The following is a 144,179-nucleotide window of genomic DNA, read 5'->3' on the forward strand; positions in this document are numbered from 1 at the left end:
TAATCAGATCCTATCCGTGTCTATGCTTATAGTCAATGACTATTTCCCGTCGTTTACGGAAGCCTTGACTGCACCTGATTCACGTTATGACAGGCTAATCTCATCATTTCGTAGCTTTGCGTAGAGCCTTAGTATGCCTTTTGATATCAAACCTTCAGTGATAGTCTTCATCATGGCGCATGTTTTATTTTGAATAAAAACTAGTGTTTGGTGTTTCAGGTATCTTGTTTAATTATTATGTGTAAGTTACGTTTATTCGTATACTGGTTTTTAATAAACTGCTATAGTATACTAAGGAAAAGTTGACTACAGTGAAATTTCTACGGCGCTGCAAATCGTATGAAAAACAAAACGTTTCAAATAGTTACCCTGTAACTATTTGAAGGATGATTGTGTTTTTAAAATTTACTGGAATATATGGCGTAAAAAGTAACAGAAATCAAATATATTTTTTGCTTTGTACTTTATCTATCTATAAGTTAAACATTAGTATTCGGGGCAATAGGCAATAAACTTGATTTCGACAAATCTTTTCATTCACAGAGCTAGTACACGCTGGACTACTAAATACCATCGAAATAGCTAACTCGATATTAGCACACAGAGCGATGCGGTCATAAGAAATGAGCAGAAAAATTATGCCATTACCCTTATTTATCGTTGGTGATCTCTACAAAACATACGATTTCATACGGCTTTATTCAGTGTGTTATGATGTTTGCTAAGATTGGCGCGGTTAAGATAAACCGATAAAGCCCGCCAGGGGTGGGGGATATGCTACAATGGGCATGAGACGACAATGGGCCGTACGTCGTGGGGTGTTAAATCTGCAACATTTTTTTTGTCCATCCGTTTGCTTACAGCTGTCGTTTAGGCGATTTTCTTTGTGTCGAGGGAGGCTCTTTGCCCCACACCTCGTCCGATATATGGGCATCCTGCGAAACGGTCATAGCTCGGAATGCTGCTGGCTTAAAGTCACCTCAAAGCCGATCCCTCGTTCTTCCAACGCTCGGCAGGTTGCTTCTCCGGTTCAGAGGGTATTGCGGATATTGCTACTGCCGTATATTTTGCCATGTCTACCGTTTACAAGCGGAGTGGAGGCAAAACCGAGAACAAATGCTGTCGTCATCGACGGATTGCCTGATGGCGGCATTTGGACCGTCTGCGGACATCTAACTCGGCAAGACGTCAAAATGCTATGCATGTGTCGGCGATTTATATGGCGTTGTTATAAGCGAGCCAGCAATTGATCATCGGATGGCTACTCGTGGCGTTTGCTCACATGCGAAGCGTGTCTATTTGTACAACCAGACCGGCCGAGCGCTATGACTGGAGCAATATGATGCATCTAATATATTTTGTCATGGATTTTTTTGTGGCAATCTAACGAAACGAACCGAGTCATGTGTGTCTAGGCTGTTACCTTTACCGAATTAACCTCTCTTGTTTGATGCAAAATACGCCGATGGTAAAGCTTTATACTAAATACAAATGCTCAGTTAGAGGTATGGATTTAGCTGTATGTTTCATAGGTGAAACGTCTGTTTGTTTTTACGCTTGTGGCTAAAATGTTCCCGACTCGTCCTCGATGCTTCTTTGGCAGACTAGAGGCAATATTCGAGGAGAGTATGGCAAGATTTCGGAGAAATGTATTGAACTCTGATAATGAATTACGCAACGCTCAGTAGTCTTTGTTCGAGTGGACATAATTCAGGCTTTGTGCAACGCCAGGATCGATCGAGATTTAAATCGGATAGTTCTTACAGGCCTACCATAGGCCTATTGCCACGAACATTCGAAACGACATTCAGAACTGCCGCAGTGTTGATTGGTTAGAGACCAGAGGTCTCAGTCCGAGACGCTTCGGCAATTTAGCGTGTCTGCGGTGGGAATATATTACGAATATAGGATACAACGTAATACTATAAACAGATGAATCACTTTACTGCCAATGGTTACCTACGCGAGGAAATAATCGACAAAAGTAGGCCAAAAAATCGGTCTCCGATTCAATAATGTTTGTAATTCTTCATATAAAGGCAACGCTGAAATAACAATAGACCGCACTGATAACTAGAACGAATAACAGTAGATCGAACTTAATGGAGTAACAGGATGCAAAAATGGTATCATCAATGGCACAATGTAAGCGATAGGAAGAGGTTTTCTTTTGAGTTATAGGCACAGACATACGCAACGAAGGATGAATGTGACGACTGTGATCAAGATTGAGGATCGTGACCCTGTACGCTGTAGTCTCCCTGAGCGCTAGTCATAGCCGTCCGAAAAACGGATATGTTAGCTATGGCAAATAAACAGCGTTTTTATATCCTGAGGCACACGGGCTCCAGAAGGAAGCCTATTTCTATGCCCACCCCACCCCAGTCCATTTCGAATGGCTGTGGGGTGGCTTGGGAAAATGTCTGCCATTATTTCGCCTCTATGGCAGTACACGTGGCAGCTGGCTACGAACAACTATATGTACTTAGCTCTTGCTGATCGAATAGGTAGGCGTCCACTCATTTATCTATGCTAAAGCGTCATTACATCGCCTAATATAGAGTCAGCCGAAAGGCTGGAGGGAGCTCATGACGATGAAGAAGGCTTATATACAGTGGTTCCATTGCTGATAGCTGAATATAAAAACAAACTGAATATATATCCAAATAAAATTGAAATATAATTAAACCTCTATCTTCGACGCAGGACACATCATCAATTGATTATACTTTTACGGGCCTTTTCGCGCACGAATCCTTTGAACTCTCTTATTGACTTGGCATAGTACTTCAGACGGGGTATAGTTCATCCTATCACTATGTTTTTCTACGGTTTAGAGATAGACACGAACCGTATTAGAATTTTGAAACAAATGGTATGGAAATAGATTATAATAGATGTAAGTTTATTAAAATTTTACAACTTTTAATATGAAGTTGCGTCTGTTATAATCTTGTATATATACCCTGTAATACGTACGTTACCCCAAAAATTGCAATTGAAAGTATTAATTAATTAAGTGTTTACTTCATCTTGCGCATCATCAGCGCGAAGCGATAAGTAGTCGGTAATAACAAAAAAATGTATTTATGTACAAAGGCTGCGAATTTACTTGACTCTAATAGTGTCACGTTAGCTGAGATTTACGTATCAGGAAATAGCGTATTGATTTCTCTTTTCTACACTGGACCATAATAATACAGGCTTTTGTTTTTACCGATGTGTCAAATCAAGTGTCAACTCGCTCAGTCGTCCCTTCTTTCCTAGATGCAGTCTAGGCGAACCTTTTCACAGGACCCAAATTACGCGCGTTTTCACCTCCATTAGTCAAAAGCACAGACTGCCTGCGACGTTCAAGAAACTTACTCTCAAAACTTAGCGATTACTTTGAAATCTCCCTTTGAACTGGGAGGGGGCATACTATGGCAGCGTAAGCAGTTTTCAAGGTTGGCGCTGACAGAATTCTTCATCTTCGCTGCCCCAAAGAGAAGTGAAGACTATGGAAAGATGATTTTTTGACAAAAATGAAGACACGTGCGAATGGTGCGAATGAAAGACGGACTTATTGTCTCATGACCCCTTTCGCCGCCTTACCCCATGTCACTGCTAGCAGTATAAAGTTTTCGCACAAACTTCAGAAGACAAAGTCGTCACATAGTTGAGCGGAGAAAGAAGTTGGCGACGTTGCAGTAATAGTGCGATGAAAGCCGCAACTAGGTAAAGAACAATTAAAATACGAGCCTCGCTAATCGACAGACAGGTCGCAGGAACGATGCCTGAAATGCTGAGACAGAAAAGATCAAGAAAATCGCGTAGAACATACGGCTTTCGGCAGAGCTTATTCATGTTGCTTCTTTCGTGCGAAATCGTCGGGCCTTCAAAGCAGAACTTAAATATAAATCAAAATTATAGGGATCACACTTGGTAGTAAAGGCCAATAATTTATGGAAGAGCGATGAAGTAAAGGCATTGTATATTTTGTTTCCATAATTTGAACAGCATTACACCGAAATCGTTTAAACTGGGCTAGAAAATGTATTTGGTCTAAATGCTTTGATACTGCATAGAGATTAACACAGATTCGAATGAATTTTAAGGTTACTTTGCATTAGCGTGTTTCTTCAACTTCGTATAAAGGTACAGGTCCTAAGTTATCTGGTCCACAGTGATATTATCATTCTTTTCTGACGAATGTATTTGGCTAGCTTAGGCGAACGATATGTCAGATTGAGTCAGAACTAACTATTATATAGATCGTCTGTTGTATAAATATACATTTTACACGGTCGTATTTGCCACGACTGAAATCCGTCTGCCCTCGCAATCAGCCTCGACGGCTCGCGTGCCCTGAGTACCAAACGTACTGCCATCAAATTCAATTTAAATTGGATATCAAATATGCCATGGTCTGAGGTGGTTATTGATAAAGAGAAGTATTATATCCCATCTAAAATGTGTTGTGGGTTAGTACAAGGGTTTCGAGTCAACACTGAAAACATCGACTTGTATTGGCTTCCATTCGCTGGTATTCATAAACTAACTAAAAGCAAAAACTTAAAAAAGGACAACTTCGTTTGTATTGCAAAGCCGTAAAAAAACTTTTTTTTTAACAGAAAAACACAAACACATTGACAGAACATGTATACGAAATATAGCATAGAATTTCTTAAAAAGATATCTGAACGTAGCATTAAGCCACAATCGGCGAATTTAGATAAAATTTTTTTTAAAAAAGTATATATAAACTATTAAGCTTTGACTCTCATATAAAGAGATTCATGATGTTTATGCGATGTGTGTACAACTTATAACAAGCGTAGTCGAGCCTCGTTTTAATCTAGGACGCAAATTGTCGATAAGACAAAACGCTAGAAAATCGAATTTCTTCTTTTTTTCTACGTAAATTACGTAGATCTCTATGTAATCAGTTAGATTAGGTTAAGGTGATTTATAAACTGGCTGTAAATTGTTTGATTATTAATTATACAAAAACATGACCCTAAGGCTGTTCCATGATCCACAGTACGAACCTGTTAACCGCCACACTGGTACTCAAGCAAACAGCGATCCTCCGTATCGCCCAGAAGTACCCACACGTCGACTGGGTTGCTTTCACGTAGTGCCTTTAATCAGCATCTCAACAAGTGTCTGAGTGAAACGTTAATCGGGTTATATATGTTTTCGTGAAAATGACTATGGAGAAAGAAGGTATGGAGGATATATGCACTGAATAAGGGATCTACTAGGAATATTGCCTATTGATTTTTTCTATAAAACGCTCTCATCGTAGATCTAAACACAATTGCTGAATTATATGTACGTTGTTGGACATACAACGGTCATCATGCTGCTTATGGTCACACGATAACATGAGCCTCTATTTCTATTTGAGCATTGAACTGATTTATCTTTTCAACTTTTTTCGTGCTACTCATGACCCACTGCGAAATCGGGGTTCCACATACTGTACTTTCGGGGCAATAAGGCGCGGTTGTAGCTTGACATGGTTAGTCATTATATCGAATCACTATGAAGTTGTATGCACGCATTCCCTCCATACATCGTTGGCGATGGACTTTGAGGGTATGACGTGCCTTTGGACCAGCCGAAGTAACAAGACTGCAGCGCTCCGGGACTCTCAGTAAGGCGTCCTCTATTCCGACTCCCTTATCGGCTCCGTTTAGTGACTCGCCAGCTCCAGCATTGCTGTCGACCACCAGGCATGAGAACTATAAGCCATTGGTCGTAACGCCATGTTGTTCGACATGCTTCTGAGGGACGAACATCGTTTGTGTGCGGTTTTATCCAGAAAACGGATAACGGCCCCGCATATGCCGTTCCCTTCGCAGCCTGAGTACCGAACCGCGAATTGCTGGCCTGAGCACAGTAAGCTCGTATTCTGAAGGCACTGTTCCCTCGAAGGGACGACTCTCACTAGCTGGGTAGTCGCTTCAATCTCCAGCAGTGTTCTCCAAAAGCTATCTTTTCGCTGGGGAAGCGCCGAATTATCTGTTCACAGCAGATGGGAAAGGTCATTCTATTACGAAATAAGGAAGCGATCGTTTTGCCGACGTCATTTCCTTTAACTGCTTCTTCTATTTTAGCTCGGTCCACTGATGCTTTGTATATGGTTGCGCGATAAGACTTTCGATGCTTTTAATCTTTTAATTATTTCTTTTCATTGAAAGGCGTCGCTCCTTTGTACAATAGCTCGTATACATTATGGTAGGGGGCTTGGATCTTGTTTTGTCTGGCTGTCAGCAGCATTTGCTACTTGCGATGAGTCGAGGGTGATGAACAGGGTAAAACTGAGCAAGGAAATTTAACTGCGTCCTATGATAGTAAAGCTGTAACAATGTTCATTTATCACGGTCAACTATGAAATCGGATTTAAGTTTATTAAAAACTTAAATCCGATCCTTCTACTTATGTTAAATAAGTAGAAGAATTATTTTACTTCTACTGATTGTTCAAATTGGCAAATCCTTATCGATACTTCCCTCTATAAAACAGAATTAGTACTTTTTAAAGTGGAGAAAAAATCAAAAGTTTTTGACTGTGTAACATGTAATACACAGAATTGCGTTACTTATTTATCTCAGTTTTTAGGAACTGTTTTTGTTCATTATAAATAGTCTCAAGACGTCAGATGTTCAATATCTTATCATATACTTCGTTTGCTTTAATTTCATTTTTTGTCAAGGAAACATAAATGTTACTTTGGATAGGGCAGCTCTTAAGCTGATTGCAGCTATGTAAAGTATATCGAAATATCCGTATGGGGGTAGACAGAGAAATTCACAGTTGGCTCAGGGCGTTCATACGTCCTCACGAAATCTCCCTGTAGATTACGAGAGAACCCATCATGTACGCTGTAAAATCTTGTCAGGGTTGCCTTGTAAATTTTTTTTTGGACGGGAAAAATATCGAGAAACAAACATCGATAGTAAAACAAAACACCTAGAAGGGCATTCGATGCTGTTAAACTGAGACAAAAACTTGCCGCCAGGTGTCGGTTCCTTTAAAAAAGTATACCAATCGTGAGAAACTTGCACCACAAGACATATATCAACTTTCATTCAATAAAGTCTAGATTCGTAATGTGTAGTAGAAAAATATCTAATTAATTAGAAAAAGATGGCTACAGCCGATAAGTTACGTTGGAGTTCTACGGGAAGTTATTATCACAAGGAAAGTCTGCTGAGGATTATCCGATAGGAAATTTCAAAAGAGTTAAGTCAGATGAAGATATTTTCGTTGTCCTAAACGAAAGACAGTAATGAGGAGACTGTTCGTAAATGAGCCCTACGCGAGGAACTGTCAAAAACGATACGTAAATATTGGCCATCGTGGTCGAATTAATATAGTTAAATGGTTTTAATTGTATGCTATGTATGATACTTAGATTTTTTAAAAAAAAATTGCCTTTATTTTAAGCCAATAGAAGATGATAAGTAAAAATGCTTTCAGTTGGTGCTTCCAGTTGGTAAAAAATGGTGAAGAAAATTATAATATATACTTACTACTTTGATACTATAATTATAATATCATATTCAACAGCCTTTACCATATACAGACTGAAACTTTTTCCGTTGCTTGAAAATTCTTATTGCAAGTTTGATCAGCAAATCAATAGCAAACACAAGAGGTAAGTCTACAATTTATTATTGAATGGAACAAAAGAAAGCTGCGCATCCATAGGATTACACAGTGGACGTCCACTGCGCCTGAACAAAATGATCTTTAGCAGAAAAATCCAAGACTAACTTCATACGGCACATTCTACATCAACGATATCAGACATTGCAGATCTATTTGCTCGAACGATCTGCCCGCATTGCAGCATAATCAACATCAGAGACGTAATGCCTTCGTCCTTTTCCTCTTCTGCCTTCAAGCACCTTACTAATCTTTGTCGAGTGGTATGCTCATCGAGTCCTTTCGGGGGGTTCACTTCTGGATTTGATTGCACTTTGTTTTGTTTTTTTCGTTTGCTTTCGTTGGTATGTATTCTCTTGCGATTCGGTGAGATTTTCATCTGAGGGGGTCATCGAAACCGTTTCGGGACGTATTATCCGATCGCTGTCATCGTGACAGTGGATATAGAGCTGGTGCACAGTGACTGCGACGGCGAACGTGAGCATGATAAGTGGTATAAAAATAGCCACCCAGAGTGGTAAGGAGATATACCCTGAAACAAGTAGATGAAACGATATTGAGAACGGGGAGGTACAATCTATTGAATTAAGTCACGTCCTATATGATTGGCTTATACCTTCGCTATACCACTTTGTTACTTCGAACGCGTTCTACTCATTAACGAGTGTTTCTTTGTAGGTAGTCTGTATAGTCAGTCATAACATTGGCCTACACAATTAGGAAGAGAGATAAAGTGGCCTAGGTTATCTGGACACACTTTTATCCGCACTGGAAGATGGCAGTTGCCTGAAACAACCCTTAATGACAGTACCAACCGTAAACCTTTCTTTCACCTAATCTGGTTCTCGTTGGGTTTGCATACTGCACTAATTGGCTGTTTTTAAGAAACCTATTCATTTAAAATTATATTTTCGGCATAAAATAATAATCTCGATAGGCTTTTAGCTTTGAAATTGCTTTTGGCATCAACCCTTCAATTTTTTCTAGATATTTTCTATTGCCATCCGCTTAAAAGTTTACATTGTCAACGCATAGACATTATTTGGTCATGTCATCACTGATGTCTTTACTCGAAAATGTGCCATGATTGTTTTAATACCCTGTTAATTTGCTTTAATTTGTTCTCTCGCATCTACGAGTAGTGGGTTACGCACTGCCCTATTATATTCTTGTAATACTTGCCTTTTTTAACTTGTCCAATATGGGATGAGAGCTCGCTTTGTTCTAGAAGAAATTGATTAATGTTAGAAGAAATTCATTAATTAAAGTAACTATTCTACTATAATGACAGAATAATAACATGAGAAGCTGGCAGTGAGTGTATGTGGTAGAATGCGACGTAAATCCGTAATAGGAAATAGGACCCCCGCCTATCTGTAAAAAAAAATAGGACGCCATTGCTTATTCTAAAAGTGAATAGCAATTCGGCTCCGTCTGCGTTTATTTAAAAATTGCCGGCCAGTTTTTAATAAAACAAAACAATGATACGGCAAGCCTATGTACCTATATATGATTTTGAAGATTCGAATTAAGCTCAGGCATAAATTATTTACCAGGCACGGTGATCTTCAACATGACGGTCTTGTTCGTTAGCTGATGTGGCAGAAGTTCGTAGACGGCACTCACTGCAACTTCATATTTTTCCTTGAATTTCAATGGTAAGCTGTAAAATGTTTCAAGAGTGCTATAATACCAGCATGAAACGTTGGCGTTTTTGCAAGCTCGAAGAGCAAAGTAGGCCAGCTGAGGGAATTTTGAGGATCGAGGCTTATACCCCTTCCAATTAAAAGTATATACGGCTGAATCTGCCCCGGTGGCAGTGATGGCAGACTTAATTCCCCATACGGCGAAAGGCTCTGCAGAAATAACATTTGTTAAGAATTATATAGGAAGATGTTACTATTGGATTCAGTACAGCCACAAAATAATGAACAAATAATAATAATAATAATAATAATAGAAATGCCGTACGTCATAGGTAGGGAACACGTGTGATGAATTGTCAGGTCTGCGCATTTAAATGTCACAAACAGTACGTGTCGTTCAAAATGGCCTCCTTTCATTATACGGACCTCATAAGCCATCTAATATTATCAGGTAACCTTGAAATGTTTTTGATATGTTAATGTATAACAGAATTTACACCCCGCCCCCATTGATTGAGCGCAGCGTTGTTAGAGGGTCATAATGAAACCGTTGTATATAGACAGAGCAGCGTGGGTCTGCTATACGATGCCTGCTTCGTAACATACACCCGTATCTGAGGCAATGAATCTGCGCCACTGCGTGGGGTTAAATAATATGTTAGGTACGAATAAGTAGAACAAGAAAGCCTTTAATGAACTTGAAAGAGCCATAAACGGTTTTTTTGTCAGTTATCAAAATGGATAACTCGCTAACGGCTCATCCCTCTAAAGAAGCACGAGCTCTCCAAAGCGACCCTGCTTTATCAAGCTATGCGTATAGGAAACGATATAATGCAATACCCATATTCAAAACATATAGAGCTGCTAAGAAAATATACACGCTTTTTAGTGGATTATAACTCTTTGATTATACTTTTCTCACAGTGTAAAGATAAAAAAAAAAAACTCTCAGGGTTAACATTCAAACAAAGGCCACTTGTCCTAAACGTCCGCTGGAAGTATGACAATACAGCAAAAGTCTAAAGACAGTATCGCAGAACGTGTTGTCGAGGACAAGAACATCGAGAAGCTTCATTAGCGAAGAAAGACTACTATAAAGGTATCGGTAAATATCTCAAATAGGCAATTAAGTCTTGAGCTTGACATCAGCAAATTATTTGCTCATCGTATTTTACAACGCTGTAGATGGAAAGTACCGCTTTAGGGATGGTACATGCCCTCAATGCAATAATATCCACACTGGCAATTTTACCTATAATACCTGTAGAAACGTGAACAGCTTGGGTAGTTTTGCAGGATCTACAGTGTGATGAGGCACTTCAAGCAAATTACTTGCGTCATTTCTCCTGGCAATATTTCTCATGCCAATCGCTTGAATATACTACAAGATTTCGTTATAATACATATTTGGGGGAACTTCAACAGAACGAAGTACCACCGTTATGACTTAAAAGCATACGTTGATGAGATCCTTCTAAATAGATTGGCTAAAGGGAGAAGTCTCGTAAAATACGAGCGGATTTCCCAGACCTGACGTTAATAGACCTTTTCTTATGGGGATACCTTGGAAATAAAATCTACGGCGGAAAATTTAGCATAGCGTAGTAGAAATACGCTATGCTACCGGATTAAACGTCCGTTGAAACGTGTGAATTTATAGCCGTTCGTTGTTAGCGTTGTATCGACTAGAACGGTAATAAATCTGAACATGCGCATTAGGAGAAAATATCATACATTTTTTTGGCAATTTAAGTACTCATTATGCGGAACTAAAAACCAAAACTACCGCCACTGAAAAGGTATACACATTTTTGGGGGCATTCTGTACACGCGAAGCTCCTTTGCGTGACACAGCAATAGTTAGTGCGAGAACAGCTAGGTCTCTGAATGTCTGAATTTACAGTATTCGGAACATAGGGTACGCTGAGTCCCGACAGCCTTAATATTGGTTCCCCATAGTAGTAGTACAGTCGTAAAGTGTTTGTTTACTAAATTTAAGGACACACGCGGTGATTTAGGTTGGAAACTGGGTGTAGGCACACTTCGCTTCGCGCTGGGAGCCGGCTGTCTAGAGCCGTACCTAGCGGCAGTAGAACTCGAAACATTTCTTTCAGTTCTCATATTGAAATCCTGAACACAAGTTATTAAGCTTCTTTAGTTTCCAGATATCTATAGTATACGAGAAAGCCAGGAATAATGCAACTTCCGAAAGGTTCAAGCTGTATTCCGATATAGCGACACAAATCTATAAAGGCCCCTAATGAATTCGAAAGAAGTAGAGTGTGCACAAAGGACAACGTATCCGATTCTCCGGATATGCCGATAAGCCACTATTTCGTTGAATTGAGCCTATCCAATAGGAGAGTTTTGGGATATAATCGAGGCTAAATAGATCCCATTTGGGCAAAGACAAAAACTTCTATGGCGTTTCCACTTTTTTAAGCTTCTTAGGGTGAAAGACCTCACAGCGTCTCAAATTGTTTTCTGTTATGAAACCGTTTATGAGAAGGTCAGTGTGGGGAAAGATCGCTTACAAACCTATAACTGCAAAATTGCTTCCATCGTAGCAGGAAACAAATCTTCTGTTCTGGTTTAGATCGCAGCTAGCACGAGTTAATAGGAATATGAACTCATTTAGTAGAGGTAAAACTATTGTAAATAAAGGCGATAAAGATGTTTCATAAATCGTAGTCATCGATACCGCGGTGATCTCAAGACGATAGCTATATTAGATATAGAAGTAGCTTGCGATACATATTTGGTATAGAATCGGACTTAGGACCATTTTGCCTGCTTACAAAGAAGTGATTTCCGGTATGCGAGATTTAGTCCTAAACTTGTTGAGCTAGACTGCAATGTTGCAGAAATGCGAAAAAAATTACTAGTTTATCTTATTGTGTTGATTAACTAACATAACTAATGGTTATATAATTATGTTGTTATTACATTCTAGCATACTCACCAGAGGGCGGTGCTTTAATACGATGGGTTTTATTTCGAGAAATAACTTGCCCATCCGGCAGGACATAATCAGTCTCAATTGTAACCAAGACATCTTCTTGGTAACCGACAGACAGTGCATACGAAGTCAGGTTACTTTTGAAGGACTCGCAAAGAGACACTTTACAAATAGTAATTCGGGTATCATGGGGCTTCACTTTTTTATAGGGCTGTAATGCCCACGTTACTTGGTAAGCGATGGTATCGCTGTTGAAATCGACAACATGCAACATAACATCCGACGGGGTGGGAAAACCTGTAAAATAAGTAGCATTTATAAAAAAAAACGGGCCCGCAATTGTTCTTTGGGTTGTTGAGCAGGAAACATTAACCTGTATGTACCTCTGCCTAAAGAAATTTCATGACGGCTTTAACACGCTGGATGACAGATGGTATCAGTGGATATATATTTCTATTAATGAAATTTACTCATGGCAATTTTCTTGTGTTTATTACATGTGAGAAAAAGGACTAAAAGTTGTTTACGTACTCTCTTCGTTGGGACCTCTTGTTCCTGTAGGTAATGATTATTATTATTATTACTCAATATTGTCAACGTTTAAATATTTTGCGACCACATTTGGTTGTTGCAATAGAAGCTTTTTAGCAAGAAAAAGGCTAGCGACGTTTAAGATCCGAGATTTTTTAGCCCCTATATCTGAATCGGAGAATGAATGAATGAATGAATTTTTTTTTAATAGAAAATTACCAGAAGTCTTGACGCGCTTTGCATAATTTGCGGTGACCGTCTGGCCTGGCAGCAACTCGTAGATCGTACGAAAATTGATTTTGTAGGATTTGTTGATTAACAATGGAATAATAACAAAACGTTCAAGGGTAGAATAATCGAAACAGTTTGCCGATACTTCACAAATCTGGATGCTGAAGTAAGCAAGCTGAGGAAACTCAGTACTGCGAGGCATAGGAGCCATCCAGGACATTTTGTAAATAAAGCGCGTACGCGAGAAGCCGACGAGGGCAAACTTGATATCTGATACGAAGGGAGGCACTGTAAAAAGGCCAAACTTGTAAGTGTAGTGAAAGTTGAAACTTGTAGGGTGATGATTTATACTAACACGTTGGTATACCTCGTACTTCTTAGTTATTACTACGTTATAACGTTATTGCGTTTTCGCCACATAGCAACCCATGTTGTTTCCAACTTTTTAAGTTGGCCCGTGTACAGATAGGTAATCGGCATAAGTCCTTCAACTTGAAAATCCTCTAACTTATTTTTTGCTTATTAAGGAGAGAGAGGTCCTTTGGTGGAGCAAACACATGAAAAGCGTCTAAATCAAACATAGACCTTCGACCAAGGATATTAAATGGAAAATCTGTGAAGCGTAGTTACCAAAGTCGTGCTGACCGTATCTATAACTTTGCGTTGTGTTTTTGTTCAATCAAACCTTATCCAAAAACTTTAATCGTATCCAAAAAACTACATAATACTGGCACAGATATCCATTGTATACGTAGAGTTTATTAAAAAGAAAAAAAAAATATATATATATATATATATTGTTCCAATACACAAACACATACATAGTATTTCATAGACTAATAAAATCAAGCCTGGCTATGTATACATGTACATACGTACATATACTTTTACACTTAGTGCTATGCTGTAAATGGCATACCCTTTGTTATTCTGATCTGACACATGACAACTACAACTAAAAAAAAAAAACCAGCTACCAAGGGTTTACTGTTACTAGAGTCCTTTTAGAATACTGTCGATCAGAAATATTCACGCAGACGTTCTATACCTGAACTCTACGATGTCGTGAGCTTGCAATACCCGACTTCGATAAGACAGACAACTAACATAGATGTTATCGTACGTGCCGTTAATTACATTACCCCTTGGCGGTGTCGTGATTTGAAATGTGACATTTCGAGCGAAAGACCCTTCATTCTCCGTGAAGTATTCGACTCCCACGGTCACCGTATAGCTACCAGCTCCGTAGTGCAAAGCTATCGTATAATTTGTGTGGTGCGTAAGATTATTTCTACAATAATTTGATGAATTGCACCACGTGATCGTGTAATACTGTTTTGCAGGGTGGTCAAGATACGGGGCAGTCCACGTCACATTGTACTGAATAGACTTTTTTGTGAGAACCTGTATGCGAACCTGAAGATTCTGTACAGTTGGATATTCTGAAAAAGAAGTCATGACACAAATAAATACAATGAACTGTCAACTTTAGGCTCCTATGAATGCCATTAGAGTTATCATACGCCACGAACGCGCTAAGCAGATATTTTTTTTCGAAATTCGGCTAAAATCGTGGCGTTATAAGGTAGAGAGAGGAAGCATTTATTTCGAATAAATTTCCCGCCCTCTAGATTCATTGTGCTTAGCACAATGGCATAGTAGATTTCATTTGTAGTCAATGAAAAAGGAAGCGGACGCTAGAGATAGCTAAAATGCAAGTCGGACTGAAAAACATTTCCGTGTCGAATGTAATGAGAAGTTTTCTGATTAACGAAACTTACTGTTAGATAACAATGAATCGTGAGGCAAAAGAACTTTGTTATTCATTGCACAAGAGCAACTACGTACGGTTGAGGGAGCTGCGTCAGTACTTACGGTCCTGAACCGATGGCATGTCTTTGGGGACTGCAGGCGGTATTGCAGTACTCCGAATGCTCCGTGGACGTCGCTTGGGAGAATCTGAGCAAACCGTATTCAACTAAACAGTTCTACTCATAAAAAATTCACTTTGACTTACAAAATTAATACTATTTATCCTTAAATTATATTTAAAAATAGCAAGCAAAGCGAGAGTCCTTCTAGGACTCTCGCTTCTACGGGATATTAGCGTTAAGAATTGTTTTCTCTACATTTTGACGCTCTTAAGAATGAAAGCGACGTTGCGTTACCTCCTCGTCACGAGTGACTAGATCGAGCAGACGTGTTTGTATATAATGCAAAAAATTTAGATAGATAGATAGATCTCGTAAAGCCACGTTTTAAAGTACTCCGTCTCAGTGTTTACTCTTAAATATTATAATAATTATTATTACATAGTTCTATCCACGGAAACCCTCCACTTTTCAGAATGGCCAAAACAAGATTTTGGTTTTAAATAGTTAGAGTTATATATTTTGATTGTTGACCCTTCCGAATCTTCGTGACGTGCTGAAAGATCGGCTTATGACTTTACAGGGGCTCACCGGATTTGAGTAGAGCCATATGCGTTGAAAAGCCAATATCCGAGTTCGAGTACCACAGTAAGATGCATCATTTGGCGATTAGAAGACAATTTTTCAAGACAAGAAGGGCAAGATTTCTTAACGCTGCTATGGTTGGTCCCTAAAAGGCGCAAACGGCCTATAAGGACAGCGGTATATTGCCAAAGATTGGCAAGGTTTCAGCTCGCTTGTTTTATAGGTCGATGCTAATAGGAATCCTGTAGAGCTGCGTTTAATTTGACATGAACTGGGTGCCGATTCCATTAAGCGTAGTGCCAAGTAGCACATCTTACGTATGGTATTTAGTTAACATGTTAATCAAAACATGTCAATCAGACGCTAAGTAGCAAGCATCGTATATCTAACTTATGTACGCTCCGAGATCGAAAAAAAAAATTTCGGTTTGTGGATTGTTGAGACATATTTGAAAATTATCGCATTAAAACGGCGTGTCTCATCAACATTACGCTGCTGTAACAGACAGAAAAACCTACGGGCTTCAGTAGTGAAATTGTATCGACTGGAAAGTCCGCTGTAAATGGCGCCGTCCACCTCGAACATGGGCGTCACTGCCAACGAGAAAAATGCAAATCTTCGAAGATTATTTAACGTGACGAACGTAGAGTTAACGCATAAAACGTAACGTTTTCCTCCTGGAATTTCCAATGTGACAATGAAGAAAGCCAGCGGTGTTGCTTCGACGAAATCTCTATCGCTCATCTGAAATATCGCGAGGAAATGAGATAAGAGATACTTATCAATCTTAAACGGTCACTCCAAAAATATCTCAGAATTGAAAATAAAATGTGATACACAGCGTTCAGTTGAGTCTATCGTTAACTTATTCTCGCAGAAACATACGCTTTTACATAGAACACTTCGTACTTAGTAAACGATTACCCTTGACAACTCTGCATAAGGATACTCTCGCCACCATTAGGAATCAGATCGGTTGAGTCAGATATACACACGGTACAACAGTTGGCTTTGATTCTGACCATGATTAGTTAGAAGCCAATAACAGACTCTTATGCTATCTAATTTTGCCCACCGTTTTTAGCGAATCATCGTGTTTGCCACGATTACCTAATATATTTCGTCTAAGCATAGCGTGAAATCAATTTGTAAAATAGTAAGTTGATGTAATAAAAAAAAAAAAAAAAAAAAAAAAGTAGATGAATCTTACACGCCAAGATACGGTGACGTTTGTAAGGTTGAGCTCAGTGTTGGACGCGGACAAGACATTGGTAAAGTCGCCGGCCACAGGGAAATCTGTATTAAAACGATACCGAATCAAAATTGATTCACTTTCGGTAGATCTTTGAGCCAAGTACGCTGTACCTAAGCAACCCCTATCCATGTATACAATTCAGGAATGAATACGTTGGAGCTGCTTCTCGTTCACAGAACTCGTCGTTTATAGCTTCCTGAAATTCCTGTGTTAATCAGTCCGAAAATAGTAACGAAATACTACGATTTCTGTATATTTCTACAGAAAGTAAGCAGTACGTAGTACTCGGTTGTTACGAGGCATCTTGGGCAGCAATGCAATCTAGGGTTCGTTTTTCCAGTTAAGTAGCTCTAGCAGGACGCCAGATGCTGGCTGGTCGAGTGCTACGTGCGTGTTAGTCTTCTAAAATCTTGTACAGAACAGCTAGGTCGACGATGTGCATGGTAAAAGTGATTGGATATTAGCTGCTCTATTGAAAATCAATGCGACGATAGGTACGTCCGCATACCGATATCATCCTTAAGGCAAGCAGTAGTATAGTTGTAGTCCTACCGATTTTAAAATGTCTTTACGAGGCTATAGAAAATAGATACATGTGTCATCTGAAACGCATCGGATTATCAGGCAGATAGTTCCTATCGACAAGAAACAGATTGTTCCAAAATACCATTTGGGTCTCTCGCGGATAGCTATGAACGCCAACGTTCATGCAGATATTATGCTGTCAACATAAATCGAAATTTTTATCCCAAACAAGGCTTATTGACCTGCGTAGTGTCGACAGTAAAAGTATATCTATACTCACAAGCTGTATGAAAGTGAAATTATATATGGAAAATATACGTTCCTTTTACGTGCATATCCACGTTTGACGACGTACTAAGTTACAGTTAATAATAAATGCCCCTAACCATATGGCAATGTAGAGAAACTAATGGCGGCCGGTAGTGCGACGTAGCTGCTGACATTGAAACGAGTCCGAGCGATAATGATCAGGCTATACTTGGATGCATGACTCGGTCCTCGGAGCTCTGCAATCTGCAATATCGCACAGGGGAGTGTGCCTCTAATTGATTCGATATATCCAAATAGGGTTTAGATTTAGAATCAAAAGCGTATTTTCAACCGTTCTAGAAAAGATTAGGATTATCGTATCTTCGATTTTTTTGCTGGTAAACCAAAGCGCATCCATCTACGTTACCGATATACCCAGCGGTCGATTAGTAGGACAGGTTTAATACATTAATTTCGAACTTAAGAAGCATGTAAGTGTCAGCGAATTCAAAATAGATCATTTCCCATGCTTATTGATTTGTCAACAATACCGCTTTATGTCGTGCCGCATCCAGCGGTTTAATCGGGCAACTTTCGTTATAATTCCGGCAGATCGTCAGATTAAGCATGTCAGATTTAACTGACGCCGATTTATAGAAGATCGTTACGTTTGTCGAAAGGTACGACGGACTCAGTTGAACGGCTTCGATTGGATGAAAGTCTTAGATATAGATCCCCGCACAACCAACAGAACATTCCATATTAGGCTACTATTACTACAAGTCTGAGGTGGGGGGGGGGTCATACGTTGATCATTGTGTTTGATTAAGATATAGGTAACTAGCCGATATAAGTACTAACCAAAAAGTGTTGTACTCTTAAAATGTATGGTTCCTATTTTTTTGTGGTTCGCCAGCATTGCTTCATGGAGCGTCCTATCTATCTATCTATCTATCTATCTATCTACAAAAAAGAGTTCGGCTGGTTTTTAGAATCTGAATAGTCAACAAGCCTATTGATAAAAACATTATATACGTACTTCTGAGCCCAGTGTAGATAACTACACTCTGTAGTTCAGGCCCACGTGGTTTAAATCTGTCGCTAACGTTAAACTCATACTTACTCCAGAACTCGAGATTTGATAACGTTATTAAGGTTGAACTCTTCGACCTGAACGGACCATCTCGTTTACGACTCGTATCATTTATGATTGTATGGTTTACATTACGATCCTGCTTGGCGCACGTTCCCTTTGCTATCGCTGACGAAACATTCGCATACTCCTCTCTCGTTTCGATCCCTGCTACTAATAACTGAGTGGCCATACCTGAAAGGATGAGTGATACGATAACAAGGACAAATATAAGTTACTACTTTTTGGGTTCGGTAATCAGCCGCGCGACTATGTTTTGAAACAATATTGGTATTCAAAAGAGAACAGCCTAATTAAGTTATACTGAGAATTCAATTGTGAACAAAGTTAGCTAAACTATATATATATATATATATATATATATTTTTTTTTTTTTTGTGCTATGTTATAGATACAGACATCGATTGCCTAGCTTCTTACACAGCTGGGCGAGTTACATGGTTAATAAACTTACACGTTAACCATTTTCTCATTATAAATTGTTGCTTGGCCAGTTTAATGAAGGCCTAGTGACTAGTACACAACTTGGCGTACATGGCATTCAATTATTACAAATAACAACTTATTTTTTTAAGTTGTTGTTATTAAGTCATTATTTCCGTTGAGTAACGAAAAGTGAAAAATACAATCTCAAATTGTCGCACGGAACAATGCTCAATAGGTCATTGCCCATCGGCAACGTTAAAACCGTCGACGTCATTGGAACTATGTGTGTTTTCTCACTAATGGCGGGCCAATTTGAATAGGTTATACGTAAAACCGTTGTCGTGAAAATGCGATACGACGAGGTTCTTGTACTATCTTGGCAAAAACGAAGTTTTCTGTGACCAAGTTAAATTTATTTCCAGGAATTTCTATTAGAAACAAAGTGCTATCAACAAGTGGCCAAAAACAATAGCGAAAAATCAGTGTAGACTGTACAAAACGAAACTGTTTAATACGCACCAATAACAATGCAATATAAAAGTAGGAAAATTAATCCGATGCTCTGATGTGACATCTGAGGTATGTACCGGATCTCGAGTTAACTCGCAGTCCTCGTCGAACGTATACTTGGCATAGAGAAAGTATTCGTCTTTTAAACTTTTTCTATAAACCCACAGAGCGTCTAGTAACGGAAAGAGCAAGCATAGTGCCTATATGATCAATTGATTGCTTTTAGGCGAAATGGGGACACCACTAAATATCATGGGGTTGTTGAAGTTTGGCAAGATTCTCGATTAAACTACACGGCCAAGCAGACGCAACGAGAGCCTGTGACGAACGAAGTTCACCGGCTACATAAATTTAGGAAATAGTCTGACGACACTCTGGCCAAACCGATAGTAAACACTTCATCATCAGCTTGTATCAACCAGTTCTCAGGTGGTCAACCTAACCTAAATGCACAAATAGTGCAACTAAACGATACGATATGGTAGGATTCTGATATTTTGAGATGATAATGGGTTTGTTAGCAAGTGCGTTGTATAGCAGACATCGTTATGCGTATCCATTACCAAGCGTAAAATTGGAAAATTTTAAAAACAAAGAACTGCACCCGCCAGCTGCCGTTCGAATACCATTATTGACGATCAACACGATGGGGCCTTTTTACGTTTAATAGGCCACTAATGCTTCGACATACAAACTCTAACTGTAGATATACGTACATATATACATAAAATCCGTAAAAGTGCGCTGCTTTCACTAATGGAAAGAACATTTCGAGACGTTTTATGTATGCGCCCGGCCTTTTTTAAGTGATCGTGTACGACTGCACGTTAATAATCTAGTGACGTACTAACCTATGTGAGTAAAGTAAGATATTTAATAATCTTATTGTAAATACGAGCTATATTCTCAGCTGTGTTGAATAAGAAGGTACGTATTTGCGGCTTTGTTCAAGATTAAAACTGTCCCACGACTAGTCCAGTGACATCTTCGTCGTCTATCGAGTGATTATTTTTACGCTCGCGGTTCGAATGGCGCCATTTATGCTACCTAACCTCGAGCCGGTGTCGTTTAACAGAGGTGCTCCGACTGGAAGGCCATCGACGACCCGAAAAAATCCTTGGGCCCCGTTGGGGTTGACTGTGCGTGTTCCTGTATGTGTAGGTATATATGCACCTTGCAGCTGGCCGAGAGCCATCTTTTGAGTCCATGAGTGTACGAATTTCTATATACCTTATTACCTACTATTACTTATATATGTAATATTACCTAATACATAACATATTATTATTACCACCACTCAACGACATTCTCCTTCTTCTCGGTCAACCTTCTAAGCTACTGCGACGATTACGTGCCAGTGCCGTTATACGTTCGTTTACAGTGGAATCGCCAGATGGTCCTTCGTTCCGGAGAAGCAGCAGTACAAGCAGCGAGAACAGCGGGAGCACCCCCTACTACGAGCACTAATGGCTGTGCAACAACGAACAATTCGGTTCATGCGGCAGGCGTTCGAGCCATACCAATCGCGTGTGATGAGATAATCTCTTCATCGTAATGAAAATGCTCTATGCTATGAAATATGAGGCAGTCAAGCAATAGCTTCTCTGCTGCTACGGGCCTGCTGAGCATAACACCATCCTTCAAGGATCATGCGGCCACCGCGAATTGCGCACTACCGACACTACGAAGGACCGGCCATGCAGGAACTTTGTACGAGGAGGAGACGGTCAACCTATGGCCGCTTCCTTGCGTTCGTAAATCATGAATCGCAGACCAGTGATCACTGAGACTCAGTTGGCCTGTTCAGAGGCAGCGTTTTCCGAGCAGGCCTGGTCAGTGGAAATCGAATATCTCGAGTAAAAGCTATGAAACAGCCTAATGAGAATTATTTCTGACGTGACTGCAGGCAGCAATGGCGGCAGCAAGTGGTGCTTTGGTGCTTCGACGATGGGGGCTGAATCGTCTTGGTTGTAACGCGATATCACGTCAGACTACGCTAGAGGGCGGAAGGGCAAACGTCTGTACGGATTCGTGGAACTCGAGAGGGTGATTTTTCAAGACTATTCTCGTCAAAAAAATTAGAGATAATTGTGACAATTCTACCAGTGGATCTGTAGTGGATAGTGCCCGCGTTTTGACACTATTCATAACAAAATAATTTTTGCTATCAGGTAGCTGCCGTGTTGTTATTAACATCTCCTAATTAGATTCAAACAGGTGCACGATATATCGTGAAATTTGTATTTAGCGGTTCCGGCCATAACGTGATAAAAATGTATGAAATCCTAATGTAGATACTAATGTAGCACGTCTGGGTGATATATTTTGCTGGTATTACACGGCGATTCTGGTTCGCCAGGTCTACTGGTATGCCATCTCATTCGTGAAAACTCATTGACAGAAGCCCAGAGGTCCATAGCCAGAACCACCACTAACCTTTTTTTTAGTAGGAGAATGATTTGGTTAGCTAAGCCGTAATCTTGCAAATCATATCTTGTACTCAATATAATTTCGATGGCGTGCTCTCATAATAACGCTTCGAATTACGCGTTAGCTGCTCATTCAGTTTCGAGCTGCCGTCATTGCGTTGTACACGTTGAGACTGGGGACAGCTGCCTCGATGCTTGTCAAAGGCACGTACACTGCACGTAACATACACACCTGCGTACAATCTGCGCGTAAAGAAAGTTTTTTTTAGATAACAAAATTTGCCCTGTTTTCGACAGCTTAATACTATGGTCAGAGTACTACGCCTAGTATCAGGAAAGCATTCGGAGTTTATGTTGTTCGGACACATATCTCTAAATATACTTGTAGTCTCTCATCATCCAAATACAGATAAACAGAACTTGTCCTGATCGAGTCTCATGTCAGACACTGATCTGGCGTCTTCGTTTTTGAGATTTACGTCGATTGAATTTATGTAGCCTAACCGTCAGCTTTCGTTCGCAAGTCTTCCGTTGAGTCGCATTTATCTGAGAATTCCGCATAAATCATAACCTACCTCCACGCCCACTAACAATAGCACTGTCTATTAGGGTATGCTATAATGAATAGCTGCTCTGAGCACTATGTTGTGGCCTTCTGATCGCTACTAGCCTAAACAAATAAAAACTAACCCTTGATTTCGGAGCCATCAATACGGTTCTAAGCGTCGTTTCGGTAACGTTCAGTATTTTACCGATCAACGGGTCGTTTTGTGGTCAAATTGCCTTTAGTGACTGGTTATTAATTGCTCTAAAGGAATAAATAGAACTCTATTTGTGATGCTATCAAACAGAAGCTGCCTCTGACGCTTCCATGCGCGTTAATGTACATATATATATATATATATATATATATATATATATATATATATATATATATATAGAATATGTATCTGTAATTTGAACTTTGAATTTCCTCTCAAAACCTTGGGCTCTAAATATTAAGGCACACCGATTAGCCAAGCATGTAATAAATCGCGGCGCGACTGTCCCACGTTTGAGTGCACGAATCTTTAACAATGTTTTTATCCATAAAAGTTAATGAATGGTACTGACTGGGGTAGGGTTTATGTTTGGCACTGATCGGTAACGGGCAGTCCTACTGTGATAAAGCCAACACGGACAGAACATTTGTGGGAGCTGTCATTAAGCATAAGAACTGAAATGGTGGCCTCAATAAAACTGTAATCAATGCCAGGCGGAACTAGTCATTGCATTTTGGTGGTTTTTACCTCTGTCCCTTTATAAGGGCAAACCTTCGCAAGTCCCTCTACCTTTGCTTCGCGAACTGTCAAAATGACGATTGCTGAACATCCGTTCGTGGTTATGGTAACTAGGTGGGGCCTATTTCTCATTCTGGTCGCGCCGTCCCGTACTTCTATTCCCAATCACCGTTAATTACCGTTCACAACGAAACTATTTTTCACGTATAATACGGCCTTACCGAACTCGAATTGCATGGGCTTACGACTATACGTATGTTGAAATAATCCAAAACGATAAACGTTACAGGTTCTATAAGAATCTATCGTGCTCACCTGTATAGAATAAATGGTTGATGGCGACGGCTATTAAGAACTTCACACAACGTAATCTCTAACTTTTATTACGACACCATTGAATGGTAGCAAAAGAAGTTATCATAATAAAAACAAATGATTTGGGAAAGGCGCTTCACTGTTTTTCCACTGCAAACCTCCAATTGAATAAAACAGCAAATAAAACAAAAGTAAATAAATCACTCCTTTAGTCAAGAAAAATTTAGATCTCTATTTTCGAAAAAATTACATCTCTATCCCTCTCTTTCGCTCGCCATATATTTGGCTTCATACGGGAATTGATCTGTGTGTGAAGCTCTAATTGTGTTCTCTAAATGCTGCTGGCTGCCATCGCTGTATTTCAACGGCAACGCATGTCGAGCTCAGTTCGCAAGATAGGAAGCCCATGTAAGTTTATTGAAGTTGCAGGTTTCGAACGATACTGTTTTAAGGGTATACAGGACAAAAACCTATGCTATTATTGGGCTTGTTTAGCTAAAATGGTGTATAAGAAGCAGATGTCTAGCCAGTGTTCAATAATCAAGTTTCTATAATGCCTAGAAAACGATATCAGCATTAATAAGTAACGCATGATACCTTGCCAAAAGCGAGGTGTTCAATTGATGATTCCGCATCGTACGGACACCCTTATGAGAAGTAATTCGACAGCCTCTTTTTGAAAAATCAAGTGCGACCTACATATAACTTATCTCGTCCCCTAGGTGGTAGCAAAAACAGGTAGAAGATGTCTGTATACCTAACGTGTGGGATGACCGACTGATCCAAGAGTGCTTTTCACCTTATAAATGGTAAGTTTAGTCATATTTTACATTGTTTCATACTTTATATGTATAGATCGAAAATACATATGAAATTTAGCGGTTCTGTAGCAGGGGCTTTTAGCATTTTTCAATTCAGTTTAGCGATTGAGTGATAGATTAATAAATAGGTGAGAACAGCTCGTTGAGGTATTCAAGAATATGTGAACAGTAAATGGCACATTTTTTTCTTAATAAAAATACATAATTTCAATGTTAGAACAGTCAAAAACTACTGTTTTTAATCGGTAATTTTCCCTGAAGCTTGCTCGGGTTATAAGGCTAGCTAAATTTTACTAGGATTCAGACTTCGAGGATGAATGTTTTACGGACAAAAAATATTTTTTTATTTTGTCTCTGCTAGCATCGAAAGGCTATTGTGTTTAGAGCGAAATATTTGTGTGGCGTACGGCGACAGAACTAGCTGCTAAATGCAAAGACTGCGTAGAAGTCCCAAAAAATGCACCGTACTTCAATTGGTCGCCCAAGATCTAGGGAGGCCTTCAATGCCAAACAGCTCTTCAAGCGGCAAACAAAATAGGCCGCAGATACTAATCTATCATGTCTCCGCATCAGCGCAGAAGGTAACGTGGGTGCATATCAAACTCCGGAGTATGCAATAGTCCAGCTTCGACACTTGGCCTAGACACGTCGTTTCATGCTGAATAAGTATCAGACGTTAATGTTTTTTAAATACCACTGTATCAAAACGCAAAGCGTGAGCCTGGACGCCCCATAAACTGGACGAGGATCAGCAAACACATTAGTGGGTAGCTATTTTATATGGAGCATATTATCTGGGTGCTCAATAACAAGATAACTAGCTAAATGAAATCAGTGATAGTGCAATTGCCAGTAAAGACCCGATCGTTTATAGCGAGATAAAACAAGCAAATTAGTTGCGAGCAAAATAGGGATAAATTTTGATTAGGATGTTAGTTTACAGAACGAAACGTAACAATGCATAAACATGGATTGAATCTAATTGGCGAATCTTGATGGTAAACAGATCGACCCACCAAACACCTCCAACGTAGTCCTTTTTCCCCCCTCCTTTTGTCCCCGTTTTCTACTGATTCGTATTTTTTGCAAGAAGGTTTCTCGGCGTAAACGAGAGAGGAAAGCTGTACGAACGATTACCTAATCTTTAGTAAAATCAGTTAGAATAAACAAAGATTTTTCACAATAAAAGATGGTCAAAAATGACACCAAATACATAGTACGCTATAATAATTATTTTTTGGACATTTGCTTTGCGGTAGACTGAATCTTTCTGTCATTTTTGCTTCATCGAAGATTCGCATCCTCGTTCAGAGCAACGTATTAGACTAACACCTAATTATCTTTCTATAGCGTCGAATAACGTTACAATCTCATAACGGGTATTCACCTTGTATTGTCCCGACAATCTGTTTGGGTAACCGGACGCGAGTGGCACAGCCATGTTCTGGAATCCCGTCCATCTACTATACAAATAGGTTCTGCTGCAATTTTAAAGCCGTTTTCACTCCAATTCGGAAAGGTAATATATTAACACGGACAAAGTGAGTGACAAATTTGAAGACTGAAAAGCGTTGTTATTTAAGAGTTCCGCGAAGAAGTGCCGTCACCTTTAGGTTGTTCTTCTATCCTGTAGCTTTTAAATGTTCATGTGACGTTTTTACAGACGAAGTTTGTATTTCACTAGCTTAAACGGGACGAGTCCGGAATTTGTAGTCCTTGTGTGTCCAGAGACACAAACTTCGAATAGTGTTGTAGCTTTGTTGGCCCGGACGTTGGTATGCCAGAGTGAAGTGTCAATACAAACACGGTTGTTGGCACACCCCCCTGAGATTGTGTGAGGTTATTGTTTGAGATAAACAGAACATAGCTGCCCCACGATGACGCCAATTCCAGCGCGTTGCAAGAACACATAACGGTGGTCCGTTACCAGCTGATGCGACCACGAACCAGACGCTTTGTATACATCACACGTAACGGATGTGTTTAGATCAGCAAGCTTACCATGCTAATAAAATTGTTCGTAGATTTAATAGAATAATTAGGTAATTTTCATATAGCCCTAAAATAGATCTGACGTACATAGTTTTGTAGGCCATTATTTGACCTTCAGCCCGTTTGGAATAAGTTACTATGTAATGTATGGCTATTTTTGTTGCTATGCGCATAAGCCCCGGCTCTCAAAGCAAAATTTAAGACAGCCATTACATCGGCCGATGTGGAACAATTTACCATTGACGTTTAAGTTAAGCGGGACCGGCAATTCGATGTAGTTTCCAGTTCTCTGAACGTCGTATACGAACGACACGAGAATTGTTTACTGCTCAATGCCCCAAAGATACAGCATATTCTTCAATATAAAGTATTGCTCACCATGCTCCTTCTCGTATTCTGAAGAACGCTCGGTTTTTATACCATCTTATCGTCGCGTGCTACTAGTTGCCTGATCGACTTTGATGAAGAATTACATGGATCAGTATTATTGCATCTTAGGTAATTACCGATATAGGCAAATCTCTAAGCGCTAAAGAGCTAGGAAAGAACAACGCCAACCACCTACAGGGCAACGACGGAGATGCTTAACTACCTGTTACAGAAGCTACATTTTTCAAAAGATTCTCTGCGGCAGTTACCGTATAATCCAGTAGACAGACACAACCTAGAGAGTAGCCATTTACCCCCCGTAGGGCAATACATAAGTTTTAAAGCAACTATGTATTTTTGCTTAATGGACAAGTCCTATATCTGTTGTTTAACACGGCCTCAATACGGTTCAACGATATTTTAATGGTCCGCCATTTTTCCGAAAGGTACCGCACCTGATAGATAGTTTAAAACGGAAGGGTACTTGAGCGTGGCCTGACCTGGGCGTACAACAAATATTGAGTTAAATTTAACCTTTACCTTTCAGAGAAAGTTACATTCGACTTTTTAATGGACCACTTGTTTGTTGATTTTTTTTACGTTGACACCTTAACCATAATTAACCCAAAAAACAGTGTACTACAACAATTTTTGTTTTCAGATTAAGAACCGCAATTGCTTTATTGGCGCAAGGTTACTTGCTACGTGAATATACGAAAACTTCTATTTCTGAGTTCTACATGTACTTATAATGGTCATGCTCTAATTGAATAAACTACGTGAAGTTACGAAATTTCGAGAAGCTGTGGTTAACTTAGCTAGACACGACCTAAAGGCTGGGCAAGGCTATATTTTGATCGAAATATAAAAAACCCAACAGGCACGCTAGACAACAAATTTGATCGACGCATTTCTACAATAGAGCGTGCACCTTTAGAACGTTGTTCTGGAGGCAAACAATAAATCAGGAAAAATTTTATCTTTACTCCTATACAAAACTTTACCCTTAATCACGTGTGGTACGCAAACTTCATCATATTTAGTCTCTTACTTACCGTACGTTATATCTTGGTTCAACTGTTCATCATCGCTAAATATGGCATATAAACGAAGCACATGAAGCAAATGAATTAAAATAACAGAGCTATTGCTTGAATTGAAGCCTATATAATAATTCACTAAAACGGGTATATACTGCAGGACAGAATCAATGCCTACTTCTTCGAGCTATAGCCTCTAGCGAAACATAAAGATAAATTAAACCGTTATTATCGGGCCATCGCTAGCCCGACAAGCAGGTAGTTACCGGCAAAAAGCCATCGTGGCAAGTGGTCTCACAAGCACATGTGGTATACCTACAGTGTAGATTTAGGAATATTGATGACTGTGAAATGCGTTCATCCATCGCTTGTCGATAATGGATTTTTATTACTAGATAGATGTTGAAAAAAGGGTTACCTTTTCAAATTTTGTTTACAGGTTCGGCGATCTGAACGGGGTGTACCTTGCTGTAGCGAGATCTCAGAATGGTAAAGCCAATTTGTTGGTCAAAAAACGTAAATTTCAAACTAATATCAGAGATATAGCTGCGTTAGGTTAGTCATATGGCGAAATTTTGCCTAAGACAGGATGATCTACGACTGCAATAAGAATCTCTTGTGTACGTACCGTATCTATTTGATATATCATCGCTAAAATAAATGGTTAAATAACGGCTAACAATAATGCGCTCAGAAACTTAACTATACTTATCGTATCTTTTTAAGTTTATAAAATACAAAATCACCTCTTGTTGTCGATAACGTCAATGTTAACGCAAACAAATTAGCGACAATTCTTCCAGTACCATTCCACTGTTACTAGCCTACCACGTTTTTTCCAGCTTCCTTCAGCTTTTAGGCACCACCAAGGCGTACGTACCCATAGAGAAAGTATGTCATGTCTTTGCGTCTTTTCGTGTCGCTGCTTACCACGGTCGAGATAACCATGCGAATTCCGCGGGGGGCTCAGGAGGTTGTTAGTAAGCATGCGGATAGTGTTGTAAAGAACTGCCTTGCCACTTTGGTCAACGGCAAGCCGGGTTGCCGCGGTTAGTAAACGCGAGAAGCTTTGAGCAGCGTCTCCGTTCCATCAATCTTCCTGGCTAACCGAGTCGAACTCGCGATGGTTGAGGCGGATGGTGCCAGCGATAGACCAACCGAAGCTTCATTTTTACAGACCTTAACAGGAAAGATAACGGCGAAAAATGGTATGATGTGGCATGCCTTTCCTTACCTAAAATATCGCCGTACGGTAGCGTGTCTGGCAGGCCCCCACTCACACTAGTCCTACATCCCATATTTGCTCTCTTCTATTGGAAGCTTCTATGTGCAGCTTTGGTCTACAAGAGCTCTAAAAAGGCTTCGTTTGCATTCGCCTTTCCAAGGGAAACCTATCGCCACTGCCCAAAAGGCGCGCTTCATCAAGTTTGATACAAGCGCTATGATGGTGAGTTTTGCAAATAAACCAGCGTTGGAAGCTGTATATAGGAATCAATGTTTTGCTAGCGAGTGAAAAGGGTGTTACCTCGCTAGTTCTGTTAGTTTAACTTCTAGTTAATCTTACTGGTGTTAATGATAAAAAGGAAACAAATCGTGTGGAATAGCCACTGTTAGACTTTGTATTTGTCCAAGTTTAGAACGGGGACCGTAGCGTTTGTATTGGTGAAGGTCCATAGAGGTCGATGCAGATCGGGAGAGTTGGTACAGGTAATCTTTGGACCCAAATCGGAGTCTAGTAATAATTTCGTCAGACTGTCATAACCTCTTCACCGAATAAAATATCACGATGCCAATTGAAAGTTAGTTACTTGCCGTACGCCGCAGTGAGCTTAGACGCGTTAGAAAATAACGAAAAACCATTTAGCTAACTAACGAAAATAGAGAATGAAGATACCTCGTGAAAAGCCTCGTGTTAGCCACTATAGCATTTGGGGGCTTATTTAAATTCTCTTTTAGATATGTTGCCCTTTGTTCCTGTCAATGAAGCGTTCTTCTACTTTGACAAATGCAATGCCAAAGCTGCATCTGGAGGCAGTTAGCATTAATTACATTTGTTCGCTTAGAATGTTTAGAAGCACAAACCACACTATACTGAGGAAGTATATGCTGCAAAAAAAAAAAAACGCTTTGAAAGAAACCCAAATAGGAAAATGATACATACCATTATCCCTCTGAAGAAGCCCAACTATACAACACTTGCAGGCCAGTCGCGTTTTCGTCCTCCTCTCCAGGTCCGCCGGTGCGCTCAAAGATACGTTTGTAAACGCTAATGAAAGTGTTGCTCGTCCTGTGTTCAACGAAATTCCCGTATCGTCGCCCCTTTCGCGTTTTTACGTCTTGCCTGGCAACGCTCACAAGACTTTCATTCTTGACGCTTAGGTTTTTCAATGTAAGGGAGAACAGGAAGTCGAACATAGATAACACAGTCAAATCAAGGAACTATTGTACTATACTTTTCGGCCAGCCATCATCGCATTGAAGTTATAGGGTTTTGTAACTTTTCCAGCCGCTCTCACCATCGTATTCCCTCTACCGCACGCATCTCACCACTGACCGTCAAACAGCCGGATACATTGGCTAAAAATCAAATGATGGATTCCGGCGTTCCTTTCGTTGCGATGTGAAATTGTCGCCTGTGCGTGCTGGCCACTGGGTTAGATTTCGACCGCGGGCGACGGCCATGTCGAGCCTTGGGGGTTTTTTGAGCAAGCTTTTTTCGCAATCTCGCTTTCGAATTGTACCGCCATGTCCTAAAGATGATGCTTTTTTTTGAAGAGAGGTATTCGTGAGCACGCTGAGTAATAGCCTATGAAAGGCACTTCCTAACGTACTGAATTTGCTTTGCGTTTGTCTGCGTCGAATGACAGCTTGTCTTGCCGATGATAATCGGGACAACACAGACACTGCGAACGGAGTAGGACACGGAGTGCGATGATTTCAAAAGCGAGCGTTTATAGAGACTTATTAATGCGTTTCTCTTTGAGATGAGCTGGGTCCCGAATAGAACTTCCGTCCGATCTTCATTTCTACTTTTCGTGTTTAACGGTTGATACTGGACAGCGTATTAGGGTAAACTCTATCTCCGTAAACTTGCCAGGCTAGATGTGACAATGTCAATCTTAATATCAATGAAAAGAAAAATGGGCAAAAGTTTCGAATCGTATAAACCCTTATCATGATGCGGTATCACCACAGTCACTGGAAGGAATAATTTTATCGAGCGAAGGAGTCGAGACGTCGGAGACTACATTAACGAATGACCTGAATTGGAGCATTGTGCTTTGCTTTATTTCAGAGTGTCAGTTTCAGTCAGAGGCGGAGTAAGGGACACCAAAGTAGACTTCGCTTTCAAAAGCATAGCTAGGCTTGTAAACGAAGTAGGTGTAGCAGATATACAGGTTAACACTTACCTATAGATCAAAATATATCAGATAGTCAGCCCCCGTGATAGCTAATAGTAATTTTGTACCTTAAAACGCACGGGGTAAAGGAACTACAACACAATTTTCAATAAAATTCATTGTTGCAGATACGGGATCGATTTGAGAATGTGTGGTCGACATTGAGTACAAAAGCGGTTGCGCGGTAAAAAAAAATATGATTTAGTGCCTGCAAGGCTAAGTGCGTAAAATATCATCGGGCTTCCAGTAACCAGATGCAAGTAAGCTAGAGATCGTAAAACGTGCATCATTACGGTCAAATTGCAGGATATCTGCTCAACCCCCTCAAAAAGGCATTATATAGGCGTAGATGCAAATAATCTCGAAAGATCTTTATTACATTTTGCAAGCAAACCAGCTCTAACAAGATGGCAGCGATGCTCACACATCCGTATGGGCAAAGTCAAGGCGGCTACGAACCTGCTTATTGACATTTATTTTTGCAACGACAGGAGTACAGAAGAAACTGTTCTTTGACACTTGTTAGTTTTCAATATCATGCAACACAGATGCTTCTCACAGACGTGTGGTAGCCTCGAACAAGTATGGGGTTAAGGCCATGACTCGACATTGCGCTGCAATGTACCTTAACTAAATTTATTACTTCTCTCAAATCATAAATCGCTCTTCGAAAGTGAACTCTTAGCCTAAAAATAACAAAATCATCAGGCTCTCTAACGGTGCTGTTAAAATCAGTGTAGATGATATTAGCCTAGTCCTTCAAATGGCAGCTCAAAATATAGGGAGCTTGATAATATCGACCGCCAGCTATAACCAGGAAACGTTGGTGCGTAGTAATAGCCACACATACAACTGCAAACCTTGCATCTGCACAAGCGGCATCTGTGTCTGCTGTCGTTTTACTTCGCTTCCCTTACATCGTTATCGTGACGACCAGCTCAACTTGAAGTATTAAAGTTAGAAAGATATTTGTCGAAGCTCCAGTCAGTGACAAGCAAACGGTTCGAAAACTTAGCTCATTTACCAGTTCACGTGGGTAAATAATTATACACCGAGTTATTGCACATATAAGTAAACCGAAAAAAAGAATCTAATTGTACACTATCGACAGTTTTCGTTGTCCCAAAAGCTTGCTCAGACCCAAATAAAATCTATCCTAGTTTGGCCCTTATTCAGCGAGATCCTAACCGCTGAATCCGAATTTATGGTTTAATTATTACTACTGTGAGCAGTTATCGCTCGTGTAGCAGCTATCATTGACTTGTGATCCTCTACACACTGGAATACTGAAAATCTTTTGTGTACACATATTCCACGTACGCTTAGATGCATACAAACGTCCGATTTGCCTTTCAGGCGGTGCTCATACCCCCAAGTAATGAGCTTCTTTTAGACGACGCTATTCGAAAGTCTCTCACTCTGGTCTTCGACCCCACCTCTGTTCGGCTTCTAACTTCTCTCGTTCTCTTTCTCCCGATATCAATAGCCACTCTGTGGAAAATTAAAACCCTTTTTAAGTGTTTGAGGGGTGAAGGGGGGTATTTAAGGGAAAAAGGCTCTGTGTCGTATGGGAGAAGATTTTAACGCGGGCATCATGAAACGGTTCAATATAAAGCCGCACTGCGTACTAGTGGGCGCTGCAGGCTCTGCGGCAGCTGAAATCGGGTCTGGAAACGGCTCTGGTAGCATGGGCAAGTCAGAGGGAGAGGGAAAATGGTTAGGTCAAGCCGAGTCGGAGCAGCGCTGCGAGTATTTACGTCGTTGGTAGAAGGACGAAGAGCGATCGGTAAGAACCGGCAAAGGCCCCCGGGGGATAGAAGATAGCATAAAAAGTCTTCGCTTTTCCGTAAGTCGAAACTTCGAGGAACGGATAGGTCTGTGTCTATGCACTAGCAGCTCAGACGCTGGCCGAACCGAGAAGCTAAATGCTATAGGAGAAACTGTTTAACTTCAGAGGAGAGAAAAGCTAGAACGAGGCCCTTTGCCATTGCCCGCCAGACTTTAGGAACCCCTGATTCAAGACAGGACTGCACTGACAGGGTTTTGACCAAGTTTCAAATTTTTTTTCCGTACCAGAGGTATTCAGCCGAATAATTAGCCTATTCCCAAATAATAAACAATATGTCAATCTTTAGCAGTATCAATCGGCTACTTTACGTAAATTGATCTAGGCTGGAACAAGTTAGGTAACTAAGAGTTACGCAAATGGAAGCGTTGCAACGCCTAGAAAATAGAAAGCTGGGCGTCGACTTCGAATAGCCAGGTGAAAAAAAGGCAGACATTTGTTAGCTGAGAACGACCTTCGCCTGGAGGGACTGTACCGGTCCGTTTTCCTTTCGTCCTAGTTGATGCAGTAAACCTCGATAGAGAGTATGGGTCAGTTGCACTAAAACACACGTTCTGGGGCAATTCTGCGTGTAGGTCGAAGAGGACGTAAAACTGTTGGGAGAGATTTTTGTCTCGACAAATTTTCCATTTCGATGATCTCGTGATATTCGCCGGTGCGTTTTGGCCGGTTACTGCTGCCTCTGCTGCTGGTGCTGCCATCGGCGTTTTACAACTCAGCTTCAGGAAAACGTTATCTATCTGAGAGTCTAGCTGAGAGCCAGCTAGGCGAATTCTGGCGCTCCTTTTTACCTGGTGTTCGATCTAAAAAGCAACAAATTTTAAAAAGAATCGAACTCTGAAACAAAACAAAATGTCAGGGAGCTACACTGAAGCAGAAGTATAGTCGACTTGATATGATCTGAACGACGTTTTTCGTAACCGTCAGTAACACTGTAACACGGACTTATTCGTAATATAACATATACGCGTTATTAGCTGGGGATTCTCTGTGGGGTCGTTTCTATAAAGACGGCATGACAAAGCTGAAAGAAATGCGACGTTCACGAGAATCACTTTTGTATGATATCGACATGACGAACTTATAGCTCGCTACTTCTTACTTAACGTCTTGTGCCTGTTAGTTACGTAGCGCCACTATAGCTAAGATCATCGGCAAATGTATTTCCTAGCGGGGATGGTCAGGTTCGTCTCTCGTCGAGCACAAATTCAAAAGACAGTTCACATATAAGTAGACGAGGCGAATCATGTCCTTCACGCAGGCTTTGTCGACACCTACCTGTTTCTTGTGGACCTTCCGATTTGTATGTCACATAACACAAAAAGGAGAAGTGGTTTGTTAGCGCACGATTTCGTATTGAATCTATCGCTGGATACAGCAAGCTCGGAGAAGTTAACAGTGTCAACTAGTTGCCAGAAACGTCTTTTCCCAGGGTGTGTGTGTGTCGACAACACGGTAGCTGGTGTGCTACGCCAATTTCTAATCGCGGCTGTTACTACTCGCTGCATCGACAGCAATACAATAGTTACTATGAGGAGGAAACATTTATGACAGTTCAGCTAGAACGAATTCTACCGCGTTCTTACGCTGTTTCTCTCGTTCCATCTTTCTTTCCTGACTGTGTTGCCATGGAATACATTATTGCCCTTATAACGGAGGTGGCATTCTCCTTCGTAGTCGGATTTTTGCCAGGGGAGTATAACGTACCCACGTTGCCCGCAGGCCCAAAAGGGGACCACTTTCTTCCTCTGGATGTTGCTTCATTCCTGTTTGCAGCTGGCGCAAACGCTCTTCCGGGCCTTGCCACTTCGCACTCCGTTGGCCCTCAGTTGTGTTGCCACTACTTAGGGCGTTTTCCCTAAGGAGCATCAACGCTTGTAGACGTCGTGGATACGCGACGACGCCAGGGAAAGCGGGGGCGGCAGGCATCTTCTTCCATCGACTATTCTTTCAACTAGAAATGCACGTTGTCTCTGAGCCGTCATTGGCCGCAGACCTGTATCAAGGCTGGCATAGTGCTGGGCAAGCTAAACGGATACTAGAACTGGCCTGAGAAGAGGTGGCCGCACAAACGAGCAGAACGCCTTCCCTTTCGGCGGCGACGGTGGCGGTGATGCCGGCGCCATTACGGTCTGTTCTAAGAAAAACAAATTCCCTTCGCGCCAGTCGGGCGTGTCGTACTTCCAGACGACTTTAGTGCACCCACAGGCTTATACAGAAACGCACAGATAGAGGCATCGGAAGAAACCAACTGCGAATAGAGCCTAAGTATCTAATGCAACAACAGAGAGCGCACCAGCAAGTAGTCGTCGCCTGGTGCAGGCAGTCGCTGCCGTCAACAAAACGTCTTATTGCCGTGTCAAGAGCACGCGGACACGCCTTTGGCGCTTGCTGTAGAACAATATCGCGAAAGGCAGTTCTCCTTTTCCACGAGCGAGTCGCACACGAATCGCGTCACCGAGGACTGCTAAAGGCGTCGTTATACTTTTGTGGCTATTTGGAGAAGACGGGTATCTATTCTATATTCTAAAGTGATATACTACATGACAAAATAGTCCAGCGTCAGCTACAGGTTATTTATTCTTGCGAAACCTATAAACAATTCAAGTAATCGACCTTTTAACACGGTGTCGACATTCTTAATGTAATCCTAGTAACCAGATCAAGCGGTGATGCAACAATGTTGCAGCATTGCTAGAGCGATAATTAGAAGCAAATAGGAATTGAAGAGCGAAAAAAAATACTTAAATCACAACTATAAATTATCGTAGCATGCAATACACGTATAACACAGAAAGGATGACACAAACACGAACATTATATAAGCAAACACTTAAAGTCAAGTAAATAGTCAAAACATACAATCTGTCTATACTGAAGGCCCGTTAAAATGGCCTACGCTGATGCCGTTGTCAAATTGCTTGAGTCTTGTCAAAACTCAGTCTTTTCTACCATGTGTTGTCTCATCTAAAGCTACATGCCATACCCACGAACCCCCGTCCCCTTCTAGATGCTGAATGCAACGACCGTACCGCGTTTGCCGGGTTGGCTCAGCAACATCTGAGTAACGCGGAATGGTTTCGTATCCCTCATGAAAAGGATGGGGTGGGTCGGAAGCTCCAGTTGTGAAGCCGAACATTTGTTAGAGTTTTGCTATCACCAATACACGCTCGTCGATCTTTTCAAAATTTTCTCCAAAATCCTATCGCCGTTTGAATCAAATATCTCATGGATGCTTGCTGATACACGCGACCGCCCTTCGAGTTACTCAGCTGTGGGCGGTTACTGTCGTATGGCGGCAGGGGTGTTGCTTCTTTAACATTGCCGATACTGCTACAACGTTCGGTCGTTACAACGATTTCAATGGGGTAGTGTCGCTTTGATCATCCTCTGCCTGCGTCCCTTAGATTTGCTTCCCATTGCCCTGTCCGTCTTTTTCAATCCCTGCGGCGTCCTTCATAGGCCGGCATCATTGTGGACTCTCTAGCCATATTGAGTGGCTGCGATTAACTGAGCTAGTGACAAGCGATCGACCAAGCCAGGCCTGCTGCGCTTGTCACTAGAGCTTAGAGGGGCATCGAATAGACTGGCGCCTTCCAAATGGAAGCGAATTCCGAAAACCAAGCTTCTTGTTTTCGTAACTCCCGCGAACTCCAAAGCGAAACAAACTGTACGGACGGCTTCCAACAAGACGAACGCAGCTCGCAAGCCAGGAGTCCAAGTCATCGCCGAGTTAGGTACCATGAGATAAAACGCACTGGGAGATAGAAACAGGAGCGACGGCATTTGCATTTAGGGGCAACGAGCACTTCCAATCAGAGGAGAACGATAAAGGAGCAGGATGAAGCGACGGCCGCGGGTATCCTGCCAATCCTCGCATACTCCCTGCTCGCATCGTCCCACACACGCAGAACAAAGGACGAAACGAAGAAGCTGTTTTCGTCCTTGTTTTGCATAATCAAATGTGCTCAACGATACGGCGCGGAAAATTGAGATCCCAGACCGCAACAGTCCAGCGAACGAAGGACTGACGGCTGTAGTAGCAGCCGAAATTCGTTGGCCGAGATGAGAATCGTTTTGGTCGTTTCACGTTTGTTACACGAGAATATATAGTAATGATCAAGAGAACGTTTAGGAAAAATAAATACGTTAAAGCTACTCATCTAAGAAAATAAGAAGAATTATACGACGGCGATTATTGTAACAAATCATGTACGATAACTTGGTACGTGGTACTCGGCGGAGATCTGTGCCTGTGCAGATGCTTCGTAAGAGAGAAAATTAAACCAAAAAATATATTTGACTTTCTTGAATTGTGGACAGTTTCTAGTATATAAAGGTTGTCATGTTATAAAACAATGGGAAATAGACGCTAGTAGATAACGTTTGTTCAGTGTACTGCGCGTCAGTTGCAGGTCAACTCTGGGATTACTTCGATAGGCGAAGTCCTAAACGTGTAATTATGCCCTTTCTGAACTGAAAAAACCAATATGTTCTGTTAAAAAATTAACAGTAGATTTATAATCTTCATATGTTCGTAATGTTTGTGGGTCTTGACGTTTATGTGATTTGTGACAGTGAAAATTATACAATTTTCACTTTTAAAGTTAACCTGACTAGGCTTCTCCGCCCTTTTTCTGTGTATACTTTTTCTAAATCGTGAAATACGCATTATACAGTTTCCATTGATCTTAAATATCTGTCGAAGTCTTGCAACATCACATAATTTGATTATAATAGAATGCTATCTTTCTGTCAACTGTTCGGCGGTCTTTTGGCAATCTTGTATGCGGACGTACTATTTTAAAAAAGACTGCAATGCAGCTGGAAATTTGCTAATTGCCCCTCTTGCAAAACCACTAAACAGATAGATTTACATGCAAATCATCCAAAAAATGTCTCAGTCTTGAATTAACTAGAAAGACTGACTGCTAACCGAAACTCAAACGAAAAGCACGCAGTAGTATCCTGCCTCCGACATGCCAAGATAGAGACTCATTTTAATTAGCCAGCAGCTCATCCCGTCACTCACTGAAAATCCTTATTTTAAAAAACTACTCTGCCAGAGCATCATATTCGAGCTAGTTTATTTACTCGGCCAAACACTTTCATCCTGACAAGCATGTACTTCAACTCTGCCTCCTAATATATAGGAATAAGACAAACAATGTCTATAAAAAGTAGATCCACACGTTTGATTTCGTCAATTCTCGTAGATGATTACCTGGAGAAACACCGTAGATAACCGAATCGGGTTGGCACTCCGTTTCCACTCACAATTCTCTTTCAACAAAACCGGTATCCAATCCCTCAGCCAGAGTAGGATAACTGAATGACTATAGACGGCTTAGGTAAGCAAAAGATACCCTCGTATTTTTGACAGAGGCAGTGTCCTTAGGCGATTGTCGACGAGACAAGATAGGCAACATTAAAGCTCGAGAGAAAGAGCGATAATGTTCAAGTACTATAGAAAGGATAGGATATAGGACATGCCTTTGGCCCCTGTCCACCAATCAGATGAGATGAAGTTCCGAGCTAGCACTGCGTCTATACTGTAGCCGTATTGTTTGCACTCGCTATGCGCGTGACATGAACCGATTTGATAAAACCGATAAGGCCAGAAAGAGCAGGAAGGCAACGAGATGTAGTTGATGCAAATGTCGAAACGAAAAATGTTTACAGTTGCACAAGCCGACAGAACAGGCCGAAAAAAAGTACGGCGAAAACGAAGAATCTTCTGCCTCTACGATAGTTACCAAGCTCTGACAAGCTACGCTTCATGCGTCTCTATACCCGTAGCCCTTAGGCCTCTCAGATATCATAGTCGGAAAGAGTTCAAAGTTCCTTGTCAAACATGCTATAGCAAGCAGCCATCGTACTATGTTGTTCCATGTCGAAGACGGATCAACGCCAGGAAGGACAAAGTCAACAGCAATGAGCAAGCGGACGCGGAAGGTAGAGAAAACAAGCATAATAGGCTTTGTCAGGAACGAAATCCTGGTAAATCATAGGGAAATAATAAGACTGAATTGATTTTATTCGTATTTGCCTTGTTTTTCAGCTGCGTGACGAGAAGACAACATGGTATCTTCCTGTAAAAGTCAGGAGAAAGCCAGTTGGCTTAGATCCGTCTGAAATGAGGTAAGATCGAATATAAAAACGAAACAAACAAGACACAGATATAGCAGGTTAAACACAGAACTAGTAAATAAATGATTCTTTTTTAAAGAAGGATGATTATCCGCCTGGGAAGTATTGGCTATTCAAATAACTTTTGCGACACATACGATGCTGATGATGGCCAAAAAATTAATCAGTAAGCGGCTAGCTGTATTTCTTGGTGAGCATTATCTAAAAAGCTCTTTTATTGACATGTTGAAATGTAGGTGGGAGCGTATCCAAATGACAGCCTGAACCGGGCATCCTAGCACCACTTTTTGCCAGGTGAAACAGTCGCTGCTACTCGATGTTTAAGATTTCTACTGAGACTTGATTGAACTTACCGAATGAAGTTGAAAGATTTAGTGAGCGGTCATATGAACAAATGGGAACAGAAAGGGAATGTTGCGTGGGTACGAAGCCGAGGGCGCATTTCACGACGTTCGGGATAACCCAGAGAAGCTTCGGAGCTGACAGTATCAAAGTACTTGAAGCCAAGGTCAGCCAAGAGAAAATGCTATTAATATAGATAGTTATTAAGTGCCCACTAGGAAAAACTATATCGCTTATGTCCTGCATCTAGACTCAAAGATTATATTGTCTTAAAATGCACAGACATCAAAATACGATCTAAGTAACGCCTCTGTAGTTTTTTTTGCTTATTTATTTTGATAACTAAAAAAGTTACGAGCGTAGTCCTTGGACGGCCTTTTCACAAAAAAAAAGGCAACAGCAAGGAGTCGGAGGATGTGAGCTGCTTTTCACGGAACCTATAATTTTTGCTAGAACAGATGCTACCAAAAGAAGGCTGAACCCCAAACTGCGCAATTGTTCTAAACATCGAGCTTCGTAAGGACTTAATTCACTTTAAAAGTGTGTAGAAAGAACTTGTACTTGATTGATTTCGTTATTGTTCTCTAATAGAAAGGCTTTTCTTAGCAGAAACACGGAAAAAGCTTACCGAAACCTGTTAATTTTGTTAACTATTCAGTTCGTTCCATTTTGGCTATGAGAGTGGGGGAAGTCCTTCCTGTTCACAGACAAGCGTTCATCGCGGCAACCCAAATAACACATTTAGCTTTTTATTATTAGTACCTGCATTAATTTCGAGCAAGTTTGAAGACTAATACTGGCGCAAATAAGTTCTAATTAGACAAAACAAGGTCCGCGCGGAACCGGAACAACTACCAAACAAACGTAAACTAGAAATTTATTTTTTATAGCTAAGTGACGTAGTTAGCAACTGATTCGAAGAACTTCTTATCAGGATTTATATCACTATGTTAATTTCGTTAAGATTCACTTCATCGAACTAGATACATGTATATTAAGTAAGTTAGTGCGATAACATCATTTCCTGAAATATTTTCTTTTTTAGGGGCCCTAACCTGTTGCTGTCGAAGAGGTGATACATGTTGCATTTTTGACATGTATACTGCAATTAGAACGTGTAATGACTTCGTGAGAGCTCGTTTTGAGCGCGTTACTCAATCGAACTCAGTTATGTCTATGGAACGTTACCCACAATGTCTTCAGAGCAGTCAAAATCAGACTATTTTTTATGTTAAGCACAGGGCGACAAATGTTTCATAGCATATAACAATAACAGGAGGTCGTACATAAGTATTTATCTGTTGGCAGGATTGTTCGGACCGAATATCGTGATTTTCGTTTATCATGTATATACTATCCCCTGAATAATACTATGCTAATACCGCAGTTAACCAAGTAAATATATAATAGTTTAATAGTCATGCAGCATCAGGGTTCCTCATATCACTTTATCACTGTTTGCACTTATTTTGGACTGTTTGGACATATTTTGGACTGTTTGGACTTATTTTGCACTGTTTGGACTTATTTTAAGTAACATAGCCAGAAATCATCGGATCCAAAATCTTCGTTACCACTTGTCGTACCGATGGAGTCCTGCTTAGCTGTTCAGTGTATGCCATGTTTACTAAAACTAACGCAAAACGAGGCATATAACGAAAACCATGCAAGACGGGTAAATCACTTGGCCCTTAAGTACGTCATGACACCACCTAGGCTTCAAATGCGTTACAGAGTTTGTACAACGTGCATTTTGATCACTTGAAATATACTCAAGATCAGCTGATATATTATTTGCTGCAGTACCCGTACATTCTCGCACCTCATTACTAAAGAGTTTACATAGATGTTGAACAGTGACTGATAAGCGTATTCGTTTTATCGGCCTATTTTACGTTAGGTTGGAACCTATTTCCCCGCGAAACGTATGTTCAACTCGGGCAACCCTTAAAAAAAATACTCTACGTTCTAATTATTAGATATACCATTGTATACTTAAGAGAAATTCTAATATGTGCGTCGATTAAGTCCATGGAAAATCTGAGCGGAGACTGGCGTTTATGCGTTACGCACGAACTTCTGCTATACAGTGAGTTACGAGGTGAACCGCGTCGGGGCTTGCATACACGGGATAGATTAGGATATTGCCAAGCTGTCAAAGGCTATAGCATCGCACTTTGCAATAGGTTCCAGACTCTAATAAACTCCCGGCGTCACTAAATCATTTATATCGATTCAACTCAGTAATTATCCCTTGTTTGTTTCTATTGTTTTTTCGGTTGTTTCTTTCATTACCTATACTCGATGCAGATCTGACACGGTGCACTTCCACTCTTCTGAGCATCCTTAATCGACAACTCGTAGGCCGTCGGTTTGTGACCGACATTAGTCGGCGGATAGCTGGTGGAAGATACCTGACAGGCAAATGGCAGGTGCTGTTGATGCGTGTGGGCGGAATGATATTATCAACGCACACATAGCATTATCCTCTTCTAAGTATGCACGACTTTAGCCCGCTATCTGTCAACCTCTCTTTTTCTGTTGTTCTATTTCTCTGACCAGATGGCAATATGAGCAAAACTGATGGTAATCGATTTGCAGTTATATACTGTCATCTAGACGTCTCTCGAACATGGAACGTCTATGCTGAAGAACACATTCCTGGCCCTGCAGACCGAGGTAGGGCAGCGCGAAGGAAAGACGCCGTGGACAGATCTGTATCGTCCATAGTCGCAGGCCGGAGAACCTACACAGCTGTACGATGCCGCATGCATATTTTGTCTAAGTAGAAAGAAACACTTGGCATATATGCCAATGCATGAGGCCGACGGACAAATTAGGCAAAAGAGAAGAGAAGCAAAAGGAGTCCAGGCCACGCAGTCGTGAGTCCTGCGTCTTCAAGGGTGAACCTGGCAGGCTTATCGAGGGCTACATGATCAACGCAGCTGACGCGCCCAATAATTTCTTCTCGGTCGCCCCACACAAGCAGTCACTCACAGTGGAGGAAGCATTAATAATATGAAAAATATTAAGACGATGGTTCAGGGATGAGGTGGAGAAGGGGGAAATTCACGTCGACACTATCGAAGGCGATTCAGCTAAGAGTCAGAATATTCCGTGGCGTTACTGAACCTCTTCATACAAAGCTCAGCTAAACCAACCGAGCTCATAGCCACGGACCACCTGATTAACTAGGTTAGAGAGCAGCTGGCTAGAAAGCATATGGTATACTGCAAAATGTTGGTGAAGGTCAGCTTTGGTGAGCAGTGGCTGGTACGATAGGTTTGTCTGCTGGTAGTGATTCTGTGACCGATATAGCGTCGCTGGCGGAACGGTTTGGCAAAGGGTATGTTTTTAACACAATCGAGTTTGCACTTGTTAATGTTCGTAGTGAGTTTCTTTAGCTTATGCATATGGCTCGATAGAAAAAAGTCTGCTATTCGTGGATATATATCACTCAACAATGTAATAATATATCAAAATAATTGTACTGCAATATAAAGTGCTCCTTGTTGTCTCATCAAACATTTAGTGCAACTAACTTGCAAGATAATATGTTGACAAATGCGAAACAATGAAAGCCAAAAAAGAAAAAGCTTTCTAGCTCTCTTTGATTTGCTCTGATATCGTGATCATGGTACCGGTCACAGTGTGTGATGAAATTAAATTTACCCAATGCATTACTCTAGACTAAAAATTCAATGTTCATAAGTGTATACCCTCTATAGATACCCTCTGTAGATATTTCTTGACGAACGATTCAATCCACTTATTGAATATGTCAGCCAAATAGGACCGGCATAGCTTTCATAGAATTGCGTACAAACCCGGTTCGTTGCTCTGATGAGACCACGCGCTCCCAGAGCTAAGTTTGATACTATTGAACTCTAGCTTCTCGATCAAGGCTGTTCTTCGTGCCCGAATTAGTAATGCTTCATGGCAGTAAATGCATATGGCCCAGAACACACCCTGTGGATGAGGGAGCCCTGCCCATGTTCGTTCGGCCACTCCCGTGTCTATGATACGGACCTGAGCGTAAACTTTGTTGAGCTCTTCTCTACCATAACGGAATGAAGTTATGCTCTCCGCATTTTTCGATATTGAACATGATTGTTCCTAACAAGGAACGTGAGAGCATTAATACGCATCTCAAAATAACGTGTCGAATGAAGTTAAAACGGTAACTGTTTTTTTTTCCACTTGAGTTCGAGCCAGACCTGCATCGACTTAATCTCTCTAGCATGGCATCTTCAAAATAAGCGGATCCCACTATGAATGATAATTCGTTCAATCGGGTCGATGTTTTGCTCTGTTGTTAGAGTATAGTCCTTCGGAAATCATCGATCCGGTGAATACTCATCGTTCGAGAAAGACCCTATCCACTTCTTAATCGTATAATTTTAGTAATATCATAACCAAACAACAGGGGACAGAACACCGTATTTATATTGAGTAGCAGTAGTAGTTCTAACCTCTCTATGCCTAACCCCAAACATTTGTCCTGTGAGGACAATTTAAAAAATCCTATTTTTCATTGAAAATATCAATTAAACCGAGCGCTATTTTCTTTTAGATCTGAATTCAACATTGAGGCGGCTAAGCTTTACAAGTGGTCAGCTTTTGAGATTATCAATGTTTAAATCACCGACTCTGTTTATGGACTGCAGTAAATATACGACACGTTCAAAGGTAACTGGAACACCGCGGTCGGCTTTTAGAAAAATTCCAAGTCCTGTTGTTAAGACGGCCGAAGTGTCTCATTCAGTGGGGAGGAAATCGGGTTCATGAGATCGAGACACTTAAGTCTCAGGTGTGCCATATCAATGGCTAAACTTTTTTATGTGTTCGGCTAATTACGTTCTACGTACGAGTAACGTTCCTGTAAAAAAAAAATATATATATATGTATGTATAATCCTAGTCATTTAATTATTATTAAAAATTATTATTATTATTATTGAAAAACTGCCGATAATCACCTTATTGATATATTGAAACAGTTTACATGATCGCTAATGTAGAGTTTTGACTCTCAGTAATTGAAGCTTGTTGTAATGAATTGTGGTTTTTGTCACCAAAAGAATAATCCAATATTTTTATGTAAAACAACCGCACCGTGAAGGGATTGATGCTTTCTAACATTTCGTAGACATAATTGTGTACATTTCTTATAGCTTATTACCACCAGATACGTGTTAATTAGTTGTGCGTACCGAGCGTTTCGTCTGGTACCACCAAGTGCTACAAATATTTATTGACGAAATATCTCGAAGTCCGTTAATCCAACTCGGATCTGCTCAGAACGATTAGATCTACGTGAATCTAGCATTATACCCATGTGCCCTAGTACCACCAAGCATTTCTTGCAGATTCTCTCTCTCTCTCTCTATATATATATATATATATATATAGACACAAAAGATTCATCGCATTTTGTCGCGAGCCTTATTCTCAAACCAGTTTACGGTGGCGCTTTGTTTGAGCGTTAAGCATTCGCTAGCGTCTGTGACACTTTGGCTGTTCCGCCATTGGTGAAACCGAGGTTATTTGCAGTAACTTGTATAAACAGGCAGGACAGCAGTTTTGCGCAGTTGTTCTTTCCACAGCTCTCAGTTACATAGTCAGTTGGCGGCCAACACCGAATCTCGGTCGAAGCTAGGCGGGTTTCCACCCTAAACACATCAAAGAACTGCGGCGCTTTTGCGTCCAGGACTTGTTCGCTCCCGTTTACCCTACCCCTTCCCCCCGCGTTCTTGGTTCCTTGTTGTTCCCGGCCTCCGTGATGCCGCCTTCGCTGTCGCTATTTGGGTTGTCGTCTTGCAGTGCTCGCTCGTTCATAAAAGAGCATTCCACTTGGTCGGTCCGCGATCAGATCTAGATTTGGGATCGAAGAGTTTCGGGAAGAAGCTGCTGGAAACGAAGCAAACGGTAGGGACGACGGGAGAGGGAAGGAAAGAACGGCCCAAAGCGTTTGCATCATAGTTTTCCTCCAGTCGTCTCCCGGCGCCGCATGTTTGCGATATAACGCTGACACGCTAAACATAAAAAGACAACTTCAAAAAATGAACATCTTCGTTGGCTAGACAACCTCGGATCTGCTACACTAGGCCAGGTCAAAACCCAAAAATAAATTAACGGCAAAGATGACTTTTTGTGACAATCCCTCGTAAGACCTCACAGAGATGAGGCAAGGGAAACCGACTGAAGATGGAATCAAACTGTTCGTTTAGGGATAGCTTTTTCCAAGGCAACATAAATATACCGAACCTGTCTTCTATAGACGGAAGGTAATATGGCACCGATGAAGAGCGGTGGGGCCGGGCCAGATTCAGTGTATATCGCCGACACTGCGATTGTTGTTCTTCACTATATACTATGTGTTTGTGCCGTTTCTCCTTTCGAATCACGTGGAGCTTGCCTTAAGGTTAATATAATATTACAACGACATTGTCGTAATGGTGTTGCTAGCAGCAGCTTGCGAATCATCCGATTCTATAAGACGTGACAAGAAAATTAGAACTATAGTAAATCGCGTACGGAACTTGTGTTCGTAAGTTTGGAAAAATACACGTGTAATATAATTGTTTTTAGGAATTCAATCGACATTTGGCCAAACATCCTAAAGGTTGCAAAAATTAGCCGTGAAGACAAACACTGCTGGAGTGAAAACGAAAGAAAATCAAATCTTTGCCTTATTCAATGGATACGTCACTATGTTTTACTTGTAAGCGTGCCAATTGTAACTTAAACAAAAATCTTTCTAAAGTCACCTTGAAAGTAATTTAACTTTCTCCTTTGCCTTTTGCAGCATTGTGTCATTTTGTGAAACACACGCTTCATGAGACTTATATAAGCGCCCCGTTCTATAAGCGGATAAACAAGTCAATGTACACCATTTGACATTTTAGTTAAGATGTATGTACTATAGTTTCCCGTGGCGGACATAAATATTATTTGTAGACAATCGGACAGAGAAACACAGTAAGTGTTCTCATTCGCCTGATAGCGGTCAGCTAAGCATCAAATATCACGACTATAGATTGAAGTTAGGCGACATTATGTGGATACAATGCGACAGATGTGGATTCTACGGTACGCTTGGTCCGTTACCCGTTAGCCCTAAGCTAGCTCCGTCTTCTCAGGCATAAGATCAGAAAGGGAATACACACAAGGCAAAGCATATTACTTCTACGAACGAATCTCTGGAAACAGCTTTTCTTAGCCAATGCACCAAAGGTCCATGATGTTCTCGTGTGCCCCAACTTGATTCAGCCGTCGTTATAGTTTGCCCTTACTCTAGGCGGATCGCTTTCTGTCGGCCGCCCCGAATCGAAAAGCAGTAGGTGCTTCTCGTCCTCCGCTGGCAGCACCCTCTCAATACGACTTCAGCCATTAGCAGCACTGTTGCTGCCACTACTACGCTGCCTAGAGCGAAGCCGCCCAGACATTTACCCCCTTTGCCTCCATCCGAAACTGGTCCTGCGGCCCGACCGAAAGAGCCAACTGTTAAACCAACACAAACCATAATCCGGGCGTTGCAGGATAAAGCGCGTACAGATGCTGGAGCGCAGGCGGCAGTCAACAGCGTACTGCAATCACTGCGGGAAGGTAGCAAGTGTAATGCATTGCCGCCTACATCGTGAGGGAGTTCACTTCTGCTTCACTGGTAAGTGAGCGAAGCCATGAGCCAATTCAGTCTTGTTGAATGCAAGATCGACGGAGCGCGACGGACACCGTATGAGTCGAACAGGTGGAGAAAAGATTCCGTACGAATTAAGTAATAAGTGGAGTGGAATGGAATGGCGGCGTCAGCTTAGCTTCAACTGACCGTGCATGGTTGACGCTGCTGTGGAGGCAACGATGAGGACTCCTGGAGAAGAAGCTTCAAAACGGGTTGTCGGGGTGAAAGATGACTGAATGATGCGGTTCGCTCCGCACATATTCGGTAGCTCACACGTTTGTATTTGTCTGGCTGCCTCCTGCGCTGTCGGCGTTTTTTTTCTCTTTCGTGCGGCGGCCTTCACGCTACTGGGTCGCATCTGCTGCGCATCGCTCGAAACCTCCGTAAGCCTTTATGGTGTAGTCTTGCCGAATTATTGCCGGAAAATGTAGCGTACGTAGCCGTCTCTGCCACAATGCTGAACAGTGGCTTAAGTCTCGGAGGAAATTCGTAGCTGACCCGAGGCCCCCTAGTGCTACAGTCAACGATCCATTGCGTGGTTGATAGAGCCGTGACGCCGTAGGGACATTGTTGTGGTTATGAGCACTGCTGCCTTCGCGGCCCTACGATAGAATGTGACTACCGAGCGGAGGGGAGCTGAAACGCCAAACAAAAGGCAGATGATGCCGTCAAGGATCCATTTCGCTTTTTCGCCGTCAGTTTGGCAAAAGGGTCGGCTCCGTCCAGGGTTCATCCCCATACCTCCACAGGGTGGCATTACTAGGAGTCTGCGGGACTCAGTTAGGCATACTTGCATTGGCGTAGCTATGGCTGTGTATAGATTTGTGTCTACGGCGATGATGGTTATAGTCGTAAACTGTTATTGTATTGAATTGCCAGCAAAGACCCACAGGGAGGCGAAGGAGCTTGTAGGGGTTGCCATTGCTGAAGAGCTTTGTGACTCGGTGCGGCAGGCAATGCGGCACAGGTTGAGCTCGACCCAGTCGGATCGTCAAAGAAACGAGACGACCTCTCAGTGGTACGACTACCTCTCAGTGGGTCAATGGGTCTGTCTGTTTGTCCGTGAATCTTTGACGGCCAACCATCGCCTGTGAGTCAAGCGCTGTGGGCTGTTTCGGTCGCAGATATTTTCGCTGCTGAAGTGATCATGGCAACCGCAACTTCTCATAAAATCGTACACATAGCTAGGCTTTTAATCAATGGCTCGGACTGTTATTGGCTGAATAGCTGCCGTTACTATAACGGATGTAAGATTTTACTTTGTCTGAGCTATTGCAGAATCGTATTAGTAGGGCCGCTAGTTTATTGAAAAGCTCACTCCCAATGCAGTGAGGGGTCTATTTTTATGTTGCATGGGTCTCTATGCGCTAGCGGATCATAATCTATAGTCGTGCTATAGAACGACTGTATATAAACATATGTCGTAATATGTGATCTCTACAGAAGTTTGTGCTGATCTTCCTAATTGTTTGCTTTGAGGGAAATTCGTGTACCACAGTTGAGATACATCGCAGGAACACGGGTTCTTCAAATGTATAGTAGTTTGAGCAGTGCGTTAGACTCGAAGATCGATTATGACTGAAGAGTTACGTAATAATGCTTACGATATTGATAACTGTGTTCGTGGTGAAACATGTTTAATGAAAATACCGAGTATTCTCGATATATTAGACGAAACCCATTGGATCCATTTGTATATTGATAGACTTACTAGATAGAGTCTTGAAGCTTAGGTAACGCAATTCTTTAAGCATAAGTATGGTGAAGTTCCACAGAAAAATAGATCAATCTATAGTACAGTTGCAATCACACATGCAAGATATATCCTTTATCTACATGCGGACATGGAAAAAATTAGTCATGATTAGGAAAAAGTGGAACGTCCCGAGCAAGGGTTTCCATTCTGTACGGTATAATATTAGTTCTGAACATCAGTTCAACATATGTAAAAGAGAGTTCCTAAACTTCAGGCAGAACGCTCGATCTTTTTATCTTTATAATCTTGCTCCGTGAAACTATCACTTTTATTTTTTATAATTAATCCACCCAATAAAACAACAAATTTTTATTTTTTTGATTCTATTACAATTGTATCAGGCCGTAAGGTTACTGCAAAAAAAAATACCAAAACGTTGTATGATCTTCTGATTTGTGCATGAATAAATGTGCTTCATGAAAAGTACACGAAAACCTGCGAAGGCATATTTACATTGATTTATTTAATGAAATCCTTATTTGCTTAAAGACATTTAATAACACTTGAACTTTTTTGTGACATGATACAGAGTGTACGACTGAACAAGTTCGGCCGTGGAACTCGAGAAGCTGGATTCGAACAGATAGGACTCGACCCGGAAAATACGTGGATGCCAATTAGCACTATCTTCAAACTAGGCGACTTGGAAGCTGGGGTGGTCCGACGTTTAGGGTCAGTATAAATCGACAGTTAAAAGTTAAGAGGGAAAAATTTGGGGGAAGTAACAGCTCAAACGCAATGCTGCGTTGAAGTTCGCAGGTCGGCTAGCGTTGAGGTAGGGAAGAACCTAACCCGATCCAACAAAATTCTAACGCTAAGTCTACCAACTTACGCAGTAGCAAAATGATAAAGTCAGCTAGTTCAATCAGGTAAAAGTCGCCAATTTAAATGTTGTCCCTAGGTAACAAAATCACCTGTCCTGCAGATAGCCTAAATAGTTGCGCCTTTGACTGAAAAAAGGTATGTCTGTAATAGACATCAACTAAAGCTGTAGCATTAGTGCTGTGATAAAATAAAAAAGAAATGTTTAGATATATTATATCGTTAAATAGACTGTTGCGGGTCTATGTGTTTTGTAATAATCCTGTGATCGGACGGAAATGGGAACAAGCAATTCATCTAGCTCAAGCTCGTATAATCTTCATGTAAACAGAGTGTCTCTCTCTTCACATGACGCCCGATCATGTGTCGCAAATCAACAAGTGCATACTGTCTAGTCTAACAACGTAAAAAACTACTCGACATATTAAACACGTTTGTTATGAGTTCATCACATACAGTGATAACTGAAGCAAAAAAACTACAAGAGTTACTGATTACTAAGTGTAAACAATTACAGATATAAGTTGTATTAAGCTTGCTTTCTGGATCTAAGCAGTATGGCTGCACATTTCGACGTATCGTCCTAAAAGAAAATCATCAAAGGAGATTGCTGGAATAGCCTCTTATTATATTTCCATGACCGCAAAACTGTTCTAGGGATACATTTCTGTTTCAGTTCTACATATACCGGTTTGACCCGGCACTTTTTAGGGAAAGCATTTTGCTGAATAGTAATGATGCAGATGGCAGGGTTCGATGAAGTAGCCGAATGCTGCAGAGAGGGGTTCAACTGAATGTGATGAAATCACTGAAGGTCATCGTTAGGACCTGTTTTTTTCAGTTTTTTTTGTTGGGGGGCGGGGGGGGAGTCCGCTCTACGTTCGAAAATAGGTAGAACTGTATGGATGCAGGAACTTATAATAGGTGCCGAGCGAATTGTAACAGACAGTAAAAAGGTACACTGCAAATTATTTTAGAAGAGTACAAAGTGTAACAACAGCGATATATGAAAATTTTGTGGAACTGCGTATTTCAGATAACAATATGGCCAGTCTACCCTTATATAGGTCAGCTCACCAAGCTACAAAATCAATATGTAATAATAATAATATAATATGACTTTTATGTAGTTCACATATAGATTCATTCACTTACTTTACTTTGCCTTCCAGCATTTAGTCACATAAAGATACAAATGAAATGGGTTCTACATTAAAAGCTTGAAACTTCGTCTCAAGTAACTGGAAGTCATTGTGAGGCTTAGCCATTATAGCCTTTTTAAAAGATAATTTTACCATAATATAATTTCGCTTCGATATGTCATATCCAGTTAATCAGCTATAAAGGCCACTCGCTTAGAGTCAGTGTAAAGTTGAACAATACTTAATTATAAAAAGTCTGTAACTACGGTTATTGAGGGAGGGTAAAAGATTGCCCTGTGCAGTGTTGCCTACAATATTGCCGCATTAGTGAGATGCGATAGAAATTCTCTATTGCCTTGCCGTATATATTCCACTGCGGTCGTTACTGAAGCTGCCTTTTTATCGATATGCTACGTCTGTAGAGCTTGTTTTTTCTTCGACAATTTCGAGATGTGTAACCGTAAATCAGACACGTTTATTTTAAGCGCATGATTTCAGGTCCGATCCTGCTTGATCCGTCTGCGTAGATCAGCACATACCTTCAATGAACTTTTTCTTTATCTGAACATCTTCCTCCAAGCCCCTGCTTACCAATTGCTGGCACGCAAATATCTTATCATTTGTCAAAGCTCCGGTAATTTACTATCAAAAAGAATAGTGCCCACCGAGCTTTCAGCTCACTTGAACTCATTGTTGCTGCAAGTACGTAGCCCAAAGTTCATTCGTCTTTTGTCGCTTGTTTTGTTGGCTGATTTGTCCGAGTAGTCTCCCATTCCGTTAAAAGACAATATCCATTTTTCTTTCTCAATTAGTTTCAGAGATCTGCCAGCTTCGCATCACCACCGTCACCATAATCAGCACGAACAGGGATAGCGGGCGGTTGCATCTGCTGCTTGCTCCTATTTTGCACGTTCGTGTTGTTTTTACGCAGAAAGATTTCAGTGCGCCTGCTTTGAATGTCTTGGTCTCCTCTATACTAGTCCCACTATAACAAGCACTGCTGACGCTAGTCCCAGCGACACCGGCGGGTACACCCAACCTAAGCGTTGTTGCCTGGTGAGATTCGCCGGCCCGATCGAGTGGTGAGGTTCTCCTTCATAAGGACGACGAAAAATGGGGGCAGGACGAATCTTGCTTGTATACCTTTGGCAGAAAGGACGACGGCAGTAAATAAATGTTCACAACAAAACAATTGGCCTGGTTTGCTTTTACTCTCTTATCTCCTTAACCGATCGAGCTTTTGCTCGTCCTCCAGATGGGCCCGCCTGCCTTCGATGCCGCCTGAGGGGCAAACGCTAGGTGCTGGGGTAGCCTCTACCGCTTATACCTTTTGCCTTATAGCTGCCTATGATCCCGGTCTTGCGATTTAGTGGTGGATACTGGGCGGGCTGGCAGGCAGGCAGACAGACAGGAACAAGCTGCCACGCCAAAGTAGAAGACCCGAGCCAAAGTTAGTAGCAACATATAGCAGTAGCAGCGAGCAAGGTATAATAATTCAAGCTGAACTCAATTCGACAGTCGTTTTATATTATACAACTAAGAAACCGGTTACTGAGAGCCTTAGGATTATTTGGGCTTGAGGCTAGAGTCCAGAAAGCGATTTTTAAGCGACTACTATTAGCAGGTTTGGTTATGTGCCTCTATACTTGTACTTCGGTTCGTATACTAAATGCAGATACCCCATAGCAAGAAACGGAATCCTAGTAGAGAGCCTTATAAAAGGAACACCCCAGATATATAGGCAATTTAAGAAGGAAGATTGGGAAGAAGATTGGAAGAGAAGTAAGACCAGACACGGTCAATTCGTTCATCACAATGCACTAACTCGATTTTGTCTGGCGGTTGGACGAAGAAGCGCTCAGAGGCGGGTGACCAGAAACATAAGCGAGGGACAAAGGCTCGATTCAGAACGAGACAAAGCGTCAGGGCCTGCTGGTATATCATATACATGTGTTGAGCAGCATCGCATAGCCACCTAATATACAGCTTGCGGAGGAGAATTGACGGGAAGAAACGATTTGTACATTCGTAAATATGGTTGAAGTAAGTAGTCGAAGTTTGTATGAAGTACGCGAAATAGTATTTACGGAATTACGGCAGGACAGTTCTGGAAACACGTAATTGGCGGCAGAAGAATATGCATTCCTACAAGAAATCATTTCTGACTTCGTTTGTTAGAAACATTCATTATTATAGATTCAACAATTTATATTTCGTGATTTTCTTCAGTAACCTGCAACCTAGGCGGCACTGCTTTATATGATTACGCTAAACCTCTTGTAGTGGTTGTTATTGTTGTGGTTTTTTTCCAATAATTAACAAATTGGTGCACTAAGATAAGATCCCCAGTCATAATTAACGCGGCTCAATCGCGCATTCATTTATCTTATTTATCATTATGGATATTCCTCTTATAAAGTACACTGGGCCAAATCGCCCGGTACGCACAATAAACAGCATCGATATTAACACGTGGCGTAAAATAAAACCAGTTCGTGGGGAAGCGAGATACACTTCTTCCGCACCCCGGCTCACCTGATTCTCAGTAGTCGAGTGAGGGAAAATATAATCAATGTGCTCGGTAAACGTGGCATTTTCTATCCTCGAAGCGGAATCAGTCACTACAGGCCACAACACATGGTTTCTCTAGCCCCGTGGCTTCCACCGTTTTGTCGTACAATGCGTGTGCAGTTGGAAGGGAAATGAGTACCACCGCGTATAGGTGGGTACCCAGGCTCTTGAACGGGGGACAACAGAAGCGACCGACAAGATTCTCTTGTTTCATCCCGTCCGTCTGTCGTTTCCGATTAAGTTATCGCTATCGACGTCGTCTTCGTCCTCGTCGTGACGCCCTGAAAGGTAGAAGGCTTTTGCACACCAGGCAATAGACCTCCTACAGCCTCGACGACCTAGCCTTCACAACAACATATTAGGTTGTTATTATTATACACAGAAGACAACGGAGAGCTGTATCAAACAATGTGAAGGATTCTGAGTTTGCAGAGATGCTTATCAGTATATTGGGTGTATCACCAACGGAGATAATCGTAGATTAACGTTTTGCAGAATGGAGAAATGAAAAAGCGATCCTTAGGACAATCGGAGTAACTAAGTTCTGAACGGAACCGTTTGCTCATAACGTTGGAAGATTTCCACATTAAATAAGCACGCACAAACAGCAGAGTTATTAAATGTACACTCGGTATTCAGCAATGGCCTATAGTAACTAAATTTAGTACCTAATACGTAGAAGTTGTTACACCATTGTTGAAATGCATACTGGAACCTTCTTCGTAATAATGTCTATAATTTTCTTTGCTATTGCATAGAGGTACATGTGCATATGTATAGAAGTAGATATGTGATCGGAAACGAACGTTAATGGAATCTATAAAATTGCGTGTAGAAGAAGCAGATATGCTAAGCAAAGGATAGAATCGTGTTCTTAGTTTATTTCTGTCAGAAATTCAAGTACTGATCGTAGGATACTATACGCTTAGAACCAATTTCTTTGACTGCAGTCCTGTAGCGAACATGACAATTTATAGGGAACATCCTTTCGATGAATAATAACGTCGTATTTCTAAAAAAAAACAATGCTTTAGAGAGACAAATACATGATCGTGAGGAAGTTCCTATAATCAATAAAAGTGCGTCTTCCCCCCGAACTCGTCGAGTTTTCTGCTGTTGGACTAAATACTATAATTTAAAAAATATTTCCACTCAAACACGTAATTATTTTGCATCGTTTTATGATATAGTTAGAAAATATTCCTTCAATTTAAACAGACCTCACAAAGATTATGCAGTTATTTACATGGCTATGTAATAGTCACTCAGGACGAATAATAGTGTCCCTTTTACTTTTTAAAATACATTACAGCAAACGTTTTACTATCTTAGCCTTTACTATATAAATGCACATTATCTCTCAAAATATTTTTAGGTCATTATTTTTTCTAGCCACCTTCCACTCTATTGATGCTTGTCGATGTTGATGACTTAATCTTTCCTCGTTTTTTTTTTGGCGCGGATGCCCCTGCTCGCTAAAACGTTCCCTGTCTTATCATCCTTCAAAACTACTAAATCGCTAAAAGGAGTACCCTAAGTGGAACTAACGTCTAGGTATGGGAGGAAGGAACCCTGTCAATGGCGACCAAGAGTAGTCAATGGTACCAACGCCATTTTTAAATGGATCTATTATCTTTCCTTTGCTGCCTGGCTGACTGGTACAGTTACAACAAAGAATATCGAATGACTCCCCCGGGGGATTTTATTCTCATGGTTTGATTCGCGTCCATTGCGCCCTTTGTGTGATCTCAGTGCTCTCTCCCAGTTCCTCCTCGTCGCCGCGTAAGTCAGTGCGATAATGCTTTCAAGCTGTCCGTGTAGCTCAATCGTTCGTCTACCTAGCATGCTCAATACCGTCATATCCTTTGGTGGTGTGAAATCAGCAAGGCATTAACGGTGTGGAAAAGCTTGGGTTAGGGGCGTTGCGCGTTGTATCCGATCCCTGCTTTCGCTCAGCAAGCTTTAGCTTCTATAAGTGAGACATGTTAAGGGGATAAATCATCGCTCGTAATGTCTTAGAATTGGAAGGGGTGCCGGTACGTATTTCTGTGCACCTCATCCTGGGTCGGTCCCTTAAGGTCTTTATTCATCTCTTTGGTCGTTTCTTTTTTCTTTCTCCAGATCGTGGCGGGTAGGAAACGGAGAACGAGGGACAGATGGTAAGGACCACGAGTGTAAGTAACCGTTGTTCCAAAGAACCTTTTTATTTTACTTGAGCTTCTATAGTAGCGGTGGTAGGAGGATGATATAGTTGCCTTAACGGACGTAGCTTGCCTATTTATTCTCCATCCCGATTTACGAATACATAGCGGACAAGCGCGTATACACACGCACAAAAAAGTGAGGAGGAAAAACACGCACATACAGCCGGCAAACAGACCATCTAAGTATACTTCTAGCAGTATTTCCCACAGTGGCGTTGCAGGTAGCAGCGTCGTTGTCGGACGTTTTTCTTTGCCTGATAGTATTCTGTGGCGCATGCATTCGCTAAACCTCTGGCCCTTTTACCTTCTTCACTTGCCAGACCTAGACACAGCATACCTAGGTCATTTCCACAGCCTAAGGAGTATGTCTGCCATAGAAGAAAAAGATAGAAGAGAGTAAAAAGTGACTTGCAGGGGCGAACGGTCTCCGTGAACAGCAAGTGCTTGTGGGCGTAGCAGCAGGGGCCACAGCTGAGCTGGGAAAAATGCATCCACGGGGCGTGGACAGTTATGCAAGTGGACCGATCTTTGCAGAAGGGCATTAGATGAACAGCACACAAACAGTCTCCTTTTGACAGTTTGTCTTGGTCCCCATTATGTCAACGACGGTTCCGCTCAATAAATGACTGAATGAATGCATTGTTCGTAAACGATTATGGCGCCGATTGCGAACATACAAGCGAGTTACTCTTTTCATCTTGCTCTGGTATGTATATATATATATATATATTGAGAGAGAGAGAGAGAGAGAGAGAGAGAGATGGGTGTACGAACTCTATCGGCAGTTCTTAGCCGTCAAGCATGAAGGACCGGCGGCGGATGCTGCTGCAGCAGCAGTAATAGAGGGTCGTTCTGGTGATGGAAACCTGCAGAGGAAGTCTTCACATAGAAGTTCAGCCCCCGAGGGCTTTCCTCCTTCAGGAGCGATGCAGGCAGTAGGCGGAATTCGGTAAGAATGGGATGGGTACAGATGAACCTGCCACGTACGCTATCGAAGTGGTAGGTAGAATGCGTGATTTGCGGAAGACCATCAGGAGACGTGCTATATCTTGCGTATTACCATCTACTGGGCAAGTCAGTGAAAGACAATGGCGTGAACAACCAATTGGCGGAATAGTGATTACTTGATTTCTTTCATTTTCATTTCAGATTTGATTCATTTTCTTTTTTTTAGCCAGCTTGATGTCTTTATGTGTGTGCGCGTGTGTGTGAGTGCGTGTGAGGTCCGTGAAAATGAGGTCCGGCTTTCGTTCCACCACTTGTTACGTGCAGCTTCTCTCTAGAAGATGGCTTCTTCCATTTCAGGTTGACAATGCATGCTTGGACGTCGCATATCAGCAGGATATCTTTCGACAATATTGCTTCAAGCAGACGTTCGCTGACAGGAAAGAGCTCTGCAGTCTAGCGACTATGCAATGATTGCTTTTATTGTTTCTCGCCATCTGTCAATAGATTTAGCTATATAAATCATCATATAAACCAAGGAACAGGTGAGCATCTTTCAAAGTAGCAAAGTGTGAATATTTTCATTATCTAGCTGAACAAATAAAAAATGCATCCTTTTTTGTTGTTAGGTCACTTGATAATCTTTGCTTGATTTTTGGGTCTCTGTTGAATCCCACAAGTTAGAAGTCTATAGCACCAGTCTTAGTCAGTTTGATCTTTTTTTAAACATTGTTTATTAGTCGCAATAATTTGGGTATCAACGCGCGTTTCGCCGACAATCAAAAGTATACATTTATTAATAAGCTGTATTGTCGCAGCAAACGTCCTCAGTACGGCGTACGCACATGTCCAAACCCTGCCCCTACTCCCCTAGATAAATAAAATATTAGTGAAGTAAAGATATAGTTACCTATGAAAGGCAAGCGACCAGTCTTTTATAAGCTAATATTAGTTCCTTTGACCACAACTGAATTTTTTTTGAGGACCTCAGTTCAGCGTCTATAAATTGATATATACACAGCCACGATCCGTTCTTCGCGCCTAAGGGACGTCGTAATCCACTCCAGCTCCCAACCCAGTTTGCCATAGTCCAGCCCAATAGTCCGCCGTATACGGCAATATAGAGCACTGCTATACAGCCTCATTGAAGCAGAGACGTCGAATCGTCTATTCCTCAGGGACGTACCCAGTCCTTCTCTACGATGGCTGTCCCTTTGAGTCCATGGCGAAAAGACTGCTGACCAAAGCTGCGAGTAGTCCCATCCACTATGCTAACAGCTTCGCCGAAAGCTTCGCGAGGCTACACCTACGCTGTTAGGATCTTCCCACATCGCTCGCCACTTCCTTAAACCTCTCTCTCTATTTACTGGGTCGCCTCTTTGACTGCAGTTGTAATTGGACGCTAATCTTCGGCTCAGTACGAGTCCTTTCGTCTAGACTAGAATATCGTTACTGGGCTTTTTGTATTAGGGATAAATGCGTAGTGTTATTGTAGAGATACGTTGGTTAAAGAAGCCTTTGCCGTCGGTTAGGACACGGTATCTCATTTTAGGCATATCAAATTGAAACAGGCTATCGAGAAGTCCCAGTTAACCCACACGAGCTGACTTCAATCAGCAATTTTGCTACACGGCAAATATGTAAATGCGAGCGATGTCTTTTGATTAATACTCACTCTGGCTTACCTGTATGAATTTTTCAGTTCTTAGGCGAAACGCGAATACAGCATCTTTATAAATAAATTAGAAAGAAAATCATATTTTTGGTGTGTTGTGGATCTGTTTTACAGAATAATCAAAGTGAAGTCGTCTTTTTTATAAAGCTAGAATTTGCTCCGTGTAAAATATTGAAAATTTCTAATTATAGACAAACCGCAAATGCATACCAACGATTGCCTATTTAAAAGTCTCTGCCTAACTGAGTCTAAGAGAAAATCAGAATATTTGGTCAGTTTTAAAAATACACCATTTTCCCACTGGTTCTTTCTATTTCTGTAGTTCTTTTTTTTTTTTTTAATTTTAATCATTACAAAATGCAGTCTGGTGCTAATATCTCTATGATTTTTTCTTGTTTGCGTTTAGAACTATACGATGGAATAAAGAATGTTTCTTATAATTGCATAGTAATCATATAGATAAAAAAAAAACGCCAAATAGAGTAGCTGAATAGGTATCGTATTATTGAGTCGTTGTCACTTCTAATTGTGAACTGACAATAGTGAGTATCTTCGTCAACCGGTTTGTGTCGTTCATCAAAAATTGTACTTTTGTCTTAGCTTTACTACGCAGAGAAAAACGCTGTTTATTCGAAGAGTCTGATGTTTTCTTGGAGATAGCGAGCATCCCTTATTTTAATAGCGAGATCATTTCGGAAGTGTGTTTTCATCAAGATATAGGTTTCTAGACTTTCGTCCAATTCCTAATATGCATTCACTAATATGCATTCAGTCATACCTCATCAAGGTAACTTGAGCTATTTCCTGATGCCAAATGGACATATACTCGTACTGAAAAAGCTTCGTCGATTTTCAAAAAAGAAAAAAAATAAAAGCTATCAGTAGAAGAAGGCAATGAAATTTTTGCGTAAGCTACAGTAATCCGCTTTGTGCTGGTATCTGCATTCGGAGTGATGTCATAAAGCCACGTCTACCCAGTACCGCCATTATGCCTCTACAGCCTAGTCTTTATAGTTAACAAAACCATAGTTTAAACAATTATGATATATATTATTCTTGTTGTCGTTGTCGTTTGTAAAGGTGATATAAAGTCTTTCGCATTGCGTAAGCATCAGTCATCTATATGTAGCAGACCATAAATATTAGAGAAACCTAAAAATCTGCTGTAAACCCGTATACTCGGTCCTATATAATACAACTGCTGTACCTTATCCGCCCGTTCAGCCGACGGAGTCCAAACATTGACTAGCCGATCTCTCTCTTTTTTGTTCTGTCGGGGCGTTTGTTTCATTGTTTTTTTCCGTTTCTTCCTATACCCTCTAGTGCGTAAGGGATAAATCATCACCCTCGCTTGACCTGCGGCGCTGCCGTAGCTACAGCTCCCATCGTGGCCACCTGCACAGCAGCTGGCCACCTTTTTTCGTCTCACTACTACTATCGGAAAAAATCCTGGCTGTGACAACAGCACTATTTGCCACTTGCCGTTTGTCCTTTGGACAGGCCCCGAATTCTAGGGGGCAAACTTGAGAAACAACAAACAGATGAACGAACGAGCAGATTACTCTTGACCAGCCACAGGCTGAGCCATCGCTCTTCTCTTCAACACTCGCGAGTTATGGGCAGAAATCGATCGATGCGGTACGAGCTGCTTTTACTCAGAACGCAGTGAACTCTGTTGTTGCTGTTGCCGCTAAAATCGGTAGTAGGAGTAGCTCACGGCATGGAGCACTTTTTTCGCTTGTTCCTATCGAGGACGTCGCCGAGGACTGGCGCTGCTGTTGCCAACATTACGATTATCAGGAAGTGAACGCAAAGGAAACGAGCGATAACTAGCAGAGAAAATCACTAGTGGTAGTAGTCAAACGAAAGGGACTTGTTTCTCTACCTTTGTGAGGGACCAGGACAAAAGTTGATTCCAGCGAAGACAGAGAGGACAAGGGTAAATAGCCAGAAACGAGCCCAAGAAGAGCATGACCGTGTGTTCGTTAAGGACATACACACTTGGTGTGGCAAAGAACAACGCGTGGGAGAGATGTTGAGCCGGATCGGTTCAATCGAGCAGGCGCAACGTCGGGGCAAGTGGAAACAGTTACGGTGATGTGCGGCAAGTCAGCTACCCCAACACCTACATTACTTGCTGCTACCAAGCAATGGCGTGGATGAAAGTAGCCAGTGACCTTCTTCGAGTTTTGCCGGCTCTCTGGGCTTGGCTTACCGTAGCGTAGTATTGATCTCGGAGTCGTTGGACTTTGACCACTGACTGCTCAGATGTAAAAAACAAGAATACAGCTGACGACGCTGTGTTACAGCAGATCTTGATGCCCGCTTCGACATTGTTATCTACATGGCTACATGACGCTGAGCACTTCTCTTTGTTGTGTTTCAGTGTCGAGTAGGGGCATTTGAGTCGGGTCGTGCCATGCTGTACAGATGGCAGCATTGCCAGGAGGAAGCGGAGGGTATTACCGCTTGCCGTTGTTGCTTTTACTAGTATCACCAGGGGCTATTGAGAGGCAGCAGTAAAAGAACAATCGCTGTTTACCTAAACAGGCGAATTAAGTCAGTCCCGCAGCGAACAAGGACGCTTGACGAATATGTTGCTCCCTGTCAGTAGTAGGTTAGGACACGTTTTTGTACAGGCGTGTGTGTGTTGGCAGTAGTTGTATCTGTGTAAGTGGGTCTATTCGAAAAGGGGAAGCTGTGCAAGGTTTGGGCACACGTTGAACTAGCCAGACAGCATGTTAAACCTAAACGGCAACCTGAATTGTCGCTGTTATTGCCTTACGGTCGTTAGTGTTTCAAAGGATAGGGAAACTGCCTACAAAGTCAAACGTCCTGACATACGGGTTGTTCCCACAATAGCAACGGCCAACAACGATAACATCGACGATTGACTATGCAACGGTTTCATAGAAATCGTTTTTTAGAAAGAAAGAGATTTTTAGTAATTAGTATTCCCAAACAATTACTAGCTAAACGGAGAGATAACGACTGCGAATTTAAATTCTTATCGCATCATAAATATTGTTAGGGTTTCGTAAGGATCTCGTTAAGGCAGCATATGATAATAATAATGTTAATTCATGGGATCAGGTGATCGCCCGCAAAGATCTATCGCACATATGGTGGTAAAGTTTTCTGCAGAGTCTGACAGGAAAGCTTCGAGCAATTCAATGATAAAGATAAAGTAGGCGGTAACATACGACGCGAACCTTCTGTGCTTCTTCCAAAAAGTTTTTTTTAAATTTAGATTTGAGAAATTGTGTACATTTGTACAGAAAAGCTTACATGACTACGGTGTTCCTACTAAGCTTGATCTACAAATGTAAACGACGCAAGAAATTGCTTCTCTTAGCAATATTAGATTACTTGGCTTATTTTACGCAGGGCAAAAAAGGGTCATATGGCAAATCAATACTGTTTGCGTCCCATAAAGAAATAGTAAAGCGTTGCCACAATTATCGCCAGAACTACTATCAAAAATCAGAATATCACGGTCTTTATACGCTTTGTGAGTTATAACGCTGAGCTATTTCGAATATAGCACAGAAGTTCTATTATTCTTGTGCCCTAAATACGAACACGACCAGTTCTTCTGTCTATCATTTGGCAGAACAGAACGTTAGTTCGCCACTCAGCTTTGAACCACAAAGCCATCGTAGTTTTCCTAGCAAAAACTTAAACTGATTGCAATGCCTTAGTTAGAAATCTTTAAACGCCGTTGGTCATAGTAATATAGTTTCAGCCTCATCGATAAGTAGACTAATCATCTTGTAGAGAGATTGTAGCTCTCAGCGGCATACCGTGTTCCATTTTCCTTCTATATAACGTCATTCTCTTCAGCTTCAAAGAAAAAAAACTAATTCCTAAGTCTTGGCGAAGATGCAAAATTCTGCGCTTAACAGAAGTAAACGACAGAAAAATCGAACCTCTGTTAATCTACGTACTATGACGTTTGTTCATATATTATCCCTACGTATTATATGGTCATAGTGTTTATTGAAGGAAGCATACAGCTATACGCACATATATGTAGAGAAAGGGTGGGTCCATATGAGCCAAAAAAGCTTAACGCCATCGTTGAAAACAAGCGGTATCACAGGAAAGCTTAAATGGGCTCATAATAGTTCTTTCGTTTTCGAGAAAATATCATTGAAGACGGTAATGACGTTGACAGTATATTGTAGTTCCGCTAACTGGAGTCACATGGAGCCAGATGAGGCTAACGATTCATGCAAAAGAATTCGCTACTCAACAAAGTTAAAGAGAAATGGTACTTTTCCATAGAAAATGTTGTAACTAAAGCTAGGAAAAACGGTACTTTATAACCATAATTTAGCAAATCAAAGTTTATTATTTGTCTACCATAGGTCCACATGTAGTTCTGCTACGACCAGGCTTCGAATAGATCATGTCACGAGCCGGCACTTGCTGAAGGAGTGAGAAAGAACCATTGTTGAGTGCGTACCGTTCTTCAAAGTTTGCCGGAACTAAAGCCTGTGTAAAGGTCGCGATTGACTATGACAAATGACTGATCCATGGTAAATTCTGATTCGCCATCTTTGTGACGATCCACAATGTGTGTGCACACACGTTAACAATATTGTTCTCTTCGAGTGGAAAGAGATCGTCAAAATTGCTTTTAAAAGCAATCACACGCTGTGGTACAGTGAGCGGAAAAGTACGATGCCTTAATTTAGATTGACGTATATATGCGTTTATGCATTTCTACTTCGCCTTCGATTTATACTATACTCGCGCAAATTATAATCGATAAATCAAGCTTCTAATAGACTAGAGTTAGACGTTGAGTCGCTTCCTCCTGCAGCAGTGCCGCAGGATCGATCACTGCGGACCTGCATTTCCGCTAACTAGCCAGTTCGCCATACATCCGGAACTGGTAAAAGATCCACCGATCAGAGCCGCTAATTTGCCCCACACAACTGCCGCATTGTATGCATGCACCGTACAGCCCCCAGCTCTGATAAAGGTTCCGCTGGAATAGCAGGCAACCGTTACATCCTTTTCATTTTTCACATCTTGCGCCTCCTGGCTCGACCAAATCGGTAATAAAGGGAAATACACATAATAACATAGACAGAGTGCTACCGGCTACATTTATTATTTCCCTCCGGTTCATCTCTAGCATCACGTAGAAACTTAACTAACGAGCTGTCCTACTCCTGTTCAAGTCCCTGAAAATCCTTCCTGGTTTTTCAGTAAGACCACGAAAGTCAGAGTGAAAAGTGTAGGGAGCCGTTTCTTTCTAAGGGATAATAATGTATGGGCAAATCTTGTTCCACTTGCCTAGTTTGTCTGTTTGCCGTTGTCGCCCGGCAGATCTTCCTTCCCCGCAGAAGATTTGTGACATCTTAGAGATGTGGTACCAACTGTATGCTCGAGAACAGCATTGCACCCGGTATTATCGCCACTTATGCCTCGTGCTGCTAGATCTCCCGTGGCATATTTTGTGACGAGGAAATCATAGCCGCACGCCTGGCCTCGTGTCTGTCCGTCTGTTTGCTTGTCGGCGAGGAGGAAGAGATTTGCGCGGTAACAGGGCAACAAATGCTAATTTCGGCTTAGTGAAGCCTAGTGCAAATGCGTTCATCCTGTACGGAAAACACATCAACATGGTGCTTGCTTTCTGGCTTGCTGTCTCCGATCAACTCAGCGGACGACACGCCTGAAGGGATGGATGGATTTCCCACACAAGACTCCGTCTCATATCCATGTTCATTGCTTCATCAGAATCAGCTTACGGCTGGGTGAGGTCGTTGTGAATGGGAGTGAGTTGCACCACTGTCAGAGAAGCGCGGATAGGATCCTGGGAGAGTTGCCACTTTCGCGGATGAGTGGAGCACAATTCGAGAGGGGTGGACGCTGACGACGATGTCGCTGCTGGTAACAGCCATAGCAGCGGTGGTGATGGCGGCAGTAGCTGTAAGACTGCGACAACAGAGTGGGCCCCTGCAGCATGTTGCTGTATGAGCAGCCACTCAAGAGAATCAGGGATGCTGGTAAAGAGATGGTGTTAGCCACACCCTCGATTGGGGCTGAATGGGTCTTCCCCTTCACATTGACAGAGATGCAGATAGTAGCATGACAACGACAGTGGTCCCTTGGCCCATGGGCCCTTGAGTCACCCAGTCCAGTTCCGTCACGTTGCGGGAGATCCTACCGGTACAAACGAGATGGGTTCTAGTAAATGTGATTTGAGCTGCACGTGTGGCTTTTCTCTTTGCCGGATGGCAAGCAGGTGATTGAGGATTTATGCTGTCGGTTTACGTGTGTATAAATGGGAACCCGTCAGTCGACTATATATAATGTCGCAAAACATATGTACGTGGCTGTTTGTTTTCTATTTCTGAAATAGCGGTTCTGCGGAAATACATGAAATTGGAATAAGTTTGTTGTTGCCCGTTGTTAATCATCATTTATTGAACGTAGAACGAAAGCAAATTAGCATAGCGAAGTAAAAGCTGTTTTCCCGTTCCAAGCTAAACTATCTCGCTCCTCGCTATCGTCTAAATATAAAACAAGCTTATGTGTGAGTCATTAAAGAAAAATGCAAAATCTTACTAATAAAAAAAAAGTAGATAGTTTCAACAAACAATACATATTACAATCAGATAGCTGTTCTAGTGGACACTGCCAGAGCGCCATCGCACGTTTAACCTAATTCCATCGAAATGCATCGCTTAAGTAATCTAATCTTCAATATGGCTCTCTTGAACCTTTACCAAAGCGGACCCGGTCAGCGAAGTGTTCTATATGGCTAGGGTAGGCATTAAGACACAAAAACCATTATCGTAAATGTATTCAGCTGTAGAACCAAACCACATTGGGCTTTAGTAACTGGGTCTATCGTTCCAAACAGGTTAAGCTCTATTGAAATTTGGTAACCAGCACTACTTCATATTATCGACGCAAGTATTCCTCCATACAATGGAAAAGGTAGAAAGCGCACGTTACGAACGGGAAAACGACTTCCTAGAAGAAAAGAGTGGCTCCTATTTCAAACTACAGGAGTGACCAAGGCGAAGCCTTGTTGTGGTCCTGCATTGCTGTATTTATCTAAAGACACTTTGTAATAAGCGTCATAGGTCGTTCTTATATTCAGTGAGGCCAATTAACCTGCTCCAGTCTTCTTAGGCCGGTCGATTCACGGCTCAAGTGTGGGCTTGATAAAATACACTAGATTCTGGTTCTTAGGATTTTAAATATTGTGTCCGCGTCAAGCACACATCTGTATATATGGGCATCAAAGCAGCATAAAAGTCGTTTATAGAATTACATTTTAGACTAGTGACCGTTTTTATTTCACTGTCAAGGTGGATGCAGCTCAACAACCAATCGTAATGAATCTATCATTGCCTCAAGGCAAACGCGGTGGTTGCCGAGTACAGCCAAATAGAAAAAAACATAATAGACAGAGACTTATATAGAGGATTTGATGATAACCGATTTACTGCCAAGTTTTTTTAAAAATAAATTTTTTTAAATTAAATTCAATTGTCTTATATTTTTTAACATTTATTGTTAAATAGCTAGTACTGATATTAAAGCTTGTTAATACGTATGGTAGGAAAATGGACCAACCTCTTTTTCGTAGTATTTTTGAGCTTTGTATTTTAATTGTATAGAAATATACACTGATATTTCATTGATAACCATTAACGAAAGAAATCTCGCTGTAATCGCGAAGAAATAAATATCCTTAATTAATTTCAATAAAAATAAATGGTTGTATTAAAATGCAGTCGACTTTAGAGAGTTGACGGTAAAGTTCACTCTGTGTTAGCTTCGTTCAGAGTATCAAAATCTCTATTAATCTTTTTACTTTTAGCTCCCTTTCGGTGTTGTGAAACCGCCCTATCCCTAACCCTGTTTATCAAGTATAATTTCGGGTTCTCGATTTCCGCTAGCAATTCGTTCCTTGTTCTGTAGCAATTCTATCTGAAGTATTGCACTCCATTAAGTATTAAAGCTATTTTTGCGCGTTCATTTTACTTTTCTCGCCAAGCAGCGGGGCAAACCAAGACAGGCGAATCAGATAGCTTGCATTACGTCTTAAGGGGGAGGTGAAAACAAAAACTCGTCAATTTATGAATGGCTGACCTGGGTGGGTTCCTTCCCGGACTTCCGAAGCAACAGCTGTTCCAATCATTAAATATTTTTTCCAATATGAATTCTCACATTATTAAAGGGCGTTGTGTCGACCCGGGATAGAGAGAAAACTGGTGTACGAACAACAGATTCTTTTGTTTCGGTTTTAGGCCATTCCGACATGTGGACTGTATTTACCATGGCTTCGACCAGCTCGCTGGTATACCAAGCAGCCTTCCCACTATCGGTATAGCTGAGTGCCTATGATTCCTTTGCTTTTTTCATTAGAGGCAGCAAAGATGGTTTGTTCACTGCTAATATGTGAAAGAAACGGAAATTTCTAGTTCATGATGCATGCGAATCCAGGATGGGTATTGTGGAAAGCCCTCAACGATTAGGGATTCCTTGCTATATGACGGTTAACGTTATACGCTGTTGTACATTTCATTAATTACGTAAAGTAAGTTTAGGACCACATTAAAATAGAAAAAAAGATACTTCAAAGGAAAGGGAAGATTGATAGAAGCCGAGACTTTGTTGAAATATCCGTATATTGCATAAAAAGGCATCTTTCCATCTGTTCATCGCAGGTGCTAATGGCAACTATGCTGCCATACCACGTATGCAGGTATAATGCACAACATAGCACTATGCAAGTGGTATATCACAAATACGGGATATCCTTCCATAAACAAGGCCTACATCTACAATTATTTCTCGTCAGCTGTCCTATTATATTCTGCAGCGCTGACAGATCTCCTGCATCCCATCTTTCTAGTATACAAATTAATTATTGCAAATTGTTTATGCACTGTACACTCAACTGGACTATTCATCAGCATTAGATTGTAGCATACAGCCTCCTATTTGCCCAGATCCCCCGAACATCTTTCATTCGTATTCCACCCTCCCCTGAAAAAGAACAAACACAAACAAAAACAAGACGCATCTTCGCTTGCTCCCGCCTACCGATCTCTACAGGGCCACCATTTTCTTTCTTTCCCTCTCTACCATAATAAAGGTTGTCTTCATATCTCATCATTATTATCAGGACCACATTGTACCGCATCTGATATTCGAATGCGCATGAAATGAAAATTCACCCCGTCTCACTTACCAAATCATCCGTTGACCAGCCTTTTCTGTCTATGCTTCGCACCCAGATCCTGTTCCTTGTCCTACGTCTTTATTTTCACCTATCGATATCCGTTACAGAGCCGCCCGCTGCCTTCACCAGCCCGCCATTCGTCCATTTATCCGAATCGCTGGCGTCGCCGTTGGCCTCATCGTAGCATTAAGGTCTCTCTTTTTCTGGTATAGTACGCTGCCACATTCTCACTTTCAAACTTTCGCGCGCTATGTCTATCTATCTCTATTCTGTCGTCTGCTCTGGCGGCTTTCCCTTACCACCCCCGTAAGCAGGGGCGACTTGGGCAGTAGCTATCGCCATCGTTATCGGATCAACAACACTGCACGAGGCCAATTCTGAGCGTTCCATTCTCAGGCTAAGGCACACTTCGGCTTGGTAAGAAAAAACCGGAAAAGAATATCAGATGAAGACGTTACGGGGGACGACAACGAAAATTATGAAGAAGTTCAGGGAATCAATCGGCACGTCCCTTATACGGGCTGTCGTCCAGCCGTTCGCCTCTAAACCGCCTACAGCTACTCTTACCTTTTGTCCCACTCCCTTCAACCTCCTCCTACGCACAAACGCATAGGGGTACAATGCATCCTAATCTGAAGCAGATGTTATGCAAATCCTGCTGTTTTTATTGCTGCTTTCCGTTGCATCTGACGGGCCAAGCGACCGCTGATGCTTCTAATGACAGTTCCTTCATCGATGGCGGATTCTATACCGTTGCCTCTACTGGGAGACCGGCGTCTTAGCTAAATCCAGTATGTCTAGGGTCACCTACATTCTTGAGATAACGACGCCGAGAAAGACGACGACAATCCTTACGGAAGATCGCAGCAGGGAGAAGATCCCACAAGAGTCAGTCGCGAACAACTCGGTGTCCTGAGGCTGTACGCTTCGAATAGTGCTCATTCGGGATTCCTCGTGCTTTCTTTAGCGTTCATTTCATTCGTTAACGAATGTCAAATGCACATTCAAGGGCAAAAGGGTGAATTCGCGGGCCGTCGGTAAATCGGTCCGTCGTCCGAGGAGTCGGGGAAGCCTAATGAAATAAGATGTAATAGAGAGAATATATAGAGGAGCGTCGCGGGGGGGGGGGGGGCTGCAAACGCTATGATGATGTGGGGGTAGTTTTAGCTGGCAAGACTTGTAAGTGAACGAAAGAAATGGCTGTCAGTGATCTACAAAGTAGGAACGCTATATCGGTAAATATTTGCTGTGCGGGGCTGAACCTTTTCTAATTCGTAGGTTAGAAGCAATAGGTAGCACAGCGTAATGCATTAGGGTTAAGCACAAGTAAATCTTAAGTTACGGATGCGCTGAACTTGAAGAGTGGAAACCTGCTTATATCGCTTCCTGGGCTTGTTTTCGTAATCCCTTTTTTTATTCACTGCACACATGAGCCTCAGTATGGACTCCAGTGCTAGGCAGCAAACCGCAGGCCATGTGCCCAGGTTTTAAGATTGTTGTTCGGATTAACAGGCCTCTGTAAATCCGGTGGCGTGTCGTATGGCGCGATAAATTCACTTTAAATTAAAGCTGATTTTACTATATTGGTTCGAAGCTTTAGTGGTTCGCCAATAGCATATGCTTCTAATTGACTGGCTGTTACGTGTAAGATGACGTGATCAATTATACTATTTGTACTAATTATTATTTTAATTATTGATACTTCAACGTATACGTTTAAAATAATACAATCGACGCGATAAAGGGAACTGCTCATCGGAACCGTATGTATTTTTGGTGATCTACGGATAATATGTAACGATTCAGTGCAGTCGGATAAGACGTTTTTAATTTACCTCACTAGTGGCTACATGCCTCCTTCTCCCCACTTCCCCTCTCCCCATTTCATTTTCTTTTGTTCCTCCGGAAATCAATCTTCGGAACGAATAGAAAAGCTAATCGATAATGCGAGGTCCGGAAAGATTATATTGCAGGCTGTGTCGTTTGCCATACCATATTGCGCTATACAACTTAACGTTGAAGTTGTTGTTGCTGCTGCTGCTGCTGCCGCCGTTGCTGGATCCTGGATGGCGACTCGTTCGTGCTGCGCTGCGCTGTTTGCGAAGCGATGGATGCTTTCCCACCGGGGCGCCACCGGCGTTTTTTCACTTTCGTTGTTTACCATTCGGCCGCCGCCATATTGTTGTCACTTGCTGACAATCTTTTCCCAACGTATCCAATAGAGTATTGGCTGGTAGTAAGAAAGTAAAAAAATATTTAGAAAGGAAAAGCGAAAAAAAAAACAAAGAGGGCGCGGGAGACAAACGAGGGACGGAGCTACAGCCTACAGGGCTAAATATCGCTACACATGAGTTTAGACACGGGAACGAAGAAATTTCATTTTCGCTTGTTTCGAGACGCTACGTCGGAACGGACGCTGCTGAAAAGACCGTAGCGATTGAAAGTTCGCAATGGAAAGAGGTAGACGTCTGCGGAATCTGGCTAGATGGCGACGATATTAAAAGGCGTTGCCATAGAATACGATGGGCAGAAATTGTGTCTATTGGCATTGCTACGAGATGTTAGTGGTTAGAGAGCCAAGATAGTAGACGTAGTCACGACATCTTGTTGTTATCGAAGTTCCCGTAGTGCTGTACAATGAAAGTAGGTGAAGAGAACAATCAGTTGAATGGGTTCCAAGATTCATGATTTTCTCAATATCAGTGGATGATTACTAAAGAAGAATTGATACAAGACTGAAACACAACGCAACTAATACGCGTTAGTAGATGAAAATCATTAGCAGGAAAGCTTATGGAATAATTTTTAGCGCAGTTAACAGTGATCTTTTGTGTCTATCATTTGTTTTATCGAGGAATAGTATATTTTTCAATTGCTTGTATGAGCCATACGTCATTGATCTGACCTGATCTTTACTAACGGATAACTGAGGTAAGTAGCTAAAATCGTATCCAGTATCGAAAGGTCCATATTCTGCTATCTCCTCGGCCCGGTTTTCCCGACACGATAGACGGTGCACTTAATATTTGATGAATGGCTCATTTTCATACAATGTTTGTATATGTACTTAAAAGCAGAAACTTATAAGATAGTATATTGTAAATATATAAAGTATATTGTACTTTGTTGTTTTCTTATGTATATATTATTTCAGTTTGATAGCGGATTACATCTTGTTTCGGTAGGATATATTGATTTTTTTTGTAAGTATAGGACTCATTTTCAGTTTTGTCCTGTTCGCTGACGACCCACTTATAATAGAAAATCCAACAAGATGTTCTGAATGCGAAAAATTTGCCTAATCTAGCTGATTAATGGCTAGCGAATGGACAAGTTACATTCGCCAGCCCGAAAGCTAACTTTACCGGTCGGAACAGATAGTGAGTTGCTGAGATCCTATGTTAATGGGAGCGATTGTCTGCTGGCTCGGAATAGACGATAGGATGACTGCTTCATGTGGGCGGTCCATAGAGGCTTATGTGAACGTCTCCGAGGTTGCTTGTAACATGCGCAGTATGCTTAGAAACGTCAAATATGGTTGAAGCTTTCATCTTCACTTATTTCGCTTCTTCACCAGGCGAGTGTCACGTTATCATAACGACATTTGCAACGCTAAAAAATGGATAGGACGAAAACAATAGAAAGATAATAATTGTTCTTATATGTCTTCCACGTTTAGTTCTCATGGTTAGAAGCTTACTGAACAATCTGCTATAAGACAAATGTAAAAATCAATTATACAAAAACTAGCTTTGAGTTCTGTTAACGTAATATGTTCATTACGTTCAAACGTACATGTCTGGCTAACGTTGACGCGCTCGCATTATACGTTATACCTTACTCAAAGAGAGTTTTCAGATCATACAATGCGCTGTAAACTTTTCCTGGATCACCGTTCAATTAGTAAAGTACTTTTTTTTGTTTAAAAAAGTTCAGTTTTAATTGAAGGAAAGCGGGAGCGAACGATAGGTTCCATCTATCGTTCGCTCCCGCTGTTGTTGGCAAAATTATATGAGTACTTTGCGTCAAAAAAAAACATGTATCTCTATGCATTTCCATTCCATAGTTTTCCATTATTCACATACTACGTCTTATCACTAAAAACAATATCCAGATATACAGAGACATTTCTGCCTGATCCTCACTCAACCAATATTCCAGCTTTCAGGTATCCTGTTGGTATACGTATCTAGGACAGCGCTTTGCTACCATCGCATATGCAGGAACATAAACTCTAACATACAGATAGATATTTTTCCCTAGACAACCGTCCTTTGTTACCCGCCTCCTTGTACGGACTTATTTTTGCTACGCATTCCTGGGCATTTCTGCTGATCCCTATTGTACTGGTCAGCTAAACTTGTAACGTATGTGTGCTAACCTTCTCTCGCATTTCGGAACTTTGCATTTCCGGGAGTCAACTAGGCCCACGAACAGACCACTCCGGCATTCGAGGACATGACGACCTGCGTTATCCAGTGGCCTCGTCTCCAGCCAAAAAACCACTTCCCGTTTCGATGTTTCGTACAATTGTTCAACGAACTGTTACCTAATGTTAACGCGCTTTCACCATCACTAGGAATAGCGGCACGACCGCATACGAGGTAACGGTCCGATAAGACTACGGGTCCTGTCGAAAAACTTCTCGTTTGCTTGCAGGTGTGCCTGATCATGTCTGGGTCTGACTCGCTAGTTCGAGTAGGGGGCACATGGAGACCACACGACATGATCCAAATTACCGAATGTACACAACTGTAATGTGTCGCTTTTGTTCGATATGTTGTGCGAATCCCCACACAGCCCACGCGTAAGTGTCCAGCCAAAAATTGAGTGTATCCTGCAATGAGCGGCACCGACACAGCGACATGAAACTTGTCTGGAAACGTTGAAACTTACTAAACATGCCTGCTTGCTAATGCAGCCGATAATATCAGTCTTTACGGCGGTTCCAGGTGCAAAAGAAGATGACAAAAAACCGTATGTTGTTCACTTTCTTTTAGTTACTTTGCCTTGCACGTAACAACGTTGTGGAACCCGAAGTGTGAATAGGGGCAACGTTCTCATTGTTTAACTGCATCTTCATGTTCATCGGTCTTAACTGAGTTGCAGTCGAGAAGCTGGCCACCGCTACCCACGAGTTATTCTCTACCTCGCTTTGGGCTTCGTCTGCGACTTTCTGTGGCCCTCTTTCAGTCGCCCGTAGACGCACACACCTGCACCTAGAGGTAGCAGGTAGCCTGGCGGTCGGCTTAGCTTACTTTAGTATGGGCAAGCATGGTCCTACGTTCCTGTCCGAGTAGATCGTTGTGAATTCGTCTGACTAGCTAGGTGGCGGCCTGGTCGCTCTTTTCTTTGCTTATGCGTGCACTTCCGACTTACCCTCTTATTTCGTTAATGAACCTGCGTTCTTCGGTCCATATCACGTCTTCTGCCGCCAGAGCCGCCGCTGTCTCGTTACCTTCGCAACCACGCGGACCACTTCGGACCGTGGTATCAGACTACTGTGCTACCGGTACTCGCGCCGGACAGGGCAGGCTAACTGTTCACCGTTCAGTCTCTTTAGCGGCAAACGCGCGGCGAACATGGAGTGGTGCCGCTGTCGCCGGAACTTCCCTGACTCTCTGTTGTATGGTGCTCTTGAAAACAAGCGTAAATACCCAACGTCTGCTAATCCGAACAGAACCCGACTGGTCTTGGTGGTCGTTGTTCCTTCTCTTTCTCTTTCCATTACGCGCTGGGTTTCTCTCGAATCAAGTTTCCTTTGTCGTCCCATTGGTATAAGATCACCAGCAAAAGCAGCTATCACGGATCAACGGCCACAGTAACTCAACGAAGTCCTCGCGCCTTACCTGACTCAACTTCAGTGAAGGGAAGCTTCCTCTATGCACCCCTACAGCAGAGAGAAAAAGAAAGTTCTTCATTAGGAGAGACAGCAACGTCTGATCAGAAGCGTCTAACGACAGCGAACTCAGCAGGATTAGCGAAGCTAGCAGCCACGAAGGTAGTAACACAAGCAGCACATTTGCATACTAATCTCAAACGCTGAAGGGGGGATACGCGGAAGGAATACATTTGCGCGTCGCGATGGGGTGGCAGTACCGTTGCTAGTACAAGCTGGGTGTGCCGAACTGTGGCGCGTGTTCTGACGTACTCGGTCCGTTAATGGGGTAGAACGTATACTGCTCATGACGTAAAGTACGATTCGAGATAAAGACAAAAGCGATGCTAATTGAGACGTATGAGCACGAATAAGTGAAGTTATAGGTGGATCTTCATCACAGAACGGAGACTTATGCTGAGTGCGACCGAAAGCGTCATGCAGACATTACTGTTCCATAGATTACTCTTTACATATTAGATGTGAGACTCTGTTATAAACGAAATTCTCCGTAGAAAGGAAATAGAAAGCTTAGTGGGTAGCGTATTTGCCTGCTAATCTTAGGGGTAGGTTGTGGTCTAGATTCAGATCTGGATATAGATATGCTTTGTTTCGGTCTGGGAGCCGGCTGTCTGATGGGACGCCTAACGGCGATGTCGTACATGAGAACTCGAAACACCAAAAGAATAGTAAATAGAATCGATAAAAATTGGATATGGGCACAAACATAAGTGTAGCTTTGGAACAGTTATGTCTGGCTGATTTCAAAATCATCTAAGGTCTTCGTTGTTCTGAAGAGTAAGTAAATCCTGTCAGAACATTGGATTGCATCCAATTCATTAACGCTTGTTGTTAAAGGTAACTCAAAAATGATTAATTGGTTATCATCTAGTATGGGACAGATAAAAAGTGGTTAGCGCCATCTTCTAGTGTACGAGCGTGCCTGCGTCGGAGATTTATAACCAATCATGATTATTTTAATTATTTTATTATATCATAATATATGGATATATTTTATGCCTTTCACGTGCTAAGTATAAGATGCCTATATTATTTATCTAATATTATTATACTATTTGCATGCTTTGGAATAAATTGGGCGTATTCATAATAGAAATGGAGTGAGCTCTATATAAAAGTAGGGTTTGCATCGAATCCTTTAAAACGGATCACAGTACCCTTGTTGACACTTTTTTTTTGTTCAATCCACGGGCTACCAACTCATCTCGGTAACACGAGGGTTGATTATATTGTATTTCGGCTGGGAAGCGTGAATTTTTTTAATATAGGCTGTCTTTTGGCCTTGTTGTTGCTTTGAATTCAATATGGAGAGGGGCTATCTTATTTATGTACCGAGGTACTGCAGAGTGCTCTCTCTGAATAACTACGTTCGATTTATTGGAGATTATTTAGAAAACGCCATTATATCATCATATTTAGCTTCAATTGCTGAGTTCCGGTGAGATATCATTCCTTCAGTTAAAAAAATCAACATTCCAATATACAAAAACTGAATTGAATTCTGTCCAGTACAATCAAAGTCCATTGGATAACTTTGATAAGTTCTGGGCTTGCTAAGACGCACAACGTGACCCACTTTTTCTAAACGGCGTATGATTTTTAGAATTATAGCTACTTTAAAATGCAATATTCTGCCCGAATCCATTGATAAATACCTATTATTTAAAGAAGACAATTATGTCAATAAAAAAAGCTGTTTTTATTATCTGACGAGAAAAATCGTTAGCGCTTATATAGAAATGGCTAAAAGCGGCGTGCTGTTTGCCTTAGACTATATATATATATATATGTATGTTAAAGCCACATATATATATCTACTACTGACACCGCACAAGTTATCGTAAAAAAGAATAGGCTCCAATAATTAGATCCACCCTCTGTTTTTTGTACAATAATAGTACCCGCAGCGTAGCTAAACGAGGCAAATTTGGCGAATGGATAAAAGGCTGTTGTTAGTACAAATGACATGTTGTCACAGATTTAACCACAAGTCATGGTCGACTTTTGCCTTACTTCAACATGAGAACCATGCTATCCCTAGATATAATTACTTTCTCAACTTATTCAGTGATCTTACACCTCACCCGACAGTGCATCATTCAGACCATGGACCTCAAGTATTTTTCAGTGAAGACAATTTCCCCGAATACAGTCCCCATGCCCATCTACCGAACGGTGGCGCTGTTATCAACTCATTTTTGTACATCGATGCCTCGGCAAATGTGGTTAAGAACAGTCCGTGGTATGAGGTTGTTTTCACTCTAGCGAGTTCAGTGACGATGCACTATGTATTATAGCCTCGCAGCTCCACCAATTCGCTACTCTATCACCAGCGATAACGCGGCGAGGCGTGTTTTCGAAGTTGAAAAGTTGTTTATCCTATACTCCGTGTAGTCCATGGCATACACCTCTCTGAGACCCTCCCGGTACCCCCAAACCGCATCGCGGCGTAACCCCCTTAACTGTCTTTTCTCTGTTTTTTCACTGTTGTGCCGTTTCTCATCAACATTACCCCCGATGGATCGACTGGCGCCAGTCAGCCCCTTGTATTTGCAGTAATACCGCCGGTTTCTACTGACCCGACGCGGCCAACGTCCTCTTATGAATTATGCATGCCCCACGTTCGTGTAACTTATTCTCTCACAAGGGAGAACAAAGAAAGATAGTCCGCAGCTACTCCCGGCGACACCAGTTTGGCCCTTGGCTTCATCTTCCCTTCCGATGCCCGAAAAAGTCGGTCTCCATCCACAAGTGGCAGCCACTGCTGCTAGCGTCACTGTTGGATACTACCCCCATGCCACTTTTCCACCGCGAACCGTTCAGGCTTATTCGCCCCAAGCTTGCTACCCGACAATTGCCCCAGCGGATGCTTCTTGGGGCGAAGGATGAGAATGGCAACGGAAAAGTCAGCAGCTGAGTGCAAGGGAAGCGACTAGGGTAGAAAATATGTTAAACACTTCTGTGGCACCAGATGCGTATCGAAGGCTTGCCTGCCTTGTGTGCACTTCTCGCAGGGCATGTCCTGGGAAGAACATCTTTGGTTCGCCAAAAGCATGTGAATACAGAGGTAGTAACAAAAGCAACAATGGGATCAGCCAACTTTTCCGGTTATGCCGCTGCCATCTGCGCAATAGAGGTGGATCAGTGGTCTCCTTCCGCTATTGCTGTCGCTAGGATTTCCGTCGTCGCGCACATCGTCGCCGGCGTTGGCCTACGCAACGAAGAGCTTCTAAAAACCCGCACTTGCTCAGCGGATAACCATTGCTAGACCGTAATGCCTTCTCATTTCTCTAGGAGTATTTTCCTGGAGTTGTTTTGCCGCTTTGCAATGACGACAAACGCTCACATTTTCCTTAGTAACCATCCCAAACCAGCTCACGGTGCATCCACCATACTTAGACGCTCATTCGCTTGATACGACGGACACGATAGACCCAAATACGGGCCGCATCGCCAAAGCACGCTGCGCTCGGTCCTGGCACCTTTCGTCTTTCTATTGTGCCGGATTGTGGCCCTAGGGGATAGATGGGGTTCAATGATGTAGGCGGTAGGAAATGCAGAACGGGGCCGAACAGAAGCATTGTACTGGGGAAACAGAGGAGTTCACGAGCAGGAGAAGCAACTGTAGAGCTGCAGCAAGAACTCGTTGGTGGACGAAGGAAGTCGAAAGAGCGGTTTAGTGGCTAAAACAAGCTAGATAAGAGGCAAAAAAAGAGAAAGGGGAGCGGAGGGAGAAAGAGAAAAAAAGAGAGGTAAACAAGAGATGAACGCGCGGTCATTAGACCGATTGCCTTATTTGTATTCCAGCAGAAAGCACCAACAACCTCCCCGCCCACGCTCAAGCGGTATGGTTGTACAAGCCAGCAGACTGCCTTTCCTCCTACGTATTTCTACCCATATCCTTAACAGCGCAAGCGAGTCACAGTCGACGTTCCTCTCGTCTTCCCCCGCATGCCCGCTGCTAACGGCCATCACTTGATTTGTCGCTGTCAAGACGCGGCCGCCAAATGCTTTCCCTTGCTCGTTCGAGTTGTTTTTTGGGAAAAATTTCAGCGGACACAGGGCAAATCTCGCTTTGTACAATAGTTCCGAGTGCTCTTTTTACTTAGTTCTAGTTTGGTTCGAATTTGCGGACCCGTCTCGTGTTAGACCATAAATAGAATCTGGAGAATTGGCGGGAGTTACCTACAATAGTTGAAGACCTGCAACGGGTTTACGACGACGCTCAGTGATTGGAATGACAATAGAAAGGCTGTGGCTGTTTTATACGAAGCTGTGGACCAGCTGGAATTAGAGAACGGTAAAAAAGCCATAGTAATAATGGAAAGTATGCCTAGCCTACATCTAATTGAATATATATTACTAGACGACAGGGTGTTATAGAGGGGGTAAGGAGAATGTGCCGATACAGAAGCGGCAGACTGAATATTGTTAATTGTAATGTGCTACAGTTCATAGTCTCAGACGTAGCTGCGGCCTGGATGCACGGTCATTTCACTAAAAAAATCAGTCCGTACCAGGATTTCACAGGATTTCGCAAGGTTCTAAATGTGATCTCTAACACTTCCGCTACTTTTTACGCTACGTCTTTTGGCCAAAGGTGCATTATTTACGATTCTGCTTTCGGTAATCTCGTCCCAGATCCTCTGTACTGTTTTTTGGTTTCCTCTGATTCTGTCGTTTTTCGCATAGAAACGAATTTGACGTTTTTTCGATTCACTGTTGCTTCTATTGCCGCTGAGCCCGTCCAATGTTCGTTTCGTTTTCTGATCACAACTTGGCAGGAACATCGCGACAACCCCGGGGTCCTAGTGGGACATGGCAGCCTGCAGCTGGTGATGCAGCCTTTTCAGGCCGGCTGCCTTTTTCGGTTGGCGAAGAAGAACAGGCGCTAGTAGCAGCAGATTGGATTGCATCCACAAATGCTTTCAAGCCGCCATACGATTCGTGTACTGGTTCCATTGCTATTTTTCGTTGACTGGGCTGGCGTCGAGGTCGCGAGCCATTCCACTGGCATCCAATGTAAAGGAGACTTTTCTGATCCCTACATGAGGCTTAGGAATGCAACAGTGATGAAGATTGAGAACTACGACGCAGAGACAAAGCATTTTAGCAAGAGGCAAAGAGCACACGTCGAGCATTAACGAATCATGAATAAAAAAAAATTATAATTCTGTCTTGAAAAGTAAAGGGCAGCTACCGAGTGAAATTAATTTTTAAAAAATGCAAAAAAAAAGTCATGACGCCTATGTCTATTTTTCTAGAGGGTTATTTAACATATTGTTAAATAATAAAAAATAACAAGCTTTAATATGATCGATTGATATACACTCATAGTTTGCACACATTCAGAAAGATTCAGTTGAGAATTGAGAAATTTAATCCAGTGTCTGTCTATGGAGTTGACGAAAAGTCGTACAAAGGACGCGCGATCGCCGGTTCCTGAGCAAGTTCGCAACTGCACACCTCATACGTACAATTTCCTCTTAAATAATTACAATTCTACCGCGTAATTACGTAAAACACGTAAAAATACGTGTAAGTCGTCTTCTAAGATAACCTACCGTAGTAACTCAGTATAGATTTATATCATTCAACTTCGGATATTTTCTAGCCGCCGCCAAATACATAAGCTAAGTTTTTTCTAGAATTCTTGCGCGGCGGTTTCGACAGAGAAGTCATTATACCAAGCAGCTACCATTTTAAACAACAGTTCAAGGAAAACTGAATATTTTGCATTGAAAATGCCCTTTTGGTAAGCGTGTTCTGTTGTTTCGAAACCTAACGAGAATAACAGTGTCTGTACGAACATGCAAATAATCAGCACGTACGACAACGAACAAATAACTCTACCGTGCGAAAATGTGTAATATATATATATATATATATATATAAATGTTTGTTAATATGTGCGTATGGGTTGTTCTCCGATGGCATCGTCGTATCCTTTCCAAGGGTATTTGCCATGTCTGAATAGGGCTTGTTTCAGCGCCCAACTTCCGTTACATCGCGCTCCTCGGGCAAAGGTTGAATGACTAAGTGATCGCTATCCAAATACTCTACAATGCCCTGCTAGATGGACTAAATTAAACCAGCGGTAAAGGCGTGCTTTCCGTTCCAAGCGACAGTAGCAAAATAGCAGATCTGTAAACCCGCTTTTATTAAATCAACTTTAATTTCGTTGATAGAAAAAACAAGCAGAGGGCATCTGCGTACTAGGGTCGGTAAGAGGGCACGGTTGCTGTATCCGAATTCAGAGCTAACAGCAGTTCGATCAGATTTACCGGAAATGTCTATTATTCAGTGCATGCGAAAATTGTGATTCTAGTTACTAGATATTTCAGTTTAATAACGTTCAATTGATATAATTTCTTTGTGTTAACCATCATGGCAAACTGTGTCAGAATGGGTACACTCGATGTATGCCTTATAGTAATACTTAGCGTGGGACTACTTCTTCCTACCAGTATATGGGTAAAGCATCAGTTATCAAGCGAAAGTTATTTTATTTTCATAAAAGAAACATTTCCAGGACCGGCGGCTTGAAGCCAAATTTATTTATTGACACTTTATCTCGATTGAATTGATTATTTTCTACCAATCTCCTCTGATCGAAGCGAACACTGTTAAAAGACCCATAGAATATTCGCTTGTTTAACTCTACTAGTATCATCCGCACTGATCAAAAGTGAAGTGTCTCTCTTATCCCAACGTAGGCACAACTTAGCTTGATTTTTATTTCAGGCCACTATTAGCAACTATGATACGCAAATGAGATTTTGCCGGGATCATAAGTTAGGCATAAATGAGATCGGAGTTATCAGTGAAAGAAGGCCCAATCGACAGATCAGACAAAGCTGTTCGATAACTTTCAGTATAACTAATCCCAGCCAACGATGAATAACTGATAAAGAGGTAGCAAAATAACTTTCTTAGTACATGTTTGCTCACAAGTCTAACTCTTCTACACTCTGTAATATTTATTTTTCGAAATACTCATTGGTCCTTTTCGAGTTATTTTAGCCAATGTAGTCGGCCCGATTCGGCTGGCTGGAATAATATGGACAGCATTCCGACAATAATACCGGAGAACCAAGCACTGGCGGTTTTAACCGTGTACCCTTCTTGTCCCACTACATTTATCCTTTCACCGTTACGCCCTAACACAGATTCCTCCTCACTATCTTGTCGTCCACTTTATCGCCCGCCGTTTCATTGTTCCTTGTCGCAGTAGCACATCATCATTTATTTGATCAGCAAAATCAACGTCAACGCTCCGCAACGACTGTGCGGGCTCCGTTTGCTATCATTAATACCTTCATGTGTCTGCCTTCACTAGTGCCACAAGGTCAGCCGCGGTGCAACGGCGGTGACATCAAAAAAATCATCAACTGCGACGGCGGAGATCTGCCTTAGCTCGCGGCAACCTGGACGGCGGGAAATGGCGGAATCTACGAGACGTCGACAGGCGCTTCGCGTGCTGCCCCTACTCAGTCCCTCTGTTTTGCCGGGTCTACCGTCTACTAGTGCAAATTCCTACCAACGCGGTCATCGTAGCGGCGGACTTCGGCTTCGTCATCGGATTCCGACTGCACATGGCTTGCCTGCCTCCAGAGTATACTCATGCCAGATTGGTTCTTACAGCTACAGCCAGCCAGTCAGCCTCCCGATTTCTCGGAAATTGGAAATGCTCCACATCAAGTGGCTGCCAAGAACATTTCGTTATCCCCAAACAGGCAGCCAGCGATATACACGGGCAAACGCGCAAACACAGAACACTGAGCCAGATAGTCCGGACTCGTGCTGTCCTGGCACAATACACACACACGCTTACAGAGAGGCATTGGTACGTATTCGTATACGTACGATCGGTCTGCCTGCAGGAGCGCTCGTTACCTAACGTAGTCGCGCTCATACTTAACTCTCCGTTTGCCGTTGCCATTGCAGTAGTTGTCAGACTTTTCGGAGGCACCGTGGCCTGCCGGTCCAATGTTGCCTGATGGGGCCATGAAGAATTTTTAGCTTTCGCGAAAGCGACTTGGACAAAGGCAAACGACAGGACAGAGAAAACGGGATCGTAGATTCTTTCAGTAAAAGCTACCAAGGAGTGCTGGCAAGCCATTAGAGGACACAGTAAGTTACAATTGCTGTGTTGCTCCACATATAGCGGATACCTCGTTTCCTCCAGCTTTAGGATACTAACTGAACGTCCCCAAAAGTTCCTATTGCGTCTTGTTCTGACTCCACCTCCTAATTCCTCCTGATTCCTCAAATAAGCTCACCGAGATCGGCGGCTTTGGTGTCACCAGCATAGACTTGCGATCCCATTGCCTACTGCTGATGTCGTCAACGATGTTAGTTTTAGACTGCATCCACCTTCCCGGTACCAGCAAGCTTTAGTCCATAGCTGGCGTTTGGCTGCCGACTCTGAACTGCAATCATTCGACTGTTGGCTGTCGACTGTGGACTGCGATATCTTCATTCTCAAACAAAGCTCAACTGAGGCGGTCTCGGAAAAACGGTTCGAATCTTCCTACCCCGCTGACGCCAACAAGAAGACCATCATCACCTGGGTCATTATTGTCGGCACTAAAACGACGACGACGACGACGAGGTCACGCCGAGGACTAGGATGACGGTGGCATCACCATATAAATAACACCATTTCCTACTCTTGTCTTCTTATTCTAACCCCCCTTTCCCTAAAAGTCTATCTATTCTCTTTTCGTGTTTTCGGTGAACTAACTGTGTATGCTGACAACCGTGTCGATACAACTCAAGTAGCGCTGTCCTGGAGTCGACACAACCGATCATTTGGGCTCTCCTTCTAGGTCAACATGTATAGTATACGTGCGCATCTCTTGTAGGTGGAAAGACTGGTTGAACAAAACACGAATCATTGATCTGACACAGATGAAGAGTGATGGCTAACTCAGGTTGATCAGGTGTGATGAAAAATGATTAGAGGCGTAAGTATAAAAATAAAGGCATAGGACAATAATCGGGTTATTTTTTTCGGGCATTTTAGGGGTTTTACAGATGTGTCCTGAATAGAAGACTATCGTTTGATTTTGTTTATTTCTTCCGCTTGATCTGGTATGAGCTAGTGTCATTGCAGTGCTTGGATATTAGATTATAGAACCACATTTTTGAATAATTACTTTTACCAAAAATTTGCAGTCAACTGTATTTGGTTTAAACAAATAACAGCGGGTAGGACTAAATAGCCCGTAGTGATGAAACATTATTGTTTTGATCAAAAAAAAAAAAAGAAAAAAACTATCACAGGGCTATATGGTGCTACATGTCGTGGATTTGAGTGAATCACAAAGACCCACTAAGTTTTGTCATCTCATTCATAATTATGTAAGCCAGCAGTTAAGTGACTGTCAAGCGATGCTCTGACTTCGAGACATGCCACCTGATTACAAATAGATTTTGCCAACGTTCAATAGAATGCCAATAATCGTACTATTCATGCTTTATAATGCGCTACACCGAAACATCTAGCTATACTATCTAAATGTTTCTACTATATCGGTTTAAAAAATAAATTGATTTGTATTTGCGATCACTTGCGCGACATCGTTTCTCATTTTCCAATGAATCAGACGTATATAGTCATACCTTTTAAGATTTAGACGTCCTCTATTCTTCGCAGTATTTCTCTACAGCCTCATGGAGACCGTCCAATGCTCAACATTTTTCTCAGCCAAAACTCCCGGTTTCGTACGTGGTGAGACCATTCGATCGCTGAGCTCTGCCGATTTTCGGCGGTTAGGCGAAACTCATCAAGGGGCGCGGCTTCTTTTTTTGGAGCGGGGGCGGGGGGGGGAGGGTAAGCCGTCTTCCCTGTCAACAATATACTCCATGCGGCTGTTTGGGCTCGTAGAAGCTGCGGCTCCTGCTTGAGCTGCTGACATTGCTTTCTGCTGTTGTTATTGGGAATGGTGCAAAAGTTATTACTGCTCAAAGGCGGTGATACCACTTCTCTTTGGCGAGTTCCCTTGTTCCTTCTCCTAGCGCGTTAAGATACAAACGAAAAACCGCCAGACCACAGTTCTCCCATGTTTCTCAATGTGGGCGGGAGGGGGGTGGGTGGAAGTAATTTGCAGTCGTTGTTTGGCTTTCGAAGGAAATGAATCTATTTGAACCATGTAAGAATTGCACCGGCGTCTTTTCGCTTATCCCTCTCGCTCCGTTGGTGCTAGTGATGCAAAAAGAAGTAATGTAAACGTGCAATTACTCAACCTAGGATATGCGACGAATCCTAAATGCCGACCTAGGTGAGCGTGAAGCATTTTGCACGCCACGTAATACCGTGCTTACGAGCAGCTAACAAATGTGAGGAGTCAGTCTCTTGAGAAAGCTATCGTAACTCAGTGTATGATATATCTGACCCTTGCGTCTATGTCGTTTTCTTTCTATCACAGATTTTGCAAACCGACAGTAGATTTAAAGGGTCGGTAGCTAGTTGTCGTAATCATCTTTTCTTAGGGCATGTAGCAACAGCTCAGAAAACAAGGCCTGACCCCGTCCCGTCAGAGATGATCATTAACATTAGGAGCAATTCACGGAGTGAGAAGTAAGCGTAATAATTCTCGAGTTGATCGAATTACCGATGCAAGACGTACTTCAATAGAAAGAACGGAGCAAGTTGCTGTTACCACCGTCGACGCCTTAACCTTAACGCCATCGATATTTGCTAAAGCCGAGTTCTCTTGTGATTCACGGCGAGATGTTTCGAAGTTTGCCTTACACAATTCTCCACATAACGACACCAAGCAACGGAAGGGCCTTGCAAAGTCGGCCTTCTCTGTATGGACTTAGCAAGCATTGTACGCAATTGTATACATTACAAAAGATAGAACACTCTATGTGCATGCCCACGTACACGGGCAAGTTTTTGCTTGAGAAAGTTTAACTGCACGCGCATGAGCGACTCTTAGATTGAGCGCCGACGGTGCTAATCCTACGATTTTGTGTTTTCATTCAATTGGCTAAGTACGAAAGAAGCCTCCGGCCTGATGTCTGCTCGAGAAGGTGACGCGATCCTCGGGCTTTAAATAAAGTAAACTCCGAGCCTGAACTCGGTGCTGAACAGACTCACACTTTTCAGTTTGACTCATTCGCACAAATTTAATTAGTATTGCCTCCAAAGCATAGATGTAACGAATATAATTATTGCTCATACAGAAGCTTTCTCCCTGCGTCAGACCTGGGCCTCCGGTAGAATGGGGTGCGTGATCAAATATACTGAGATAAGTTTGTCCTGCAAGTTGTACCTGCCAATCAGCCAAAAATTTAGCATCATTGTTGCAAAATGCATGCTGGTTCAACTCTTCGTAGACGTCTGTAAATTGAAAAAAGAGATGACATCTGATCTTGCTCTGGGTCCTATTCAAAAGCGTCGTGCAGAAATCAGTGGAGCGAGTAAAATGCGTTTCTATGGCTAGGTCTAAGTTAATCCTGGATTTCGCTCGCTGATGACTATGCATACGGGTTCGTTGCGTTAATAGATATAAAAACGAGGGACGACCACAGTGTCACTCTTATTATTAATAATCATTATTTTATGAGAACCTTATTGGAGTTTAAGCAGGGATGGCTTCTTCAAGATTTGTTTTTAGCTGCGCCCTAGAGAGGCACTAGGGAGAATGCAACAGTTTGTACGAAAAGCAGCCTGTAAAATCCTAGAACTTTCTGGATCTCTCACCATGATTACGTATTCTATATTTGTCGTGCTCAATACTTGCCATAGTCGACAGTGACAATGGCAAGTAAGGAGAACATCTAAATTTCTGATTGTCTGGTATGGGTTGTGACCTGTGCGGTCAACGATAGGATTACCAAGCGGCTAGCTATTAAAAGACATCTTTGAAAACATTAGAGCTTTAACTTTACCCTTTGAGAGCCGCTATTAGAAACCTCGTTTATAGCCTTGCGCGACTTGGTTCGCAGTTTGCAGTTAAGGACGTGTGTTTAAATCACCTGGTGTGAAAATTTAAAGTACATAAAAAATACATAAAATAAAATTCTCCGTCGTTGGTAATATAGTATCGCATCGCAGCAGGTTACAATGCTCAAATGCTAATGAAATCAGCTATATAGTCCGTCTATTTTTAGGGCCAGTATTCTCAAAATGAACCTTCATTTGTTCATCCTCATTCTATATATATATATATATATATATATATATATATATATCAATGGAATAGGTTATGTAAAATATCAGAGAACCAACAAAGGATAAACACGTATGGATTATAAGTCAAGCACTCCTTCAAGGCTATACATGACTTTACAGCTCTTTTATGGTGTTTTATTATGTAGGCAGAGCTATCAACTCCGAGCCAATTCGTAACTAGAAATAGCTGGTGCTCGCCGTTCATGATGTGAGTGTTGCTTTGGATATTAGGTTCCTTGACACTACCTTTTTGCTGTGTTCAACAGATGATGGCTATACTGATAAAAATAATAAGAAAACTCTAAGAACTATTTCTAACGTCGGCTAATCCTTAGAAAACGATTAGAAAAAAGTAACATTAAAAAAAAAAACGCTGTGACTAGTAACATATCATCGAAATGATGAACGTTATTTTTATTCTTTTTGTCGTTATAGAAATGGCAGTATTTTTAGATTTAAGAAAACGGGTGGTGGCATCCTTACTTTTCTGAGAATATGTATAAGCCAGGCCTCAAATAGCTAAGCCTCAAATACGAAAGAGAGCCTTTTAAGAGACTGACAATGTCAATCACCCTCTAATTTATATTATAACGAACAGAATAGAAATGCAGTAGAAGAAACATACATCCTCTTTTGAGTTGTTCGAGTGTTTTTCCATGGAAGAAGCCAGAAGTGACGCAGTACGTTTGTATTCCGAAAATTTCCGAATTTCTATGCCGAAACACGGACCTGATTCACCCAAAGATTTCTATCAATTTCCCGTGGAAATGTGCCTTAGTCTTGGCCTTCTCAGTTAAAATCCATGCCGAACAGACATTATTAACATTTAACGTGACTTAACGTCAGAAAGATTATATATTTTAAAGTAAAACAAATTTAACTCAATGGAAAACCTTTGGGAAAAAATAAAATAGGAACAGTTAGCCATAAGTATATAGGTTAGACGAAGTTTAGACCAGTATGTTAAAAACTAAGACACGTACTAGATTTCCCCGTTATGAGGAAGCAAGGTATATATATGTATACATCAGACGAGATCAGCCTACGGCGCTAAGTTGGTCGGCAAGGCTTCCGGCTCGTAAATAGAAGTTGGGCATATCACCATATATGAATGCCTTTCAACTTAGCACTTGAAGCTCGAGTAGGCAAACGCTTTTCAACAGAACGTATTTAAAACGAAAATTATTCAAAAGGCCAGAAGAATACGAGAGAACCAATCGGAGAAGGTCCTTTTTCCGATGCCTGATTTTGCTGCCGATAATGTTACTCCAGTAAAACTCAGTTATGCCTGCCACGACATGGGCATGAAGGGCAAACTTGGGCAGCTCGATACAAATGCATGTGCGAGTAACGACAAGAATATTATCGGTCGGTTAACGGTTTGTTGACGCTCGATTTTTTCGGCTCTAATTTATGAATGAGGGTACCCCTTGTTACTCAGCTGTTTTAGTGCGGTCTTATCGAAAAAGGTTTTTAGCCTTATCCCGCAACTATAAATAGACAGTCAAAATGAACCTTGTGTAATGAAACGTATAACAGTCCTAGTTCGCACATAATTAACTAATGCAAAATTGGGTCAAAACGTGACATATTGTAGGTTTTTTTTTTTTTTTTTCGAAATTAATTTTACCAATCCATATTGAATACTAATATTTGTAAAATCTAAACTGTAATCTAAGAATAATTTTAGATTTTTAGTGGAACAGATTAGTGGAACGCTCACTTTCTACCATGAGCATAAGGGGTTACTCATTTCAAAGGGTTTTATGTGGACAATATATATTAACAATTATAAAGTGCTTAGAGTGAACGTTGTGCGAACATCTTCTGTTTCTCCTATTCACGCTAATATTAATTGAAAATACTGATAAAACTTTGTTTAGCTACTACGCTCGATGTACGCGATCAACTGTTCTTCATTTTTGCTTGTTCAGGCCAAATCGTTTCTATAGCAAGAGCTATCCCCTTCCACAGCTGCGTTGTCTAAAATTACCGCCTCTATAACATCGCACGCCTTCACTACCGTACAATCGAAGCAAACCATATCTGCTTGATTGTTAACTATTATAGATACAAGCCTACTAATACATTCAACTTCGGTTCGCGGAAGTTTTCATCGTAAATGTTGGCCGTTAACATCAGCGCATGTTTTTGGCATGGATGGTCCTTTGTGGCGCTAGTGTTTGCACTGAACCTCCGGCGCAACCTGCAAAGATGTCATACTTAATTCCTACCATAACATTCTTGCTTGTTGCAGCCAGTTTCCTAGCAATATATTTATCTCATTTCAAGCGTCACAGTGGATTCTTTATAGACTTTAGTCGAGAAAAGTACCAGTCGGACGCCCCAGTGGTTTACGCGCCTCAGCATGCAATAGTAACGAAAACAAAAGAGTTGTCATACGATTTTCGCTAGGCATGTTTGTTTCCGGTCCGTCTCAGATTGACGGCCCTTCAAAATGTGCAGGAGTGGACATCGTCCTTTGGTGTAGACAGTCGGTAACACGCACCTCAAGGGGATTTCCACTAGTACGAGGCAACGACAAACAACACATCAATAACGTCCACAGGCACGAAAGCAAGTACTAGAGATACCTTGCGGAAACGCTTCTTCTTCGTACTGCTTCCCCCAGAACTTGCTAGGTTTGATTAGGTTACGTCTGGAAGTCCGAGGTTATTCTAGGAAAAACGAGTTTTAACGATAAGGTGCTGGTTACCAAAAATATGTATGCCCAAACCTAGCGGAAACTGTCAATGCAAATCTAAATTATAATAATTTTTAACAAAGAGAGCAACGCTTCCACAACCCCTCAATTTTATTAGTTTCAACAAATTGTTACGTTGTTATTAGAATGTTTTGCGCTAACTGGGTGTCACACTAGTTGCCTACAAAGGTAGTTATATCAAACAAACAACTATCTTTGAGAATATTTTCTGCGCGAGAATTATTTAAGTATCGATACATGTTAGATAAGAAAAACCTAACCTCTTTTCGTGCTAGATATTGATGCGTACCTCATGAAATGTAACTGGATAATTACTACATCCGATGCAGACGTGTCCATTGTAAGTGAGATAGGGGAATTAAATCGGCGTAGGGTGCTTTTTTTAAGCCGTAGACAAGTGCTTATCTGGGAAGGAGTCTAGTAACCGCTGTCTGTGAACTGCGTGCTTCAAAGAGCCAGCCACATATATAACAGGCGGCTAAGTTGTACGGTTGAATTCTTCCAGTTAGGCACTAGTAGGATTCAACCGATTTTTCAGGCCAAATTTTTCGCTATAAAAGTAGTATTCTTGGTATGATCTAAACGTCTGTGTAACATATTGTTAGTAAAACTTCATTTAAAATGTTAAGCCTTTAGCATTGTTCTTTGGGTAGGTTTATTTTAATTGTACAAAGCCCTTATATGGAGCGCGTTTAATGCAATAGTTCTCTGTCTGGAGGAAGTTTCATAATTGCTTGTAAGTTCTCGACATGATTTTCTAGCTGCTGAAAATAGCAGCGAAGGCCAAAACATCATACATTTACATATAACGTCGACGAGATGGGGTAGGCAGTAACAAAGATTAGAGAGTAAGGAACCGAAAGGTCTTTGGTTCTGATTTGGTTGAACACATACGAATTAAAGCGGTCTTGTACTTTCAAATTTATTAATAAAGTAAGTTGAAGTTTTAAAGTATCGATAAAACCGATATCGAAGGCAGATGGCGCTGGCCGCGTTGTCGAATGGGTTCGTTTGGTTATAGCTGCGATGCTGTGATAAGAAACGTACGTAGATCAAAATTGGGAAGAAAGGTAGCTTGTGAATCGAGAACAACATGGTTACAAGTGACGAAAACAAACAAGTGCCGTTCTCCCATGTTAATTTCTCTTGTAAATCTAGTATCTAAAGACATTTTGTAAGCTGAAAGTCTATCTCTTCTTCTATCTGTAAACTTATGTTCTTCATCAGTTCAACTCATTTTCTGTGTCTTCATTTTCTATATGTTCCTTTTCAGTATTGACGCTTTCGAGAACAGTTGAAGCTCTAAGCTGTCGTCGTTAGCGTCGATAAAAATGCATATTGTGTATACGAAAAGCACGTAGAATGTGCAGTACGTATGACGTGAATTTGAAGTAGCTTTCCTGTTTCTTTGAAGAAGGTTTAACTAAAAATTAAAATAATTACTATGAGGTCATTTCAATTAGATGCGGCAAGTTCATGTGTCTCACAAGTTCATTCGAGTTAACTAATTTCATAATACTATTTTCTCGTTTGTCAGGAATGATTCTTGGCCACGCCCACACTTTGGGATGTTTGGCGTCCATAATGGAGAGTCTGCGCATAATAAATAATACGTCTTGTTTACTTAGGAAAACGCCCATTGTGCTTTTAGCAACTTCAGTGTGAGGCCTATTGTTTGGGGCACATATTTAAAGAGCACACATTCTTCTAGCGGGCTATTTTCTGCTACTTGGGTTAAGCCTGATGAGGTCAAAACCATTAGCACATTAGAAGCAGCCCTCTCTTGTCTATAGACGAATATCTTACCGATTAAATGTATTAACTGGATCGCATATTTATAATGGCTCTTAATTATATAGCTACATTTTTGACACACTAAGTAAAAGCGTTTAATTATGTACGCATTATTAACGTCGTGAGGTAAGATGGCTGTTTTGGGGTGATAGTAACCTCTATGTGTGAAATACTCACGAGTAAGGTCGCGGTCCCTCTTTGTACAACTATTTTTGTGATAGAAACACTTGTGTTAGTTAGTTGTACAGTAAAGTCACGATAGCGATTTGTATAACTCATGGCTTTCTTCAACGTTAAAAAGCGTTTTCGATTAGGTTTCAACCAAGAACATAGCGTTTGCCGTATTTTGTTTTGAACTGCTGTAGGTTCACTTCAGTGGTCTGATTAATGAAGCTGAATGATAGTCGGAATGCATATATATATTCTTTAGGAACGTTAACTAAATATATCAGTATCTAAATCTACAATTTGTGCCTGCGCATTATTAACGTCGCATGGCTCATGAGCGTGCCGGTGATGATCTGTCGCCTGCATCGGAAACAGGTCCATCTAGATCCTTCTAGATTCCAAGGTTGGAATTAACCACGCTCTCTCTGAGACCTGCACGCAATCTAGATTTCTTTATCACACAGTTCATCTGACGCATGCAACTTTCGTATGACAAGGGTGAATCACTAGTTTGCACTGAAGTTACCAGACGTTCCGCTACCTGAGTCACTACCAGTACCCACTCTGGCCATGATACTTCCATGGAAAAAACTAACTCCGTCTGTCCGCGCCATACTGCAGGTTGTTCGAAGGCTCCTGGCCTTATGGCAAAAGTCGTTTCTTGCTTTTAGTGTTAATTTTATTCCCAACTCAGCCCGCGCAGGCATATTTATATGGAAACATCTCCTATCATTGAACAGCAGCTTCCTTTCTTCGGAGTCTATGCTGTTTCTGGGTTTCGGCTATCTGCCCATTCAGTAGTCACGATTCAGCTGCAATATTACAATACAACTCATTGGCGAACAGCGACGGTAGCAGCTTTACTACGGCAGTCGTTTATCATCCATCCATTAACCACAGCTAAGAAGCTTTCAGCTCTACGATCCTTTCTTTCCGTAGCACTACTTTCTATAGACATCTCGTAGGGAATGCTTTTTTGCCCTCGACGAATTTACCAGCCATTTGCCCGTTGAGGAAACCTCCTGTCTAAACCGGAGAAGAAGTCAAGCTTCATTTAAAGAACGCGCACTAGTTATTCGACAATGCGTAAAGCTAACGTACGTTTTTTACTGTGACCACGAGATCCACTTATTTTTTGCCGAAGGTTTGTTGGTAATGTCGAGGCAGTGAACTTGCCCGCGGAGTCTACGGTTGAGGGGATTGGGTGTACCTCAGTGAAGCACCAATGGGCTAAGAGAAGAGAGAATTCAAGAGAGTGCAAATGGATGTCTATTGAAAAGTGTGTTTCACTTCTACAAGTGTGGCCATGTTCAATGATGCATGCAAGTAGCGTTGTCAGATGAAACCGACGTCGTTGTTCTTTAATGGTAACTTCACTAATTATCCGTGTACCTACTGTGAATCAGTTTGTTCGATGACTTGTAAAGGCCGGTCTACTGTGGAGTCTGTGGTTGAGATATCATTCAAGCTATAATGTAATGGCTAACGGTCCTAGGGAGGAGTATACAATTGGTTCTTGAAGGTAAGTGTCTTGTGAAAGTAGGTGTTTTTCTGTAGGATTATTTGCTATGCATTTAGCCGAAACTACAAAAATTAAATGGCAGTGTTGTTGCTTGCAGCGTGCAGTTATCCATTTTTTTTTTTTAAATAATAATTTTTGCTCGAGCACTTTAGTTATACCTAGGTGTCGATTTCTATCGGTAAGTAGAATTTGAATAAATATTAATGAAATCGTGATCAAATACAAATCCTTGCACAGTTTATTATAGCTTTAGAATACCTAGACGCTGGGTTCTATTACTTAACGACCAGGATCCTATATGAGAAAATATTGAAAATAACGCGCATTGTCCGTTTATCTATGTATTACAGCGGATTCAACTAAAAAAAAAGGCTTAAGCCTTTACCCATTTTCTTTGCTGCTTTTTACGAAGTAGCGTGTCATCTTGGAACGTCACGCCTATCAAAAAGCTAAATGACTTAAAAACGCGCGCTGTTGGAATCAGTCACTGTTTTTATTAGGTCTAACAAAAGCCTTGCCTTTAGCACTGTATACTTATATATCGGAATATAAACAACAGATGTAAGTAGGTACTATTGCCATAATAAGATCAGCCGGGCCGACATGTCATAGGGTGCTCGTTTACTGTAGAGCTATCATTAAATAATAGTAACCCTCTCGTTAAAGCAATCGACTGACTAAGATAGCTCATTTTGCCCAATGCTGCTACCTTTGTCTTTATCGATTACGAAAGTATTGGCTAGAATAATTATCGAACATAACTTATTAGAATAATCTAATTCCATAATATTTTCTATGAATACTTCAAGTCCAAACTGTTTGACGTACGTAAATCAGCTACGCCTAAATGAAGTATTACGATTCTTTGCCCCTATCTGCGTTTTTTAATACGTACCATTGGCTATACCGATGTGGAATGAGACACACGTCGACTTTGTTGAGAACAAATAACCACTTCATAGAGATCGCTCGTCCCGTTGCTCATATGATTATCTTAAGGACACTCGAAATAATTCTGTGACTTATCTCATCTTCTATACGGCATGGCGAATGCACGATAGAAATAGACGAAGCAATCTCCAAGTGTCACACACAGACATCGCACACCCACAGAACAACTAACAAGAGCTAACGTGCACTGAGGGCAGCTCTGCTGATTGACGAACGTACCGATGAGCGCTATGCTTGAGACGAATCCTGTAGTTGCGCTCGCCTACCAGTTCCTTTGTCAGTCCCTACACCTGTCATCTCTAACCCCAGTTCTCAGCTTCGTTTCTGGACTAGGAAAGACCGAGCTGGTCCTGCTAGCGAAGGAGAGGACGAGCCTTGCAACACGACTGCGGCAGTGGCCGGTTCGAAGGCAAAGGGGAACGATGCCAATGCTTGATGATTCTCCACTGCTTTTGCTGTCGCAAAACGCGGTCGGCTCTCAGTTTTTTCGGTCAGCTCTTCGCGGTCCTTCCGTATATCCTAACTCCCGCCACCTCAGCTAATATTACTTCGGTTCCACTACTTGTGCCTCTCCTGCCTCTCCTGCATACGCCTGACTGATTGAAAGACTGGTTCTTCAGGCGACGGTGAACGTATCACATCTAGACATGCACACGCACGGAATAAAGGAACACAGCCGCCAGCGAAGCAAGTGAAGTAAAGTGTGTCTGTGTGTGTGTCTATATGTGTGTGTATGTGTGTGTGTGTGTGTGTGTGTGTGTGTGTGTGTGTGTGTGTGTGTGTGTGTGTGTGTGTGCGTGTGCGTGTGTCTGTGTGTGTGTGTGCGTGTGTCTGTCTGAAGCGCAGGGTTGAGATGAATCTGCTACCGACAGCGTCGGTGAGGCTAGTCCTCTTTTAGAACTTGGAGAGGAGCTCAGCGTAAAAAGCAGAGAGAGAAAAAGGCAGAGAACGACGAACAAAGGCGCTCACGAAGGATCTGGTTGAGTCCGACTGAGGCTGGCGGTCGGTCCAACGTAGCTCCCAACGAGGACGAAAAGCGGCAGGGAGGAAAAGGGGAACAACGTACATCAGCAAGATAGAAGAAATGAGGAAAAGAAGAAGGTCAAAAGGAAGAAAAAGGACGAGGAGGTACAGGACCGGCAGCAGAAATTAAATTTAGGCCCAAGCTCCATTCTCGCAAGTCTTTGAGGGGTCGCTGAAGCAAGAGATACTAGCGCAGTGCTCATTGCCTCCGAAAGACTTGTGTCACTCAAATTCCGGTTGCTATCCTAAGACTCCTGCGTGTCTGATCGCCCTTTTCCCAAAAACCCACACTCATTTCCAAGGCTTGCTAGATCTTAAACATGTACGACGTCTTCTGCGGTCCTTGGCCTTGCAACCCAAACGGCAAAAAGGCCGAATCTACAAAGCTTCTTAGAAATGTAGTGAACAGAAGATTTGGTCTGGGACCGATGTGGCATATAGCGATGAAGAAAGACACCGAAGAATCAAGAAACTAGATGGTCCAGTTTGTTGTTACATTCGGGGTGATGAACTCATTAAGGAAAAGCGGAAGGAGCATAAACGTAGATAAATGATATAAATAGGAATGAGTTTTCGCAAATGACGGCCAGACGAAAAAGAGAGCGCAGCAAGGAAACGAAATTGGGAGTGGAAGCAAACGCTGAATGCTTTCCGGCGATTATGAAGGACAGGTGACTTGATCGATAGCTTGAGGCAGAAACAAACCTGCATTCTGCCTTTTCTTTGGGATATGATCTAATAGGGATCTATGTACTATGGCAAAGAGATCGGAGGCTGTAGATGGCAAAACTATGTATAAGAAGAAATTAGTTTGAACTGTGCATATTGAAAACAAATGTTGATCTCTGAAGAACCGTATGTGCTACGTATTTTTACGATAAGCTGTATTTTTTATATAAACTTCCTCTACATGTTAAATAAATTTCGATTCCTTAACAATAATTGTTACAGTAATGCTTGAGCTCAATGAATAATAGCATTGAAGAAAGTACCGCCCTCCGTGTCCTATAAAATATTGGAATATTTTATTGTTTACAGCAAGAACTAGTATTTGCAGTTGCAGTCTTCACGCATCTCTGATATGAGGCTCTGGCGCAGGGGGCCACACTACATATGTCGCCTCGGGAGTAGTCGTGGTTATGACTGCCAGATTGCCTCATGCGAATGCAGTACGTAGACAACGCTAACTGAGTTATTGCCCAATACTTCATATGATAATATGTATAATCATATCATATATGTCATATGATAATGACCGTAGGGTTGGCCCACAACATCAGAAGTCATATCATATACTAACTGATCCTATTTGAGAGACTGCTGAGAAATTGGCTGCCTAAACGATTTTGTAGACCTATTGATGTAGCAGTAAATCAGGATTTATTACGGCCTAATACGAAGCATTTCAAAAAGAAGAGAGAAAAATTAGCGGAACGAAACGAGCTTTCCCTACAAAAGAGATAATCTGTGCATCGTTGTAAATACCCAAAAAATATCCAACTAAACTATTGTCAGCTTTCTCGAATACGCTATAACTGATTATTTTCCAAAACTCTGAAGACTGCGATTGTTTAAATCTCAGATAATCTTCACAGTGGTGCGCCTCTCACCTCAGTAATGCCATCGGTAGTGACAGTATATACATCATCCACTGCAGTCACAAAGTTAACGCCTGTAACCGCTCGTCAGACTATTGACAGCTTTATCGCACAAGGCCAGGACACTCTCTTGGCCCGAGCGGAATCGAGATGCACGCCTTTTGATTCAAGCCCTTTTATGCTCTCATTGCAACATTGTAGCTTTTTTCTCTGGCTTTAAACTTCGTAATCGTAAGGATTATACGATATATATATATATATATATATATACAGAGTGTCGTTTAAACATTGGTGTTGTTGTCTTGTTAGACTGCTTTTTAGGCTCCACTGCTCTCCTGCCCTGCCTTCACTCTGCACGATCTACGTGCAGAGAAACTAGACGAACAGTATAACCGAGACGGCTAGCTAAGTCTCTAAAGGTTTACGCGGCGGCCGCAGTAAAATAAGACGAGAAAAGCCCGCGTGAAAGATACAGCCGTTCTGACTGAGGATGTTTTGTGAAGTTATACCCTGTGACGATAGTGTTAGCTAAAAGGACGGTCGTGGTCGTAGTTGGCCGTTGCCACCGATGCGATAAGGAGCTTGCTAGAATCTCGAGTTTGCTGCTGGTGCCTTCAGCTGATCCACTGCTGCTATTTTCAGCGGCGCAGTCGGACCGACATGAAAAGCGGACGAGGAATAAATCGGTGCAGTGGAGAGGCGATATGCGAAAACGGAAAGCAAAGCAGAAGAACAAAGTTGGATGTTGAGGAAGTAGCACAACCGTTGCTAGGAGGGAAATAGCTGGAAAGACAATAAAGCAAGGGATCGTTTATTCGCAGCATTTGAGTTAGGCAGAAGCCTCTTCTGTTCATGCAGCCTTCGTTTCGCGTTTGAGTCGCATCATCCTTTCGAGGGATTCCCAAGGTTCATTCAGATGGTTTCTCTTCGCAAATTGCCAAATGAGGAGAAGCGTCGAAGAGAATTCTTAATAGCTTTCTTCGAAAAAAACGAGTTGAACGGGGAGACGTAGGGACAAGAAAAGGCCCTGCTGCAACGATTCGCTGGACCTAGATGAGCTTTTTAAAACGAATCTGAGAAAAGCACAAAGACAAAGTCGCGCTAATGTTTTCTCCACCCTATATCACATACGCATATACTCATGACACTAAACCATCGTACATCAAGTCAGCCGTTCGTTGACCAAAGACAGTCGTTCCGGATAAGGCGGCAGTAGGGAAGTACAGCTTAGAGATTTGCCATCAGAGTCCGTACTTTTGTCGTTCCTTTTCCGTAGCAAGCTCGGTCGGGTTTGCTGCCTTTGCTACCTAGCGTCACGCAGTTCGTTTGTACGACGGCTAGCGGACTTCTGATGTTGTGGGCCGATCCTACGGTCATTGTCTCACGACGCGATTTATATGAGCCCTACAACGCTTTGCATGTTTGTGCGTGGGAATATAAGCCGTTACTTTAGTCCATGGCATACCATTGCTACTTTCTCTGCCTGAATGTCCCAAAGACGCCGGTTCGGGCGCAGTTCGAGCTTGCAAGGTACGAGATATAATGGCGACAAATCTGAAAATAAGGGAAAGTTTCATGAACGCCGTATGGTTCGTGTGGCTGGGCTGCTTTCGATTTCCGTGTGCCATCAGTATCCATAGCAACGGTCACATGAGGCAGTAGAACGTCGCTTTTGTAATGCGCCTGACCAGCCTGCTTTGCATTGTCGAGCAGCACCCCACCTTTGAAGTCACAAGCGCCGGGCTACTGCCTTTAGAACCTGAAATTCACCATTCCCTTTAAGCACTTTAAATATTCTCTTCACGGTAGAGGGTACAGAGATGGAGGGAAAATTCAAGAGAAGGAACATGGGAAACGGGACCCGAACTTTGAAAAATATGAGAGAGAGATAGAAAGGTCGCGGGCGGGAGAGTGAAAAAGTAGATGATAAAGAACAATAGTGAATGAAGGTAAAAGGGAATCTAATGCAACGCTGGCATTCGTCTCTCCTCTAACATCTCTTGTTGTAACACACGCAGACACGGATGCAAGACTCCAACTCCAATCTTTCGAACCACACCAACAACATTACTAGAACAAGAGCGGTCGAGCGTTTGTTCGCGAATGGTTATCTGTACAGGGCAGGCATAGTGAGTCGCGAAACGTCGAAAGGCATAGGAAAGGTGTACGCGCAACACAGCCTTAGTAGGTAGCGGGAATAGGACAAAGTCGTGCCTATTGTGCCGTTGCAGCTTGCCTCGTGCCACGGGTGTGCCTTTAACTCGAACCCGAGTGCACGCGCTCAGATGGCTCTCTTTTGGGAGAAGAGAGGCACGCCTGCGTTAACGTGTTTCTCGGCCAGCGCTCGCCCTGTATATGCTAAAAGCTTTGCAAAGTTTGGTTGTGAGTTTTGCCATATCGCGACGCCACTTGTAGACGGCATCCGTGACTGTTTCGCATGGATAAGGAACGCAGCGCGGAAAGGAATTCGAAAACACGTTTAATCTTTTCGGTCTGCAGTCTACAGGAACACACAATGCATATTGTGATCCCGTGCACCGCCTAATGCCGGAAGATTTGTTGGTAGGTTCGATGACGATGCTGGGTAGCTATATTTTGTAGAAAAGGCCAATAGGACAGCTGAATGCCGCAAACCAGCTGTCTTGTTGAGCTCTGAAGACGATATTTGTTTGTGTACAAAACAACAAAGGAGCTTGCATAAGTTACCATAGATTTATCGTTGCCTAGCTATATGGTATTAGCAGAGCCAGTAGTTGCTTACCGATTAAAGAAGAGAGCGGCTCTCTAAAAAGTTAAAAACTGGCCTTTTTCGTCTGTTTCCTCACTCATACTATTTAGATTGTGACCAATTAACACGTTGCTATCTAATTAGCTAATAGTCATTACATCCTATGTTATTTTCATTTGTTTAGCATTTTATATATTCTGCACTTGCTCGCCCAACTGCTACTATCGGTGTTACTGGCTTTAACTAAATCTTGTTGCAGAAATACGAATTAACAGAAGTAGATATGTTCTTCATAAATTTTTCTACCATATAGATATAGGACCATTCTTCTTCTACTATTCGCGTTAAATCTCCTACGTTTTATGTGTACTACCCAATATGCCAATTATTCTATGACGCTAACCGAATTCAGTTTGAAAAGCTTATCATTGCACCCATTTCCCGAGCCATCAACTTTCGCTCCTCGTAGTTCGTGTCATGTCGCCTGGCTAACAAGGTAATTTCATAGAGTTAAGTATGTGCTTACAGTTTATTAGACCTTCGCCACTGGTCGGCCTGGATGACCTTGGCTTGTTCTGTTCGATTCTATCTGACCTGGTTTGAGCTGCCTGGATGCTGTGCCAAGTAGATCTCGACTCTCATGTAGCCTTAGGCCAAGGTAATTTGCACTTTCCTGCCACATTATTGACGTATCCCCATTGGCTCTCATAACTTTGAGGTCTCTTCCCGGTTTCGTCGCACCAAAGTTGCTGAACGCGGCTGAACGTCTTCGTATCATCTTAGCACTAACAGTCGTAGCTATTCTACGCTTTGGCAGCATCTGCGCATTCTATGAATTACACCCCAGTCGCATAAAGTTCTCCGTTAGCCGGGTGGCACCATCTACCTAGCCTGACGGTGGCCTAGGAGACAGCGTTTAATATCTCATCATCCCTAAATTCGCTAAATTACTGAAAATGGAGGAGCCTCGGTACAGTAGGACGTCGCCTTCAGGACGGGGTAATTTAGATTAGAAAACATGATATGTAGTCGCATGAGCTGCGGCCATTAAAATGGCAAAGCAGGACTCATTTTGATAGCTTCTACGATATTATCTTGGAGCTAAACACTTAATACTCTGATAGCCGGCTTTACGGATTTTTTTTTACTTATGTCGGTCAAATGGTTTGCCTGATAGGACCTTCCGAACAAGAGGAACATTAGGAAAAACAGCTGCGTTGAAAACTGTTATAAGAGAAAGTTCAATTGATTTGGCAGTCACTACGCTAGGGATCTTTAGTGCACCAAAGTGTTTAAAAAAAAATGTATTTTCTCAGGGTTAAAAAATATTCTTCATCTGTGATGTCGGTCATTCTATATATTTGACACGCAGTAAATACGCTAAATATTTAACTACTTTCAATCATACATTTATGTGAAGATTTTTAACAAGAACATTTAAAATACATAGTAACTTGCATACACCTATGACTACGCATGAGCGTGTCTTAGGGCAAGCATGTTAGTCTTCAGTATGTAGACACGCCCGCAGCAGTTTGTAGGTTATACATAACTGACGATTAATAGTAGTAATTGAATAAGGGAAAGTTAACTTGTGCTTTGTATGTTCATAGTATAAAATGTGTAGCATATAACAGAATGGGAGCTAAAAGTTAGACCTCTATTTTGGTGATTCTGCTCGCGTTTAAAAAACAAACAGTACAAACAATTGGGAAAAATTGTTTGATTGTTTCGAAAAGGCCTAGACCACTGAAACCAGTTAACCGACCGACTGAAAACTTCTATATCATTTAAATTTCTATTGATGTTTTTCACAGTTTGCCGTTCGAATTGTTTCAAGCGCGGAACTCTTTCTGAGCAGTAAAGTCTACCAGCTGTAGGGGTTTATGATCGCAGCAGGCAAACTTATTGCAAATACCTGAGACCTTTGCAACGATAGGGTGTAGAGGTAACGCAGGCGGAAGGCGCACATCGGGCGTAAACCGTTTCATTCCTCTCTGCAAGCGATGAACGGTGCGCGTATCATATCTTTGGAAACTCTGTGTACAAGAATCACCTCCGTGCATAAAACTATACGTAACGTGTCTAAACGTATACCCCTGCACTATCATACACCGCCATATGCATTATAACTGTATAATTATAATATTAGCGTGTAATAGCCATCAATATATATTGGAATATGTAATTCTAGCACTGGTTTATTCAATTTCAGATCAATTTGCACGCGCTCGTACCATCTATCGCACCTAACATGCCAAGGTATCAATGTGATGTAAATGAATCTACTGTTCTTTTGCGAAGGCTAGCTCACATACGACACTACCGAACGGCGTAAGCTCAACTATCGCCATAAGCCAATGTAGCTCCGACGGTGGTGGCCACAATTCATTCATCTATTTACAATACGGTGCGATTTCTCTTTTTCCCGCGCTGCATGGCGTCTATAAAGGCGCGCCGTAGAGTCGGCACTCCGATAGGCAGAAATGACCAGGCATTTTTGGGTCCCTATGTCTTTCTTTCATTTCTACTTTTCGTTTTCTCTGTTGTTGCCATCGTCTGCTCTTCCTTTTTATTCCGAGCACCGACAACGACCGGTAGTTTTTCTCGGGACGAGATCACCCACAGCTTCTTCCGCTTCTACACACCTCATAGGTCCTTCACAGAGGTTTCACGTCAGACAGCAATTCCCAGCAAGTATTCCCATTATCAGAGCAGTCACAGCATCAGGCGGCCGTGACCAGCAGCAGCGCTGCCACCATTCTGGTCTCCATTTTGCAGCTCTATGTATGCTTATTCGCAGTTACTTACCCGGTTTGCTCGACTCCCTGTTCGCTTGGTTCGTTCAGCGTTTAGTCGCCATTTGCAGCCCCTCATACCATTGACACTGTTGGGAAAGGCAAACTGGGCCCGCTGCCACAGATTGACGCTAGCCTCCACCGATGCCTCTGCTATTTCGGCTACTGCCCATGCCGCTGGCTCTTTCCACGCAGCTTACTTTCTCCATAGACAGACTTTGGTCGGTCTATTTCGTCCCATTTAGTTTGCCTTTGGTTGTTTTCGCCGCAGTGTAGCTTGTAGATTGTTGCCGACCAAGGTCTGACTAGTCTATTTCAGCGAGTCAGTCGTTCGGAGTGACACTGACCTTGTGCTTCCGCTCAGGCATCCATCCATATACGCGGAGTGCACGATGGCACCGCACGTACAAAGCAATAGCTTCTAGTAACAGGGAGAGGGCGTTCAGTGGCTGAAGGCGAAATAAGAGACGAGTATGGTACGAGAGGCACTTGGCGTATTGACAGGAGTAAATGTCGTTGTAGGGTAATTGTAAGTGAAGACTTGGGGCGAGCTGGTGTGTAATGCGAACGAAAGAGGCAGCATATGTACATTTTGTAGGTGAGACGAAGATCTACTGAACAACGTCATTCGGTAATATCGTTTACCAGCACGATGATGCTTAAGTACAATTGCACGTAGCAATTGCTGGACTCCGGGAATGATCAGAGTCGGTCGGGGTCCGGATGGCCAGAGTTGTCCGATGGTAATTTGTTTGTCGTTTGGTTTATTTGATTTGTTTGCGGTAATGAGCGAAGCGGGAATGTGAAAATATTATTTATATGACTCTGGAAGGAGGAATAAGCTTAGTGGTGTTGAGGATAATGCGGATTAGAAATATCTGTTAGATATTGGGATCGTTATGTATAACAGAAACAGGAGAACACTATCCCTTTGGCTATGGGCCGGGCAAATCGTTGAATAGAAATCCAGCGCGGCTGTTATATTACCCCTTTGTATCCCAATGTTTAAATAAAAATATGCTCTTCTAGTTCGTCCTTAAGACATCTATTTGTAAGACTGAAAGAAAACGAATCAGGCGACTAAGACAGGAATCTATTATTTAACAGTTACAGCAGACGACACTTTTAGCAATATTTTATGTAATTATTAATTTTTTCTAAAAATAACGTAAAATTCTCACTCACTACTTATATGTTTGACTTAAATTTTTGGAATTAACCGCAAGCTAAATACGTAAATGAAACGCTGTTCTGACCATTCCATAGAGTAAATATGACGAGTCAAACGCTCTTTCTCAAAGCTGAAAATACTACAGTGGTTTGGCTTTTCAATGCAGTTATTTCCGCCAATAGCTTTATTCAGAGGAAGTATAATTTAGTACTATGTAGCATACGAAGGTACTCGGTTCTCTTGTATGCGGTATGACGTCCTTTCATCATATCCTACAACGCATTACTTTATTGATTATCTATTTTGGGGCAGTTTAACATGTATACAACAGAGTTACATAGAATGAAAAGCAATACTTTGAGAGACATTTTCAGTGCAACGCAAATACTCGGACCTGAGCGATCCAGTTAACCATAAAACGCCAAAAAAAATGTTACTATCTAAATGTTGCCCAAAACTATCAGAAAATAATCTCAAATTTTTTGCTAGATATGGAAAATTTCTAACTTCTTGCAGCTTCAATCGATAAAGCTGAGAAATTAAAGTCAAAAAGAACAAGAGTAAGAAAAAATTAACAATGTGCTTGGTTTTTTTTTTTTTTTTAAAAAACGGCTTTTCTGTTACTTTCGAAATTTCGAAACTACATCAGAGAACTGCGTCAGTAAGTAAGCGTGCATGAAGTGGGTTCGAATCTCTGAGATCGATTACATTCAGGATTGGTAGGGTTTTCTGTGCTGGTCCACTTCGTCCTCATTGCTCAGTCATCAATATATCGTGTGTATATAATTTACAGTTTGTTATTAATATCAGGATGATTATTATTAAGGTTTGGCACGTAGTAGTCATCAAAATTTAACAAACGTTAAATGAACATCTGCTTTGAGATATTGACGTTTAGTTTAGTTTTTTCTCGCGACACGTACTTTTTACGTAACTGATACCAGCATTAACCCAATGTCTAGATGACGCAATATGTACAGTCTGCGACAATAAGTTCGGTCCTATTTAGGACGTGGGTGCTACTTCATTTATTGTTTCTACAACGAACGAAGGCTCCCTCCAGCATATCCACAGTATAGCAATATACCGGTGTTGACGACTCTCTGAGTGAGTTCCACTTCCGTTATAATGTTATACCTGCCACTGACTACACTGTCATGTAGATCGTGCTATTGTTATAATAACAAATCTTCGTATGCCGAAAACCTTCCAACTCCAAACCAGCTAAGGGTAATCATTAAAAAAAAGCCGTTTAGCTGATCAGCATTAGCTGGACAGTTGACTGTGGTTCTTAGCTAGGCTAGACCTATCAGGGCCTATAAATCTAGCGGTGGTCGTCAAAAGGGGAGCTAATAAGAGATTGACGGTGCTCACTGAGTCATCGTGTGCGCGCGTGACCATGACGCTAGCCTGTTTGGCAGGAACTGCACAACCCATGGAATGGAGAAAATATGATAAAGACAAGCAGCGGTAGATGATCATAATGGTATTTGGATGAAACTTACAACAGAGACAAAGAATACGTAGCCGAAAATACTTTCATCGATGGCCATGTACGAGCAAAATACGTGGTTAACGGACGATCGCGACATTGATAAACGGACCCTTAGTACAACTAAAATTCTCATTTTTGTTGATTGACCGAGCGGCTTAAAGGGAATGTCCGGCTGGCATATAAACTTCTAGTGCTGCTTTTCGGATAGTACGCTGCCATACTATGTCAATGAATATATGAATTTATAAATAAATATAGTAGAATATCCAAAAGGACTGCAAAGTACGCCATTTAACATAGAAAAAAAACAGGAGGACTGGTTTATGAATGATGAACTGTTAGATAGCTATATCGTGGGCTTTCCTCTTATAATACAGTTTAAAAACAATTATAATATATATATAGTAAATATAGGGTTTTTCGGAATGTTTGGTACGAAATTCTTTTTTAAATATTTCAGTAACGTTAAGAGGCTTGATGCAATCGGTTTCTCCCGTGAAGTTAACCTAAACTGTAGAACGCAATAACAGTATGTAGCTTCATTTCAAAATAATATTATTCATTTACAAATGAAATTGATAAAAACTAGGTCCCTTGACCCAGTTCTGAGTAACGCATGCATATAGCGCATTGGTAAACTAGATCGTTCGAGATAATGTTTTTGGTGGAAATTTATGCACCAATAGGATCCTAATACAATAATTTGTGCAGGCCTTTTTGACAGGCCCTTACGCTATTGGCATTAGCAGTTCGGTGAGAAATATTTGGCCAGAGTTTATCCTCAATAGGTTGTGGTAAAATTTGAAGGTTCGATTCATTTTCAGGGTGTTGTAAAGACCCTGCACATTAGAATTTTATTGGACCATTCTTTTTTGGCACCACAGTGACTAGTGCCAGCTACTTGAACTTACTGCAAAAATCTGTTTCATTAGACGGCGGCAAATTTATTTCCACTAACACGGGCCATGCTATCGTGATGATGTTTTCTAAAGAGGTCCCTTAATTTCCTTGCCCTAGTCCTAGGCCTAACGTGAGCAGATCGTTGTGTGAGGACACCCTCTCCAGCAGAGAAAATCGATGCTACTAGAGGGTTTAAAAGTTTGTTATTTAATGGCCCATCTTTATCAACAGTGTATTAATAGTAACAGTTTGGAATATCTGCTATAGGAAATTCGTATTTTACGTAGATTTTTGTGCAATTCAGATGCCAATATTTTATGAGTACTCAACTTGTAATAATTTTAACTGTGTGAGCGTTTTTTTTTTGTACCCATATAAATTAGTAAATGCGCTCATTTCAGTGATGGTCCTGTCTTACAAATGATCCATAATTTTCGTATACGCTTTGGTCGCGTTCTAGACGATTTAATTCACGGGACATTTGTGTTATTTTTTTTATTAACAACGATAGGGATGAATTTTCCCTCATGGCCAGGCGGTCCTCCAGTAATGAGTTCGCTCTCCGCTTTCAATCGTTAAGTCCAGCCGGCATTTTATATTGATGAACGTTGTAACCGCTAAGTGGGGATCGTCAAATGCAAAGTGAATTTTTTCCTTCCTCTTTTTAGCGTTACGGGGGTCAGCGCAGGAGGTAAAAAATAGTCTGGTGACCGTACTTTGCTATGAGAGCTTGTGAACAAATTTCCATTGTAAACATGAACGAGAATCCAGCAACGAGAAAATTATTACTACTTCAGTCATTTAGACTGTCGGGCTTCGAGCGTTTCTGGATCAAATGTTCCATTACCTTGAATTCGTTTCTACTCTTGTAATTAAAAACAAGAGCGCGTTTGAGATGTTGGATCGGCCTTCGATGAAAAGCAAGTCGATACATTTAATATTATGCATTGTTATATATATTACAGTGTTTGTAAAAAAGGGTATCTTTGGTAACGGACGAGTATTATAGCGTATACATGGTCAAAAAAATGTTTCACGATCGCTTTGGGATTTAAGCATTCAATAAATGACCCATCGTTCTTTAATAGTCATTACAGTGACTTGAAAATTGCTCCTCATCTATGTTTTAGATGCCTTTAGACGGCTACTCGGTCTGCTGATTGACTGTTGTGGGGTACGTCACATACCCCCGTTTTCAACCATCGCTAGTGCCAATCAACCACATTTTTCGTCATGCCAGACCGCAGGTTGAGACAAACTGAACTCTGAATCACCGACAAAAAAGCATGCCGGATCGTCTATCTATAGGTGCGGCCTATAAGCGCATACGGACGACAGCCAACGCCGTCTCGATAATGAACTTGCTCCGGGGTCCTTGTATTTTCCAGCTCCTTTGCCGATCTCCCTTCTTATTTACTTCGTCTAACAGAATTGATTGTGACCGAGTTCATATTTGCATACTTATTACGTCTCTTTGAATATTCGCACTCCTTTATTCCCACCAGCAGCTCGCCCCTACTGTGAGGAAGCATAATTCTATGGAAGAAAGGCGTCCAACATAGAACTGTGGGATGAGTTCATAACTCTGCTTCGTCAACGGCACACATTTCGCTTTCGTGAACGAACAAAGCTAGTCTTAGCCTTTGTTTTGTGAGACTAGAGGAGCTCTTACCTCTAGCAAAGGGGTCACTTCCGCCCAGATTTCCAGGGAAGCACTTCACGCTTTTTTTAAGGGTGTTGGAGCACTACAGAGGTTACGGAAGTGCTACTGATGATTATGTCGATTTTGGATGGGGCAGGATCACGAGGAGATCAGGAAAATCAGATTGTAAAATAGGATTCCTGTGCGCGAACACTTTCTGCCTTTCGCCAATAGCAATCGACTGGATGGAGAGTACAATATAGAGCAAGTCCGCAAGCGAGCGACGTATTTGATGTTGATGATCTGATTGAATTTCTAACCAACCAATACCAATATATGAACTAGCCGCTCACAACAGCTGCTCCCCTCTCTGAATCAAATCTGCAGAGATGTTGGTGAGTGAGTCAAAATGGAGGAGCATGTGGGTATAGATGCGTATGTGTATTTGCGATTTCTATCCGGATACTTTCAAGATCCATCTCTCTGCCTTCTTCAATTCTTCGCTATCTCTCCTTTTCTTGTTTCCGTTCGCCATCGCTATTTCTCACACTTAAATCAATAAGCGCTAGTTTTAACATTCGTTCCCACTTCACACTATCTAGGTCACATCTGGACTCTGAACGGTCGTTCCAATGCGTCGTAGACTGGCAAAGGCCAACGGCGTTTTTTTAAGATGAGAGATGTGGTCACAACCATTTGTGGATATAACGTAGATAAATAAAGGATTTCTAAATCTAGTTTGTCTTTTATGTATATAATTAACATTGTTTGTATTGTACAGTGGTATGGTGATGATCTCCGTCATCCATATTTCACCTATCATGTGTTTAATGTACATGAATAAAGTACTAAGCATCTGTTTAAAATGTATCAGGCTGGTCCTAAAAAGTGATGGGAGGATATCCTCAGAGAATATCCAGCTGAAAAAACATAAGACCTTAAGATGTTTACCTGCAAAGATAGACACCAAAAGTTGTTTCCTCCTCTAATAGATTCCACCCTCCGCATTATCAATGGTCGGCAAATTTTCTCAGGAAAGGAGTTGAGATCAGAATGTATTGTACAGAGGCTACAAGATGCCCATGTTTACATCCCCCAGAGCACCCAACCAGCGCAATGCTGGAATAGAACAAATTGTCGTTTTTTATTTTCGTATGCGATATCAGACTCGGTTTTTTGGACCTATTTCTTTCAAGGGCCGCGACATCATAATCACGAATACTTACTGTAAACATTGTATTTTGCCAATGAATTTCGGAAGTAGCCTAACAGTTGGGCTAGTAGAAAATTTCTCGCAGGCATATTTCAGGCATAAGGTCGAATCAAAGCATTTGACCGAATCCTATTACGTTAGTGCTTACAGATTTTAGTCAAGTTTTAAAAAAACAAATGTGGAGCAGAAAAATGTCCGAGTATGCGTCCTTTTCTGCATATAGCACTGAATCCTCCGAACATAGACAACGCAAATAACGAATGGTGGACGTTGCTTCCTTGCTTGCCGCTTTCTTTCGTGGCTGTTTTTCCGTGAACGTTATAGTGCTCCTGAGAGCCAGAAGGACACCGTGGCGCTGTCCTGCCCACGCCGCAGGCTGCAGGTTGTCGTTCGGAATTTCAGACGACGAGTTCAGCTGCATGAGGCACGGCGAAATAGTGGAACAGAAGGCAGAAATACAGCAGGAGCCAAAGGAACTGTGTGGCTGCCTCTGTATAGCAGAACACCGGCTGAATACGTTGAAAAGCGGTGTCAGCTATTTTGTTGCGACGCGTTTGGCCTCTTGTTTTCTGCCCCGGCTTGTTGTCAGGCGATGTTCTGTACTATCTGCGTTAAGCTTTTTACTCGGCTCTTAGCTTTTCCTTCCTGACATCAACAGTCGCCTTCGTTTTCTTTTTTCTTTTGTTTTTGGCTAGACCAATAAGAAAGTAGGCCCAGATAGCAAACCCGGTTTGCCCGCATGGCGACAAGGGATCCTCCGGTTTTTTAGTGACAGCACCCGTGTTTATATCCGAGTGCTCCTTCGCCAGAGACAGCACAACATAGGTTTTGCTGACAATCCTCAAACCCCAAACCTTTTAAGGATTTAAGGGTCGGACAGAGGGTAAAGATTGCCGAGGAAGGGTTAGTACCTGCTCGCTAAGCAGTTTCTATAAAACCTGCTATCGCTCATTTTTGTAGACTTGTATATGTTTCTACTTTGAGGTTTTGTTTCTTTTCAGTTTTTCAGGCTCTTGCTACGCGGCTGGCCTTCTCATCATTTGTTGTTATCGTTAAATAAATAAAACTATAGCATATTACTATTCGATTACCGTCCATTTAAAATTTAACTTCCTTCTTTTCGCTCTGTTACTTAGGGCGTTACCCAGTATGGTCGCCAGGACCCGAATCGCCTGGAATTGATCGGTTTATGTGTCAGTCTGTATGCTACATATAGAACATGCTGTTATCCCCTAGGTCATTACCTCGTATCATCGTTTGCTACGCCCATAATATTTCTATCACCGGCGTTAATACAACATTCCTGCAACAACGCTCGTGCAGTCGTACTCGCGTAATCCGGCTACGAGGACAAACCATGGGTTCTGTGGCGAAGTAAAACGACGTGCCATATCTTTCAAATAGCACAACGACAAACAGAAGTAGAGAACAGAGGAAGACAACATAAGGCAACAGCACCAGTAGGATTTTCACGCGCTTGGTGTGATTTCGCTGAAGGCAGAATCGGGACAAGGCGTCGGTCATTTCCGCACGCTCCGGTTCGCTGCTCTCGGATCGCTTTCGGACAGCTGCTAACGAATAGGTTCCTATCATTTGTTTCCGGCAGGTGATACAAGTTTACGTAGAGGCATAATAATAACGGTGACTGGCGGATCTGCGGACGCGATCTACTGAAAGGCTGGTGGCCACAGAGTCATACCAAATAAAGATTGAGCTCCGCTATGTTGAATCGAAGGGATTGCAATTGCTTTTCGACGCTGAAGCTGTTCGATGGTACATCGACTACGTGAGCTGATAAGAATAGCTTTGTCGCAAACAATAGAAGATAACACTGCCAAAATGCTGAATCTGTTCACAAGGCTATACCTTCTATCTATATACACTCAATGCTGACTGCTATACATTGGCGTCATAGGCTTTCTTCAAGGTCTTTAGGCCTTCTATTTTTTTTTTTGGTTTGCTCCTTCTGTACGTAGAGTGATGTCAGGGCGTAAAAGATAGGCATTGCATCGGGTTTTTAGTGTTGTACCTATCTCAATGAGATAGTTGGGTAGAAGTGGCTATGAAGACGAGACTGTGTGAGCATGGGAACACGCAGTCAAACAGAGACGGAAAATTAGCGGCAGAGCTGGTTGTAGCAACGGTGAAATCAGTAGCTATTTGCGACGATGGCTTTAGGCTTCCAGGCTGCATGCAAACCTTATCTCCTGCCGTAAGCTATATTTGTAGGACATCTTGAAAAACGAAAACAGGAACAGCGACAATAACCAACAGAAAAGGACTCTATAGGAACTTGAGTAAGTTTACAGGAACATGTCGACAGGGACTTTCACTAGCGTGATTGTCCCATTTTAAGCGAGCGCGGTGTTTTTATGGTTTCTGCTGACTATGATTTATGTAGGGTGTATTGTAACGGAAACAGTTCCTGAGGTGAAATACATTGAAACTTGACGTTGTTTTAATTGAAGATACCTAAATACACTTGTTATGTATCCCTAACCAAATCCGTAAGAATGATCTGGCTATAGTTAAATGGCGCCCACAAAATGCCTAGCCGCATCAAAGAAATGGGTCGATGATGGCGTAATACATGCCTCATTTTCATTATGAATTTTACAGGTTTTTTATAGTGAAACACAAATGCGTTCGATGAACGCCATGTCGAATAAAATATAGAAAAATGTATTCAGCTTGTGCTATAAATGTAGGTAGTAGCGTAACACAAAAACTACAAACACACATACGAGACTGTGACGTATTATTCAAAGCTGATGTAGGACTCAATTTATTAGAAAAAAAAAAAAAAACTTTTCAGTAAATTACAGGTCTCGTCTTCCGGTAGAAAATAAAAGCCTTGTACTCATTTTATCGTTGTTCTCCATCCGGTGAGTCCAATTCTCATGAACTTCATTCCTAGCAAATATGGAGCAGTGTCAGTCAGTTACTCAGCCTCTACACCTGCGGTAAGTGGCGAAAAAACCAACCAAATAATTTACCTCTAGACTTTTCTACCGAGTCTATTCATAGTCGATATCCAGCAGTTGTCTTCGTTCAGTTAAACAGGACAGTAGGAACGTCCTAGAGGTAGCATAACAACTGCAATAAGCGGCGATCCAATAATAAATCTACGTATACTTTATGAAGAAAACCTGAGATCAGTAGCCATCGTCTTTCTACCTCCATAGTATCCCTACCGATACACACACTTAATGTTTCCACTTTTTGAATTATTTTTCATGTCCGAGAGTCAGCATAGCAGCTGTGCTGGCCGCCCAATTTTCACAATTCATTCAGGTTCTGCTCTTTGTCCTTCTTGACCTTTCGGCGAAGAAATACGATAACCGCTGCTCTGCTCACAAACTTGTCTGCAAGTGTCTACGGCAGGCCACCGAATTCTTATCCAATTGCTGCAGTGGGCCATGAACGCTCAAGGTTGAGTGGCTGGTTTTTCGACCGACCATAAATGAGGGCCAAAGAAACGACGAGACTTCAATAAATTTGAATAGTCGCCAACATATTATGATCATCGGGCGCCCGAGGTATTCGCCCTATTGCTGTCTATCGCGTTCGCTTCCCCGTTCACTCCAGCGTTTTTCGTCCTCGATCTCGATCATGCCCTGGAGTCTTTTTGAGCTTGAGACGGGAAAATACTCGTATAGACAGGCAGGCCACGGCTGCTCTTCGGAAGGCTCTCGTTTTTGAGTGAGGCGAACCTGAACGAGACTCGCTCCAGCTTTAGAGGGATGGGGGGTCCATACTGCGCCAGCTGGCCTCGTATGATCAGTACGCTAGCCGGCTATAGGTCAAGTCAGTCACCGTCGCCTCCAATCGACCTGGAGAGGTAGTCGCAACAGCGGTGGCGGCAGTCGCCTTAGGGTAGAAGACAACCAAGCAGGCTCCTTCTCTCTTTTGGCCTTTCCCAATTTCAAGTACCACGGGTGTCGGTCTAGCATTTGAAATATAATAGATAGAATAGGCTCACTTCCTGTAACTGTGTGGTCTTCGTTCTGCGATTAGCTTTGAAAAGTAGCAGTCTAACTAAAGAAGGGTAATGTGTTCGTGGCTTACGGAAAAAGCTCGAGGCAACGCAAAAAACACCGTAACAATTCGGTCACTATTGGCTCCAGCATCCAGCTTTGTACAGGGTAGAGAAGACATAATTTCAAAGTAAAACTATCCATGCCGTAATGAAAAAAAGATCATGGTGATATGAAAATTCGTCAGCTGAGGGAATTAGGCTCATTTGAGGGAAGTGTGCTTATTTCATAGACATCTATAATAGCTAGAATTGCGGAGCGAATGCTGTTCGCTCTGTTGACTGCAAAATGGAATGAACGATGGATCCTTGAGGGTGAAAGAGAGATGAGGGGGACTTGCGTGAAACACGCAGTAAAAGATTGGATATATCGGCCGAGTTCGTATAACGTTATAAGTGGTTAAAACCGTTCAATGGATTTTCACTAGAAATTTCATTCCTGTGGCTACAGCCCACCCGTAGCAAATTTCCAAGCTATTTTGTTGGTCATTTTTTCAGGCCTGGCAAACCACCCTTGAGTAGTTTTTTCGACGACAAGCAAATGACTCAGGCTGTTTCGGCAGTATCTTAGCGTAGACAAAAGCCATAGTGCAGAGGATGTTCAAAAAGCACCTTTTCCCTTTGAAAAGAACATCAATCTTTGGAGGATTCTTTTGAGTTGAAATTGCGCCCAATTCACATACCGTTACAACCGCTTATAGGAAGAGTACTTAAATGATGCATCCGAAGTAAACAACAAGTAAAAAGAGGTGAGGAAGAAAAGTGTTTTTTAAGCGCAGGAACTAATAGGTCTAGTAAACCCTAATCGACCTAGAGAAGGTCCATGTTAAAGCTGGCAATTTATCTACAATTTTAGGTGATTTTCGCTTTTTTTCTTTTACAGCATCGCGTGCATACCAGCAGAATTCCACTGGTACGTTTATAATAAATACGTATATTGTATATCATACGTTTTTTGCAGACTGTAATCGCTTTCAGTGGTCACTAAGTAATCTCCTGATGATTTGAGTGACGACATATTTATTCTCCTAGCGCTGATTTCCTTAAAAACACCTCTTATAAAAAAGTGTCTCGATTCCACTGAGTATCGCCACACACATATCACAGTATTAGTCTTTTTCCACACAGCAATGCCTTCACAATGTTCGACCACTGTCAAAATCATCAATGATGGCCGCTAACCACTGGATCTATCATTGGCTTTACTTGGAAAGCAGTCCCAATGAGCACTTCATACCGCACTAAGCTGGGCAACGATTCCAGGGCACCGTGGTGGCAGAAAACGAGAGATTTCGACGCTCCGAGCAAGTACAGCGACGCAAGCCGTAGGCGGTTGCAACGCCATGTCTTTCCATGTCCGATTCGGAATATCACCAAATCTTCCCTTGACGCAGACCGTGCTGATGCTTGTACATCCATTCATCGATAAACGAACAGACCGGAGAAGGGGAAACTGACTACGGGAAATAACGGCGAGGCCAAAGAAAACTCCTGAAGAGAAAAGAGAACGCCGACAGGGAAAACAGCTCGATAAAAATCGATAATTGATTACGAATCACTGCGGACCTTCTTGCTAGCTGGCTGGCGGTCCGTCGCGGGAAAGCATACTGATCAAGAAAAACTAAGGGCATGTATGAGGAAAGCACAGGGCAGGAGACAAGGGCTAGGTATGAAGCCTATGGTGCATTCCCAATCGTTCTGTTAGAATTATTTGAATCTCCCAGGCTAGATTCCAAGCACTGCGAGGTTCTTAGACTTTCGTCTGCTAGACGAATTTGGCAAAATAAGGTAGTGGAGTGGTATTTTAGGGTATTTGGCCATTTGCGACTGCTGCTAATGCCACTGTTCGGCATGTTCATTGCGTAGAGGGGCACTATAGAAAGAAGGCGCGGCTGAGTACTGTAACACCGATAACAAACGCAATCAAGACGATGTAAACGATTATGGCTTGTGTTAGCGGCATAGGGCGGCAATGTTGTGCAGCATCGTGGTGGCTGATTTCAAGACAATAGTGAGTCCGTCTACAGGGCTACGAGAAGAGAAAAGTGTCTACGTTGGTAGTTATTGTAGACAGCGTCAACTATTGTTGCGCAGCAGATGGTGCTGACAGCATTTAGTGGCAGGTTGGCTAGCTGCAGTCCACTGAGGGGCCATAAGAAAAGACTAGAGCTCAGAAGCGTTAGAGAGCATTAATCGTAAAACATCAAATTGTATCACTGATGAACAAACAGCATAACAGAATGACGCTTGGCAATAGTCGTCGATGGACGTCAGTCAAAGGGCATCGACCTGAACGTCGCTGAATACTAGTACAGTTACTGAGTAAGAACGCGAACGTGTTACGCTAGCTTGCTGCATTTATAGTAAATGATGTGTCCTGATAAGTTTACAATAACGTAATAAATAGGCTTATCACATAGCTATATAAGCCAGTATTACATTTATGTATAGTATGAGCTAATTTATGTTTAAGCTCTTCAGCTAAGTGCTAAGTGCTTTGGAATGCAGAAATGGCTTTTCAGGAATTTTCTTCGAAGGAAGTTCAGCGTAAAGCCAGTTCATATAATTGACGATCCATGCTAATAACGCTACGTAGAAACGCTCTATTAATAGCAGACATCATCTTTTATATAATAATGTGCTCTCATAGACGGCATAATGTTATTTAATTCTAAAAGCGGTAAACTTTTCACTACTGGCGTGTTCGCTCTTTCTAAAGGATACACCTTCTAGAGTGTATATGAGATTTTGCCCCGCTTTTCCCGCCGTCTTACCTCACCCAAACTGCATAGCAATCTCGTTTACTCGTCATCAACGGTTCCTAACTACAGTCAGCTCTGTGTCGTTTTCCGGTCTCGATCCGACGGAACAGTAGATTACATGGGTGTCACCTACTTCGCTCACCTTGTGATTGCCTTTGTAATTTTCCTTACTTATGTAATACTTAAAGAAAAGTCTAAAGAGCACTTCAACAGTTTTCGCTTTCAACGACTATCAGTTCTTGATAATTATATTTAGCTGTGCTCGAGTTTCGATTCATCTACATATGTCTTCTTTGTTTCAACATTGACATATCCGTGCGTGAATTCTACTGAGGAAGCAGGATATTAACGAATAGTTTTTTCGCAGCTCAAGTAATAGATGGATCTGACTGTGAATATAAACCGGTCTGGAACTTGTGTCTTTTTTTCCCGCTGAATGTCAATGCTTAACTTTGCAACTCACGCCTGCTTATAGTGCCTTCACCTACAGTTGACGCTGCTATAAAAGCTGAGTTCGTCGAGTAGAGCTCGCAGATGACGAGATACAAAGCCGTTATTCTCGGTGTTCAATAATTCTCACTCGGTGAGCTAACTAGCGCACTGCGACTTTCTTTTCCCTAACTGTCCTTCTCGTCCCACCTAGGCCTTCTTACCTAACAAGCCACTCAGTTCCTCCTATCAGTCCTAGTGGAGCCAGCTCGACAACGTAGACTGTGTAGCTCCAGACTTCTTCGGACTGGCATCAGACACTAGGTCTTCTCACTAGAAAAATCTTGCCGTCTTCATCCTCTCGGTTACTCGGTCGTCGTCGATCTGCAACGCGTTAGGGGACGCCTTGTAAATAAACCATCGTGGTCCTTACGTTCATCCAGACTCCTCTCAGAACCCTGCGTTGACTCTACCCAGACGGGACGCAAGACTGGCGTGCAATTGTGCACACTGTTATCAGGACTGGTTGGTCTCCTGGCAGTTAGTCGCGAAGAGAGCTAACACATTTGCGGATCACCTCTATCAGAGCCATCTGAACGGCACAAAAAACGCAGACGTACATAAACAACCAGAGCGCCTCGGAATTGAACTTCCTTCGTAGATCGATTCCCCCCTGTCTATTCCTTTTCACTGAGCTCCACTACAAAATTTCCTGTTCCTGTAGGCTCAAGCCGCCTGAGAGTGCCTCACCTGACTTCAATCACGAATCCGCGGCTTATTTCAAAGATGGCAGAGAATGCCCTGCTCCACCATAAAATTCGTAGGAAGGCAAGACGGTTTGGTGGACAAGGTGGGAGATTATGGCGTTGACGCTATATGGTGTTCAGAAATAGGATTTGATCAATGTAACCTTCATCGTTCGAGATAGTTGTAGCAAGACAAACCTACTCAGCTCATAAAGCTACTATTATGCCATTGTTATCCAATTAAGCAACCCTGAAAGATTAAACACATCCGCGGCTCACCTAAAAAGAGTACGAATTGCAACGATACAGCTGCACGCCCCTGAATCACCATCACTGGTAGAGGGTATTTTGATTATATTTAACTGTCACGTCTTCCTCTGAATTTCTTTGAAATTGACGCATGGAAAAATATCTTTACCGCCGTGGAGTGCTGCCCGTCTTGCGTAGAGCAAATGGAACAGAAACAAGCCTCCTACATGGAGCGGCCGGCCTGGGTCGCATGAGCCTTCCAGTATTGGCAATTTTAAAGCTGTGCTACAGTTCCTCCTACGGGCTGCCTAGCTAGATAACTTGCAAAGGCGCTGGCCTGATTTCTCGAAGCCTCCACACGACGTTTCCACTAATTCGGAGGGTAAGACCGTTCTGGGCAGGGCGGCATTAGCAGAAATGGAAACGGGGGACCAAGAATCGAAGTCGTCCAAAGCTACAAAGAGGCCGAAAATATCCATCACGTAGAAGCGAAACCTCTACTTGCTTTAAAATTCACCCCCCCCGGGGTGTCACACCTGAGTTGGCTGCAGGCCTCTATTTATTCCGAAAAAAAATTTGAATTAGGATTAGTTACGAACAGCCGTTTAGTCCACTGGCGTTGTCGCTTGCAAATTATATTATGCAAACATAACCAATATGGGATTGCTGTGTAGTCGGCGCCTGCTTACATACATAGAATATGGCTAAAATAGGCATTTGTATTTTATTAAAAAGATAAACGTAAAAAAGTTGATAAAGTCATGCAAATTTGTCAAAAGTTTTCCAACACTGTATAAGACGCGCCAATTAAAACATATAATGGATTGTTCGTAAAAAAATCCCTGTGGAAATCAGGCCTTTACACTTAGCCTTCTTTTGCGTCCTTGCCTGTATTAGAGGACAATATTTTCTATGCATTACTCCGTTTATTGGGCAGGCTTGGGAAAATCGACTTGTGTGTCAACCAACGATCATCCCTAAAATGCTAGCTAAAAATGCGAGCTAAAAGCTGTCGTTTGTTAAGCAGGATGAACGTTTTGACAAGATTTTTATAGAGCAGATCGCGTTCTACTCGACTTACTAACGGCTCTTGTTCTATATATATATATATATATATAAAGCTGTGTTGATTTGTCTGTCACCTGGTAAATCTTATATTTGTGATATTAAACAAATAAAGACTGACGTGAAAATTATCGCACCTATAAATACTCCCAGTTAGGGCTATGAAAAGAGACTGCGTATATGTGCGCTGATATATGCAAAGCTTCTTTCAATGTTAACCCTAATATACATTCATATTTAAATCAAAACTTGCAACTACCGGCCTCTACAAATCAACCTCCTAAGTTAATACCTATTCTATATTGCATATCCTTTTGCGTAACGTGGTACCTTGAAACTTCACCAGAGAAGCAATTTAGCACAAAAATAACAACGTCTTAAAGGATGGCTTTTTTTTTTTTATGGATTATCAATTCAGTGTTTCGAAATGCTACCGGGTATACTCGATCCTTCATTCAGTTATCATTATCATTGTGTCCTTTTTTTGCACCCATATTCTTTCCAATCCGTTATTCAAACCCACTTGTACCGTAAAAATTACCACGTTTTGCGTTAAGCGTGCCGACTTGTTAGCAAGGCACAGGTGAAAATGACTACGCGGAATCACAAAATTGCAATTGTGATAGATAGAATTTTTCGTCGACAATCAACGCAGGTGATTACTCGATACGTACTAAGTATCTGCTTTGTGAAGGCTTTCCATTTTTCCCTTGTAGCTCCTCTGTACGTTCTCGTTGATTTCCGGCCAGAATGTGTGGGCGCGAACTTTTTTGCAAATCATTTGTTTTTGTTCATTGAAACGTCATAGTCTCGTCGTATTGATCTTTGCATATTCGTTTGTACGGTGGTTACTAGTTTAGAGCTGTAACGCAATGAAGGCTCCGCTAACTTTCTCTACTAAACGATGAGGATTTGATTTCAGTATTTTTCTTATGATAGTAAGTTTTACCTTCTGTTGGGGTTCGGTAACGGTCAAATTATCGAAATTCGATCGGAGATCATGTTATACCAGCTATTGAGATGGGATCCAACTTGACATGTATAACAGGCACGCCCTTTCAAGCGCCAAATGGAACGAAGTTAATAGTGCGTCTGTGGTAGATTGACAGTCGAACTTACTCCAAGGTCCCGACCCTCCGAAATTGACGAAAAGACAGCATTCAGATTCAATACACCTTCTACATTTGTTCTATAAATGTGAATGAAAGTTGTTAAATAAGGGCAGAATTTGACTTTTCTAAGATTCTTTGAGGAGAATAAAAATATCGGACTGAATGATATAACCATCCCTGTATAGCAAGTATAGGTATCTTATGTTCAGAGCAGCATTGAAGCTGTTTGAAGTCCTACCGTTTGAAAGATATCAATACATGGCAATATTCAAAAGGATATTCATAACGAAAGCGTTCCTTAAGCTTCATTATATCAACACTGTTTTTCAGGCAACCAGCTGCGCGGACGCTAGTCGGACGCTAGATGGCTAGTCGGTGATTTCATGATCTACTCCAATTTCGACCAGAAATATCTATGTGCCTAAAACTTCTTGCGCATTAAAAAAGGCTCAGCGTCCTCATTGTGAATATACATCCGAGAAAGCACAAGGCTAGCCTACGTTTACATCACGGTTCTTTTTTAAAGTGAGTAAGTGACAGAAGCTGTTATGCTATACATACGTATTCGCTGCGACTTTCCATCAGCAGTGATTTGGGTCACCGTTGTTTCAGACGTACTACCGCTTATTGGCAAACGCTCATTAATTCTACACAAGATAGCGTAACTTCATAAGAACAATTGACAACATTGCTTCAAGCACTCGCTATCTGATACGATTGTATGAAACACTACTTGGACAAGCAATCGTTGCGTAGGTAGCGTTTTCTATTTCGTTATGTCTCATAAATAATCCGGCAATTTTACATCGTTCACACTATTACACAAAATAACCATTATTTATAGGAAAAACTCCAGTATGCAATAAATATCTCCCTGTTAGCGTTTGCGTAACATTTCGCTAAACGTCGCCACGTAATTCTTCCGGTTCTGTCTCGTTTTACGGTTAGCCGCAAATTTCACGAACTCCGCTCATTTACCTCTTGTTTACGTCAATAACGTTATTCCTCTGTTTTAGAAGCGCATCCCGTCGTAGTGTGTTAGAACAAGACGATACGGCTGTTGGAACAGGCAGACACATCGGCTCATGTTGATAACCATCCGAAAGTATGGCCATTTTTCAATTCAGCAATGGGCACCGTACCGTTGCGAGCGCCATCGTCTAACCTGCTGGTCAGTTAGTGGCTAAAGAGTGATGAATTGTTTTGGAAGGTAGGCCAGGGAAAAGCCTGCGGAGGTGCTTGCCGTCTTCGCTGCTAGCCACTCATCATCGCCGCTGCAGGGTAAATGTTTGTTTGCCAGCTGTCATCGGCGTTCAACTCGTGACAGCGTTTTATAAGGTTACATAAAGTATTAGGACGACCGTTAGAGTCGAAAGCTAAGCCCGAAACAAAAAAGCGCTCTGAAAAAATGCGAGTTTTTGTAGTAATCGAATGGGTGCCCTCGGCTTACACTGGAGCTACCTCGCATAGGGAGTTTCTAGGGCCTTCCGCCTCTGAAGGTTGTTTACGGCGCTCGCTAGCGCACCGTCATGGGAACAGTGTGCGTAGAATTTGAACTAAGAGCACGTGGCATCTATGGATAAATAAATGGATAACGTCTGAACCTTACTAACGAGATAAAGAACATTTATAGTGTAGGCAGTCTATTATCGATAGCAACTAGGTAGTGAAATCGAGAATCAGAGCATGGAATGGTTCAAGGAGTATAGTATGGCTAATAATTTATTTAATATCCGAAAAAAACATCTAACTACATGAAAGCTGACAATGTTAGTGCGTGTTTTTTTTTTTCGGTATGTTCTCGCTAAACACGCGTCGGACCCTCGCTAATATCGATTATAGTAGGTCAAGTGTGCATGGGCTAAGAACACACGAATACATACACATCGTATACATGTAACGCATATACCCGTTGGAATTAGAGAGAATGCTACAGGCCGGTTCAGTTTCGGCAATGCGTCATTTACCGCTTGCGGCGCCCTACTTACAATGTGCAATTAGAAGTCCGCTCCATATATGGGCGACTTGCGTTTCTTTGTAAGATTTTGTTTCCGCATAGCTTTTTCTGCAAAATGGGTTAAGCGCAGTGAGATCAACCCGTTCATTTGGTCCAAAACCCTTCGGGGGTGTTAAGAAGCACTTCGCCCTCAGAACTACCCCATTCTCATCGACTCTGCATGTGGTCGCAGCTCAGCCAATTAGTATAAAGGCTAAACCCATTAAACTGGCCACACTCGCACACAGTAGTAAAGTAACGTAGGCGCTCTAATCGCTCCAAATAGAATTCGTGGGGTAACAGAGCCCAGCTATCTATTCTCGATAGTTCAATGGTAATTATTTTGTCACGTTATTTGGAACTGAAGAAACGGTTAGCGGGTCCTTTTGTATATCTACCTGGAACATGCAAAATATGTACTTGAGCTTCCACCTCTCACAATAACCCTATTAAACGTATCGCTTCAAAGCAGATGGAAGTTATTTTTCAATTAGGCTTTATGAAAAACTAAAAAATAGTTTCTACAAATGTAAGTTATTCAAACGAATGACGCAATAAAGGCGAGCACCTTTAAAAAGGTTCGATATCTAAATGGGCTGCAAATGCAGTAGAGATTCAGCATGCTAAAGATGATGCGCCCCATAAATCTGCTATTAATTAAAGGTGACCATCAAACAGTGTTGTACCTTTATCCTTATATACGTATATATCCTTATATAGGTATATAATAATACGTATATACCTATAAAGCGACCAATTCGTTTATAATTGCTTGTTACTTTTACGATATCAGATGTCTTTACCTAACCTAACAGTCAGGTCGGCGAACTCGAACGAGCGATAACAACAAACTATGGGAATCATTGACTGTATGCCATAGGGATCAACCGTATACGTTGTCGAGCCATCCTAAATGTAATCATTCATTGAACATTTTATATATATCCCACAATGAATGATGAACACTTCGAACACAGAATTCATTGCGACACATGTGTGCAGCAGAAAAACGTAGAAATGTCCATATACAGCTAAAATTTTCAGGTGGCTTTACGCCCATGTTACACATAATTTGCTTTTAAAACTGAGAACTGTCAGCTCTTTCCGCACATTGATAGCAGCTCAGTGAGGGCGTATTGGCTGGCTGGTCTTAGGAAAGTCTTCTTAGGACCAGCCAAGCCATTCGTTCCAATAGGATATCCCGTTGGCAGAACATGGCAAAGTCTCGTACGAAGTAGACACAAGCTCTGTCGTTCAATAGCATACACTTTTACTGCGTACCGCAGTAAAAGTACGTTACCTTGAAACTCGTAAAGCATTAGATTTTTGTCAAGCTCGTATAGCCTAATGTTTTTGACCCAAAACAGACTTATCCGGATGAAGTTGAAGTCCCTATGCAATCTCTCCCATGATATCCTGTTCGGTCTATGAAACGGTATTTCCAATAAAGGCCTTTGCTATTGCAGGCAAATATGTAGCCCACTTAACATTCACGACGGTGGAAGCACCGTTTACGTTTGTCAGAGCAAAGGCTCGTAACGGAGTTCCGGCTTCTTAATCCTGACCAATTGAACTACCGGTCCCTTCCGTGGCGCAAGCACATTTCAGGCGCACAATAGATTATATAGCTGTTGTTTCTGGAAGGTTATATAGCCTAGGCTTGATTCGATATAACATACAAGAGAAACCGTTGCCATTGTCCACATCGATAATAAACCTCAAAGCACCTACTCAGCCTATCTTTATGATGATCCCAAAGGGCAACTTCGAACGTGCTGTTCTGTCAGTTATTATATCGCCGACTTTACGCTACGCAGTTGATTAGGCGTTGTAAGATTACGTACGCCCATGTTTGTGTCAGCTGATGTATCTCGGCGTTTTTCTGATTGAAGGCGCGTATTGTTCCAAGTAAAACGGGAACGTCTACAATTGATTCGATTTGAATGTCTCATAAATGCGCATAGATCAAAAGTCGATCCCCAGTTGCCATAATGGTGAAGTGTTCACATACGAACGTGTTAGGTAGCCTTACTTTGAATAGAGGCACCCCGCGTCGTACTGAAGGGTGCCGGAGGTTTGAAGCAATGCTCGAGTAGCAAAAGTAAGATTCGAAACATTTCACTGGGTCTGACAATCGGCAGCCGGGTTACGGTAAACCTTGACGAGGCTGATGTTCAGCGTTCTTGCTCGTAGGCTTCACGTCAACTGCGCCCTAACGAAGCTGTATAGATTTACTGTAAATAGTATATTAATATAATAGTAGAATACCCAGTTTGAAGATTTTCAGAAGGTATTTCAACTGCAAATGAAGGTAGCACAAGGTTGTCGAAACGAGCAATCCACTGTCCATACTAGCTCTTCTCGAAACATACACTTATTGTTCAAATGGGTAAAATGTTGGTCCGTGTATTTTTTTACTGCTTCAGTGAGGCGATGGGATGGTCACTCCTAGCCTTTGCGCCTGTGTCAGTCTCCTTGGAAATTAGTTATTTTTAAGCATCAGTTCGACCCGTTTCTTATCGTAGGGCTTTTTTGATCCGAAATTACCCTTCTTGTTATCAAAATTCCTCATAACAAGTTAAAAGTACGCGCATACAAGCTGGTCTTTTTAGATTATAAAATATATAGCTCCAAATATCTCGTATAGGTTATGTAGGTTGTCTGAATTATTCCGGTATTGTGATTCTTACATGGATTTAGAATTTCAGTTCCAGTGAGTGAAATAGACTCTAGCATGATCCAGTAGCGAGACTTATGGCCCTTACATGTCCAGCAACAGGTTTACTGCCTAACTATTTTTCAGGAACAGGTTGTCCTCCATAATATCACAGGGATACATTTCCGTATTGTGTTTTTGCCAATTTCTATTAGGCTTTATTCGAGCTGACTAAATGTCCAAAGCTGACTAACTTGGAATAGTGCGTAATTAGCCCATAGTATCTCTTTTTGTTTTTCTCAAAAGATGTTAGTTTTGCAATTTAATTAGCAAAAATTATTCCAGATAATCTTTATACGATTCGCACGTACCTACTCTGCATAAAATCGAAAAAAACCTTAACAAACAAAGGTCGTTAGGTAAGCGTTATTATTTATCAACGGACTATATCGTAGACTTTGTCCATTATATCTGATTAACAAAATCGTCAATGGTTCATTCTCTAATTGCTCATCATTTGTAGCTAGCGCGGACACAGCCGTAGCACGATTGTTCATGGTGTACGTTGGGCTTACAATTGGCTTTTCTCAATAACATAAACCTGAGAGCTTAGGTTTTCAACTTGGTACAGTCAGGCTACAGTGGCTACGGTGACCATATTACTACCACAGTAAACTATGATTACAGAACAACGTCTTAAAGCAAGCGCACTTATACACGCGTAGATTATACACAATGTAATCTACTAAATGCGTTGAAATTTTATTTCTTGTTATTATTTATATAAACAACTGTGATTACTGGAAGACGTACAACGGTCACAGGATTATCGTTAAAATTAAATATTCTCTAAGTCGTCTCAAATAGAATACGGGCAAAAGTTAAAAAAAAAAAAAGCAGAATTTTATACTGCTATATTGTCTTGAATACATTATACGATACGCTTGTCGATAACGTTTCTATCAGTTTACTGGGTCGCATTGCGTCAATCTCCTATAAATTAGAACCCTTTTGAGCAAAGGCAAACCATAGACGACGTGACACCAGGTCTCCACGAAAAACGGTCTCTGCGCCATATCAAAGATAATTTAACATAGGACAACTACAGCGAAATACCTATATTTTCTGCTGCCAGACTAGCCAATCAAGATATCACCAGGGTATCACAATGACCCAAAGCAAAGGAGACAGTTGGCCGATCGTAGTTCTGTAAATTCATTTAATTGCGTCCTATTTATAAAAATAATGTTATTTACGAGCTGAAAATGATATTGATCTAAACTTAATAGAGACCCAGAGACCCAGAAGCTTCTTATCACGTCAGTACAATTTTCATATTATCTATGGTTGTTTCTTGCTTATAGTTAAAGGAATGGATTTTGAACCCAGGCAACGACGATGGCATTGATCTTAGATGGTCTAAAGCGGCCGTTCAAGAGCGTATTTGGCAGTACTATTATGTCCCTGATTTGTTATTGAAGCTTTTTACATTGAGTAACATATGAAGGACCGAAAACGTCGAAACAGCATCTTCATTATGTACCCGTAGTAGAATACAGATACTTTAGTTTTTTTCGCCGCCCCAATTTAGGGCCGATATGATAATATATTCTATCTTCTTTTAGGCATTACGTTACGATACATTTCGTGGTGAATATTTATCAGTATAATAATGTCCGTTACTGCCTCATTGAATCTGAAACACTATACTATGTAGCAATTCGGCTACTTGTAGAATTTCGATAGACGTATTTTTATTATCCGTTCTAACAGGCCCACAATTAAGGTCCTAGCGAGAGATTTAGAACGCCTATACGATTTCGGTGTCCGTGACTACCTGTGGCGAAGTTACACGACTTCCGGAAAACTTAATTGCACATACAGGATCGTTTCCTTTCAAAGCAAAAGAAGATCGATTATTCAGTCATTGGTGTCCGACTAGGGCCGTCCGTCGTGGTGGCTTGGACATTTTAGCTTCAAAACAACCTTCGAAGCGCAATTGAGAACAGACAAATGCTATGCAACGTAAGTGAATAAAAAAGTTATTTCTGTATATCCGGAAACCTAGTTAGTACACTATCTCCGCTCGATCGATTTCATCGAGCGGAAAAGCGGTCGACGGAGCAGCCGCTAACCTCATCGGAACGTTTGCGGTGGCACGCTCTCATTGTCCTTAATGCATTCTGAACTACTCAGTAGTTTAGAATGCATTCAGTGCGCTCACGCTTCAGCTTCCGAGCAGTATAAGCTAGACAAAGAACCATAGTTGCTCATAAAGCTGCGAAATGATGTAGGTCATGACGGTTCTTTATTAGAGAATGTAACAATTGTCAACTATATGCTGTATCCAACTGTATGCTATAAATCCCTGAGTGAAGACTCTCTAAACTGAAGAAACTAGAAAATCCGATGCTTATTAACGTGTCTAGATGAATCGTCTATACAAATACATAGAAAGTAAATTAGCATATTATGTACTCAGCCAGAAGTGGCTGCTGATCGACGCAAATACGTTTGGAAAAGGGGCGCACTAACAACACCTTTAAGTTGGCTAAATAATATATTTTTATATTTATAGATAGATATATTAATTATTCTATTTTATTATTAATAGATTAGGTCGTTTTTTTTTTGAAATTTCTCCACATGGCCTAAGTCAGGAAATCAGATCATCTAATTTTGACAAGACATTCGATCTCCTTTATAGTTAATAGACAGCCATCACTTCACGCAATAATCGTAGAATCAAATAATAATAATATCCATAACAATAAACGATAGAAACTATCGGATGAATCATCGCGTTCTGTGCACAGCCCCACCTGCCGGGATTCCTGTATTACTGCTATGATTTTTTTCATCATTTTTTTTTTGTTACATCAGACAACAGAACTTATCATATACATTTTTACCTAACAATCGCTCAATAGTCAAAGCCGAGATATCAACAAAATGGTATCCACCGATTCGCTGATACTCGTTTCTATCATTTTGTTCCATACCTAGCTTTCACCCCAAAATACAATAGTGTCTGATCAAGGGCTACTTGCCGGACTATGAGCGAAACGAAAAAGGACCATTCTCGTCATTGCGTCAGAGCTGACAGGACAGAAAAAATCGGCAGTAACATACTATAATTATCAGAATCATTCTAGTCAGTAAGCCAGATTGAAGTGGCCTCTCTTTAACTATAAGAGGCTGTCGATTGAATCTGACGTTTTGCAGATGGCCTATGTGATTTAAAATAAATACGTCAAGATTTCGGTTGTCATTGCTCCGGCAATAACAGATGAATGCCTTTCGAAACCCGTCGTCCCCGATCAATAATTGTATTGCAGCCTATTGTAATTTCTAATTGTATAGGTTTAGGCGAAACATAGCGAAGGGAAATTGACCTTTATCCAACATTTTGCTTTTTCCCGAAGCTCTGCCCGGATGTCTTGTTCAACCAGATAAGTTGTCAACCACGTAACACCAACGCCTGTTAATGATCGACTTCGGCGGCGCCGCAAGCCGTATTTTCGCCAACAATATCTCCCGCGACATTTTAAAATTTCAACTAATCATTATTTGTGTCACTACATATTATAATCGCAACCGGTAGGAAAGTAGCTGCATGGTCCTGATGCTTTCTCCTGAACCACTGTCACGAACTGCACTGGATAGCCGGCCATCAGGACGTCGAGCACTGGGTCTGTTCCTGATTTCTAACGTGCGTCTCACATCTGTGTCCTACACCACCAAGCATGTCATCAATTGTTGCCCTGCTGATTACCGCTACTGGTGCTAACGCAATGGACAACTCGAATAAAAGATCTAGTCGTACTGTGTTACCCTTCAACATCCTCCCACCCTGGACGCATTGCCTGCTCAGATGACTAACAACCAGCGATAGTGGAAGGATCTACTTGAGACATGCCAAAGGCAAAATTGCACCGTCCCCTGTCTCTCCCCTCCATTCTCTGGTTCCTTTGTGCGAAATCGGACTCATTGAATTAGCATGTGATAATATGAAATCTATGCCTCGCTCCTCCCTCGTATTTGAATACTACTGCTGATAGTAATTTGGTTAGTGCTATTGAGACGGAAGCGGTGTAAAAGGCGACCTGCTGGGCTTTTGCGATTATAACTCCTTAATCAATTGAAGTTCCGTTAGCGTCATCGGCCATATTTACTAGATTCGTCTGTTTAGACTTCAGATCTATTAAATAGAAGCCATTTTCGCCTCAGATTTACCGTGCGATGTTAATAATTGCCAATTGGAAAACATTACTTTATCGTGATTATCAGATAATTTTCGATGCACTGTCAGACACCGTCCGCCACGCGACCGATGTCGCTGCGACAGATCGCAATAATTTATGAATTTTATTAGCGCGCAAATAGAAAAACGCTGAATGTAGTTGACGACCGACAATCTTTCGAACGCTTATGGAGATGTTTAAGTGTGACAACGCATCACTACCGACTTGCAGATTTTTCTGTCCCGTTCGGATGAGGCTTACCGAGCAAAATCTCTATAACCTTTTAATATAAAAAGAAACTGGGTAAAGTGTCAAGCTATTTTTGTTAAATTACCAAGAGACAACAATCAGATGGATGTGTAGAGCTCCGACGTCGTTCATTCCCCTGCGAAGACAATAAATAGCTCAACAAGTAGTCTTCGAAGAACTAGAAAAACATGGCTTTAAAAAGCCCATTTATTCGAAGATATTAAATGCAGGGGCATCTGCACTATCGTACGCATCGCCCATTCGCACTAAATCACATCTGCTGGTGAACGACTACTATCTTACCTTATCGAAATTTTAGCTTTATTTCATACAATCCTCCTCGCTTATCTTCACATCATTTAATTATTTTTCAGCCAATTGAAGATCGAATTATGGCCTACTGCGTCCTGTATTGCGGCGGGTAGAGCCTCGACGGTAATTTGCCGCCGCTCAATGAATTAATCTTCGCAAACATCCCAACTGGATTGATTAATTACCACTAAGTAATACGATAACAGTAACAAGAATAACGATAAAGCTAGCGAAATATAGAGACCGACAGAGAGTCGGGTTGAAAAAAGTTACCCATTTACTAAATTTAGTATTCAGAATTATTTACGTAATATATCAATTACGTGAACGCAAGCCAAGGGATTGGCAGATGGCAATCTGGTGATCGCCATCTGCCAATCCCTTCTCTCTTCCTCTATATCAGATAACTCACACGAGGCCTTAGTCAGCTTAGGCCACGAAATCTTTTTCAAACAATAATACACAATAGAAATGATCTCGCAAACGAGATCGACTGGCAATGACGATTTTCGCCTATTTCACTTTGTAGCCAACATGAGTCAATACAAGATCGGATCCTTTGTTCCGGTCCAATTTACCGTTTCGGATACGCCGCACGAGTTAATATGACATTGCAGCCTGTCGCTAAGAGTAAAACGAGAAGACCGGGATGTCACTGCATGGCAACGACTGCCGTTGGTGAATGCTGAAGGCCATCAGGTTTTGTCAGCTGGTAGCTATATCAGAGCAGACGAAAACAAAGATGGAATAGGGACCGATGACATACAACAGTAATAGCAGCGTCTAACTTGCAAGAAAGCCATTCGTATTATACCCTTCGAACTGGATTTGGTTCGGAAACTGAAGTTGCACTACATAAGAAAGACCACTAGTAATTAATATATAATGTTATTATTACTAGTGCTTGTGGATAGTGGGGCTCTACAAGCTAAAAATTAACACGGCCATCTGCAACAGCCGTTATAGAGAAACAATTGATCTGCTTAGAAACAGCAAGTATGGAAGAATTCTAGTTCAGATGTTAAAGGACACTTGCAGCAATCCATTGGTTCTCTCGAAAATACAAGTTAAAGGTATCTGTGCTGTTGACCGTATGGCTCCATAAGTGTCTAAGACTGATAACGATCTCGTTCCAATCATTCAGCCATGCAATACAACTAAAGAAAAATATTGGCTATTTGATGGAACTGCGATTATGGCTAGAAAAGGAAGCATCTAGCAATCGCTTACGGACAGCATAGGTATACATGGAAATGGCGATTCATCTTTTATAGGTGCTCATAAAGTTCGGTTGGACATTGTGAGGGTTTGCAGGCACTAGATCTTGTCTAGTGCCTGGATTTGCCTTTACTCTAACGATGGACAAAACGTTCTCAAAAACCAATTGATTTTATTGGGCCTTTTAGTTTTTTTTTTTTTTTTTTTTTCTTTATGTGAACGAACACTCAAAATCGTCTTTTTTCAATGTATTATCAAGAACTTGCATCCATTAATGGTTAGATGTTGCTGAAGTTGTCTGCAGGCCTTGGCAGCTAGACAAATAGCTATTAATGTTAGCAGTAATTTTATTTTAAATTTTGCGTAATAATTCTCAATAACGCTTCATTTGTTCACATTCGAATAAGTGTACCTACCGTCATTATCGGGGCTTCTCGCATAGAGAAATATCGATGTAGTCTTATGGCAATACGGTTGTCATAGTAATTTTTTTTTGTCAAAAAGAACCACTTACGAATATCTAAGACGTACGATGTAGTTTATCTCACATACGTAGTTTAACTTGAACTGTATACAACGCATATATGTATGTATGCCTACTAAAAAAACTAAGTTTTGTAGTTTTCTCAAGTTGCGATTTTTCTGCTAAATTCGCAACCGACGACACCGCGTTTCATTTCGACCCGATATATAATGGATCATACAGACTTCAGAATGATCATCTGATGGTCATATGGTAATGCAGTAGCTTCATTAAAACGTAATTTGCTCGTGATTCTATCAGGAAGAGTTGTAGCTTCGAGACAAAATTCAACTAACTTTCGGTAAAGCACTCGGCTGTCTCAAATACAACGGCCATTTGACGACTGCCGTACTAAGCGAAAACAATAATAGAAACCCAATTACATAACACTGCTGACCCTTCTATATTACCAGAGTTTCCCACATAGCTCGTCGTTCACCCGTTCCCGTTGTACAGACAATACCGAAAATATAGCATCGTCAAAGCCAACGTAACTAGAAAAATTCAATCTACGTTCTCCTAATTTGGTTAGCTCTCGGCAACAGATTGATACCGGCGCGCTGACAGCCTGCAATCTAGTATCTGCTAAACTAGATTAGCATATGATAGATGAGTATAATACTAATAAATACAAATAACTGGGCAAATTCTTCTAGGGTCCAAATACCAAAAGCCCACAAAGAACGCACCACAGAAGAAACATTTGTAGTTCAAATTTTGGACGTTTCTTAGAGGTATTCGATGCTTTCTGCCCGCCGCTCACAGACAGCAAATGGTTTACTATCATGGGTTTACCATCCACAGTTGTAGCGGCGTCCGTGCGCGGTGATGGCGCTGCCAACTCCTTTCCCGAAGATAGCCTTCACCCATAAATGAATCGAACGGTGCACTGCCGGCAAACGACTCCGAGCCCGAGGTGTGTGCGCAAACCGACGCCAGCTTCTGAGCGGACACGTCAACATAGGCGTCCTAACTTGTCGCCACGTAAGCCTCAAATCGATAGGCCGTCAGTTACGAACACGGTGGTAGTACTATACAGATCAGCAGTTTATTTTCCTTACGTCGGATAACGTTGCTCCTGGTACAAGTGTCGTTGAAGGAGAAATAGGTATATTTCTCTCGACAAACGAAACAGGTGCAGGGCTCCCATTCCAGAATACTTTTTTTTTTACATCTAGAGTCGATACATTTTCGCATCGCAGCGATTTTGTAAGCGAATCTTCGGACTTGCTATCTGTGTTTTCTTTGACTGTCACTCGGATTTACCACAGAGCATTATAATAGACAAATTATCGTGTGATTCATAACAAACTGTCGATGGTCCAACCGTAAGTGGAAATGCGAATGGACCTTAAACGAGCCACATTACCATCTTTGTGCTTGTGACCGTGTCCGCAAATCTAAACAAACAAAAAAAAGCCAGACCATTGCCAAGTCCGTAGGCCAGAGGCCTAAACAAGATAAGCAAATCCCGCATCAAACTTTACCGATCACGAATAGCGTACGTGATATGACGAAGAAAGTTAGAGGGAAGGCAACTTTTTTTTAGGACCTCTTCTTGTGTCGCTGCCTAAATTTGCCGAACTTCAGATTAATTCTATTGCACAGATAGGCTACATCAATATTCGAAGTGGTTAACCAGAGCTATTCACCTGAATAGTTTTGTGCTTATTCGCTACTGGACAAAGCATCAGTGCGTGTACCTTTTTCAAGTAACTACGCTATATTATTCGAAAAGGATGCAGTTTCTGCCGGTAGCATGGGCAGTTGCCATCGCTTTGGTGATGGAAACCACGATTTGTAGTCGACGACGTTCGCTAGTATGGGGCCCCCATGGGAGGGGAGTGTCCGCGGGGGCGAGGCCAGATCGACACTGGGGTGAACGCGAAGTTTTTCACGGCGACTTTTCCATCGACGAAAGTCAACTCGGCGGAAAGGTTATGGTGTTTAAGGTGAGAACGCAAACAACTTTTACGTACTCGATGCTAAAGCTTAAACTAAGTCCAGTAAACGAAAACCTTTTTTTGTTAACAATAATGATTCGCCTAGTTGTTTTTATGGCACGCTTTACATACATATATATATATATATATATATGCATTATAGGATCCAACTAAAATGTTTAGCGGTTCAGCCTCAAATGAATACGATACGGGTTCGAATATAAAGTCGATTCCAGCTTACTCATGGCCAAGGGTTATTCTACTGTGTCGTACGAGCTTTCGCCTTTCTAATAGTAACTCGAAGTTCACAAGTTAGTACGGCTTGCAACGTACCTATTGCTAAATACCGCTGCTACAAACACAGATGTTGCTCAAACGCGGCCAATAAACCAGAAGTTCGGGAAAAGTGTTTTTGTTACAGTTTGATTATAACAGGACGGTGTAAGGTTAAAAAAATGATGATTCCGTGGAGATGAAAATATAAGTTGTGAAAAATAAGGCCATTATCAGTATTGAAGGTCTGGATGAGCTTTATTCGAATATTTATTCAAACACAGGTTTGCCAATATATAAATTGCCCTTAGAAAGAGATTGACTGTTTTTAAAAATTTCGTAAATCCTACAATTTAGAAAAACAAAGACACGTTTTGTTTTTTGAAAGCAAATGTTCTGCTATACATTTTTTCAATATAAATGCATATTATTGTCACAAGAAAGCCGGAGGTGCTCGAGTTGACGTCGTCGCTACAAGCTTTACTTTAAAGCGATCTTTTGTTACGTCATCTATTCGGGGCATTACGATATATGAGCATGGCTTAACTATGGTCCACAGTTTTTCAACTACGATTTCATTTATGAAGCAAACGACCGCCTTGCGATAGAAGGTCGTCATTGTTTGGCATTGCTACTGCCGCGTTACGTATGACGCGCCTGACGACAGTAGAAGGACACGCGTTTAGGTCGCGCTTCGAGCAACAGCGGTAACATCGCTGCTGTCTAACAGATGGGAACGTACTAAATCATGACGCTCACCGCCGAGTCATCGACCTCACTTAGGTGTGTCTAATTGATGTTAGTGAGACAAACCGATGATATTTGAAGGGTACAAATATCTGCTGGTCAGCCCCAAATGGTGGAATTAATTGATGGTAAGGTTTATGGTAAAAATATCTGGAGTAATTTTGTTACATTGTTAGACATACATGACAGTGATATTGAACAGTGGTTAAAGGATAACTCATAGAAGCGCCACAGATAATTATGTCATGATGTCAGTCATCATAATAATGACGGCCAATAGTCAGTTGACAAATTTCGACAATGAAATGCCGTCCCTTGTTTTTTATTTTTGAAAAAATAAGTAATGCAATTGAGCTGACTTCAAACATGTTAGTCATCAGAGCGGCGTCCCGTTTAAACAATGACTCGAATCTTTACGTTCATTTACAGGCAGTGTTTCTACTTGTTTCTTAAGCGATCTCTGTTGACAGTGAAATCATGATCAAGGCGTCACTCATATAGAATGCATCGTCGTAGATGCAAGGAAGAAACATTATGAGCTTTTTATTTAGCCACCGACTCAACTACTGCTCCAAATCTAGTGTTGGTCCATTGTTTACTGTATAGTAATGGCGATGGGGGCCTTAGAAAAATCAACCTCCAATGGACGTTGGTGTTTGCCGATAAATGCATTAGATGCGGTTCGTTGTACGGGAGGAAGAGTAGTACCTACGTCTAAAGAAGCTAAGTCAGTCTGTTCTGTACTGCACTTTCCGAACGGAACGCCAGGGCATGCGGCCAACGCTGTTACAATCATTCGTATGGGCCTCTGGGACTTCTCAGGCCATGTGCGGTACTTTGTTTTCTAATCCGCCCGATTCAGTCAGTCTCTCGAGAACTGGCTGAAAGGGTCTTCAACTTAAAAGGACGACAAAACTGGCTGCCGAGCGACAACTTGCTAGCTGCTCCGACGACAATGGCTAAATCTGCTACCAGCACAGATCCGGTCCTTGTAGTGTCTACCGTTGGTAGAGGTCTACTGTCGAGCTTGAAAGTAGAGTGAATCAGGGTAAATTTTCGCTCGAATAAGGGTAGAATAACAGGTATACAACGAGTTCGCACACATCGTTATGGTTTGATTGCGGTACATGTATTGTACGTAGCAGAGGGTTTCTGATAGGAAAACGACTGAAGAGCATCGATTCCTCGAAATCTTTTGTTCGATCGACTTTTGAGCGAAGTTACAATCGTTATCTTATCGTAATTTACTACACTAGCATTTTTTGGGAATCGATTCGCAAAGTTCATCAAAAGACTTCTTTGGTTTGAGAGGAAAACAGCTAGTTTGAAGTTTTCAAATCCGTCAGAGTCGATATATAAATGTTTGTAGACCATGCGGATTATAGTATTAAGATGGGTCGGAAGCTTGAGGAAGTTCAGTGCGTATGCCACTTAATCTATCCATCGGGTCGTCGAGCTCATGTACGAAGTAGGCACTGCCTTTAATCTTGATAAATACGAGTCCCTAAACATTTCACCTAATAGTCGTGTAGCTGGGTATCTATATATATATAACCATGCTCGAGCAACGATGCAGAATAGGTAGTCTTTATATTGAGATTCTTGTGATAACCAAATGATTGCACATATACTACTATCTACAAACATAATACAAGGTCTTTTTCGAAATCGATTCAGGTACTGATCGTGTATATAAAATTGCTTTCCGACGATCTTCGAATTAGATTCTCGCTACAACGTCACAAGAACCTACGTTACCCACACCACGTACACAGAGCCCGCCAAAATAGCCAAGACTTCGTCCCGCGTGGCGCAATATCGTTGATTTTCTCTAACAAATTATTAGATATATTGATTTACATTGAATCGTACGATTCTTTTTGGAGCTGCTCTCAGACGAATCTTTTTAATTTATCACGTTCGTTTTTGTGTATATTTGTTTTTGTGTATTGCGCAAATAAATTTCCCTTCCTTATTGGGGATTACCTCAACACATGATCAATGGCTTTGTTGTTATCGAGTTGGTGATACTTACCGCTACCAAATGGGATTCTTTCGATACGCTGCTGTAAATATCCATTATCTCCCATTAAATAGGCCGTTATCTCCCACAGTTTTTTCGTCATAAGTATACGCGAACGTTACGTCATTTTGTCCGTTCACCCGGGCACGGGTTCGGTAACAAACTATTTCACAAATGTCAACAAAAGGACTCCAGCCGTTAGAATATACGACAGCATACACATCAGTTTAGTGTAGCGAAGGAAGCACTTGCAGTTATTGCTCGTTCGCGAATCCTTCACGCTGGCTAGTTAAGAATGATGTGTACCACACGAGTTTTTGCAAAAAATCGTGGGTAGGCGCTTGAAGCGCCCCCTCCTATGATAACTATTGCCCATCTTTATATGAAACTTGTCAGGATTCGAATGAACGTCTACTTGGCAAAGATCGATTGCTTACGCGAACAGCCACTTGACCCAGGGCTGGGGCTCTCATGCTTATCACGTTAGTTTTTTTGCTTAGGAATAATCTAGAAGAAGTATAGAGCATCGTAGTAGATACCGAACGAATGAACGATCTTTTCGCTCGTAAGTGATGATCTGTTCTGGCCTGTTGGAATGTGTTTATTATTATTACAAAAAACATACAGCTCAACCCACTTGCAAGATAAACGAAGCTGCCTTAATTTAAAATAGGTTTTTCTTTTTCTGAAGTTCACGTTTTTCTGAAGTGAATAAAATATGGCTTTCTGCTATTTTCAGGTGCCTGGTTCGTTAGGGAAAGTGAGCAAACAGGACTTCCCTCGAGGAATGAAAATTTTCATCAATGATGTTGACGATAGGGAGTCAACATACATTGAGGATTCAGAAGGGTATCACTAGTAAAGAGCAAAGAACGGATATATAGAGAACAAAATATAGGATTCAAATGCTTGTTAATCATCTTATTTGATTCAATTTTGCCGTAATCGCCATAAGTTGTACTACTGTATATGCCAAATAGAGTCAATATTAAGGAAGTTCTCCAATATTATTTCCGATCTTGCTCGGAATAGTTGCATCGAAAGCTAAGGCCTTTCCGAGCGGAGGCTAATCAGATCAAAGGCCTGTTTTTGGCTTGTGTTCCTCGTGAGTTTCAATTAAAAGAGAAGCATGTATCAGCTTTACTTAAGGAAACTATGTCAATTTAGCTAAGGTTGATTGCGGCCCTCTGCTAATAGATACTTAGGAATCTGGTGTGAACCTATTTGACCTTTTGTTGCAACAGGAAAATTGTTGTGACTGATATAGGTCTGAGTACGAGTTTGAATTTATGGTTTACTATGAATGCTATAGGAAATGTAGAAAAACGGACCAACGTTTGGAACAACAGTTTGTTTCGATCATCTGTATTCAGTGGCTATATTCGTTGTGAAGCGTAATGATTAGATGTTAAATACCAGTGTACCGTATTGACGTTGGTAACTAGATGGTAAAGAACTGGAATCGGATGTAGTGATTTGTTAATTAGATCCCGTTCGTAATAGCCAGGCCGCGTCTAACTCCGTTATCGAGTATAGCGAGCAGAAAGCCCTTTGTGACAACAAAAAAAAAAGGTAGACTATAGATGTTTCAAAGGGACAGTTAAGTATATCAGAAGATACTAAAAACTGCAATTTAGCTATTGTTATTATTGTATGTATTACCGACCCAGTAACTGTATGCCTGCGATTAAATATCAGTAAATGTTAAAATTTAAGACTCTAGCCATAAACACTGCTCAGTTATTATAGGGTTTTTATGAGAATTCTGAAGAGGCACGATATTCATTTTTCAAATCTGCAGACAATGTCACAGAGACTTGCAAAACCTAGAAACCACAATACCGTTTATTATATATAGTGATAATAATTACAGTAATAATAATTATTTTTACTATTTCCCAGTTTTCAATCATAGTTCTATTGATTGACTTAAAATGCGCTAAGGCAATACACCCTTCGAATAGCCTTAATTCAATACAGGAAAATTCAATTAATATCAGAAAGTTATAGTTGTTCTGCAAGATTTTTAGATTATAAATTAATAACTGAAATCGCCAACTATATGTGTGTATGTATATATACACACCAAAAATATAGTTTTTATACCCATCGCAACGCATTCTCAAGGTTTTTTTTTTTAGCGGATTTTGCAGTAAAGCAACGCAACTAGACTCATTGGAGATTAACTGTAGCAAGAACTTCCTTGAGATAATTCCGGAACAAGGTTTGTTCTGTTTTTCTGCCTACAAAACATGTAATCTCCAAGGAAACGTGTTACTTATTCAAAGAGAAATGGGTTTAGAAGACAGCGTTTCCACTAATCGAAAACGATCTATAACGAAAAATAACAGTAACACATTTTTTATAAAATACATCCACAATTAATAAGCTTTTTGGCTGGGGCCATGTTGGGCACAGTTCCTGCAAAAAGGTTACATAGAGAAATAGTTTTGACAAAGCTAATTTTTTTTACCCACTTTTGATACGGTACATTTAAAACTCGACATTAACGCTTAATAGGGCATTTAGTTATTTTAGAGTTCTTTGAATACATTCTTTGTAATCTCCACAATATATAGGGAACATTGAAAAACTTATGGGAAATGACATTTCAGCAGGTTATTCTTCTTCTACAGGTTATTTTTGTCTTTCAAATAATTCCGTTGTGGAGAAAATAGCGTTGTCAATTTATCGGAAAAAAGCTAAACAAGCCTGAAATTCATTAGATGCTTTGGAGAAGGAAAACGTACAACTTCAGCCGAAGTATCAGTAAGCAACCAACGGAAATGTATTCTTTGTATTGTTTTCGTAAAACTGCTTAGAGCATTGAAGCATATTCTGAACGTGAGGTACCGCAGTTTTATTCACTCTACATCATCCTGTTTGAACAACGAAACGCTAAAGCCTAATGAAGATTTTTCCCGCTGAAAGCCAACTGTGACTTCATCAGTTATAATAGCCATGATAACTATTTATAAATTTACGCTTTTCGTTATAGTGACATGGTCGCATGAGCTAAATCTGTATCCTTATTACAGACTTCAGCGTTCCTTTTTGGTTTGGTCTGTCATCGCACCAATTATTACATCACCAACCTTCGGTATAAATTGTGCAATCTATTCCGATCAGCTCAACCACCAACGTCGATTAGGAAATGCGCTATAAGCGCCTAGCGAGCGTCCTTTCAGCGCTTTGGACATCACTTAAACTTCAGCACTTACTGTTCTTTGCTGAATGGGAACAACAATCGATTTTAACGGTGTTGGGCCACTGCCAGCGTATAACAAAGTCAAAATGGATAAATTTTTATTAGTATTGATGATAGGTAAAGCTGCTCCTAGATACCGCTTTCTTATCATTGCACCCTACAAAGTTACAGAACTTTGATCCGCTAATAAGATCTGCAAATTGGAACTTATTCAGCTGTCGAAATACATTTAGCTCAAAACGAAGTTACGCCCAATTCCGAATCTTCACGTATCCCTTCACTGATGTATGATTTGACCCCCCTTACCCTGATCGAGCGTTGACAATCAATAACAAATCCCAGTAACGCGTCGTACTCCGTCGAGCCGCAGTCGCTATAACGAATAGGGGCTATTTCGTCGTTAGATTGATCGTCGTTGACTAATAGTTGAGATTCATGGGTTAAGGTGGGGGGAAACAGAGAGGCCAGCTGTTGTAAGGCATCAACACGTGGGGAAATGCATCAGCGCACTAAAAGGAAAGGATTTTACCAGCTTGTTGTATCTTCTGTCTCTATCGAATCTTCAATAGGGTTATTAGGTATAATGATAAGGGGATGCGCAATAGCTCAACGAAGCTGAGCGAATGCCTTCAAAACAACTGATGAATATAAGGATTTGGCGATGCGGGCCGACCTATGCGGCCTGCAGTCCTAGAGTGATACGCCTACAATGTGCTTGATCACTGGCCAGCCTTCAGGATATCCAGGCGGTCGAGGAGAAATTTCACCCTTCGTTTCGTAAAATAAAGACGACTTGACTTGAGTAACCATTTAGGTGTTCTTGTCTTTATTTTAACTAGCTTTTTTAGGCAAGAAATTTGTTATAGATGGTTGATTCTTGCAAGATTATGTGCTGCTTATGTACATATTGTTCTTAATTATATGTTTTCATTTGCTAATCATTAAAAACTATTATATCTATTGTTTATAAGAGATCTATCTGTGGACTATCGTTCACGGACATGGGGCCTGATTTTCAGATTTTGGCCCTCGCGCACAATCTTGATCAGCTTTTAACTGTTATATCAGCTAAACAATCTTTCGTAGCAATTGATTTTGTTAGAACACCATATTATTATAGCATCGCCTCGTTTTTGTTTCCACGTTGGTGGGACTGGCAAAACGAACATATTTAGAGTAGGTGGACGTAGTTGCAATGACGACGGCAGCAGTTCGTTGATACGGAAGGTATGGTAGACGAAGAATTGGCGCGCTCTATACGGTGTATCCTAGATACGAGCTAACTGGACAGCTTTGTGGGGGGGGGGGGGCAGCATTGTGTCACGAGCGCGATAGCTTTCTATACATGAAAAGTAGCGCGGCAGGCTTGAATGATTGACGGGTAACGATTGTTCTATCAGTTGTGTCTTGCTTGCCATAGTGTACGACTGTGTCCGGGTTTTTCCGAGCCACGTGCAATAGCTTAAAAGCTATTTTTATGTTCTAAACTTCATCTGCAATTTATCAATCAACTGCAGGGGTAATCGAAAGTTTGGATATGATCGAACGCAATAAAATGCGCAAAACATTTCGCAACTGATATTAGACAGATGCATCAGTTCAAAGCGTTTGTCCCGAACGATTACTACGCAACCGTGAAAGGAATAATATCACAGCGGATTTAAATCAAGTATGTCGTTCTTGCTAGAAAAACAACGATTTCGAAAGGGCTAGAGAAACTAAATGAGAAATCGGTTTCAGACATCTTGTTCTGGTAATTTTCAACGTGCAACATCATTGGTCCTAATCAATCCACCATAATCATTAAGTACGTTGTTTTCATGTTTACTTTTTGAACAGACTGTTTACAATCAGACTTGCCCCACGAGGGCTATCACAGCCCTTAGCCTAATTTAATGAAAAAATACAATGATTTTGTAGACTTCCGGCGCACAGTCAACTTCGAAAGTTGCCAGTTAACGAACTGGACGGTATACGTATAAAGCTAATACTAATCATAACTAGCTACTAATATTTAAGATTTCCTGGATAGATTTTCTAGTTAATTAATATCGTATAGGGGTTGCAATGAACCCAGTTGGAATCGTTAGCTTGCGGGCAACGATTTTTTCAGTTAAGTCGGCTATATAAAATCTAGAGTAAATGATCATGACATTACAGTTCAGGATAATTTAATTTGTAAAAATTGCTACGCTCATGTTATTATACCATAAATTAGATGGATCGCAGTCGGTACGAGAGATTTGACACTTCGTATAGCGACCTGTGTACGCGTACGATTAAAGGCTTCGATCAGAACGAAGGAATCATTTATGGAAAAAACAATAGTGAGTTTATTTGCTTTAAGGGCTAAAATTTTGCCATAACTGAACGACAACTTTTCTACAAAGCAACTAAACAGCTACGGGAATGTGTGAACCATTCTGGCTGGCCGGTAAGGACGGTGTCTAATGCAGGTTCAGTTAGAAATCGGCCGATCAATTAGAGCGACGTTAAAATGGACAGGGCGATGGCCAAAATACACTCTGCCGATCTGTTTCAAGAAGTTATTTCTCAGTAATTATTATGGAACGATAATTATACCTGGTGGTTAATTTTAGACGCCGCCGGGACAACCAGTTTATCTATTTTGCAGAAACTTTGTGGAAGGTGGCGCAATTTTTTGTGGGTCGATAGTATCTAGTGAAAGCCCGTTAAATTGCGCGAATACACAATCCTACGCATTACTGATGCATTGTTAACGTGATTGTTAGCGGGAACTTTTCTCTCACCCTGACGCACGCTAATGGCTGTTGCTAGAGGAGGCATTTACGAGCCTGTCAGTGACTACGGATACCGCCGGTAGATCACTTCCTGTATCCGACGTGCTTGAACCACACTGTTCAAAATACAGTACAATAACGTTTACGACGCAAAGGACAAGGGGTGACTGTGTTAGTTACGTATGTGCGGCTGTTTTTGATATCAAGTGGACCTTTATCTAAGCTGTTTTGTGTCGTCGTGAACTTAGGCGTGTGCCGATAGACAATAGCTGGCTGCGTCTAGCGAAATTTCGGATTATCGGACTGTTGGCAAACGCAAAAAGAATACACGCAAAAAACCCAACACAGGTAACATTACACGAATGTTTCTCACGCGTTTTTATCTTACATGATTAAGTCCGTATAAATTTAGCTTGCGCCATACCTGGTCTACGGGAGCCGATCGCACTGCGAAGAAATGACGCTGAAGACTCGGATCGTAACGAGAAACAAATTAATTAAGTGTTCCCTTCTGCAAAACATGTGCTAAGATATAAACTTAGCCTTTCTATTACGGTAAGTCGTGTAGGAGATTACATATGCATTATGTGTACTGATAACGTTATATGGGTTATCGAATTATCAAATTGGAATTCAGTTGAAAACGCGTATCCGATTATAGGTATTGTAAAGCAGTGGAAGCACCATCGTCTTAAATTGGTGCACTTATCTCTATCAGTAGCGAATTTATTGGACGCGAAAAGGGGAACTACATGTGTCCAATTTTCTATAGAAGTCCCCTTTCGTTAGAATCGTAAAAATGTCTGTGGTAAAGAAGAGTAGTAAGCTGTTCATGTGAGACCGAGCATCAAAAGGCGGCGTTAGGGCGTTGGTACTGTCGTTAGATACTGGTTGTAATGATATTTTTTCCGCGTCACCTTAAGGTATAAATGTTCATCAACAGATTCAGTCTATGTGACGTTTGGCGAGTAAAGAAGTTCGGTTGAGATTTATCGATCGCTTTTCGATATTTAGCGAAGATCCCGTTCGTCGTGAAGAGCGCTCCCGATGATATCTGACAGTATATGAGAAATATCTTACATTACTGGGCTCAAGAATCAACGATACGTAAACCTTCGAATACTACCAATCGGCTGATCAATTTCAATCATAAAGTAGTTGTTGTCAAACTTGCTAAAAATAACTGGGAAAAATAGCTTTTAGCAATTTTTACTCCGGTCAAAATCGCTTTTAGAATGTACAGAATGGGTACTATATGAAAAGAAATAGTACTGGCTAAGCTGATCCGGTAAACAAGTGCGTCCAAAAGGGAAAAGCCGGAACGCACAACTATCAACAAATGATTTTTTGTTATCTCCTTGTTAACTGAAGATATATATAATGGCTTAGGTGATAATAACTGACATGCTACAATAGCGGCCGATGTAGCTGAGATAAATAAACGCGTCCTAATTTATGGAAAGAAACATCGCACCGGCGATAGCTAAGCTTATTAAAATTCTATTTACTAATTCGGCTTCACCGGTCGGACCGACGGCTCGTCCTGCGCAATCGTCACGAGGATCGTCAGCATATATTCAGCCGTATATCATCGATTTCGTGTGTTTTTTTTGTGTACGAGCGTAGTGCGTCAGTCAGAAGATCAAACGCTGAACAGAAGCGGCATGTCTTACTGACTGCCAGGTGTTAGTAAACTATACGACCGTTTACTCTTTCTTCTTGTCGTAGCTCCAGAAAGAGACTTTCTCCTATTGGCATAGCTGTCGCAGGCATAAATATTACAGCATCAAGGCGTGTGTCCTTGTCGACCCTATCGTTATGTAGGATATTAGCTAGTACCCACTGAACTACCCATTGAACCAATGGGCGACAAAGGAAAATATTTCGACAAAAAATTGTGAACGGTTAGCTTTATGTGTGAGTGTAAAGCTACGTTAATTGTGCACCTGTAGTGTCTAACCACGTACTTGCACACGTATCATTTGTCTAAATAAACTATTCGGTACCTGCTCGGCAGATAGTGACTCATGCTGCGCATTTCCGTTGTTAAATAATGTCCCCTTTATGCGTAAGTAACTGCAGGACGCATATGCCACAGCATCTTTTGTCATTGTTGGAGCGCAGCAGACGTCTGTTTCAGCAATAAGTGTTTACGATCCTGGCGCTTGAGTACGGCGTAACAATAATAATGTGCGAGGTCAATTCGCTTTGTACGGAAAGGCCAGCATTTAGCATCCGTGGAAGCGTACCTAAAGCATATGAAATTTGTGTAATAGCGCTTATGGCCGATCAAAGCATTTCTGAATCTGACGGTCTCTATCTTCCGTTAGGTATGTTATGTTACACTCATGCAGCGTTCTGATGGCGAGGGCCGGCAAGGGCAGCGGAGAGATGTTTGAGGGAAAGGGAAGCCACACTCAGGAGAACGGGCCGCACTCCTTCGTTGGTGTCCTGACGGATCTCCGGCCGGCTAAAGTTACTTACATCAGCCCAGACCGCTATCACTTCGCCGTCTGGCGCCGACTTGGCGGTCACGGCGTGCGCTTAACCGCAGCACAGTTACGATTCTGTTCGAGTGGACCATAGATTTGTCTAATTAACTGTTCAAACGACGTAATCCCAACATGTTAATCGAGCAATCAGCCAACATCATTATGTAAAGGGTTTTGGGCGAAAGAAGCGGCTCGGTGAACCACTTAGATCCACTGGGAAAAAATCATTGTTTCGTGCTTTCGAAGCACGGAAGTGCTTCTGCGCTTAGTAAAGGCTGGAAACGATAGCCAGTAACAGTGTTCTGAAGATAACGTGAGAAAGTTTGGGGTGCTCATCATCATTTGCTAAGTTCTTGAAGCTTCTCGATTATAGCCACTGTGCCAACAATGAGCAAACGATATAGTCTGGCACGAGGACGAAAAACAATTACAATGAGGCCCGTGTGAAAGTAGAAAAACAAGCAGTGTAACTTCGTTCAAGTAACAGGCGTCGACTAGAAGAACAGCAAAGTAGAGGTTACGGAAGACTATGAAATTTTGTAACGTATTAGTAATACCAAAGAAAGAGACAAATCAATAAAACAAACTATCTAACAGTGATTAAGGGAAGATTGACAGCGATGTGTAAACCAGAGGATATCGATAAAAAGAGACACGGAAGAAAAAACCTGTTAACAAACGGCAAACCCCACTGATGACGGATTCCCATCATACACATCAGGGTGAGTATGTAAGCCTCGTCAATCAATGGGTTACCGTAGCGGGCCGCACCCGTTTCCCTATTTTCAGCAGGTCCTGTCGTAACAGAAGTCAATCAATATTATACCTACCGTTTGCTAGTTCACCAGTAAAACAATCTAGCAAATTTAGTTTCAGACTTTTTGTGCAATATATCATAGCTATGGAAAAATGAAGAATGTCTAATGACAAACTGTGGTTTGTTTGTGTACGTATTTAAGGTAAGCACAGCCTACGTCGAACGTCTGAACTTTTCCAACCGTAAAAATCGGGGCTCGAGCAGACCAATGGTAACTTATCAAAGCATTACTTAAGAATGAGTTAAATATTTTATTTAAAGAAGAACGCGGTTTGCAATTATAGACAGGCTGAATTCTATGCTTGTAGCCTCAGCAAGTATAAGCCTCATTATTCAAACCGGTTTAATACCTGTATATGCAAACAGAACACCGATTAAGAAAACAAACTACCCAAAGATGCTTTTCACTGAACAATTCGTATTTCTTTCACTTCGAAATATGGACTTTTTTCAATACAAAAAACGTATTGGTTCATCGACGTAAATAGCCCCTAGGCATACGCTTTATATTTAACAAAAAATACGTGACGACATCTGTGACTCGTGGAAATAGTCTTTCAGACTTTGTTTTGACCAGAACTAAACATGATATATGCTCAGTATATTTATATTCACGTGCCTTATACGTGTATATGCGTGATGTGCAAACCAATTAAAATTATATATACATATATATTCAAGGAAAAGCAACCAAACGGCACAAATCATTGTAGAAGGTAGAAAGAGGGCGGCGAAGATAAATCCATCTACATCGCCGCCTCCAAAAATGAATGCAGAAAGAATGATTAGAAAAACGTTGCATTAGCTCTATATATATTTAGCTTTTCAGGAAAAGTCTGTGTTGGAAGAGAAAAGGTTATTCTTTCAATCGTTATTTTCTATAGTCTTAGGCTCTCAGAAGGTTGC

At 41.6% G+C, this 144,179-nt stretch overlaps 3 protein-coding genes and 3 long non-coding RNA genes across 14 annotated transcripts in view; 4 read left to right on the plus strand and 2 right to left on the minus strand.

Moving 5' to 3' along the window:
* Positions 1 to 7,648: 7,648 nt before the first annotated feature.
* Positions 7,649 to 68,649, minus strand: LOC111255629 (uncharacterized). Of its 5 annotated transcripts, none has more exons than XM_086992605.1 (15): positions 30,008 to 35,078; positions 28,777 to 29,025; positions 18,635 to 18,838; positions 18,063 to 18,232; positions 17,649 to 17,775; positions 16,693 to 16,778; positions 16,001 to 16,226; positions 14,902 to 15,004; positions 14,443 to 14,468; positions 13,015 to 13,314; positions 12,796 to 12,819; positions 12,268 to 12,561; positions 9,213 to 9,515; positions 8,842 to 8,883; positions 7,649 to 8,191 (listed from the first exon to the last, which is right to left on the minus strand). In XM_086992605.1, the coding sequence occupies exons 2-15, from the start codon at positions 28,832 to 28,834 to the stop codon at positions 7,929 to 7,931; spliced, it is 2,226 nt and encodes a 741-aa protein (XP_086848731.1). In that variant the 5' UTR covers positions 28,835 to 29,025; positions 30,008 to 35,078; the 3' UTR covers positions 7,649 to 7,928. The 5 variants fall into 5 exon arrangements, with proteins under 5 accessions (XP_086848731.1, XP_086848717.1, XP_022673520.1 ...); XM_086992591.1 differs by having other exon boundaries at positions 14,169 to 14,468; positions 14,902 to 14,985; positions 30,008 to 35,076; XM_022817785.2 differs by lacking the exons at positions 28,777 to 29,025; positions 30,008 to 35,078 and adding an exon at positions 67,607 to 68,649 and having other exon boundaries at positions 14,169 to 14,468; positions 14,902 to 14,985.
* LOC111255631 (uncharacterized) lies at positions 19,445 to 21,746 on the plus strand. 2 transcript variants are annotated; one of them, XR_002675584.2, is made up of 3 exons: positions 19,445 to 19,669; positions 20,553 to 20,761; positions 20,982 to 21,746. It is a non-coding gene; the product is annotated as an uncharacterized LOC111255631 (long non-coding RNA). The 2 variants fall into 2 exon arrangements; XR_002675586.2 differs by having other exon boundaries at positions 20,553 to 20,757.
* LOC147758294 (uncharacterized) lies at positions 23,941 to 25,570 on the plus strand. The gene is made up of 3 exons (XR_015318382.1): positions 23,941 to 24,032; positions 24,347 to 24,433; positions 24,807 to 25,570. It is a non-coding gene; the product is annotated as an uncharacterized LOC147758294 (long non-coding RNA).
* An 845-nt stretch (positions 68,650 to 69,494) lies between the features above and the next one.
* LOC147758295 (uncharacterized) lies at positions 69,495 to 98,735 on the minus strand. The gene is made up of 4 exons (XR_015318498.1): positions 98,719 to 98,735; positions 71,979 to 73,487; positions 70,963 to 71,209; positions 69,495 to 69,827 (listed from the first exon to the last, which is right to left on the minus strand). It is a non-coding gene; the product is annotated as an uncharacterized LOC147758295 (long non-coding RNA).
* A 31,123-nt stretch (positions 98,736 to 129,858) lies between these two features.
* Positions 129,859 to 138,015, plus strand: LOC111243028 (uncharacterized). The gene is made up of 2 exons (XM_086975933.1): positions 129,859 to 130,960; positions 134,734 to 138,015. Exons 1-2 carry the CDS (start codon positions 130,748 to 130,750, stop codon positions 134,851 to 134,853), a joined length of 333 nt encoding a protein of 110 aa, XP_086832059.1. The 5' UTR covers positions 129,859 to 130,747; the 3' UTR covers positions 134,854 to 138,015.
* A 4,143-nt stretch (positions 138,016 to 142,158) lies between these two features.
* The window catches only part of LOC111245160 (bone morphogenetic protein receptor type-1B-like), a 45,045-nt gene continuing 43,024 nt past the window's right edge, over positions 142,159 to 144,179 (plus strand). For 2 of the 4 annotated variants that reach the window (XM_086984412.1, XM_086984513.1), the window contains exons 1-2: positions 142,159 to 143,178; positions 143,416 to 143,484. The gene's annotated coding sequence lies outside the window, so the exon portion shown is untranslated. The remainder of the gene's footprint in view (positions 143,179 to 143,415; positions 143,485 to 144,179) is intronic. The other 2 variants (XM_086984468.1, XM_022793125.2) reach the window with 1 other exon arrangement.

The sequence above is a fragment of the Varroa destructor genome, unplaced genomic scaffold (genome assembly GCF_002443255.2).
Source record: "Varroa destructor unplaced genomic scaffold, Vdes_3.0 BEIS01000001.1, whole genome shotgun sequence".
Classification (NCBI taxonomy): domain Eukaryota; kingdom Metazoa; phylum Arthropoda; class Arachnida; order Mesostigmata; family Varroidae; genus Varroa; species Varroa destructor.

Coding starts and splice junctions, on each gene's coding strand:
- LOC111255629 (XM_086992591.1), bottom strand. CDS start 28,834: ATGCTTACTAACAACCTCCTGAGCCCCCCGCGGAATTCGCATGGTTAT. Junction 17,776..18,062: donor ATGCGGCACGACATAAAGCG/GTATTGTTGACA, acceptor GCGATATTGCAG/ATTGCAGAGCTCCGAGGACC. Junction 13,315..14,168: donor AATCACGACACCGCCAAGGG/GTAATGTAATTA, acceptor GCCTTTTTACAG/TGCCTCCCTTCGTATCAGAT.
- LOC111243028 (XM_086975933.1), top strand. CDS start 130,748: ATGCAGTTTCTGCCGGTAGCATGGGCAGTTGCCATCGCTTTGGTGATG. Junction 130,961..134,733: donor GAAAGGTTATGGTGTTTAAG/GTGAGAACGCAA, acceptor TGCTATTTTCAG/GTGCCTGGTTCGTTAGGGAA.